Source organism: Abramis brama (assembly GCF_963993115.1).
Source record: "Abramis brama genome assembly, chromosome: 4".
Classification (NCBI taxonomy): Eukaryota; Metazoa; Chordata; class Actinopteri; order Cypriniformes; family Leuciscidae; genus Abramis; species Abramis brama.
Genome location: NC_139966.1, coordinates 20,626,004 through 20,761,316, shown reverse-complemented (window position 1 = coordinate 20,761,316; position 135,313 = coordinate 20,626,004). Strand labels below are relative to the sequence as shown.

General features: G+C 39.3%; 3 protein-coding genes across 3 annotated transcripts; 2 read left to right on the top strand and 1 right to left on the bottom strand.

Moving 5' to 3' along the window:
- Positions 1-23,115: 23,115 nt before the first annotated feature.
- On the bottom strand, positions 23,116-25,543 carry LOC311081116 (uncharacterized protein). The gene is made up of 4 exons (XM_084111523.1): positions 25,520-25,543; positions 24,248-25,252; positions 24,027-24,131; positions 23,116-23,441 (listed from the first exon to the last, which is right to left on the bottom strand). The coding sequence occupies exons 2-4, from the start codon at positions 24,642-24,644 to the stop codon at positions 23,233-23,235; spliced, it is 711 nt and encodes a 236-aa protein (XP_083967649.1). The 5' UTR covers positions 24,645-25,252; positions 25,520-25,543; the 3' UTR covers positions 23,116-23,232.
- A 20,723-nt stretch (positions 25,544-46,266) lies between these two features.
- On the top strand, positions 46,267-54,157 carry LOC311081131 (uncharacterized protein). The gene is made up of 3 exons (XM_084111538.1): positions 46,267-46,334; positions 46,602-46,779; positions 52,195-54,157. Exons 2-3 carry the CDS (start codon positions 46,644-46,646, stop codon positions 53,010-53,012), a joined length of 954 nt encoding a protein of 317 aa, XP_083967664.1. The 5' UTR covers positions 46,267-46,334; positions 46,602-46,643; the 3' UTR covers positions 53,013-54,157.
- Positions 54,158-59,273: 5,116 nt separating this feature from the next.
- Positions 59,274-70,307, top strand: LOC311081130 (uncharacterized protein). The gene is made up of 3 exons (XM_084111537.1): positions 59,274-59,546; positions 59,946-60,125; positions 66,867-70,307. Exons 1-3 carry the CDS (start codon positions 59,459-59,461, stop codon positions 67,934-67,936), a joined length of 1,338 nt encoding a protein of 445 aa, XP_083967663.1. The 5' UTR covers positions 59,274-59,458; the 3' UTR covers positions 67,937-70,307.
- Positions 70,308-135,313: the final 65,006 nt, after the last annotated feature.

Here is a 135,313-nt window from a genome sequence, read left to right as displayed (position 1 = left end):
TTAGACCCCAGAGGGTTAAAGAGGTGTGTGAACTCGCAAGTAAGATGACAGACACTGTTATTTGCTCTGGACCCCTTACTGTTCACCAGAGTGATGAGATACTCACTCAATGGTCACTCAACGGTCGGCTGTCTAAGTGGTGTCCGCAAAATAATATAGGGTTCATAGACCATTGGAAAAGTTTTTGGGGCAGACCTGACCTGTTGAAAAGAGATTGTATTCATCCCTCCTGGGATGGTGCTGCTCTTCTCTCTAGTAATAAGGCACATAGTCATAAAGTTGAACCTTGACTAACTAGGGCCCAGGCCAGGAAGCAGACAGACTGGCTAAACCGACTGTCTGCTTGCTGTCTCATGTAACAGAAGTCAGATAAATCCCATCGCATAGCCTCTATGTGATGATATCTAGGTGAAAGAGTCTCTGTGTCTGTTCCCTGAATTAGTAAATACAAAATACTCCCAAACCCATTTAAGGGAAAAAAATTTAATTGATGTTCAACAAATAAAAAACAGATGAAATACAAATGAACAAATGATAAAGCTAAGGTTGCTGAATATACGATCCTCTTCAAAAGCACTTGTTGTAAATTATATGATTACAGATCATAACCATTGATGTGCTGTGTTTGACAGAAACCTGTCTAAAACCGGACAATTATATTACTTTAAATGAGACCACCTCCAAGATTATTGTTATAAACATGAGCCTTGTCTGAAAGGAAAGGGGGAGGTGTTGCTGTAATTTATAGTAATATTTTCAGTATTACTCATAGGTCTAGTTTTAAATATAATTAAGTGTTGGTGCTTAATGTAACACTATCTAGTGTAAATGATATATCCTGTTTGAGATTTGTGCTGGCTACTGTATACAGGCCACCAGGGCACCATACAGACTTTATCAAAGAATTTGCTGACTTTCTATCAGAGTTAGTACTGGCTGCAGATAAAGTCCTAACTGTGGTGATTTTAATATCCATGTAGATAATGAAAATGATGCATTTTGATTGGAATTTAGAGACATTCTAAACTCTATTGGAGTTAGACAACACGTGTCTGGACCTACTCATTGTCGTAATCATACTCTAGATCTAATATTATCACATGGAATCAATGGATGCTGTTGAAATTCCGTAGCAGAGTGATGACATCTCAGATCATAATCTAGTCTTGTGTATACTTCACTGACTTTCTGTTACAATTATATGATAAAACTATCACTTCTACCACAAAAGATTGCGTTTCCTGAACAGTTTAATCTCCCCAGCATCCCAGATAGCTTAGAAGAACTAGATGTTGCAAAAGCAAATGTTGACTCTCTCTTTTCCAGCACTTTAGACACAGTTGCTTTGCTGCGCTTCAAGAAAGAAAATAGTCCAATGGCGTAGTACAACGAGCACACTCAGGCCCTTAAGAGAGCAGCAAGAGCAAGAAAAATTGAGTGTTTTGTTGGAAGAAAACAAAACTAGAGGCTTTTAGCATTCCCTGGAAGGAGAACATGATTGCGTACAGAAAGGCCTTAAAAACTGCTAGATCTACTTATTTTTCGACTCTCTTAGAAGAAAACAAACACAACACTAGGTATTTATGTAATACAGTGGCTAAATTAACAAAAAATAAAGCTTAAACATTGACATTTCCAAACAGCATAGCAGTAATGATTATGAACTTCTTGCAAGATTGATAATATTAGGGAGAAAAATATTAATTAATTAATTAATTATGCAGCCGTCTACTAGAGCATAGGGCTTGGGTGCCGCGTTGCATTCTGGGATGTGGCGGCCATGTTGATGGCCTCGCGAATGTAAACATACAGCAAGTCGAACAAAGGATGTTGAATTTACCGGGATACGTTAAATAGGGAAGCCAGGGACCGGTATGTGGACAAAATCGGCACTATTAATGGTTTGGATCCATATGAAATTCCCAACAAAGAGTGGAGCACCGACGACGACTTGCTGCCTCAGTTTTGCATAACAGACATCTTCGGCTACCTTGTTTGTGGTGTGAGCGCCTACACTTCAGAACAGTTCTGAAGCTACAAGTCATTGGAGTCTCATGTGCAGTTCACAAATCAATGGGTTCAGGAGCTGCAGATCATAAAGCCGGCAAACAGTGGGAACACAGCAATCCGGACAAAGGTAAGCTACGCTCCACCTAGCTGCTACCGTTAGTGCTAACAACCATTCACACATGTACTTTTAACTATGTGTTTCAAAAGTGTAGTTAGTAGCTGTCAACCCTCCCGTTTTTTCCGGGTTTCTCACGTATTTGAGCTCTTTTCCCGCTGTCTTCCCGTTTTAGTATTTATAACATATAACGTAACTCATAACATTAACGTTAGCCCTTCCATCTGACCTGTCAGTCTCTGTGCTGTTGTCCTGTTGCTACCCCCTTGCCCTTCCAGCGAAACAGATGTTTTCAAAGCATCGTTTTACTTACTTGAAGGCAACCTTAGCGTGATGTTGGCCTTTTTAATATAACAGTGTGGTTGTTGTGAGAGCACGATTTCACGCCAATCTGTAATCAAAGTCCTCTAAGCAGGAAATCGGTGGAAAGTTAATCTTTTTCCCATGCCGATTATGTGTTGCGCTGTTACACCCCACAATACAGCAACGGTTTACCATGGTTGAAATAGTAACGCCAAATTAATCAAATTAAGACACACGACTGAGAGGGAGTACGTCTATAAACAGTGCGCAGTAGTCTGAGTAGCAATAAAGGAGGCAATCAACATGGCGACCACGCCAAGTAATGACGTCACGACGCCCAAGCCCTATTGCATCAGACAGTGCATTGTAGTGTCGCTGAGGAAACAATCCATTCATTCATTGCTGAGACTATTTTTTTTGCTAAGATTTTAAACTTCTTTCACATTGTCATTATGGGGTATTGTTTGTAGAATTTGGAGGAAAATAATTAATTTAATTCATTTTGGAATAAGGCTGTAACAACAAAATGTGGAAAAGTGAAGCACTGTGAATACTTTACGGATGCACTGTAAAATAAGTATCTGATGTCCCCAGAATGTAATATAACAACTTATAACCACAAAGTGAAGCCAAAAGTGTGGTCATGCTTAATTTCAAGTCTGAGGATAAGATCTCTAAAACTATGCGTTTTATGAAGCATATTTTAAGACCATGTCGCGAGTTTTTAGCAAAGGCTGATAAGATGCAACTTAAATATTTTATTGACCTTTAAACACAAAATTAAAGTCTAATGTCTGACGAGGAGAGCAGTGAAATTCATGTTCTATTGTTCTCACTTAAACATTTCACACTTCTGCCGGTATTTTTCTTTTATTGTTATTCTTTTGTTTGTATTCAGCCATTATAAGCCTTTATTCTGGATTGCATGGCTTGCCCAACAAGACCACCTTTGTGAAGTGTTTATCTGAAGTCTTTCTAAAAAGCAGACTTGGGACTTTGTGAATTCTTTTAACAAAATAGATTGTGAAATAGATATAGCTCCTGGTGCGACGTGCATTAGAGCAACAATTAGCATCAAGCTTGTAACACCTTTCTTTTAAAGATGTTACTCTGAAGGGGGTTCAACAGATTTTTGACATGTACTGATAAATAAATCTCTTCACAGAACAAATGATCATTTAAACCTATTTTATATTGCCCACCAGTGCTTAATACATGTGCCAAACAGACAATAAATAAACTGCAAAGCACTTTATTTACAAAGATCTTTGTCTCTTCAATAATGTGTCAATGAGATGAAGTAAACTTATCGTTTGAATGTCCTGTCTTTTGATAAGGTGAAGTTATGATGAGGATGAAATGAGTTTCAAATCCACAAGGCTATTTGAGTGCAATGCAGTGGTTGTAATCCTATAATCCACAATGTGAGAAAAGATCACAGTCAAGGCGTTCAGTGAATCGTTGTCCTCAGTGCCACGTTGCTGGCCATGTGCTATAGCCTCGTTGCCAGCGTGGACTGCACTTGCATTCACTGTCTCTAGTATCCAATCAGTGCTCACAAAAGAACATGTGGAATTTAAAAGTCCTTTCTAGAAAGAAAGCAAATAGCTAACATCAGTGATCTTATGAAATAAACACAACGTCAAGTATATAAATCAAATCAATCAGCAGTAACTCAAAGAATTCTCAACAAAGGACTTTAAAGTAGCAAGAAGGTAGCGTGAGTTCAACCATTTGATTTCCCTCGACCAAATGAACTGACTTACTCTGTGGTAGCTGAGTTTATATGTCCGGTTACCTCCAGGCAATAGTGCCCTCAAGCTGCTCCTGTTGTTACTACATGTGACCCAAATACATCACACAAGGGCATCAACACGAGTAGAGTAGCTAAAATACAATAATACAAGTAACGTTTTGTCCATTACAAGCCACATAACACAATTTAAAAGATTAATATTAACCTTTTACTCAAATAGTATTGATAGTATTTATTTTGTAATTTCCACACTGCTTTCGTGAAAACAAGCTGTGATACGTCCACTCCTAGTTCTGGTTCTTCACCAGCCCCTCGTCCACCTGCAGAACCCCCAACCTCCCTATCCCTCCGTAGATCTGTTACGGCATGAGGCCGTGCCTTTCCCGAGGTGGGCACTCTGTCCCCATCATGTTCAGTTTAGCTTTAGTTTAATTTTCATGGACTCTTATTATGTTTCTCTTTTATTATAAAAAATTATAATAACACAATATATTATTCTAGCCTAATACATGCCGCTGCGGCTCTGCCTAGGCCTCTGGATCCTACGGTGTTGTCCAGTCCTGTCATCGCATCAGCTTTGTCCAGGTCTCCGGATCTCTCGGCTCCATCACTGGCGGTCAAGCCACTAACTCCACCATGGTTTTAGTTTACTCTCACACTTGGGAAGAGCATCTAAGTAGATCAAGTTTTTAATGAGTTAGCCAACCCTTAACTAACCATTAACATGCTCAAGTGTGAGTTTACCAAGGCAGTTGTTACCTATTTAGGTAAAAAGGAAGTTCAGGGTCAATAAAGCCTGTGGAAGCAAAGGTAACAGCTTGGAGTTTCCTACACCCCAAAATGAAAGAGAGTTATGGCATTTTCTTGGAATGGTAGGGTATTAACAGGGCTTCTGTAAGAACTTTTCTATGGTAGTCACTCCTTTTGACTGACTTGTTCAGTACTGCCAGAAAGTTTGTATGGTCCTCTGAGTGTGACTCTGCTTTTAACACTGCCAAAGATCTTTTAAGTTGTGCTCCTGTACTTTCCTTGTTTCACTCTCCTGTTCAAATGCAGGTAGATGCCAGTCCTTCAGGAGCCGGAGCTGTGTTATTGCATCTTATATCCTGTGTGTTACTATTCTTTTTTGTCAGTTGAAAAAAGGTTCAAGAGAATGAACAAATCACAGGTTCTTGATTTTTGTTGTTGTTGCATTTTACAAAATTTACAAACTTTCTTGGAAACGGGGTTGTATAATTAATTATACAATGTAACATTTTATACAGCTCTTCATTTTCTGTTCTCTTTTTATTTAAAGTGAAACTATTTTTTATAATTGAATGTAGCTGTTTAATTATTTCCTGCTGGATAAATAAATATATACATAAATATAATTTTATTATGACAAGCAATTTTTTGGTTGGTCTTGCCAGAAATCTTTAAACCAAAAAATAGTATTTCAGTGCATTTATCTGGGGTTCTTCGGTCACTTCAGACCGAAAAGTTTTACTTTTTTTTTTTTTTGGTACGAAAAAAATGGTACGAAACTTGGTGACTTTTATGGTACTTTGTATATGAGCACACAAAAAAATTGGGGACAGGATTTGAAAAGGCTAAGTGGTCATTCAAAAAAATAGTCACACTCAGGGGCTTCACGGTCAAAAGTGACCGCCATAGGAAATGAATGGGAAATTGGAAAAATACGAAAATACAGAGATTTTTTTGTGCGTACAATCTACAAATCAGCCACGATGCAAAAAAAAAAGCACACAACAGTGAAAGGGTGAATCTCTAAAACATCAAGAGTGCAAAATAGACAAACACACTCACACACACTTATACACACACAAACAGGCACTCTTGAACACACAGGCACGTGTGCACACACACAAACACACATACATATAGAAATGTGAGACTGTAACAGAGAAAATTGAGAATATGTGAAATAAAATCAATGAATCACATACTGGGGAGACATTGGGTAAGATCAAATATCAAAATAAGATTTGAGTAAGATCAAAGGATGGAATTCTTCCCTAGTAACAAACTTTGCAGCACCTGTAAAACAAAAAGCCAATCACAGCATCTGTTTGTGAAAACAAAAACTTGGGTATAAATATTGCCACTTTGAGTCCAGCCCACAGTTCATTCTCCACAATGGCAAAGAGATATACTTGCCAGGAGACCCTGGAGTATTTACTTCATTCTAGTGAAGAAGAAGAAGAGAGCACTGAGCCAGATGACCCAGTTGATGAAACCTCTGAAGAGGAATATTTTACGGAGGCTGACCCAAACTTTGCAACAGAGGATGAGGATTCAGAGGAGGAAGGCCCTGCCCCTGAGAGAGAAGGCCCTGAAACCTACCTCTCCAAGAATGGGGAAATACTGTGGAGTTCAATTCCTCCTTCACAGACACAAGGGAGAGCGCGGGCAGAGGAGGTCCAAAGACATACCCCTGGACCCACAAGGTATGCCTGTGTCAGAGCTGAAAATATAAAATCTAGCTATTTAAAAACAATTTTTTCCGAGCTCCATTCAAAAAATGCTTGTTGAAATGATGATTTTAGAGGGGCAATGAGTGTTTGCTGAAGAATGGTGCAATATTGATTGGACTGAAATGCAAGCATTTATTGGCCCTCTGATCTTTCTGGGGTTTTCAAATCTCATGGGGAGGGCAATTTTTCAAACCACCATGCCACTGAAAAATTTCAAACGGCAATTGAGGGTTTTGCACTTTGATGACAAGAGCTGCAAGGAGAGAAAATGATGAGATGGCACCTATCCGAGAGATTTGGGAACACTGGGTAGAAAGACTACCTTTATACCATCCTGATCTCAACATCACAGTTGATGAGTGCCTGGTGGGATTCAGGGTCCGGTGTCCTTTCAAACAATAAATGCCAACAAAACCTGACAAATATGGAATTAAAATCTGGGCAGCCTGTGATGCAAACACCAGCTACTGTTTTACCATGCAGGTGTACACTGGAAAACCTGCAGGGATACAGCACGAGCGAAACCTGGGCAAGCCAATAGTCCTCGAAATGATGAATGACCTTCAAGGGCATATTGTCACATGTGACAATTTTTTTTACTTCTTATGCTCTTGGCACAGAGCTCCTGCAGAAGAAAATAAGAATGGTAGGAACGGTCCGAAAGAACAAGCCAGAGCTGGCTAGTGCACTTACGAATCCAAGAGGCAGGGCTCGGTTCTTATCTCTGTTTGGCTACACAGAGACACACGACATTGTGTCCTACTTATTTTTTTAAACTATTTTATAAAAATTTCCAAAAAATAAATAAAAATGTGCTTCTCATAAGCACTGTTCACAAAGATCCAACAACAAGAACGTGAACGAGAAGACAGGAAACCAGAAATGATCTTATATTACAACAGGACCAAAATTAGAGTGGACAATCTTGAAAAGGTATTTGCTACTTTGTATTTTTTTATTGCTGATAATAATAACAATTATTATTGGAATTAAAATAAAAAAATTATTTTCTACAATTATGAAAAAATTATATATATATATATATATATATATATATATGTGTGTGTGTGTGTGGCAGGCCTGTGGCATGAGTCCTGTGGAGAGCTCAACGGACTTATGGATGACGATGACTTCATCTGTCTTGGTGTTCACTGAAGTTTTTAAAAGGTGGTAAAAGGATGTAGGCTTAATGAAAGTTCCATTCATTGAATGTAGAGTGAAGTTTACAATGTTACAATTTTTTGCATTAGTTCCAGAAATGTATTTTTAAAAAATCCTTCCAAGTATTAATTAATTGAAGGTCTCCGTTGTTGTATTTTGCGCTTCATAATGCGCCACACATTTTCAATGCATGTATTCTGGTTTTATTTACGTTTTACACAACGTCCCAACTTCATTGGAATTGGGGTTGTATTTCTCATGTTCATTTTAACCATAAAATAGTGTCCCACTTTCCCTAACAAAGTGTCCCACTCAACCTGATTGCTTCCAGTTTGCTGAAGAGGGTGTCAGATGGTGTTTAAAGATGAACAGTTTGTTAATAAATACATAAATTGGGAACATTTCACCATAGTGGCCTTCATTACAATCTATTTAAACAAAACATACAATTTTAATACATTCTGATTAGTACAATACAACTGATTTAATACAACTGATTTAGGTTGTTTAAAATGCAATTTACCAAAACGTGTCCCACTTTACCTGACTTCACCCTATTTAGACATTTATCCATATAGGTAATTCAATACTGTGTTGTTAAATCATCACATTGTTTTTCTTTCACTTTATTCTCATCTTGATAGTCAGTTGGAAAAGGTGTCTGTGGATCGAGTCAGTGGACTGCAGCACGGGAGTACGTCCCGAAGAAAATCAACAAATTGGATGAGGAGGGCATGGAGGTGGCTGTCTGTCGACATGGTGTGCTTCTGAGAAGTCTCAACATGATGGGGGGAGAAATATTTGCATATCCCATGTTTCTACAAAAGGAGTTGACTCCAAGGAATGTGCAGTTCATGTGCACTGATGTAATATGCAAGTACTGGTCATACCTGCAGAGAGTTGTTAATGATTGTCCAGAGCTCTCTCCTCTCCTGGACATGAAGCCATTCCTGTCAGTGATGCATACAAAGGCCCACTCTTGGAAATGTGAGGTAAACTGTTTTCCAGAAAATAAAGATACCAATTTGTGACTTCTGTATTTATTTTCAGTAATTGCTACTTATATTCTAAAACACATTGTTGAGATTATTTTAACCCTGTTAAATATTTGATCCATGAACAAGATTAAAGGGGCTCTATGTAACTTTTTAACCTTAACTGAACAGCTTCGGAGTCAGTGGAATGGTTATATTCCTTATTTCGGGTTGAATGGTGGTGGTTTCGCACCCCCCTGGTGCCTGAGAGCGGAAAAAACTCACTTGCAACTTTGGGCCGGCGGGTCGGCGTCAGGAAGTATCGCGTGATATCAGGTCTCGCGATGTAACGAATTGCTTGACGGCACTGCACACGTACACGCCCCCATTCAAGCACCGGCTAGCTATAAGCAAAGGGCAACGATAGATTGAGTTATGGCTGAGCCTGTAAAATAGAAGCAGAAAGCTAGGAAATCTTTGTCGGAGGACCAATGAAAGAGGAAACGGGAGACTAACTGAGCAAGAAGTCAGACTCGAGTAAATATCGGACCGGCTTTTTCAGAATGGTGAGAACTGAGAGTAACAGAAGCCTGCAAAACGGATGCTGACCTGGCTGCTGTTGCAAGTATCTTTGGAATAAACTGTGTTTAATATTTAAATTTCAAGTAATTGTGACCTCAGGATGTTTGCTATTGTCTGTAAAGGTTTTTATTATGATCGCTGTCTGTTACGGGCTTACTAGTACGCTAGATACTATAACTTTGATGTTAGCATTGTCATTAGCAAACACGTTTGATTTCTGTAGTTGTTTGTCCGTTCCTCTGTCGGTTTTATTTGTGTAACTTACACTTTTATTTTATGTCACTAAGTCAACGCGTCTGATAATAGGCAATAAACATGGTGCACAATCATGATCGAGCTAGAATGTTTTCTTTGACAAGCAAAGGTAAACCGTCAATCTACCAGATGAACTTATAGACCTTGCTAATATAACTTTAGACAAATATTAGCCTCCGATGTATTTTTTTTTTATGCTCATGCCCATTTTTCCAAAAACAAACAAACACAAAAGCAGTAGTTCGCCTCGTTCATATCATTCGTTCCCGGTAAAAATACTAGTATGCATGACAACACCATAAAAAAATCGCCATCAGTTGGAAAGAAAATACTGCTTTACTTGCCTCGGTAGACATAACTGGGTTTGAAATAGCCGGTTCCTCTGCTCAGCTGGGTTGACAGCTGATCAGCTGGGTTGCTGGTGGCGAGGGGGGAGGGACAACAGTTCGTTTTTATGACAGAGTGTATGAAAGCATTTACTACCAGACACTAGGGGGAGCTTCGTAGAGAAAAAACACTCAGACTTGCCTAGTGTGGCTTTAAGTGGGGAGGTCGAAACCAAGATGGAGCAGGCACCACCCTGGGTGAAGAGGTCGAACAAGTAAACAGCTTCTTGTCAAGAACTGCTATATGCAGCAACATACAATACAAAGTTACCAAATATAAGTTAAAGGTACACTCAAAATACATTAGTTTTTGAATGGCATTAGAATTAAACTTTTGCCTGACCCTGTATCCATGCCCAGAGGTGTTAGCGCAAGTCCAAGACCATTTTCAAATTTGCATTCTAAATAAATCGAAAATGAAAAAAGTGACATTAATTGATTTTTTAACACTATTGATTTGTTTTTCCATGTATTGTTTAGCTAGAACATACATGATTACTTTCCAGGCCATGGCATGGAACCAACGCAAAATTGAGAACCTTTCGCAAAATGGCTGTCCTGAAGATTAATGAATGTATATTTCTAAATTGCCCTTCTCTTTTACAGGTGAAAGCTATTTTTTAGTGTTTAATTATGTCTATCGCAGTTTGTAGTGCAAACAAGTAGGTAAATGGTATGTAGAAAAAACATTAGAAAGTCAAAACTGAATTGCTACTTAAAAAATTGTTTTATGCTGTTTTCCATGCCCATGTTCATTAATCATGTATGCATCTGTCAGTAGTTTTTATGTTTTAATAAATGCACTTAATGGTGTTTTGTTATTCATTAGACAAAAGCAAAAATTCAGGAGGGGTCCTTAAACCTTGATGCAATCAAGACAGATTTGGCAGTAACAGATGATGAGCTTCAAGGCTGGATCAATGAAATCAAGCAGTGGGCTGATACAGGTAGTCACAGACTGTAGCGTCATGTATGATTTAAGCTTCATCCTTATACCTCTGATTTAATCATAGATGTACATTTTTATTTCTATTGTTAAAAGCATATCTTATCAATAATTTAGCAACAATTGAGGAGAACGCAGGCAGTCAACAGGGGCTGCAGAAGGTGATTGAGACGCTTTATGTGAGCATCAGGCAGAGGAAGCAAAACCTTTACCGTCAAACAGTTTAGAGCACTTTAAACATTAAATCATTTTAAAGCTTTAAACAATTTAAACATTAGGTTGCATTGTTTTATAATAGTGAGACACTGGATAGCACTAAACTCAAGATCTTTGGGCAAAAAAATAAATGTGTTATGTATTTCAAATATTCATTATAAGAAAGCAGTATGCAAAATACATAATTTAAATACATATTTTTTTTATTTAACTTTAATTTTATAAAAGTCTTAAATAGAAGATATTATGGCATTTTTTTGTCTTTTTAGATGGAAACAAGAGAAGACACAAACTCTACACTTAGTGCAGCTGTAGATGAATAGAACAATGCAGCACCTGAAAAACTGCAGTCAGCTGATGCAATTCTGGCATCTGAGAGTTATGCATGGCCATGGCTACTGGATGAGCGTGGTATGTCTTGTTGTTACTCATTTAAATTCTGATATATGTATCGACCTATCTGCTTACAGTGGATATTGTTTATGCCTATTGTGAATCAGCATTTGTCTCAGCCGTACGTAGTTATCACTTGCTCTGCAGCAGTGTAAGCATATCTAGTCCCCAATACCAAATGCAGTAACTTACCCATCATAACTTATATCCATAATATCTATCAATATACTAAAAACTTATTTTGAAAGTTGTCATTAATGAAATATAATACATTCACTAAAGCTCAATTGTAGCCATGCAATTGTCAAAATATATATGTTGATTAATTTATAATTTATATATTTAACAGACTTTGTACAAAGTAAATTGATACACTATTCCTTGCATTATTTTTGAAAACATCTTCACAGATAATCTTATCACCAAAAAAAGGCCTTTCTTTGACCAACTGATGCTCCTGAACCGGCTTACCAAAGAGGAGTGCATTGTCCTAAAGGAGATTCAAAATCACTGGAAAAGCCTCAAAAGAGAACATTCTGTTCTAAATGATCATTCGTGTGTGATTCGAATGTGTGTGTGTGTGAGAGCGAGAGAGGGTGAGTATGTGTGTAAGAGAGATGGGGAGAGAGTGTGTGTGTGTGTGTGTGTGAGAGAGAGAGAGAGGGTGAGTATGTGTGTAAGAGAGATGGAGAGAGAGAGAGAGAGAGTGTGTGTGTGTGTGTGTGTGTGTGTGTGAGAGAGAGAGAGAGAGAGAGAGAGTAGGAGAGCTTTTGCAAGTGATGGCTCTTAAAAGAGCTGTTGGTTTAAATGTTGTGGAGCGTGTAGATGGAGGAGTATGAGATGTATGTGATGAAACTGCAAGACAAAAAAATAGTGAATTACAACTTTTGGATATTTTTTTGTGATTCTTTATTTATTAAACATTTTATGTGTATAACTATTTACAACAAACCCCAAGATCCGCGCACAATCATAAGACTATAAAACTGTAATAAAATAAAACTGACCAAAAAAGAAGGGAGGATCTGAAAGTCTCAAGATTTCTGAATTGTACATCAAATGTATTAAAAGCATGGTAAGTGTTGTTGTAACTGTGTTTTTACTATGTATAACAAGGCTGAACTACTGTGGTAAAAGCATGGTAAGGTTTGCTGTTACTGTACTACAAAATACCACAGTAGAAGTAGGCTAACTGCGGTAAAAACATGGTAGGATTTGTGTACTATAAACACAAAATACCGCAGTAGAAGTACAGTGGTAGTCACTACCAGGGTACGATTTGTGGAAAAAAAACAGAGGGAGGGGGGGTGGGTGGGGGCTATGTTTTGAAACATTTTTGTTAATTTGAGTCAACCTGGGACTGTGAGTTCTGCTGAGGCTGGAGTTGCCGCCCATCCTATCTACAAACTCATTTGCAGTTTTAGGATTTTTTGTGACGGCCCTGTAAAATATGATGATATGCTGCTCTGGACCCTTTTCATTGTTTCCAGCTAGCTAGCTAGAGTTTTGCGCTGAAATATTACATAAATATTTGTACTTGATGACATTCTGAAAAGCCATATGTAACAGATGTGGACAGGGTATGAAGACAGACACCTCCAGCTGACAGGTTTTTCAAGATTTATTTGTTCTGCAGAAGACAATATCACATTAATTGGCTTCTGATCTACTGTTTCTTTCTATCTGCACCTCTGCTCCTCAGCAACACAAGACACTAGCTGTGTTTACATGGCTCAATCGGAATGAAATCAATCCGATTAATGAATCCGAACAAGGGGTTTACATGGACGAGAAATAAAGTAATCGGGTTGATGTGCGCGTTTACATGTCACAAGCTTTGAATCTGATTTGATCTTTAGACATGCGCAGTTATGCACAGACAGTGCAGTAGACCATTCCCGCCGTTCCACGATGCGCATAGTAGCCACCCTCTTACCATTGCTTATTTTTGTTTTAAAAATCAGAATTAACATTTACGTACTTCAGCTGCTAATTAGGAGACGACGAGCGCGTGATGTTTTGTGCCGTGCTGCTTGTATTTATCAAGCAATTAAAATGCCTCTGCCAGAGCCCAGAACAAAGGCGTTTGTGGATGAAAGTCCAAAGCAAGGACTGGTGGGACAACGTTGTCTTGCACCACTTCATGGACGAGGAGTGGAAGGAAAATTTTATGATGACACGACAGTCATTTATGACCATATGTTCAATGGTAGAGGGGTACATGGCACACAATGAAATTACGGTGAGAGCACCAATACCATTGACAATGCGAGTCGCAATCGTACTGTATAAACTCGGCAGCTGTGCGGAATACCGTGTCATCTCCAATCAATTTGGCGTCCATAAAAGCACAGTGAAGAAATTTATCTACATGTTCTGCAAAGGCATGGTGAGAGGTCCGTTAAAACAGCTGATCCAGGTGCCAAATGAGGAGGAAGCATTGGAGATCGCCACGAGGTTTCAGGAGATGAACAACATTCCTCAAATAATGGGAATTATTGTTATGATGGTGCAAGGAGATGAACCCAAATGCAGACAGTATGCAAGTGAACTACGTTTATTACAGAAAAACAGGGAAAACAAAACCCACGAGGGGGCAAAACAAGACAGGAATCGACTATATAAGACTAACAAGACTTGACTAAGACTAAGACAGAAAACTGAACAATAAACTAACAGCTAAGACAGGAACAAACTCTTCACAAGACTTTCAACAGGTTACTCACGAATGAATCTTCACATAAAGAATGACAGCTTGTATCATGTAACAAGTAACAATGAACCAGCCCAGAACAGCAAACACAAGGGGATGAAATAGGGAGAAACTAATGATAACAACAGGTGACACAGATTAATTAATAAAGACTAAACAAGGGTAACAAGGGGGCGGGGTTACGTGACGAGACAACGCAAGCACACAGCCCAAACAAATGGCCATGTGCTTACACATAAAACATGGGTCTGTCATGATCCTGCCTCAAGACCAGGGAAAATTAAAGACTAGATGGCAGGATCATGACAATTATAGACGGAACACATATTCCCATCCTTCCACCTTCAGACGGATACAAAGATTTTGTTAACCGTAAAGGCTGGCCTTCTTACGTTTTGCAAGCTGTTGTTGATCACAAATTATGGTAAGCCAAATTATTATTTAGAATGAATTATTTTAAATGTATTTTCTCAAAATAGTTCAAAATGTTCTAAATAATTAAGAGTAATAACATATCATGCTTGTTTTAAAAACTGCATTTATGTAGACAATTTTATAAACTATATGCATACTTTAAGTGGATTTAATATATATATATATATATATATATATATATATATATATTAGGGGTGGAGCCGAACCCGAATACGGTATTCGGAAAGGCACAAATAATGTGTTTTTTACGAATACTTATTTCGAACAAATACTTTAAAAAATATTTGTATTCGGGAACAAGAAAAACTTTATTTCAAAAAGCTGCGTTTCCTGACCGGCGGTGCTGCTGATGTGGTGGCTGTAAATCCACTTGTTGATAAGAAAGGAGGAAAGAGCCACATATGGAAATATTTTGGATTAGGCTAATGTCACGTTGTCATACGGGGCCGTTCGCATAGCGCGTTTTTGGCGCGTGCAGATTTCAAATGAGCGGCGCGGTTGCATAGCAACAACAGCACTGGCCCTTTACGGGCCCACTTAGGGCTAGCCTAACGGCCCCCAGCGGGCTGCCAGCGCAGGGCCCATGAGAATTTGCTCATTGGCAAAACGTTGGCCCCTTAGCGCTGGCCCTGTACGGGCAGCCCTCACTTAGCCCCCAGGAAGCCCTCACTAAGCCCACACAGGGCCTGCACTATTAATCTACAACAATAAATCTGTTTCACTATAAATACTTTTCAGCTACTATAACTTATTCTATACATCTGAAATGGATGCAGCCACCACATAACTAATGTCTGTATTGTCAAAAAATGTACAGTAGTCAAAGGGATTTCAAATCAATGTATTTATTAATTACAAAATATAAAACATTCAATTCAGGTTAATACAGGTTAATAAAGCTAATTTAACACTCAGAAAGGGACTAAAAATTATCTATACAAATATAAAATAATTCAAATAAACATAAAAATAAAAAATACTGGTAACACTTTATAATAACATTCAGTTGTAAGTCATGTATAAGTGGTTAGTTAATGATGAACTAATCATTTACAAAACATTCATAAATGATTAGCAAGTGATATACTAACATTTTATGTATGTTTTGTAAATTTTATTACAAGTCATTTACAAGTGATTAGTAAATAATTAACTAATTATTTACTAAACATGACTATGCGTTCATAAATGATTAAAAAGTGATATGTTAATTAATTATTGTATGTATGTTTTGTAGATTCAGTTATAAGTCATTTACATTTGATTAGTTAATGATTGACAAAACATGAATATGCGTTTCATAAATGTTTAATAAATTGTTTTGTTTTTTTGTATGCATGTAGCAATTAGAGGGTGCAGAAAGTGTTGTAAATGCCTTGTATACACGTACAGATCATTTTTAACAGGTAAGTGTTCAACACAATGTGTAAATGCATGAATAAATCATTTACAACACTTTTTGCATCCCCTAATCTAAAGTGTAAACTATTCATCACTTGTAAATGTGTTACACATCATTCATAGATTACCACTTCAAGACTCAATATGGCATAAGATCAACAAATCTTATCTACGAATGATGTGTAACACATTTTCCAAGTGATGAAGTGTACACTTTAGATTAGGAGATGCAGAAAGTGTTGTAAATGATTTATTCATGCGTTTACACATCTAAAACAGGTGTTGAACACTGTAGTGTGTACTGCAGTGTAAGTGCTGACTGGTGAGGGTATAGACAGCTGTCTTCTGTAGTGTGTACTGCAGTATATTCTCTGACACACATGGAGTCTTTAACCACTGTGCACCTGATGTGAGCAAAACATACAAAAAAAGTAATTTATTAATGGAGGGTGGCTCGCTGGTGGAGGGCTGGCTCGCTGGTGGAGGGCTGGCTCGCTGGTGGAGGCTGGCTCGCTGGTGGAGGGTGGCTCGCTGGAGGAGGGCTGGCTCGCTGGTGGAGGGCTGGCTCGCTGGTGGAGGGCTGGCTCGCTGGTGGAGGGTGGCTCGCTGGTGGAGGGCTGGCTCGCTGGAGGAGGGCTGGCTCGCTGGAGGAGGGTGGCTCGCTGGTGGAGGACTGGCTCGCAGGTGGAGGGCTGGCTCGCTGGAGGAGGGCTGGCTCGCTGGAGGAGGGTGGCTCGCTGGTGGAGGACTGGCTCGCTGGAGGAGGGCTGGCTCGCTGGAGGAGGGCTGGCTCGCTGGTGGAGGGCTGGCTCGCTGGTGGAGGGCTGGCTCGCTGGTGGAGGGTGGCTCGCTGGTGGAGGGCTGGCTCGCTGGAGGAGGGCTGGCTCGCTGGAGGAGGGTGGCTCGCTGGTGGAGGACTGGCTCGCTGGAGGAGGGCTGGCTCGCTGGAGGAGGGCTGGCTCGCTGGAGGAGGGCTGGCTCGCTGGAGGAGGGCTGGCTCGCTGGAGGAGGGTGGCTCGCTGGAGGAGTTGTGGCTCGCTGGTGGAGGGCTGGCTCGCTGGAGGAGGGCTGGCTCGCTGGAGGAGGGCTGGCTCGCTGGAGGAGGGCTGGCTCGCTGGAGGAGGGTGGCTCGCTGGAGGAGTTGTGGCTCGCTGGTGGAGGGCTGGCTCGCTGGAGGAGGGCTGGCTCGCTGGAGGAGGGCTGGCTCGCTGGAGGAGGGTGGCTCGCTGGAGGAGGGTGGCTCGCTGGTCGAGGGTGGCTCGCTGGTGGAGGGTGGCTCGCTGGAGGAGGGTGGCTCGCTGGAGGAGGGCTGGCTCGCTGGTGGAGGGCTGGCTCGCTGGTGGAGGGTGGCTCGCTGGTGGAGGGCTGGCTCGCTGGAGGAGGCTGGCTCGCTGGTGGAGGGCTGGCTCGCTGGTGGAGGGTGGCTCGCTGGTGGAGGGCTGGCTCGCTGGTGGAGGGTGGCTCGCTGGTGGAGGGCTGGCTCGCTGGTGGAGGGTGGCTCGCTGGTGGAGGGCTGGCTCGCTGGTGGAGGGTGGCTCGCTGGTGGAGGGTGGCTCGCTGGTGGAGGGTGGCTCGCTGGTGGAGGGCTGGCTCGCTGGTAGAGGGTGGCTCACTGGAGGAGGGCTGGCTCGCTGGAGGAGGGTGGCTCACTGGTGGAGGGCTGGCTCGCTGGTGGAGGGTGGCTCACTGGAGGAGGGCTGGCTCGCTGGTGGAGGGTGGCTCGCTGGTGGAGGGCTGGCTCGCTGGTGGAGGGTGGCTCGCTGGTGGAGGGTGGCTCGCTGGTGGAGGGCTGGCTCGCTGGTGGAGGGTGGCTCGCTGGTGGAGGGTGGCTCGCTGGTGGAGGGCTGGCTCGCTGGTGGAGGGTGGCTCAATGGAGGAGGGCTGGCTCGCTGGAGGAGGGTGGCTCACTGGAGGAGGGTGGCTCACTGGAGGAGGGTGGCTCACTGGAGGAGGGTGGCTCGCTGGAGGAGGGCTGGCTCGCTGGAGGAGGGTGGCTCGCTGGTGGAGGGCTGGATCGCTGGTGGAGGGTGGCTCGCTGGTGGAGGGTGAAATCAAATTAAATCAACAGTGCTTTATTTTTTTCAGCTACATTAGGTGTATTTAACAGTAGCATTCAAGTACAAAATTAAATTAACAAATATAACAATAAAACACTTCACTGTATAAATTATACATAGATTCTTAATAAAGCTACTGTGTTAAAGTTCTTATAGTTTTGTTATACTAGGGATAGTTAACTGTTACCCCAAAAAATCTGTTATCATTTACTCTCTCAAATTGTTTTAAACCCTAATGATTTTCTTCTGTTGAAAAAAGTTATTTTGAAGAATGTGGGTAACCAGACAGTTGCTGGTCCACAGTGACTAGTATATGTTTTTCTACATTGGAAGTCAATGGGGACCAGCAACTGTTTGGTTACCCACATTCTTCAAAATATCTTATTTTGTGTTCTGCACAATAAAGAAATTAATACAGGTTTGAAACAACATTACAGTGAGTAAATAATGACATTTGACATTTTTGGGTGAACTATCCCTTTAAGGACAAGCGGCAGCATGTTTAATATTAGGATGCTGTCATTTTAAGACCTGTATGCTGCTCTATACAGCCACGCATCCAGTTTTCTCTCAAATGTTTTCTGCTAAAATGGCGTTTTTCGGGGACTAATATAGGCCAAGGCCGCGCCCCCTTGGCGGGCTCTGACGTGTAATGGCGTGATGCTAGCTCATTGGCGCACACGTCAGAGGCGCCCGCGCCATTGTGCCGCAGCAAAAATGCGTTTTTTTACATTATAGGCTACAGTAAATCAAGGAAAAGGAGTTTCCCCATTGTGTATGGGGAACTGAAGTTACGATAGTAACCGAGTAGTTTTCTCTCAAATGTTTACTTTCACTACATATCCCATAACCAACTGAATGCACTGATACTACCATCTTCAAAAGCAGATCGTGGAGCCATTTTAATCGTCCACGTTCAAAATTCGAGCACAGCCCTTAGACGAACGTAGTTATAGCTTAAGAACTTTTTTTTCCTTAGACTTTAGCAGTTTACTGTGACAATCTGACGTGGTAACATACAGAATATGGTAAACGGGGTGAAAAGTACAATATTTAGCCTATATAAGCTAACTAACGTTAGTTTATTGACAACCTAGCTGCTAACGTTACTCCGTTGTCGTTCGACAAAAACATATGGTCTGGATTAACAAAAAAAAACAATAGGTACTGAAAATACAATAATATCAGAACACACACTATGGCAAATATTTACTGTTAAATATAATACTCAATTTACAATTAAAACTCACCTCAGAGTCAGGAGAATTCCACTGTGAAGGCAGAAACAACCGTTAGGAAGGCGGAAAGTGACGACTGTAGCGCGATGACGTTGATTAATCAAATACGTAGTTGATGTTCGACGCATGCGCGGAATTGGATACTTTTAACGCATGTATTAATCTTTTATTTAATGTAATTTAAACTGTAATGCCGAGTTAAGGATAGATACATAGATATTTCATTAGATAAATTATATTAATTATTATTAATTATTAAATGCAGGAAGGTTTCTTCAAGCATCTCGGAGACGTTCCCAGTTTTTTCTGTTTCTTATCAGACTCGATGATGGCGAGATCAGATCATACCGGCTGTTGTCAGATTCCTTGTGCATACACAAATCTCACTGGTTATTACAATTAATGGTAAAAAGAATGTTTGGAAATTAAACTGATAAACTGATATTTCCTACTGACACCAAAAGAAATAACCGACTTAAAACCTTTTTTTTTTTTTTTATGTAAATATAAATGTATATATTCAATGCTATATATATATATATAGCATTGAATGCTCTACAAATAATTCTTATAAGTTAATAACAAAAAATGTATAAATTACATGAAAAATAGCACTCCAAAGAGCGCTCAATCTCTATCTCGGCAGACATTTTCCTTCTAAATATTTTAAAATTGAGTGTATAGCCTAAACTTATGATCTCCAATGTTGTTTTGAGTGTAGTAGACAATGGTGTGAAAAGCAACTATAATGAATAAACATTTATTTGACTTGACTGAGGTGTTATTAGTCATGTGAACTTGTCTTTTCCTTCAATTTAATCTAATTTTTATTGTTGAAAATGTTTAGCTATATTAGAATGATATAAATGGCATTAGGCCTATACCTCTATGGGAAATTGTATAAAAACAGACAAAAAGAAGAGAGAAGTTTAATTTAAACTTTAAAATTAAAAATTAATTTAAACTCAACAAACTCTGCCAGAGTGATGGATATCATAATAACTAGTAATAACTAATAGTTATATCTCTGTACCATCAATAACTTTACATTTTGACCTTCTCAAATAAATTAAAAGCCTATTGTTTTATTCCTGATATGCAGGATTCAAAATGAACTAGGTTGGTAGATTTTTTTTTTAAATTACAAGGCAGCCAGATTTTTACCACCAATTGCATGGTACACTGTTAATTTTGGATTACATTACAAACATCATATCCAGTAAAAATAATAGGCTTTTTAAAGTAAGATTTGTTCTTAGAGTTTTTAAGGGATCATGTGTTGTCTTGTAGACACAATTCAATGCAAATAATGGATTTTTTCTTCCTGCTGAGCAGAGTTATAAATGGAAGATCTTATTGAATTTCACATTCAATTTTAAAAAGCAGCCAAAACGTAATGAAAGTGGGCTACCTAAACAAAACCTGCATGGGCCCAAAGGTACAAAAGCTGCTCTGGGCCCGAACGGGCTGGCCTACAATGGGCCACCATGGGCTTAATGTGGGCAGCCCGCTAGTGTGGGCTGCTCACAGTTAGCCCGCGGTGAGCCCAAAGCTGTGGGCCTCGCCTGGGCAAGCCCACACTGGGCCTGTTTAGGTTTGGTGTGGGCTGGCCCTAGCCCACTGTGCCCGCAAAAAGCCAGCATGGGCCCCGCAGGGGCATGTTTGCAGGGACGTCACGAGAGAGCAAGCGCTTGTGGAAAGGGGAAAGCGGTGCTCCATGATGACGAGGAAGTATCAGCAAAGAATTCATTGATTTCTACCCCTTGCATTAGCTTTATATTTATGGAGATGAGAAATGAAATAAAAAGCCGTCATTATGTTATTAATATCAGTCCGTCAGAAAAGCAGTTCGGCTTATTCGTGGCTGGATAACTCTTAGCAGGTTTAAAAAGCCCTTTTAAAATGAAATATGAATGCAGTTTTGGATTAAATAAAAGTACAGTCAAGTCAAATAAAACACGTTTTATCTCCTGTATAGTTTGGTAACACTACAATAAGATACCATTCATTAACATTACTTAATGCGTTGTCTAACATCAACACATTGAGTGAACAATATATATATTTTTACAACATTAATTAATGTTTTGAATGTTATTTAATACAAACACTTGATTGGTCATGTTTGTTCACTTCATTCATTGTGTATTAAATAATGTTAACATAAATAATGTTAACTTTTGATTTAAAAAATGTATTTTTAAATTAACCCCAAGGAGAATAATTGCGACAGTAGCCTATATAGGCCTAACTATTGTTTATTGTTAGGTCATTTTATCTAATGTTATCTAACAAATGGAATCTTATTGTAAAGTGTTTTTAATACTACAGTTTCCATCTTTGTAAACGATACACTTTAATATATGTAAACTTAATCTAAATTAAGCTTTGGTACCGAGAACCGTGGATTTTCACTGGTATTGGTACCGTGACAACACTAGTAGCTCTGTTAGCTCGGTAATTTAGACAAGGCTGCTGACAGAGTAACGTTAACGTAGGTAATGGCTGTTATGTTATTATTATTTTTTAATGACATTCGTTGTTACATGTTCATTGCTGGATTTAAGGAAAAACATCAACCAATATTGCATATACATAATTATTATAATTAAAGAATACTTACACTATAACGTAAATTAGAAGTGTAACGCAAAGAAATGGATTTTTACACCTATTTAGAATTTTACTCGAATACAAATACAAATACTTTTCCCCCCTCAACAAATACAGATACAAATACCGGCTGCTTTGCACATCCCTAATATATATATATATACTGTATATACACACTTCTGTACAGTTTTTGGAGCATCAGCTGTAAAATGCCAGGCAGTGCTCATGATGCCAATGTTCTACGCCAGTCTGACCTCTTCCAAAGATCCCACCTGCTAAGGTGAGGCTGGTGACAGCTTTACTTTTTAAAGGAATATTAATTAAATAATAGTATGTAATTAATTTTTATTTTTAGGGTGTGAAGAACATCGAGGGACAAGACACTAGGCTTTTAATAGTTGGGGACCCTGCATATCCCCTCCTTGACTGGCTCTTGAAAGGATACATAAATTCTGCACATTTGACCCCTGAACAAGAATCTTTTAATGCCTACCTGAGCTCACTACGGGTGGGAGTTGAGAACACGTTCGGGATTTTGAAGTCAAGGTGGAGGGTGCTGCTAAAAAGAAGCGATTTTCACTTCACCTTCACACCAACTGTGATTGCTACCTGTTGTGCACTGCATAACTTTTGCCAGGCCGAGAAGGACAATGCCAACAGCAGGTGGTTGGAAGAGGCTTGTGACCTCAGTGCTATCTATCCTCAATAGTTTCAACAAAAATGTTAATTTTAACAAGTGCAATAAAAAAGTGAAGTTGCAAATACAATTTTGTTAAACTTAAACACTTCACTGAAGTGACACTTAAACAAAAAAACTGTCGAAAACTCCAAAAAACAATGGCTTACATTACTTTCTTTACAAATAGCTTAAACAACTGTCTCTACATAACTAAGACTGTCTTTGTTTTATTTAGTGCTGTTAAATTGATTAATTGCATCTAACATATATATATATATATATATATATATATATATATATATATATATAAAAATCACATAAACAAACTTATGTTAGATGCAATTAATTGATTTGACAGCATTAGTTTTACTATTCTAATTTAACCTATAAGTCATGCAGGCTGTGATCAGAGCTACTGGTTTCATTGCCGTTTGGAACATTAGCAGAATAGTGCACTGGCCTATTGTAAAATTGGCCTGGGTAGTGCTGCGGAGGCTGCATATAAGGATTGAGTGGTGGAGCCTATGCCTGGAAATGAGGAGCTGCTTCATAGGGTTGCGGAATAATACTCCTAAATCCATCAAATATTTGTCCCAACAGACGTTCAGTTGAGCGAGTGCTTTCTTCCAGAAACCTTGAGAGTAACATCTCGTCACGTTGTTGATTTCTTTCTTGGTGTTGTTCAATTCTATCCAAGAAGGCTCTTTGTTCAGCTGAACAGGTCTTTCGTCCTAAATGAACAGAAAGATATGCATTATTTCCATTTAACCTAATGTGAAAGTTACATTACTTAAAGACCAAAGTTATCAGATTTCAAAAATGAGAGTAAGCAGAGATAAAGAAACATGATGTAGATGTTGTTTTTACTGTACAATCACAACAAAATAAATGTTCCACAAACCCCAAATTCAAGACTGTGAGTGTGTGTTCTTCTTTAAACACAAGATGTGTAAAACTCTAGTTTACATGCAAGTTTAGTGGGGCATGTTATTTATTTTTATTTTATTTTTTGGAGAAATTATTTAAAAAAAACGTGTGTCATTCTATTAAACACTTAACAACAAAGCACGGATGTTCCCACATTTCAAAATGTGTTACTAAAATGTTCCTGTTGTTCGATTACTAAATGCCATGGGTCTAGCAATGCCAAATGTTATGGGTTTGATTGCTGGGCAACACTGGAATTAATAATGAATAATGTATTAATAAAAGCATTTGTTGAATGCATAAATCCAAATCCATATAATGAAAGAAAGTTTAATGCACTGCAGTCAAGTTATTTTTTCTCATAATGAATGATTTGGCATGAAACTTACTCTTTTGTGCAGCGCTTGGTAGAGCATGGACATTGCCTTCAGCTGTCTCCTCTTCTGGGTGTACAGAGCTGCTCATTCCCACTTCCTCACAGTAGCTCTCAATATCTACATATCAAAATCATAATGAATAATAGCCAACTATATTACCAATAAGTGTACATGTAATGTTAGTGTGTACATCTCTGCATGCGTTACGCTGCGGTGAAATTATCACAACTTACCAGACGCATCTTCCGGGACGGTAGAAGCACTCGCATCAAGGGAATCTTCTTCTGGGAAGCCGACATCCCCACCATGTGCTGTGACGTTCACCAGTGGTCTTCCTCCCATTATTTCATCCATAATGGTATAGAATGGAAAATTAGCCGGGGATTCGCCACTTTTGTTGTTTCGGGATTTCGCCTTGTAGTACCCACTTTTAAGCCCTTTCCAGCGTTTTTTTATTTGCTCGACTGACCTGTTAATTCCGGCTTCTTTAAGTTTTTCAAAAACCTGCTTGAACAAGTCATTATTGCGTGACTTGCGACCGTCTAATCTTTCAACTACTTTTTCATCCTTCAAAATATTCAGCAACAACGTGGTTTCTGCTACAGACCAGTTTTGCTTACCGCACGCCATCTTCCCTTCAAAAACAACCGTGCGTCATACGTCATTACGCCATTTCTACGTCATTGCACATGCGCATTCCTTTCAGGTTTGGTTTTCAGTCCGATTAAGTGTTTACATGTTCTCTTGATCGGATTAGAAAAGGAATAAACCACCCCTTACAATCTGATCGAAATTCCAATCGGATCGAGCTCAATCGGATCAATTAAGGTGTTTACATGAAGTTTTTTCAATCCGATTGAGCCTTCAATCCGATTGTAAGGGTCCATGTAAACGCAGCTACTGTTGTCTGGAGGAGACCTCATTTTCTACCATACATACACAAAAATCACATCAGAGTATGAGAGTCTCATTCAACTCTTATTATGCACATTGCTAGCCAAAGGAGCAATTAGAATAGACTGGAAAAACCCTCCTTAAATTATAACAATATATGCGAAAAACATGAGGAACAATGTTTTTTATACTCTCTAACAGTTTCAGTGAGCAAAATCAAACAGTACGTGGGTTTGAGTGACTGCACAGATAACAAAAAAATATATAACGTCTAACAAAGATACACATACCTGCAGAAGACTTGGCTTCTGATCTACTGTTTCTTTCTATCTGCACCTCTGCTCCTAAACATTGAATAACAGAATTTACACACTCATCATGGACTGCAGAACGTTATTTACATTGCACAGAAACAGCGTGAAAAGAAGAAGAAAAAAGAAAAGAAAAAGAGTTGAACAAAGTATCGTTTAAACTTATATTTAACCGTAAAAACGGCACAAAACAGCTAGTTAATATCGTATTAACTTTGAGGCAATAAATACTGAAGGGTCACAACACCATTTCCAAAGAAAACAATAAAATAGCGCAGCAGCATTTTACACACAACCTACCTCAGCAACACAAGACACTGTTGTGAGGAGGAGACGGAAACTACGGCAACTTAGGAGGTACAATAGAGGCGCAAAACAGCAACAGCCTCATCATGGCACTGCTGGCGTGTTGCTGGCACTGGCATGCATGATGTCAGCCAACTGTGGGCCATGTGTAGCAATGATGGCACTGCATGACGGCAGACAACATTTGGGCCAATTGTGCATGGGAGGTGTGTGGCCCAGATCAGTGTAGCGATTATGGGCCATACTTTGTGTACTGGACAATTATAAGACTTTAGGCCGCTACTATATATTCAAGGATATATATCCCTCCCCCTCGGTGCTTTTGGCCGTATTTCTTAAAGGAACAGTTGTATGTGAATTATGAGCCTGTGGATCAGGCAGCATTTTTCATTTAACAGTGAAAATAAATACTCCTGAAAAGATTATCTTGTTTAAGTTTAAGTTTAGTTTATTTATATCAGGACAATGTGCAGTTACATTAAAAAGATGGCTGCACCAGATTTAGCACTATGCTAATTTCCATCTGTAGTCCTACACAGTTAAAATGACATAACAAAGTTAAAATTACATAGCAAAAACAGTTAATACAATATAAAAAACAGTTTACAGAGAAGGTACAATATACAAATATAAAGTGCAAATTACCAATTTGTGTGCAAAAATTAGCTAGTTGCAATGTTATAAGGTGCTAAATATATAAAGTGCAACAGTTTTTATTTTTTATAACACACAAAACACAATACAGTGTAAAAGCCATCAAACGGTACCCACGAGGGTATCATCTGATGGCCAGATACCCGTCTGGTACTTTTAGTGTGAACAGGACTGGTGGTCTAAAAGCCAGTCTTTGACTGTCCGTGAGAAGCTGTAAAAATCTGCATTGTTCTTTAGATTGTCTGGAAGCCCATTCCATTCTTTGATGGCTTTATAGGAAAAGGCTGATTGAGAGAAGGCAGACTTTCTTTTGGGTACATTGCAATCACCCCTAGATACAGACCTCAACGCTCTGTTTGTTAGTTCAGAGCGTAGCTGTACATAAGTTTTTAAAGGGGGTGGGGCAGCATCATTAAGGATTTTATGAACCAAACGGATATCAGAATACCTGATCAGGTTGTCAATGCTTAGTATACTGTACTTTTCAAGTATATTGCAGTGGTGGTACCGCCAAGGCTTTTTATCTAGGATTTTCAAGGCCTGATTATGTAATGATCTAAGAGGGTTTAAAACAGTTTGTTTGGCTTGAGACCACGATGACATACAGTACAATATATGCGATATAATCATGGCCTGGAAATACGATTTTGCTGCTTCCAATGATAAAGAGCTTCTGATGTGCTGGAAGTTAGCGATGTTAAATTTCAAAATACGGCATACCCTTTTAACATGATTTTTAAAATTTAGTACAGGATCCAAGATCACACCAAGGTATTTAACTTCTTCCACATTTTTGATCATGTAACTATCCACATAGATATTTGGAATAGCACTTTTAATTCTTTTGTTTGAAAAATACATTGTGACCGTTTTCTCTGTATTCAATGTAAGGCAAGACTTGTTCATCCACTCTGTTGCTTTGTTCATTGCCACAGATAGTTTAGCAGCGACAGAATTGACATTAGAACCCTGAGTATATAAAACCGTGTCATCAGCGTACATCAAGACCTCCACGTCATCACAGATGGAAGGAAGGTCATTGATGTACAAACTGAAGAGCAATGGTCCCAGAATAGACCCCTGGGGTACCCCTGTAGTACAGGATCTGAACGGTGAAGTTTTATCATTTATTCTTACGCACTGGTAACGGTCTGCTAGGTATGATTGAAGCCAACTAATAGTGTTTGCAGCAAGATTGAAATTCCACAGTTTTGTCAGCAGCACTGAGTGGTTAAACGGTGTCGAATGCCTTACGTAGATCCAGAAAAACGGCCCCAACCACCCCTCCCTTCTCCAGACTGGATTTGATCACCTCGAGGAAATAACAACAAGCTGTGTCGGTGGAGTGTTTGGATCGAAAGCCAAATTGCATGGGATGTAACATATTTCCATTATCGAGGTGCTCAATCAGCTGTTCGGTGACAATTTTTTCAATAACTTTAGAAACTGCAGGCAGTATACTAATGGGTCTATAATTCTTAATGTCCTTTCTATTTCCTGATTTAAAAATGGGTGTGACAATTGCAGTCTTACAGGACGAAGGGAATAGACACTCACTAAACGATTGATTAATTATGTGCGCAATTGGTTCTGCAAAGTCCTCTTTATATTTTTTTAGTAACAGCGAATCAAGACCCCATGAGTCCTTTGCTCTCGAGTTAGAGAGTGATGTAATAACTTTGTTGACCTTGCCTTCATTTACACATTCAAAATTCAGTACTTCCATCAGAGTGGGTTGTAGTCCTCCTGTGGGACCAGCAGCCGTGGCCCCAACAAAGGCTGCAGATGTTAAAAGCAGCTCTGAGGGTTTACAAAGTTCCAGAATTGAAGTGATGAAGTAGTCATTAAACATGTTGGCAACCATTAAGCTGTCCTTTGCAGTGGCTTGCGTTCCTGGTGCGTGTGTTTCATTGTTGTCAATGTTTATGTTAAGTTCGATAGGTCCATTTTTAGTCCGCTCTTTCCCAGATAAATTGTCAATACACTTCCATATAATTTTACTATTCCCTTTAGCCTGTTTAATTATTTCTAAGAAAAAGTCTGCTTTAGCTCTTCTGAGCTGTCCTGTGACTTTATTTCTCAGGCTTTTGAAAATCAACTGGTCAGTCCCCAACCTTGACTTGAGATACTTTTTTAGGGCAGCATCTCTCTTTCATTAAAAGCCATAACCTCTCGCTTAGCCATGGTAAGGTTTTTTTACTTTTAAATTTTCGCGGCTGCCATTTTGTGTATTTAGAGAGATTTTGAGTAATTGTATTTTTAAGAGTGCTACAGGCCAGCTCACAGTCTTGGCCACAAACTAAATTATTTTGGACAATAGTTTTTATTTCAGTATCCAAGAGCTCCATGTCACGCTTAGGAATAAGAGATATATAGGTCTTTTCTCTATTTTGATTTCTATAACGGGTCTTGGAGAGTTTCCTAGAGACCAGTGTTAAATTATGGTCCGATAAACCGGTTATTAAATTATATGTTTTATTGACACGATCTGACTTATTAGTGAATATCAAATCTAGCAGTGTTTTAGTGGAGCTAGTTATTCTAGTTGGATTCTTTATCATTTGAGTTAGATTAAACTGTTTGGCAAGGTGCCTTAACTTATTGGAACGTGTTTTATCCAACCAATTTAAGTTAAAATCCCCCATAAAAATAGTTTCCTTGTTGCTACAAACTTTGAGTACATCTTTTAACATATCGAAGAATGCATCCTTCTCATTAGGCGGCCTATATAATACTACAACATTAAAAGACATTTCAGGGGATAGACAAATCGTAACTCCCACACATTCCAAGCCATTTTCGTGAAAAACCATCTGTTTGCATTGGATATTCCTTTTAACATATAACAGCACACCACCTCCTTTTTTATGTGGTCTGTCTCTTCTAAATAAATTATAATTTTGAATAGTATAGGCACCTGCAGGGGTATTTGTTTTCAACCAAGTTTCGGTGAGCCCTAGGTAGTCCAAATTTGAGTCATATAATAATTTTTCCAATTGTTCCGTTTTAGATGGAAGACTTCTAATATTAATGTGACCACCAAAAATCCCCTTTGGTTTAGCTTCAGGGTCCCATAGAATTTTCGCATGGTTAACAGTTTGTAAAAGTTTAGTTTGCAATTGTCTGTTTGATACCTTAGTAGTTGTAGGTTTTGGTGGTGGAAGTTTTATCAGCCCTGTCGCTAGTCCAATGAGCCCCGCTGCTCGTGGTCGTAGCTCCGGTACTAGTCCACTACCCGCCGCTGGAGATGGAAGCTCCAATGCCAACCTGCCGCCAGCTGCCGATGCCCGTGTCTCAGGTGCCAGCCCGTCACCCGCCGCCGGAGGCGGACGCTCCGATGCCAACCCGCCGCCAGTCGCATGCGTTCATGGTTCAGGCGCCAGCCCGTGGCCTGCCGCTAGAGATGGAAGCTCCGATGCTAACCCGCCGCCAGTTGCAGGCGTTCGTGGCTCAGGCGCTAGCCCGCGGCCCGCCACTGGATGTGGAAGCTCCAGTGCTAACCCGCCCCCAACCGCAGGCGGACATGGCTCCAACACTAGCCCGAGGCCCGCTGCAGGTGAGTGTTGCTCCAGTGCTAGCCCGTATCCCGCTCCAGGTGGACATAGCTCCAGATCCAGTCCGTGGACCACTGCAGGTTGCCAATGCTCCAGTGGTAGCCCGAGGTCCGCTGCAGGTTGTAGTAATTTCGACGCTAGCCCGAGCCACACAGCTGGTGGCATTAGCATCGTCGTAGCTAGCCCGTCATGCTCTGCCACCAGCCCCTGCGGTCCGGGATTTAGTTCAACATCCCCTGCCAGCAGAATCATTACTACAAAGTGCAATAGTGCAGTCCGGATGTTCCACGTCCCGTTTTCTCTCCTGTATGTTTCTGGTACTCTTGAATGCCCTTCATCCAGAAACTTAGAGTACAAAAGGAGTTGACTACGAGCTACTGGAAAATAAGCTCTTTCGTTCTCCTTGGGTAGAAACAGGTGACGATACAAACAGGAAAGGACGCAGAGTGTTAGCAGGACAGTGAATGTCACATTTCTAGGCGGATTAAGGATTAAAATTGCAATGTTCCAAGCGAGACTGCTGCGACCGTGCTGCGGCGGCCATCTTGTGATTTGGGTTACATCAGAGATGCAGAATGTGTGTTGTCTGCCTCTATAAATGGTGTAAGCTACGTGGTAAACTAAATGTCTTTTTAAAAGTATGGAGAAACGTGACATTTGTGAAACGTGACTTCCAACTGAGATTTAATATAATGTAATTTCTGTTCTTTATTATAAGTTATTCATTACTCCAGCCGACACTATGTTGCTGTCTGGGGAGAGCGCTTGAGGAGAAGAGAGGGGCTGCAGAGCTGTACTTCACTTCCTGAGGACAATCCTAAATAGCATCACTTTCTCCCTCACACATACCTAATAAACACTGGGGTTGAACACTGCGAACATCGTGTGTATTTGAATGACAAAAATGTCGTATTGCAAGTCATTGATGCCTGCCGACCGGCAACAGGGTCCCCGCGGATCCTTAAAAAGTCTTAAAAGGTCTTAAATTAGATTTTTTAAATTTAAGGCCATAAAAAGTCTTAAGCAATGTTCCCTCTAATTTTTTTCAGCACTGAAAAAAGTACTGTGTACGCACATTTCAGTACTGTGAGCAATTCGCAACCACACGACCTGCCGAAAATGACCACGAGCCTGCGTTAGCCATAGGGGATTCAAAGAGATGACAGTAAATGCATCAATATGTCTACAAGGTGGTCTACATAATGGTTGGACTTTGGGAACATTTTAATGATGGTGTTTTACCAGTCAGTTTCGTGGGAAATCGTGGGAAATGCAGTTCCAGAATGAATGGTGACAGTAAGGGAGAGAGACCTCTAGTGGACACCAGGGAACATAAACCAACACTGTGACACTCATTTTCAGGGAAGCGGGCATCCAAGTGCTCACAAACTTTACGGACAAACAGAATAATGTACTTGTGTTCACTGCACTCTCACTTTCCAAAACTGTGAGCGCTCGTTTGCCCCAGTGAACTCGCTCTCCTAAATATTGCGCACGTAGTTTCTGTATGTTTCTGTAGTTTCAGTTTTCTATGACAGTATTTCGCAATGGGGTCAGAGTCAGCTTCTTTGGCGCAGTATTCGGTCAACATGCTGAAATTTTGCAAAAAAGCGTGCACAGCTTGGTAGCGTGACAGCCAACGCACTTCATTCAAAGGCCTAAAAGACAGCGAATCCACTTCCAAAACCTCTGCCATCTCTGTGAATTTGGCTTTCTTCACAGATGATCTGCAAAACATGGAGTATACTGTCCGGAGTAGCGTTTCTACCTCTTTCATTATAGGGACATCTTTCCATGCGTCATCAATTCCTAAGTCCTCCCTATGGGCCACGCAGTGTTGCTCAGTCAGGTGCGGTACCTGACGCTTCAGTAAAGCAGCCACTCCTTTATGTCTGCCTAACATGACAGAAGCACCATCTGAAGTAAACATGACCATTTTGTTCATGTCTAGCGCATGGTCTGCGTATAACTTGGTAATGGCATCAAGGATGTTTTCTGCAGTGCATCCTGAAAGCTGAATGATTCCAGCAAAAACTGTCTTGTAACTGAAATCAGTTTGCTCCCGAAACTCAATGTAAAGCACAAGCATCTTATGCACTGAGATATCGGTACTTTCATCCACAATTAGTGTGTGGACACAAGCATTTCTTATGCTGCTTATCATCTCAGTCTGCACAACTGAGTTGATACATTCCACACATTCAAAAGCATAATTTTTGCTTCTCCAACTCTGAGGTAGGTCGACGTATTTTGCCATATGATCGTGTATATCCTGAACTGATAACATGGACATGTTGGTGTTAATTGCTAACATCACATTGTCGATCAATAAAACACTGAAATTTGTTCAGGGTTGGATCGTGCTCTCTGAATTCATCTCTCTCGGGATTCATTCGTTTCGGTGAGAATTTTATCGATAGAATTCCCATGTCTAAGTCTTAATGTTTCAATGCGTCTACATGGACTTCCTGTGTCAGATGACGCTTTAGGTAATCAAGCTTCCACTCGGACCAATGTTTCCCCCGAGCGAACTCTCCTTTCGCTTTTGCCTCCGAGCAGAATTTGCAGATCACGCCACTCCTTTCTTCATATGTAAATATGTCTGAAAGTTGTATGTAAACATTCTAACGTACATCCGGCTTGGTTGTCACATGTCAGTATTTTAAATGTTTATTACCTAGCCTGCATCGCCTTTGATGCTCAGATGTTTAACCCCTGAAAAAAAAATCGTTTGTGCGGTCTGAAAAATCTATTGCGCGGCCACTTGGACTGGCCTGCGCGGCCGCACACGCAGCTTAGAGGGTAGAATAGTAGAATCTATTTTACGGGCTAAAAAAGAAATTAAGAGCTTAAAGCCTGACTGTAAAGTAAAGTTTTTCAAGACAGACTTTGAATGACAACACTTGCCTAAAAACAGAAAAATATGCTCTATATATTTCCAGACTCGATTGATTTTAATTATTTAACCAAGCGTTTTTATTTTAGTTGAAATTTATTTAAATCAAATGTATTTACTCAATCTTTTTATCATTTTTTTTATCAGTTTGAATTTCTTGAAGGAAAACCATAAAACATCCAACTGAAATTTCAATAATCAAGCATCACAACAGAACATAAAAAAGAAAAGAAAGCATCTGCCATCACGGCGTCGGACAGGCGTTCATGTTAGCATCAGAGTCGAGCTGGGAATCTGCCAACAGTCGTCTAGTGTAGTAGCGGCGCTCAATCTCACGCCTGCGCTGGACTCTGAAACAACATTCATTTCAATTAATCATTAAGAAATTACAGTAATTCCAGCTGTAAATCAGCTCTACAGGAGACAGTCATTATTCAGATCAATTTATTCAATATCGCTCAATGCTGAAAAGTTCATCAATTATGAAAAATTAAATTAATATTAACGGTACATTGCAAAATTAACTGCAATAGGTTATGACTCTCTGGAGTCTCTGTGTCTGGCGTGGGGACTTGTTGAGACAGTTCACATTGAAGTTTTTTACGAGAGCGATTCTTCAGTCTCTGCAGTCTATTCAATTTCAACGTCGATTGTGTTCTTTGTGGAAACACTGATGGTATGTAGTCCGGGTGATCTTCCTTGTCACTTTTAAAACCTACAGCAAAACAGTGTAAACAAACGAATGAACATGGGAGGTTATGTCTAAATTATATCTGACAGCAGTTATCAATATGACTATGTTGAAAGGGAAAGAGTTAGGCCTACTTGGTGCCAAGTGTTTCTTAGCAGATGCATTTCATGCGACTAGTTTAGGTTCGACACTAGGCTACATAGTTTTGCTTAAGGTAGAATGATAAGGGTAATTATATATGCATGCCACTTTCTGAAACAACCTTACACAGTTTTGATAACGTTAATAATGAACACAATGTTAACGTAGCCTACCTGTGATGAAATGCCGACTGCACACATACACATGCTTAGTCTTGGGATTCCACAACTTCCCTTGATCATCCTCACGCCTTATTGCTTGTAGCCATTTTGTCCTCCTTTCCGCTTCTGTGTGTTTATTAGGAAGTTCACATCATGTGACGGGGCGTTCCCGGAGGTGTTCCCAGACCACCTTCTGTATGTATTGTTCTATCGCACTGACAGTTCAGATTACAGTGCTTTACTTAGTTTAATAGGCTAGCGTACTTCTATATATCAGCCTTTGCTGAACCACGGATTGATTGCAAAGTTAAACCATCACAGTAGGAACAATTTTACTGCTGCTGTTAAAGTAATAACGTTAACTTTACATTGCGATGCTGAGCTACAGTGAAATGATAGAAAAGACAGAAAAGCATTATCTGTGTTAGTCAATTCGCCTCATTCGCGCGAACGAGGCTAATTCGCGTCTACCGTGCCGCGCTAAACACCTCATTCGTGACACGCGTAAACACATCTTTACATTGACTTAACATTGAAATCACTCGCGCCAGACGCTCAAGAGTGAGTGAGTAATCAAAAAACCTTTGCTTTAGACTCAATTGAGTGAAACACCGTATGTGTAACTTCGGCCATTCTCAGTGGTGTGACTGGGACACTAACTCTGCTTGTCATCATAGAAACAGATAATCAGATTGTGAGGTTTATTCCCGCTTCAGTATTATACTGAATATGCTGCCTTCCTTTCGACACACAGCTCCACTGTCCAGCGGACCTGCAGCCGTCTCGCAAGTGTTGATAGGCTATTACTTGTGAGGTATATCAGATAGCGCCGTGGGCGGGACATTGAGCAAGTCTGCAGAGTGGTGATTACAGAGAGGCTGCGGCAGCTATATCAGAGCCAGCCAAAGTAGTGTATTTTAAAATAAAATTGACTTTAATCAAACCACGGATCCGTGATAAGTTTTGTGATCCGTCTCGCGACTAGTGTAGTAGCACTGATCACTTTGAGGGGGGGATAAATTTATCCCCACCGGGGATAAAAATAATTAACCCTCTGAGGTCTGAGCTGTTTTCTGGGCCCTGGAGGTGTTCTGACATGCTCTGACATTTCTGGTTATTTCTGTTACTTGTGACATTTTCATGGCTAAAGTCTAATTACACTGTATTCAGCACAAACTCTGCTACAATAATATATCAACAGCATGTATGTGAAAGTTTGTAGTTTTGAGATAATGACATTTATGCGTGGTTTTTGAAAATACCAAAAAAAATTCTCACTGAAATAAGGCCATGAAACCCATACTGATTATTTCTTCACAAGACTTTTGAAAATTGTATGACGTAGCCTAGAATATTTGCTGCAAAACTATGTGAAAATCACCCTGACTGCTCATTCAGATAAGACAATATATTGATTTAAAATTTTTACGACGTGTTTTGTGTGAAAAAGCCTTATGCGAGAGCTCATTAATATGTAAGCTTTTCTCACCTGAGAAAGACAAAGAACCTCCCCTAACGGCCCTATTAGGAGCTATCAGGCCCTGTCATTCTGAGCAACCTTGCACAATACTGTAAATGAGGAGATTTAAAAAAGAATGGCTTTTAAATTGTTTGGATTTATTTACAACACAACATAATCCAAAGATACACAACAAATGCCAAAAAAGCACTTCAAAGACAGAGACCTTTGTGCCATTCCTAAAAACACTGTACATACCTTTCATTTCCAAGATTTTCACTTTACCATGTTCACGTACTGAGACTCATGTGAATGTTGAAGTCCTCAGTGGCATCTGGGACCTGAAAAAAAAAAGTGAACATACTGATATCAAGAGAAAGGCCTGCACGATTTTGGAAATAAATATTAGATTTTTCTGGTTAAAATTGCTTTTTAAAATTCCTTTTTAAAATTCACAGAATACACACACACGTTTCCAACGATATATAATATAATGAACACCAGGTTTGTTGTGCCTTGTAGACATAAGGTATATGCGCAGTGCGGATAAAATAATAATAACAATAAATAACCTATAGCAGCCTATAAATCTTCCAAAAGATTTCAGTAACAACTAAGCTAGAGAAAAATATATTGATTATCATGTTACTTCAAATGTTTCCATCCGTTATGATGATATGAAATGAGATAATAATAAAAACATGAAGCCGTTTGGTGCGTTTTGCTTTCATCCAAAATATGATACATTCAAACGCGATCGCTTGCAAAATATGATACATTCAAACGCGATCACGCTCAAATATAAAACATTATGGTTACCATAAACATATCTATGTTTGAGCAGATATCCACAAACACAGTAAACACGGGTCTAAATATTATAATATTCCCCATATATCTAGCAACATTTCAACTGCAACGTGACATTTATGCAACAATAACAAACTAGGCTATGTAAGAATTTCTTACCTTATCTTTCTTGTCTTCAAATCGCGTTCTTCTTCTTCTGAGGTAGCCTAAATCCAATGTAAGCTCAGGCACGTCTTTCAAACTCGACGAAAAGTGAAGTGAAGTGTTTTGTTGTTGAGGTAACGAGCGCGTTCGCGTTCCATGTGGAGATTTGCATGTGAATATCTGCGCGAGTAGGCGTGGCCAAATTAACTGTAATGAGCAAGCGTTTGAGAAGCTGGACATCTTGTTGGTTTTATACAAATTACGTAAACAGAGAATATTTGTTTTCGTTTTGAATCCGATCATTTAAAAGTACACACTTAAATGTTTATAAAGGTATATGGCTCATAAATGTGTGACAAGTATTCGCTGAGTTTTGTTTCAGTTTATAGACGTGCTCAAGAAAAAAAAGTTCACCGCGACAGAGAGGCAGAACGCACACCCTGTTTATTTTCTTTATTTTACAAAAGCACAATGTTTTGATTTGATTGTAAGTGGACACATACAAAAGGAGAAATATCACAGATTCTTTTTTTATATTTCTTTTTTCTCTATGACCATAAATGATGGAGTAATTTAAGTTTATAGTGCTACAATGTGGAGAAAATCCGGCAAAACGCGCCCGCGCGTTTGTCGACCTCAGAGGGTTAAGCAGAGGCAGGGATACATTGACCAGAAAAGGGGAAATCCCACGCATCCTCCCCGGCAAATCGCACCCTGGTTACTACTTCCATTAATTCCAAAAATATGAATATAATAAAATGATCGAAGATCTGTCACATTATGTTAATGCTGATGCTAGCTTTTAAACAACCGCTAATCACCCACTAATTGATAATGTGTTGGGTTGAACTTATTTTGAACAAAAATAATGTAATATAGATGAACATTTAGGAGCCGATCTGGATTAATAAAGAACATATAATGAACTTTATATCAAACAATAAGACACCGTCTGGTATACTACTCACCGAGATGTGGCGTGTGTAAACTGCTGATAAATATTGCGATGTTGTGCGAACGAGAATTAGGTCACGCTTCTTGAATGCGATGAACAAAATGAACGTATGATTTAGCCACTTGGTTAAATCGTGCGAATTAGTATGAATTCGCCGTGAGATAGGGTTGATTATGATCAGTACGTTATTCTAATGTTGATCTAGCTTACTGCCGGCTCATACAGACAAACTAACACATAGAATAACATTATAACTTTCAACACACTCAAATGCAGTTTAGTGTGATAGTGTAGACCAAGTGAAAGAGCGCTGCGTTACCTCACAAGTTTCATTCGTCTAATAAACTGACCTGTCTTCTGCCCTCGGTTGAGTGTGTGGCTACTCAGCCTATGCAGCGAGCTAAACAGTAAGAGAAGGTGGTTCCAGGAATAACAGGACACAGTTTTCTTCTTAGTGTCTTTACTGAAGACCTCTCTTTTTGATTGTAAAACTGTGAACATACACAAGCAAATTTCATTAAAAATACATTATTTAACAAACCAAGACTCATTGCTGTGAATCAGAGTGATCAGAGTTCAAGATATAAGAATCACAACATTACATCTTTAAATGATTCAGTTTGCCACCATGTGGTTGCAGAATATACTGCAGTTAATTGCAGTTTCAGTGCACAGATTCACAGCCAATTCAAAATACTATTCAACATATCTGTAAAAATATAACAGGTCGACTCTTTTCCTCTAGATTTAGTAGAACATGAACTCAGCAAGCCTTAATCAAGGCTACACAGTAAAACAAAAGCTACTTGTTTTACTTTTGACAACCTGTATGTACAACCTGACGACCTAAGCTGAGTAAAAGCAGTGTTCACATTGACTTATAAGATAATGTACAACCACATACTAAACAGAAGCTAGCAACATTAGCTTGACTTAGATCACAAACAACCTTTTTGCTTGAAAGAGTTAAAATAACCTCTTAAGTACCAGAAAAATAACTAAACATTTAGAAAAACAAAATTAGCAGCTAATAACTTACAGATTATGGCATGTCAAAGCTTCCCAAAGATAAGGGGACTGAGAAGAGTGAAGAATGTCAACACCTGACCTCCGGACATTTTCTCACACTGCGTGTAACAAACTTTTTTCCTGCTGCGTCAGCACATCACAACAGAGCGCCGAGTAGAACATGCGTTATAATCCATGAAGAAGAACCCAAAAGAAACACTAAAGGAGATACTGACCCCAAGTGGGAAAATAAAGAACTGCACCAGCGAACTAATACAATACTATAGAACAGGGGTCGGCAATAGGCGGCCCGCGGGCCAAAACTGGCCCGCCAGCAATATTTTCTGGCCCGCCGGATTATTTTGGAAGTCCGTTTTTTTTTTTTTTTTTTATCAGCCTATTTTTATTTTACAATAGGCCTAACGGTTTACAAATAGTATCATTCGTTCAATCGTTTTTTTTCAAATTAAAACCAAAAATAAAAAAATGAAAAACAACTTGTTTTTCCATTATTTATTTCCTGAACTAAAATGAAAAAACGAATAACGACTGTAAGTCTCATTTTTTCATTATTATTTATTCGGGTATAACGCACTGATAAATAATATGCATTACCTGATAAAAAATATTTGCAGTAAATGCTGCCCAAAACTCTTCCACTACTTGAGAAAAGCCGTGGACGCGCGCCTACATCTGACAATTTTGGGTTCAGACACGCGCTGCACACCACACATAGGCTACTTAACAGTGTTAAATTTGAAAAATACTGTTCGATAGAACTGCTTTGTTACCACAGTTATCTGCGTGCTTCCTCGGCGATGAAGTTCCACATTTGCGGCTATCCAACACGAAAATGCAGCAAAGCCTTTTTTCACAATATTTTCTTCAGATAACTCCAAATTTCTCCAACACACTGGACTTGATTTTTGATGACTATTGTCGACAACTTTACAATCTCCACTAGCTATTCTTTTCTTCAACTCCTCAGCAGCCATCTCAGTGCAGATCGCGCGCGCGGTTATGATGAATTTTTAAAAGTGAAAGTAACCTAGGTAACGTTAGATCCTGGGAGGGTGTGGTGCGTGGGCACAAATAAACTGATGTGGATTTTTAATTATTTTATAAACTTGAAATACAGGCATATTTTTGTAGATGTGTTCCTAAAAATATGCATATATTTTTACGTTTGAATGTTTTAAACCCGTGTTTCCCCCGTGTCCGACCCGACCCGCACCCGTATCCGACACAGTTGGATATTTTTCACCCGTTTGAGCAAAATTTGCGTGTGACCCGTCGGGTACCCGAACCCGTGCAGGACTCAAGACGGTAGCGGTCAGAACTCTGGTGTACAGTTTGGACGGAGCGGGCGGTCTGACTGACAATTATAGCCCACTCCCGACATGTTTTGACAGCGCATCCGCACTTCATTCTGACCACCTGTAGCCTACACCTAGATCTGAGGAGCTGTTTGGTACTGAAACCATTGTCAGTCAACAACATTCTTTTTTTTGCAAGGATGTTTGAAATAGTTTGGCAGAAAATAGCCTACTTCATTTGTCAGTAGGGCAATATGGTTTTAATTTATGTTGCTTGAGTGATTTGATATTTATTTGTTATTTATATTTCTTTCTTTTTTTTCTGAGACATTTTTTCTCTGCTGACAGTACAATGTTAAAATAGTAATATTTATTGACACGAACACAATTTTTGTATAGCATTTATAATTGCTATAGGCTACTTAATCTCTCTCTTTCCGTTAGAGACATTTGAATGTGAGATTCTGGAAATGAGATCTAAATTTTGCGGACCCGTCAGGTCGGGATATAAAGAGTGTATTTTAAGCGGTTTAATTTGTATCCCTACTCCGTGTAGCTGGCCCGCCACCTACTGGCTAAAAAAAATATTGGCCCGCGGCCAAAGTTATTTGCCGACCCCTGCTATAGAACATAGAGGGACAGAATAACCTGTGTGAGTAGTAATTCGGCACTTGCGGACCAGTTCGGTAGAATGAAATGTCCTCATTCATTTATATCCGCGGGACTCGCACTGATATCTGTCTCTTATTAGCAATCGCGCCCTGCTTCATACCACTGCCATGTTAAAAAACATGAATATTTGTGAATATTTGTGAATGTTTTCACTCATCCATAAACATTATTAGATCCTTCGGGATGTCCCATCATTCCGCTTATCACTGCGTCATAAACCTATGCCTTTGTGATTATAAGAGTTTAGCGACCCCTAGTGGTGAAAAAAATTACATAGTGTAGCTTTAAGTTGCATGGGTCCTATACCCAAATCTATATTTTGTATCTTTACTATATTTGGTTTCTTAAGAAATTCTTCCCTGAATTAGGCTACTTTTGTTAAATTGTATTATTTTAAGTATAAAATATATGATTGTAATGAGCTATAAGTTCACTGCAACTTATCTAACATCCTAAAGTTAAATTATTATAATTAGAAGGTATTTCTGGTGTTATAAAATATTGCATATTCATTTTCCAAGCAAAATGTATATTTTAGTCAGAATTATTGTGCTCCTATTTGGTTTGCATGCGCACAGCAGCGCTCGTTCAATGTAAAGTTTAGCAGCAAAATGGAAATATTTGCACGAATATACCTGTGAAATGTAAGTTTTGCACTGAGAAAAAAAAAACATGTTAAAACAGCACAAAACATACGCTGTTTGATGGTGGATTGATTTGATCCACGATTGACCTCTAGGGCTGCTTCAGAAACGCGTGCACACATAATTATCTAGACTAGATAAACCTGGATCAAATTAGTGGGATTACGTGAACTTCAATTACCTTTTATGAAACCGCTTTAGCCCCAACTTATTTGTTAGGTTAATTCAAGTCAGGTGTTGGAGATTAATCCCCACTTTTCTTAGCGTCTTTTATGGAACAACCCTCTGTTATACAATGGCATCAGACTCGATGCCTAGCTCACAGGGCAACACCACTAACCTGATTCAGCACTTAAAAACACCAAAACACCCTGTACGATAGTTACATAGCTAAAAAGTCTAACACCAGTGTGTCAAGTAAGCCAAATACCACCCGATAGGCATCACCGACCGCGGCACGTTGAAATTACTCAAGCAGAGTTCATCGCGAAAAATATGATTCCCCTCAGTACAGTGACCAAGCTTGGGTTTACGGCTTTGATAAATACACTTGATACACTTGCAGCATGCCTTCCCGCACATTTAGCTGGGTCACCATACCGGAGCTACACAAAAAATGGAAACAGAGAGTCATAGCGGAGCTGAAAACAAGTTATTTTGGAAAGGTAGAGTAAAGGTGTTTTGCTGCTACAACTGACATGTGGTCTAGCCGTACAGCGGAGCCCTACCGGAGTCATACAGTGCTTTTCATTAATGAAGACTTTGACCTCAAAGCTTGCTGCCTTCAAACTGCCTAAGTCCCAGACAGGGGAAATTATCGCAGCCAGCCTGAGAGAGTGGCTTGCCTGCTGGGATCTCAACGAAGAGAACCTTATCTGCATTACAACGGACAATGCATCAAATATGGTGAAGGCAGCACAGCTTAATGAATGGACCAGGCTTCAGTGTTTCGGGCACAGATTACATCTTGCCATTGGTGAGTTTGTAGCTTGTGTGTGTGTGTGAGAGAGAGAGAGAGAGAGCGTGAGAGTGTGTGTGAGTGAGAGATAGAATGTGACTGTTTGTTTAATGGTGATAGCCTTGTATCACACAACTCAAATTGTATGAATGACACTATTTTTTCTTTTCTTTTTTTTCAAAAAAATGCAGTCAAAGATGACAGAGTGTCAGGAGCATTAGGGCTGTTCAGGAAGCTGGTGGGGCATTTCTTCCACAGTTGGAAGAAGGCGGCAGCAAAAACTGAGGCAGAGAGGGAGCTCAAACTTCCTGAGCACACCCTCATAACTGAGTGCCCAACAAGATGGGGATCGAAGGAAAATATGATTGCCAGAGTGGCCAAAGCCATATCCCACATATTGTCAGGTGACCGATATGCACAACCTGGCAGGATATTGAAGTGTTGGAGTCCATTCACAAAGCACTGCATCCTCTCCTGGAATTTACAAATGCTCTTTCTGGAGAGGTGTATGTGAGCATCTCTTACGTCAAGCCAGTTCTCCACCTTCTGGCCACATCAGTCCTGGCTGAAGATGCTGAGGACACTGACCTGACTAGATCAATTAAAACCAAGGTCCTGGCATACCTCAATGACAAAAATAGTATATATGGGTCCCCTACACCCAGGAGCTTTTGGATGTTGCGTCGTTCATGGATCCTAGGTTCAAAACGCAGTACATCAGCGCAGACAACATCCCTGCCCAGCTAGCAAAAAGTCGTCTATTAGACGTTGAGTAGACGTAAATCTTCAACGTCCAATTACGATTTTTCAACGTTGAAAACTGGTCGATCTTCAACGTCTTGATGGAATATGATGTAAAACTCTAAATTTATTTGAGATAATAATGAACATGGTTTGGTAGTTTGTTTTTCTCCGTTATTTTAGCATGTATAACAGACTTATCCTTAGATTATCAGTTGTAAACATGTGGTATCTAAGATGATCAGTTGAAAACACGTAGTCAAACAGTCCGGCCGAAACTACTTAGTTGAAATCACATCGAAAACCAGTCCAGTCCTTATTTTCAACCATATTTCAACGTTGAAAGATGGTAATTGTTTACTGGGCGCCATTAAGACCCGAATAAAGACGAAAATGCTAGAATCAACAAGACGTAAATATAACTAGGTTAATAAATTATGTCCTTGAATATGATACTTCCACAAACACATACATATTTATATATAATTTAACTGCAAAACTAATGTGATTTTCACCCATCTGACAGGAGAAGAGATCTCGTACTGAAACCTTTCAGAAGCTTCAAACTGCACAGCCCTCCGGGGAAAAGGCAAAGTAGTCTCTTGGCAGCCTTTTCAAAACCAGTGTGGCCTCTTCTGCCTTGCCTATGCAACTTGAAGATGTCGCAGAGGCAGAGTTAAACAGTTACCTGCTGACCCCTGTCATTGACGGAGAGGACGATCCCTTGGCCTGGTGGAAAGTGCACATCATCAACTTTCCATGACTGAGCAAGATAGCCCACGAGTATCTTTGTGTACCAGCCACAAGCGCCCCCTCTGAGCGTCTGTTTAACACCGGAGGGAATATACTGAATTGCACTCGCTCGTCCTTAAGGCGAGACACGGCAGGCAAAAACATCAGGTTTTTTTTACTGGTCAATTTTGAGATTTTTGGATATTTGTCTTCAATAACATGTCTTCTTTCAGACTTGGGGTGAAAAAAAGTCTGAAATACACATTTAGGTCTTTATTTTACTACACTTTGTCTGTTTGCGTCTGTAGATTTCTCATAAATTCAACAAAAGTTGGCGTTCTTAATCATCCCACTGCTCCGCGATCGCTGTCTGCTCCCTGTCATCACACACACAGCTGGAAAGCTCTCTCTCCTGTACAATGCTGTCGGATCCAAATATGGTCATTTCCTTTTTATCAGCAACCAATCGTGAAAGTAAAAGGGCTGAATGCGCAATCTCATTGGCTGATGATAAATCTTTAAAGCCCGTTTTCTCAAAATGACTTTTCTCTCATACTCCAAGTGCGAAATCTCCACTTCAGTAGCACCGATATACACCAAACTCTCCAGTCTTGTACCTAGTTATATTATAAAGACATTTACAGAGGGATTTGTAAATATATTATTCCTAGCCTGATTTATATAACATTTTATTCCAAAAAACATGGCGAAAATAATTTTTTTAAGGCTATTGACAATATATTTTGATTTACAGGATAACAAAAGTAGATATCCATAAATCCCTCTGTAATTTGTTTTCCATCTAATATGTGAACACAATGAAAAAATAATTTTTAACCTGGCTTTATCCAATACTCAGATTTTTAATTAGATATTGCCTAATTTGCATATTTAAACATTAAATTACAGAAAACTTGTAATACATTTTTTTTCTCATCTTAATGTAGGTAATCAACTGGGAAAGTTACATGGTGATATCTGCTAGTAATTTTTACCCTATTCACCTGTAGTGTCTCGCCTTAAAACGTTTTTCCTAGCAAAAAACCTGTGAGCTACTGAGAACCATCCCAGACAGCAACATAGTGTCACCCCAGATCCGGCCCACATCTGGTATGTGTGGATTCCATGTGTACCATATGTGGGCCTGGATCTTGGCCGACACTATGTTGCTGTCTGGGATTCAGTTGTCACCGAGTCAGCCACACCGTCACAGACCCAATCATCACTCAATCACCAGGACCCGCCCACTTGGCCCATCATTGTTGGGGATCCTTTTGAGATTCAAACACCACCACATGGCTGTAAGTGCGGACATTCACAGAATGTTCCATCAGGTCCGTCTGTTGCTTGAGGACAGACCTCTACTCTGCTTCATCTGGAGAGATTTACACTGTGAGAATTGTCTAGACGATTATGTATGGCAGGTCTTGCAATTTGGTACAACCAGTAGCCAATGTTGTGCCATTTTTGATGTGCAACAGCATGCTTGGAATAACCAAGAGAGGTGCTCGACAAACAGTGCAATAGAGTTGTTATGTGGACAACTATCTGTCAAGCTTTCCAACCACATCTGTGGCCAGGCTAACAGTCAATCAACTGCATATTCTGCTGTCAGAGGGTGGATTTGACCTCAGACAATGGGCTAGCAACCAGCCATCAGTGATATCACATCTACCCACAGAAGCCAGGTCCTTGGCTGCAAAACAATGGCTTGGGCAGGACTGATCAAATGGACTTTGTGGCTCAGGTGGAATTGTGCTGCTGATACACTAGGATACCGCTTTTGTCTCATTGAACATGCCGCATTAACAATGAGAACAGTCTATCAAGTGCTACCTACTCAGTATGATCACTTGTGCTTTATTGTGCCTTTCACCATGCGGGAAACAGTGCTCATATAAAGAATATGAATTAATTTAGTTGGCTTAGGAAATATACAATTTTTTATATTTTTTTGTTATTGCTCTATCATATTTTATCTTTCATTTAATAGCACAGTGAATATTTAGAGCTGCTCCAGTAGTCACAATTCAGTCCAAAGACGGTGAAGGAAGTATAAACAAAGTATACTCAGGTAATCCACAATGATGCAAGCACAAACAATACTGAACAATGACTGAGGGAAATAGAGAAACTAAAATAAACAATGTGACAAACTCAATTGATGATTGCAATTGACTGTACAACTAGATTTGACAAGAAATCTGAAGTATATTTTTACAGACAGCCGAAAGCTACACAACAGAGGAGCAAATGAATAGCTGTAATTCATAGAAACAATTGAGCTCCTGGTTCAGCGAGGTCTGTGACAGGAGAGAGAGTCGGGAGACAAGTGGGTCAAGTGCAAATGACAAACACCTGTGTCTTGTTTCAATAATTGGTGTGAAGAGAGCACTGGTGGACTGAGTTATTTTAATGCGCCTCAGCGCAGATTTCTGTTTTTGTGTGATCTACAGACTCGGAGCCTGCAGCTGCAGTCCTGCACCTAGAGTCCCACATTCTCAGAGTCCTGCAATCCCCTTGTTTTTCGAGACAGCGCCTCCTGCTGTTCGGAAGATCGTATAACACCCTTATCCAAATGCCATTGAGTTGCAGCCATCAAAATTTGTTTAAATTTACAAAATACAATTAAGTTAAGTAAAACATATGTACTTTTGTCAGTTGAATAAAGCTTCTAGAGAATTAACAAATCCCAGATTCTTGGTTTAATTGTATTTTACAAAATGTCCAAACTTTCCTAGAAATAGGGGTTGTACAGTTCATTATACAATGTAATTTGTTTCTTTGTTCATATTTTAATTAAAAAAAGTAAAATATCAAAAATATTTATATCAGGATGTAATTATGAAAATCTTATTTTTAAGATTAATTACAATTCTGGTCATATTTCCCACTCCAAAATGTCACTTAATATTAACCCTACTTTATGAAGTCTTAAACTCTATAATATATTTATTATATATTATATACAAACTACATTTGTTACTACTTGCATATTAATACTGTAATATATGGTATAAATGGTTTCTGCACCCAAACATCATATTTTGCTATATACTGAATCTCTCTCTTTACTTAGTATTAGTAATTCTTATTATTTTCATTAGAAGTCTTTAATATTTCTTTAATAATATACGTATATTTGTACATTTTCATATACGTTTGTGATTTCTGACACAGTAGCGGTGAACAGGACTTTTATTTTGTTCAGAAGGTGTGACGTCATAAGGCTGCGCCGCGATCCTGCATATGTTGTGATTTGGCTGAAGAAAGGTTTGTGGTGTTGTGAGTTTAAAGTGTTTAAGCTGTCCAATCAATTGAATCTGTTTGCAAGCCTGTAATGTCAATTGATTACTTTTAATATTTGTTCAGTTTGAGTGTTTTATAGTCTAATCAGATCATTTAAGTCCATTAACTCTCTCTCTGACTGACTCTTACCAGTGAACTGAACTACTGAACTAGAGCTGATTGAGACACACTCAGAGATTTAGTGAGGATTTATTTGATTATTGATTTATGAATTATTCTCATCTTAAACAGGACAAACACAGAAATACTCCTGGTGAAGCGACTGAGATCCACATGACTATTATAAAGATGGTGTTTATTAAACATGAGAGTGAAGACATAAAGATGGCGTTTATTAAAGAGGAGAATGAAGACGTGAAGTTTGAAGAAGCACTCAGTGTGAAGCAAGATGATACTGAGGAACAAACAGGTTGGTTTCATTCTCGCAGCTGAACTTAAGTCATTTAATCCTTATTAAAATGTTGATTTCTTAAAATCAAACTGTTAATGGTTGTGAGCGATAATGAAAGACACAAATTTAGGATTTAATAAAATATCTCGTGTCTTTCACGTCTTCTATCGACCAGAAAGTGGGATCAAGTCATTGTTTTGCAAGTCACAAGTCCAGACACAAAAGGCCAAGTCAAGTTGCATGTCCAAAGTTTCTTAGTATTAATTACTATATAGTAAATATAGATTTATTTTATTTCCCCCTTCATTTTATGTTTCTCTTTACCCAATTGACATTTTTTATTGTCTATTTTCATATTTAAGGTACTATATGTTTTTTAAATACTCTAAATCCCTGATAATCATGCCAATTAAGTTTTCACTATATGACTGTAGGCCACATGTGGCAAAACATGAAAGGGAATTTAACATTTTATTATAATATTTTATTTCAGTTAAGCTAGTCATTAGTAGTCTACAGTAGGCCTAGGTAAAATTTTATAAGGATAATTGGTGGTGTTTCATTGAGGAATGAATCAGTGTTTATAAACTAATAATTTTGTTCATGTTCACGGTTTCATTTGTAAGCGAGTTAGGGATTTTAAAGGGCCCCTATTATGGTTTTTCTAATATTCCCTTTCATGCAGTGTGTAATAGAGCTGTTTGTAAACATTCTGCAAAGTTGAAATATGAGAAGACAATGCAGAAAAGCAGAGCGCATGTGGCGGAAGACAAAACTTGTAGTCCATTATAACATCTACAAAGACATGCTTTCAATATGGAACTAGGCAAAGCTAGACAGACTTTCTTCTCGAATATTACAAACACCAACTTAACACACACACACTCTTTTTGCTACTGTAGAGAGACTGACAAACCCCCCAAGCCAGATTCCCAGTGAAATGCTCTCAGACAGCAAGTGCAGTGACTTTGCTTCTTTCTTCTCTGAGAAAATCAATAATATCAGAAAGGTGATCAGCACATCCTTGAGTTGCACTGAGGTCAGACAGATCAGACCACTTGAGAAAGTAGTTACTATGTCTGATTTCAAAGAAATTGATGGCAAAATTTTGGAAGAAACCGTACAGCACCTTAAAACATCAACATGCGCCCTTGACACACTTCCCTTTTTTCAAAAGTGTGTTAAACAGTTTAGAAGCAGATCTTCTAGAAGTGGTAAATGCCTCACTTCTCTCTGGGAGTTTTCCAAACTCCCTGAAAACTGCACTTGTCAAGCCTCTCCTGAAAAAGAGCAATCTGGATAAGACCATATTAAGCAACTATAGACCGATCTCAAATCTTCCTTTCATAGGCAAGATCATTGAAAAAGTTGTCTTCAATCAGTTAAACAAATTCTTAAGCTCGGATGGATACTTTTGATAATTTTCAATCTGGTTTCCGACCGCACCACAGCACAGAGACAGCGCTCATAAAGATAATAAACTATATTCGCTTAAATACCAATACAGGCAAATTACCAGTGCTGGTACTACTCGACCTCAGTGCTGCATTTGACACTGTGAGTTTTGTCTCTGCAGCCAAGTAGCAGTGCTTCGCCCCAATATAGTCCCAAGTCAATATCTGCTTAGGAAATCGCCTAGTCTTAATCTGCATTGCTATTTGTACTCGTTGTGAATACGCAGACCACAAGAAGTAATTTGTTTTTTAATTTTCTTTTATCACTATTACTCACGACATGCTATCCGGCAACAAAGGATTCCATTCATTATGCTAAGCTAAGCTAGCGGCGGCGCTGCCAGACTAAGACAGTGCATGCACTGAGACAATGCGTTTGCCCACCTATCTAAATGTAGGGGAGATGGTGAATAACCCCTTTAAGTATGATTTAATTATTGTTTCTACCCGCTGTTCAAAATACGCAGTTTTGTGTTTTATATTGTTTAGGTCTCCAGCTAACTCACGTTATTGTTCTCTAAATGAAATACTTCTGCTAAGCAGCTGTAGGCCACTATTACCTATAACTGTCTATTAATGCAGACTGTCTGTTGTTCTTACTACTTTGAGTAAAGATAAAGGATGGAGCGAGATTTGTTTAGCAAACTTTAATGTTATAAACATGGCTAACACGTATGCACTGTTATTGATACAGTTAATAGTTCCCACATGTGCACCGTAATAAATTAGAAATACACACCCACATCAGTTTGTTTGATGGACATACACTTATTAATGCTGATAGTGAGGAATTACAGTTGAAACATCTCATATTGTACCTCAAACTGAGCAGTGTATCGCTGAGAAACGTCCTGTTGAACTTGTGCTTGTGATGGAGGTTCGGGTTGAATAACTAGTTCTTCCAGTGTTTCATCATTGGAGTTGCGCTCAGATTGATATGGTAAAATCGATGCAGTGTGTACAATTGCTGAGGACTGAGGAAGTCTCGTGAGCTGTGGTAAAGTTATAGTAATGGGTGTTAGCTTCCGACAGGCGCTGTAAGCAGTAGACCAATCACAACAGACGGGGCTTTCCTGCCAATCAGAGAAGACCAGGCTCATGGAAAGAAGGGATATCGAGAGACTATAGTATAGTATAACTTGAATGTAAAAAGATTAGAAACATATTTTGGCATAAAAAAAAATAAACTTTTTTATTTCTTTAAAAGAGGGAAATTAAAAAAAATGAATAGACTAAATAAATATACAGCAAATGCAACACTGCAACACTTAGGAACATAAAACATTTGTAAAAAAAAAACAGGCCTAGTAAGGGCAAGTAGCAAAAACTATTGGGTACAAACAACGCAAACACAAAATAGCCTAAAAAACAGCCTAATTTAATTTTCTTTTTAATTTAGGATCAAAATATAAATTATAAACCATTGAATATAGAGCAAATTTATACATTTAAGAGAAATATCAGTGCAAATTGCAAACATACTCAAGCTATGGACGTGCCTTCGAATGAAACATTGAAAAAAATCACTTTCAGTCAGAAGTTCCTAAACTAAATAAATATATAAGCATATACATTATATAAAAACAAAACAATAAAATGTATAAGCTAACAGCAAACTGAAACACTTCAAATAATCTGGCCATTAACTGACTGTCACTATTGTTTTTTTGTCCACGTTGTTGGGAAGAAGTGAGCTCTGTGTCTTGCTCACATTGAAGCTGGCCTTAGAGAAAATGTGCTCTGATAGCGTGGACATGGAAGGGATGGAGTGCAGGCGTTTAGCAGCTATAGCAAGCTTGGGATAGCATTCCTCATTTTCTGCCACCATGCCTGTGGCCCTGAACCTACCTTTGTTTTGTCCTCCAGGTACATCTAAATTTCATCCGCTGTTTCTGAATGCGGCTCTTCATCAATGGCCATTAGCATGGATATCTATGCCTGTTTTTCTTTTTATTGTTCGGTGCGGGCTCACTTTCCTCTGTAGGCCTATTACTCTCATCATCCTCTCCCTGAGCAGCTTCTGCAGACAAACTCGGCCAGTTAAGACAAAGCGTGCCTAGTCAAATGGATGGGGACGCTATGGAGGCCTCACTCTGCTGAAGGGGAGGTAATGTGTAGTAGATACACATATGGACTGACCCGAGGGGAGGAGCTACTACCGATGCAGAGAGGGCCCAAGGAAAGACACAGATTTACCAAGAGGGAAATCGTATCTTGAAGTATACATATGTGATTACTGAGGGGGAATCACAGCTTATTGGCATCTATCCCAGTACAAGGGCTGATCTACCGGGCATGCACAAGAGTACAGGGCCTGGCATGAGATAACTCCTCCGAGTTTGGCTGCCGAAGGATGCTGGAGAAACTCGATTCAGGGTTTGCTCACCTGCAAACTCCCCTGCAAAGCAAGAATGTGCTTGCATGCCCTTGTTAGAGGGGAATGGTGATGCAAGTGAGACACAGAGCCAGCCTTCCCACGCATTACCTGTTTGTACTCAACACACGGGATGAGACTGGCTCCACTTGTGTTAGGTGTTGCCCAGCACGCAGCTTTGCAGAGGTCTGCCAATGCCTAGAATGAAGTAACACCACGAGTGGAGTGAGTTCTTACCCCAAGGAGGCACGGCTTGCCTTGGGACTAGTACGTCAAGGTGATAGCATCCACTCTCCAGTGGGCCAACCTCTGTTCGGAAACTGACCCCAAAAGCCGACAAGAGCTGCTCTGAGCTTCTAAATTTCTGCGTGCAGTCCACAAAAACATGCAATGCGCAAACGGGCTAGGTCTGCCTACTCTGGGAGCAGGGCTTGAAAGTTCATCACCTGGTCCCTAAAAGGAGTGGTGGAAACTTTGGGCACATTTCCAGGCCTGGGTCTCTGGGTCACAGAGCTGGCATGATTCACTGACCGTAAATGCCTGCAGGTCCCCCACCCTCTTGAAGGAAGCAAGCGCGGTCAGGAGAACTGTCTTTAGAGACAGGATCTTAAGCTTGAATGATTTGGCTTGAAGGGAGTTCTCGGTAGACCAGACAGGTCCAAGGAGGGGATGAGGTGCAGTCTGGGAGGATTTAACCTCCTGGCATCTTTCAGGAACCCCATGAACGGGTTGTGCTTTCCAAGTGACCTTCCATTGTCATGGCAAATTCAAAGTCCTTGGTTCAGGTCTCAAAGAAATCTCTCAGAGTCAAAGTTCCAGGTCTCAGGGTGGGTATTTATGGTATTTTTTACCATATGCAATTTAATATAATTAGCAGCTAGCTAACAACAACTTGCTTTGCACTTTTTTTCTGTTTTCATCTCACTTCAGTCTAAACTAAAAGGTTGTTTTGGTAATTGTAATGTATAATGGAATCGGTTCAAATGAGTCATTAGTTCACTGGATAGGTTTTTTTGTTTTGTTTATTGAAAGTGTTTTTTATGTCAGCTGAATGGGCGGAACGCTTTTCAGAGAAGATAAGGCAACGTAAAAACGTTTTGTTTTAGCACAATTCACACAGCGGTAATTCAGGACCATCATGTATATATACCATCGTGTCAATTCTCAATTGATTTTGATTAATATGAGCGAGGGAGCGGGAGAGAGCAAGACAGTTTGAAGACGATGAGAGTGCGCACGCGCGTGCGACCGGGGCTCTCTCTCTCTGCTCGTTCTTTAAGTAACATGCGCCCTATCGCAAGCGCAGCAATCATCTACATCACTCATCGATCAAATAAGGCTTTGGCGAGACAAAAATTTGCTTTGGCTGCGACCAAAAAAAGTTTAAATGCAGGAAAAACCCTTACCAAATAGGCCACGCTTCCAGGGATGATTATGATTCAGGCAGTATTACAGATCAGAAGTCAGATTGGATCAGAACATTCAGAATATTTATCCAGTTCCAACGTTTTGTTGGCATTCTTGTTTTACTGCAGCCTTTTGCGGTCTGTTGCTTTGTGCCATTAAAACTGGTGTTAATTTTGTATTTGTTTTATTTCGCTTTAGACCTGATGGCACTGAAAGAAGAGAGTCAAGAACTGAATCAAATGGAAGAGAAGGATCATGATTTCATGATGGGGAAAAAATCCACTCAGATTGAAAAGACTTCCTCACAAAAAAGAGATCAGAAAACCGTATCTAACAGTTATTTTACCTGCCAACAGTGTGGACAGAGTTTCACTCAAAAACAAAACCTTAAAGTCCACATGAGAAATCACACTGGAGAGAAGCCTTACTCCTGCCAACTGTGTGGACAGAGTTTTGCACGTAAAGGATACCTTAATCAGCACATGAGAACTCACACTGGAGAGAAGCCTTACACCTGCCAACAGTGTGGGAAGAGTTTCTCACGAAAAGAATGTCTTGAGACTCACATGAGAATTCACACTGGAGAGAAGCCGTTTGCATGTGATCAGTGTGGAAAGAGTTTCAGATGTAAAGAGAACCTTAATCAGCACATGAGGATTCACACTGGAGAGAAGCAGTTTGTATGTCATCATTGTGGAAGGAGTTTCACTCAAAAACAAAACCTTAAAGTCCACATAAGAAATCACACTGTAGAGAAGCCTTTCACCTGCCATCACTGTGGAAAGAGTTTCAAACATAAAGGAAACCTTACTATTCACATGAGAATTCACACTGGAGAGACACCTTACACCTGCCATCACTGTGGAAAGAGTTTCAATCATAAAGGAAACCTTTATCCCCACTTGAGAAATCACTCTGGAGAGAAGCCTTTTACGTGTCCTCAGTGTGGGAAGAGTTTCACACATCGAAGAGAACTGAAATGTCATTTGCAAACTCATTTTGAAATGCAGCTCTAGTTCTGTTTGTGGTAAAAGGTTGAGAAAATTTGTTGAGAGGTTGAGAAAGGTTGTTTCAAAAATTACTTGCATATTCACTATGGACGATGACCATTCAATTTTGATAAAAAATGCAGATTCTGTCATCACACTTACAGACTCACCTGAAAAGTCACGCATGTGAGACCCTTGAATGTACTACATTTTGGGTGCTGTTTGAATACTGTAACCAATAGTATGGAATTTTTTACAATATATTTGTCGTTACAGGTAATGAAATAACTTTTGTTTAATAAAAATACCAACATCATGTAATGCTTAAAGTTTAATTGCAATGGACATATTGTGCAGGTTTTTAGAACTGACGAATATGTGGCGGATCGTTCACATCTGGCATAGAAGTCACTCTTAACATGGGCATCAGCTAAAACGCAACACCAGCACAACTTTTACTGGCGGAAGATCCGACTCGTTTGCTACAGATAGTTTGATGCTGATTCTTATTTCCCCTCTTATTGAAAAAATGTATGTGCTGTTGTGTGGCACATTGTTTTACCATAAATCTGTGTTTTCGCTGTTATATGGCAGAGGTTGCTATTGCGCATCTTCTGACTGAGTACAGAACCTCCAGATCAAAACACAGCTTAAGAAACAGAAACAAGCGATAGAAGAAGAGGTCAGATCAGGTAATATACAAGCTAACATGATCATCAAACATTAAAGGGATGGTTCACCCAAAAAATAAAAATAAATAAATAAATAATTTTCTTCTGTTGAACACAAAATAAGATATTTTGAAGAATTTTGGTAACCAGGCAATGGATTGTAGCCTATGGAATTCAATGGTTACTGTCATTCTTCAAAATATCTTCTTTTGTGTTCAAAATAATTCATACAGGTTTGGAAAATGTTCATTTTTGGGTGAACTATCCCTAAAATCATAGCTTTTTAAAGTTATTGAATGAAATGTTGAGCCTATGAATAGGTGAAAGACTACAAGCTACAAGGGGTGTTGATTGATGCGATCTACACCATCTATGATTTGTTTATGATTCTGAATTCGAGTCTTTGATAAAAAATATTCTCAGCTTTTTGTTCAAAATGTTGCTTTGTTAGAAAACAGTGTTGATAAAAAAGGAATGCATGAAGCTAGAATAAAATGTTTTTTTTGGTAAAAAAAAAAAAAAAAAAGCAGTCTCTGTTCATTATTTTGACACATTGTCCAGATAGAGGTCATCATGGGTCCACTTGGATCCGACAACCTGAGGTCTGACCCGAGAGGTGTTCGGGTCCAAATCTTCGACAAGTGCCTCGGACACAGGTCGAGTTCGGTATTGGTGACCTCGGGTAATTTTTAGGGATGTCCCGATCCGATCACGTGATCGGAAATCGGGCCCGATCGCGTGTTTTCAGACTCGATCGGAATCGGACGTTACCTCCCGATCAGGACTCGGATATATATGTATTTATATTCTCATTATTTTTTAACACCTCTATTATGCGGTGACACAGAGTTACGGCGGTTTCACACTGCACGCGTTATTAGAGTGTAAGCAGCGCAGGAGCAGTGCGTATGGTGAGCAGGAGCAGGACATGCGCGTTTTGCTTTCATACTGGCAGCGTTTGTCACGCGCGGCTGAACCGTGGGTTGTGTACAGACAGAGTCTATAATGGATAAGTTGGCATTGCTTTTTTTCGTTTTCAAATACATTTAAGAGAAAAGACTTGTCAAGAAGCTTATTTTATTAATAATTTCATTTATATAACTTTTGGTTCATCTTTGTTTTTATTGTTATGGCAATAAGTTTAAGTTTAAGTTTGTTTTTGGACATTTGTTTTCTTTTTAAATTGCTGTTGGTCATTTGATTGACTGTTTAAAACACAATAGATATCATCAATGCACTTTTTGGATAAAACTGCGGTGTATTTTGGCCATGATCAATGTATTGTCACTTTAATTCAGCAAAAGCGGCGCAGCAAAAATAGACTCGGCGCCGAAACGATCGCGGCACTGCTGCTTTGCTCTGCTCTGCCGCGCCACCTCTGTGCGGTGTGAATGCTCTAAAGCCTGGTTTAATCTGTTAACATGGGCGGCGAAAAAAATACGCGCTGCACGCTCTGTTTTAACAGTGCAGTGTGAAATATTTTTTAATATTTACTGTTGCACTAAAGTCCAAAAGTGAAGAATTTATTTATTACTTGATTGTTCAAGCTACCTCACAGAAGTGCTCTGTTTGTTAACAGAGTTGTTGAATGTTAAAATAAGGTGAATTAAATAAAAAATAAGGAACATCCTGGATCTGTTTTTTTTTCGCTCTTCTTTATTCTTTTTTGTTTTTGCAATATAAGTTAGAAGTATCGGATCGGGACTCGGTATCGGCAGATACTTAAAATCAAATGACTCGGACTCGGACTCGAGGGCAAAAAAACCTGATCGGGACATCCCTAGTAATTTTAAATGTGTTTTTTCCAAATGGGAAGACCCAAATTCTTCTAAACTATGTCAGGCATTTAACAAAATGTATTATATTAAAACAATTTTATGATATTATTATCTTACTCTCTCTGATTCCGCATTTCTACGTGCGATTGACTATGCACGGTTGTTTCACCATTTAGACTCAGTTGCTTAATTTTTTTCTTTCATTTCAAGAAGCCCCATTAGCATGGATTAAAATAAACTTAAATTTCGGCGAGTACATTGAGTGGGTGCTGGTGAACTACAGGTCGACATTTACCATCGGCCTCGCGGAGGATGACATCACTACCAGCCCCACTCCAACACTGCCAGAAATCATCCACCACCAGCGAGCAACTCGACAGAGATGTTGTTCAAGCCTACCGCACACCGAGGAGGCCAGCCCGCCGCGATGAATGAGCCTGAACCTGTGAAGAGGACAGGATAAGACATCGCCCCGGAGCCCCTCACAGAGTCTGACCAGGTGTGCGAGCCGGCAACACCGCGGATCAGCGAGGGAGTGCTTGTGGAGCTCGAGGGCTGCGAGGATAGCCCCGCCCACAATCACGCTGCTATGTGCGAGTACGAGCTCACCTCTGGAGGATATTTTGAGGAACTGAAAGACATTGTTGAGGACAATTTAATTGACTTTTTTTGGAGAAATTATTCCCAGTCCCCCTGTATCTCCAGAGTTCCCAGTATCTCCAGAAAACCCACCCATCCTCCCTCTCCCGGCTCCTCAATCAGCCAGTTCCTCAGCCCCATCTTTGCCACTGTCCTTCATCCAGTCGGCATCAACAACACACCATCTGGAGATGCAGAGTGTCGTCAGGCCACCAGCTCCATCTCACACAGAGGATCCCTGTCTCCGCCTCCAGCCTCTGTGTCCCCTGCTCTACCTCAATCCGTCGACACTTCGGCTCCAACTTGGCTCCTCCCTCCCTCGTTTCCAACGGAAACAATCGGCAATACGGCTTCTCCGGGCTCCCTCGTCCATCCGGCTCCGCCTTGGTCAACCGTCGACCTGCCTGCACCTTTGGTTCTGTCTGCCTCCGCCTTCCCTCCCGGCTCCACCTGCGTCCTCGGGTTATCCAGGTCCACCCTGGATGCTCGTCACCACGGCTCCTCCTCTGTCTCCATTACCATCGGCTGCACGTGGGCTCATCGGCTCCATCAGGGTCTCCATCAATGGCTGCATCTCTGTTGGTCGTCCCCAGGGTGTCGTCTGCCCCCCAAGGTCAACTCCACCATCGCTCCTCCCGCCTTCGACTCCGCCCTGGGGCCTCGTCCTGGCTGGCCTCTGGTATTCATCTGGCTCCTCCGGCTCCTGACACCTCACTGGCTTCTCCCACCATCCCACTCCTCCATGGATTCTTTTTTTTTTCAGTCTTCTCCACGCCCTCCTCCAGAGCCCCCTCCCTCCTCAGTTGTACCATTTACGGCGCAAGGACACGCCTTTTTGGAAGGGGGCGTACTGTAACGTATTTTCTGTGTTCCCCCCTTCATTGTGTTTTTGGTTTAGTCCTGTGACCTAGTTTTCCCCAGTCTGTTTGATTAGTCATTTCTTTCACCCGTGTCCGTTTCATTATCTGATCAACCTCCTTTGTTTGCTACTCGTATTTAATCCGTTCTCGTTAATGTTAGCGTTAATGTTATGTTGTGTCTCCTGAGTTTTTATATTAAATACTGTTATTCCTCTTCTCCGTCTTCATAGTGCTTTTCAATACACCACATACCGTAACAACACTAAAGCGAATCCATTATTTATTGGCCTATCGATTTAAATTTGTATCTTTTTTAATTTATATCTTTTTTTTATGCATCCACTGGTCATAATTGAAAGCCAAACTCAGAAATAACTTGCATCCATCAGGCAGGCAATAATATAAAGTAAAAATAAACGGGTAAATAAATGAAAGTAATGAAGCAGCTGCCAAATCAGTCAATCATCCCGGTGTCCTGCTGACTGAATTGGCCGATCATTAACGATCATTCCAGCCCCTTGAGCAGCAGCTGATGTCGCCAGTACCTGCCTATCAGCATCCCATGTATGGAATATGGATATTTTTCTTACACAAATGCTTCACTTCAGAAGGCCTTTATTAACCTCCCGGAGCCGTGTGGAGTACTTTTGTGATGGAGTGATGCACTTTTATGGACTTTAATAGAGGCCTGGTCTGTTTTTTAGTTTCGGGTTGTATTTAATCTTTTAAAACCCGTCAGATCGGCTGTTTAAGCCAGTTCTATGGAGCAGATTGCGCACGCAAGAGAGCCCTGTGCATCTGGGCGGAGCTGTTAGCGCAAGCAAGGCAGGCAGAGAGAGTTAGCGCCGCCCGCGTCGCGTCTATGACAACTCGAGGTTTCGCACACCGGACGCGCACTTTGTCAGTTAATGGCCAGCAATATTGTTGTGTTTAAGGACATTATGGAATTAAGATCATGTCTGTACTATGTTATGATTGAACTGTACAATTAAATACAATCGTTGCTTAGTCTGCAGTCTGAATTCACTTTACCTCAGAGCGTCCGTTAACTGAATGAATTGAGAATATCACCTGAAAATCCGATAACATAAGCAATTTTCATTCAACCAGCTGATTTCTGTAAATGAATGTAAAACTAAATGTATATTGCAGGACAGGGTGAAGTCTCAAAACTAAATTAAAGGCCTGTCTCATATAGACGCCTGTCTCAAATACAAGCCGGTGCAGTTCGGCGATTTGGGAAAATAAAAGCCCGGGCTATTATTTGAAGTTTTACGGTAACTCAGATTGTATTTGTCTGAAAGAACAAGAATGTCATACACACCTAGGATTACTTGAGGGCGAGTAAATCATGGGGTAATTTTAATTTTTGGGTGAACTAACCCTTTAAGATGCATATTTTTTCTGTCAACACTTGACCCATTAATACTAACACTTACTATTCTATATCTATTATTTAAAAATGTTTTTAAATAAATTAAAAACTTGCTATGTGTACTAGACTTAACAGTGAGGAGTAACAGCATTTGCAATACTGTTGCCCTATTGCTGGTTTTACTGCTTCTATTGCTTCTCCTAATTTGTAAGTCACTTTGGGTAAAAGCATCTGCTAAAATATTAAATGTAAATGTATTTCCCAACTAGTCAGAGGGTACTTTTGTTTGTTATTTGGGCTCTTCCCCCTCCTGAAGTTAGTTTGATTCCTTTTGAGTTGGAATGAGTTGCAGCCATCAAATTTAACTTTTGTTTAAATTTACAAAATACAATTAAGTTGGTAAAAACATTGGAAATCTTTTCTTTGTACATTTGTCAGTTGTTCAAGAGAATTAACAAATCCCAGATTTTTGATTTTATTGTATTTTACAAAATGTCCAAACTTTCCTGGAAATAGGGTTGTACAATTAATCCTACAATCATAATTTTCTTCGTTGTTCATATTTTAATAACAAAAGTAAAATAGCAAAAATGATTATATCAGGATGTAATTATGAAAGTCTTATATCTTGAATTACGATTCTGGTCATATTGCCCACTCCAAAATGTCACTTGATATTAACCCTACTTTATGAAGTCATAAACTCTTTTTATTATATATTTTTAACCTATAAACTACATTTGTTGCTAATATGGTATAAATGGTTTCTGCACCCAAACGTTACATTTGTGCCATATAGAGAGAATCTCTCTCTTTAATTATTAATTCTTAATATTTTCATTAGTAGTCTTTAATATTTCTTTAATATTATACGTATAATTGTACATTTCTATGCACGTTTGTGATTTTGGACTTTGTGCACTTTTATTTTGTTCAGGAGGTGTGACATCATAAGGCTGCGCCGCGCTCCTGCATCTGTTGTGATTCGGCTGAAGAAAGGTTTGTGGTGTTGCGCGTTTAAAATGTTTAAATCGATACAAACTTACAAACTTTCCAATCAATTTAATTGATTTACAATATTGCAATGTCAATTGATCATACATAACATCGCAACATTGTACTGCTTTATTTAGCCATAACGAACGTTCTTATGAGTAAAGCGAGTGACAGAAAAGATGCGTCTCATTTCGCTCCCTCTATCGTGAATCAGTTCATTGTAAACACAAATTCAGTCACTGGTAAGTAGTGATGAGAGAAACTGAGCTTTTTGAGTCTGAATCCTTTGTAAAACTATTCAGTTATTTGAATCATAGCATGCTGACGACACCAGCGAGTTAACTTAAACAGTGTAAATGCAACGAGAACAACAAACACTAACATGTTTAGTGACAACTTTTACAAAATAACTGAAAATGTTTTCATTAAAGTGTAACATGTAACGTGTGTTCTTTTTTTAATTTGTTCAGTTTGAGTGTTTTTAGTCTTATCAGATCATTTAAGTCCATTAACTCTCTCTCTCTCTCTGACTGACACTCTTACCAGTGAACTGAACTACTGAACTAGAGCTGATTGAGACGCACTCAGAGATTTAGTGAGGATTTATTTTTCTTTCTGTTAATTATTCTCATCTTAAACAGGACAAACTCACAGAAAAACTCCTGGTGAAGCGTCTGAGATACACGTGAATATTATAAAGATGGCGTTTATTAAAGAGGAGAGTGAAGACATAAAGATTGTATTTATTAAAGAGGAGAATGAAGACATGAAGTTTGAAGAAGCACTCAGTGTGAAGCAAGATGATACTGAGGAACACACAGGTTGGTTTCATTCTCACAGCTGAACTTAAGTCATTTAATCCTTATTAAAATGTTGATTTCTAAAAATCAAACTAAAATTGTTAAATATTAACAATCAAAGACACAAATTGAGGATTTAATAAAATATATGTGTCTGGCTTGTGTGTCTTTAACATCTTCTATCGCCCAGAAAGTGGGACCAAGTCATTGTTTTGCAAGTCACAAGTCAGTCTTGGGTCAAGTCACAAGTCCAGACAGAAAAAGACAAGTCAAGTTGCATGTCAAAATGAGTTTTTTTAGTATTAATTACTAGTAAATGTATATATTTATTTTATTTTCCCCTTCATTTTATGTTTCTCTTTATCCAATTAACATTATGTATTGTCTATTTTAATAAGGTACTATATGTTTTTTAAATACTCTAAATCCCTGATAATCACGCCAATTAAGTTTTCACTATATGACTGTAGGCCACATGTGGCAAAACATAAAACGACTTTACTTTTTAGGGGAATTTAACATTTTATTATAATATTTTCAGTTAAGCTAGTCATTAATAGTCTAAAGTAGGCCTAGGTAAAATTTTATAAGGATAAGTAGTGGTGTTTCATTGAGGAATATATCAGTGTTTATAAACTAATAATTTCGTTCATGTCCAAAGTTTCATTTGTAAGCGAGTTGGGGATTTTAAAGGGATTTTAATTTTAAATTATGTTTTTTAAAATATTCCCTTTCATGCAGTGTGTAATAGAGCTGTTTGTGAATGTAAACATTCTGCAAAGTTGTAAAGTCGAAAATGAACGATAAAGTTATTGTTTCCCAAAAGAAAGAATCGATTTGTTTTTACGAGTCAATTTTGTTTAGAATGATACTGTTTTACGGTTCTACGTCATTAAAAAATACATTTGCATAATGCCCGTCTGTTATACGTGGTCCATCCGCGAACAACTCAACCCGCCCTCAACATGTTATTTTACTGACAACTGCTTCTGAAATCTTATTTGGACCAGCTTGCTCCTCAGAATCGCATCCTTTAAGTATTATTATTATTATTTTTGATGTATGTATTTTCTACTGGGTGTTCAAAATACATACAAATATTTTGTGTAGGTCTCCAGCTAACTCACGTTATTACTGTCTTACTGAAATACTTCTGCTAATCAGTTGTGGGCCACTATTACCTATAACTGTGTCTATTAATGCATATTGTCTATTAATGTAAATTGTCTGTTGTTCTTATTACTTTGAGTAAAGATTAAGCATGGAGCAAGATTTGTTTTACCAACATTTGTTACATCAGTTATTCACTTTAGTGTTCGGCTGACACGTATGCGCTGTTATTGATACAGTTAATAGTTCCCACATGTGCACCGTAATAAATTAGAAATGCACACCCACATCAGTTTGTTGCTGGACATACACTTGTTAATGCTTGATGCATAATTGATACATTTAAGAGAAATATCAGTGCAAATTGCAAACGTACTCAGGCTATGGACATGCCTTCGAATGAAACATCGAAAATAAGTAGTAACTTCAGTCTGAAGTTCCTAAACAAAATAAATATATCGCCTATACATTTATATAAAGACGAATCAATAAAATGTATAAGCTAACAGCAAACTGAAACGCTACAAATAATGTGGCCAATCATAACTGACCGTCACTATTGTTTTTTTGTCCACGTTGTTGGGAAGAAGTGAGCTCTGTGTCTTTCTCACAATAGCCGCGTTTCCACTGTCGGGCCAGTGCGAGCCAGGGCTTCAAACGGGCCGTGCCCGGCTAAAAGCCCCGGAGCCCAAAACACACTGCGTTTCCACTGTCGGGCCAGAATCTCCACAGCACTTCACTAGCGTGTTCCACGCCGCTCTGGAACAACGTCACACAAACCCATAATTTCACCAACAAATGGAAGTTTTATCAGAAAACTAATCAAAAGGAAATCACTGGAAACAGCATGATCGCAAAACAAAAAACGACCGTTTGCTGGCATTTTTGTTGTTTACTTGAATATTTAAAACCCAAGAATCGATGTTTTACCACAGGTTTACAATAAAAATTATACATTGATCATAATGAATTAATTTGTGTCAAAATTGCACATTAGTCACACTGAAATAAATAACCGTTAGGTCTATTTCACAAAAGAAAGAGGGCACACTTACTTATTCAGTCAAGGCTGTTTCTGTTTATTTGGCAGTTAAAGGACATATACATCACAATTAGAAAGAATGATAATTTCTACAAATATACCACCAAAAATACGACCTGAGGAGCTTTAGCACTCTTTCCCAGTAGGCTATACAGTTATATTTTCAGTCAGAGAAACAGGTAGCTCCCGAAATAAAAGTTACTTTATTTTATGATAGTCTGGTATAAAGAGACCAGAGAGAGTTGTCTACTGACAGATAAAATAAAAACATGATTCTGATAGCCTTTATGATTTGTCTGATTTTTTCAAGCGTTCATATTTACCATGTTTACTATGGTAACGGTTAGCGTGCATAGTCTTTTGCATCGCGTATAAATATTTTTTGCCTTATACGATGATCAGGATTCACATCGGATCACAAACAGAAGGCATTCAAACATGAAAGTGAGTTTTGAGGTAAATGATTTTTAAAGTCTTGGTATATGGAATCATCCGGCGCTGCCGTCTCCAGACTCAGGTAAACTCTGCCTCTGTTCGTAACCACTCCTCTAGCCCGAGCTGGCCCGCCGAATACCTAGGTCCAAAGCGGGCCAGCTCGGGCTAGAGGAGTGGTGGGCCAGAAAACCCTAGCCGTTGGCCCAGAGGAAGCCCCGGAAGTGACAGTGGCAACCTGACTGGCCCTGGCACGCACTAGCACGCTTTTGGCCCGACAGTGGAAATGTGGCTAATGAAGAGAAAATGTGCTCTGATAGCGTGGATGTGGAAGGGATGGAGTGCAGGCGTTTAGCAGCTATAGCAAGCTTGGGATTAGCCAGGCTCTGCCCTCCTACGTACTTCCGCTCAATTTTAATTTTCCTTCAGTACGTCGTCTGGGTTTGTGGTATATTCGCGAGTTTTCTCCAGCTAATTTTTACCTGTCCAATCAGCGAACAGAGGGAGTGGCTGAGAACGATGATGTTGAGGTTGTGCGCTAGTTTGAGTAGTAGTTCAGTAATGGCGGTGGAGAAAGATGCGAGCGAAGCCATTTGGTCCGTTGTGGCAATGCTGCCAAATATCCAGAAGTTAAAGCCGGAGCAAGAACAATATTTGCTGAGTTTTGTTTGTGGTATAGGTCAGGACTCTGTGGACTTATTGCACAGGTGGCAACCTATCATGGTACCACGCTTGAATTCACTGAGCTCCTGAGAGCGAACCAATCTTTCACATTCTTATGCCTAAACAGTAGCTCAAAACAGTAGAGCGTTGGCGCTTGCAAAGCCAAGGTCATGGGTTCGATTCCCAGGGAAAGCAAGAACTGATGAGAATGTAAATGTGTACCTTGAAATGCAATGTAAGTTGCTTTGGATACAAAACGTCTGCCAAATGCATAAATGTAAATGCCTAGGTCCTTTGGACCTAGGTATTCGGCGGGCCAGAAAACCCTGGCCGTTGGCCCCGAGGAAGCCCCGACGAGGCCCGATCAAGCCCCGGAAGTGACAGTGGCAACGTGTGACAGTCGCACTAGCATGCCCGGTTTTGGCCCGACAGTGGAAACTTGGCTAATGAAGAGAAAAAATAAAAGTGTCTGCCAAATGCATAAATGTAAATGCCTAGGTGCTGTGGCCATGGAAGTGATTGGAACACCTGAATTCATTGATTTGGTGGGGTGTCCCAATATTTTTGGCAATATAGTATATGCTGGTCGTGAAATACCCTGTGAGTTCCCATCTCTTGTTGATTTATTCTGTTAGTTTTTTTTCTCCAGTACTTTTGTGGATGTGCTTCATGTTTATTAACATGGGCAGTGTGGCAGACAGAAATGCATTTACATCCTGTGAGAGCAGCTTGGTGAGAGAGATCATAGGTTTCAGCCCTGAGATGATGTCTGCCCTATATGTAACACCTATACTGACGTAATGGGGTCTCATATGGGAGCCCATCACCTCCAAGTGGTAACTAAATGAGGCAATGGACATTGGCCAGTGAGATTTGCATTCGAGTCACACCCACCCAGACATAGGGGTATAAATATGACCGGCATTACTCACTTAATTCATGTTTTGCTGAAGAGCCGAGCAGCATCCGGCCATTTAACAGTAGTTCAGGGCTCTGGCAATAAAGGCTCTGTTCCCTCCCAATGGGGGTTACATTAGTAACCTAGATGTTCCCATTCGTTAACTCTGTTAACACTGTTATGATAGGGACGCTATGGAGGCCTCACCCTGCTGAAGGGGAGGTAATGTGTGGTAGATACACATATGGACTGACCCGAGGGGAGGAGCTACTACCGATGCAGAGAGGGCCCAGGGAAAGACACAGATTTACCAAGAGGGAAATCGTATCTTGAAGTATACACATGGGATTACTGAGGGGGAATCACAGCTTACTGGCATCTATCCCAGTACAAGGGCTGATCTACCGGGCATGCACAAGAGTACAGGGCCTGGCATGAGATAACTCCTCCGAGTTTGGCTGCCGAAAGGATGCTGGAGAAACTCCATTCAGGGTTTAATCACCTGCAAACTCCGCTGCAAAGCAAGAAGGTGCTTGCATGCCCTCGTTAGAGGGGAATGGTGATGCAAGTGAGACACAGAGCCAGCCTTCACACGAATTACCTGTTTGTACTCAACACACGGAATGAGACTGGCTCCACTTGGAGATTGTAGAATCTAGCAAATGTGTTAGGTGTTGCCCAGCCCGCAGCTCTGCAGAGGTCTGCCAATGCCTAGAAGGAAGTAACACCACGAGTGGAGTGAGCTCTTATCCCAAGGGGGCACGGCTCGCCTTGGGACTAGTACATCAAGGTGATAGCATCCACTCTCCAGTGGGCCAACCTCTGTTCGGAAACTGCCTTTGCCTTCTGCTGACCCCAAAAGCCGACAAAGAGCTGCTCTGAGCTTCTAAAGTTCTGCGTGCAGTCCACAAAAACATGCAATGCGCAAACGGGCTAGGTCTGCCTACTCTTGGAGCAGGATTTCCAGGCCTGGGTCTCTGGGTCACAGAGCTGGCATGATTCACTGACCGTAAATGCCTGCAGGTCCCCCACCCTCTTGAAGGAAGCGAGCGCGGTCAGGAGAACTGTCTTTAGAGACAGGATCTTAAGCTTGAATGATTTGGCTTGAAGGGAGTTCTCGGTAGATCAGAGAGGTCCAAGGGGGGGATAAGTTGCAGTCTGGGAGGATATAACCTCCTGGCATCTTTCAGGAACCTGATGAACGGGTTGTGCTTTCCAAGTGACCTGCCATCAGGTGACAACATAGACTTTCAAGGCAAAGGGTGACAGCCTCTGCTCCAACCTCTCTTGCAAGAAGGAAAGCATAGAGCTGATCGGGCATTTCTGGGGGTCTTTCCTCCGGGAAGAACACCACCCAGCGAACAGACTCCACTTCAATGCATAAGTACAGGGGGCTCCAGCTTGAGTGAGTGGTGGTAGACCACATAAGTCCTCCACGTCCTGTGGAAGTTCCAGAGGTCTGGACGCAGGTGCCATATGGTGACCCGTCCCTGAGAAAGCAGGTAGTGGCTTTCGTAAGGAGCACTTGTGTAGGCTCCGGGGCCAGTTGAGTGCTAGCGCATCCGTGAGACATCTTTAAAAAGCTTGCCGCCAGTGCTTGCTCTTTTAGGAAATCTTCTCTTTAGGCTGAAGCACCAAGGGGTGAAACGCTGCACTTCACTGCTGGATGCCCCCTCACAACGGCAGAGAGATTTCCCACAACAAACTTTTTGCAGAATATCTCCAGCTTAACAATTTAAATTTCTGTTTGCTCTTTGCAAATATGAATGAAGTGAGTAAGGCCGTTCATATTTATACCCGTATGTCCAGGTGGGTGTGACTCAGTACGCAGATCTCACTGGCCAATATCCATTGGCTCATTTAGTTACTACTTGAAGGTGATTGGGCTCCCAGGTGAGATCCCATTACCCCCTTAAATAGAAATAGTTTTAATTGGTTCATTAAGAAAACAAGATGATCACTGATACTCATAGGCTCCATTATTATACAATCCCATTCTATTATACTTATCCCATCTGAGTGTATCTAACGAAGTTAGAAGGCAGAAGCTGAAAACACCACGTCTAGCGTACTTGATTATGTAGTACATGAACCTGTGGTGCTCATTTAGAGACATACAGAACATCAATCCCTCATGAAAGTCATTTTCAAATTATTTTGCTCTGTCCTGTGCTGTAATTTTTGTAGACAAGTGACATTTCCTTAACAACTCTGCGGTCAGTTTAATTTGAGACATTTCAATTATCACACTCTCATTAAAAAGTGTCACAACAATCAGAGCAGCCTAATAAACCTCACAATCGCACAGACGCAGGTTGTGTTTGATTGTCAATGACGGGTGCTATAATCTGCAGAGTTTTCTGTGGGCATAGGATCTAGCATGTCAAGTCATCTTTATTATTATTATTTTTTTCTTCTCTAGCCGATGAACGAACAGTGTATGATTATGATTCATGCAGCATTACAGGTCAGAAGTCAGATTGGATCGGAACATTCAGAATATTTATCCAGTTCCAATGTTTTGTTGGCATTCTTGTTTTACTGCAGCCTTTTGCGGTCTGTTGCTTTGTGCCATTAAAACTGGTGTTAATTTTGTATTTGTTTTATTTCGCTTTAGACCTGATGGCACTGAAAGAAGAGAGTCAAGAACTGAATCAAATGGAAGAGAAAGATCATGATTTCATGATGGGAAAAAAATCCACTCAGACTGAAAAGACTTCCTCACAAAAAAGAGCTCAGAAAACCGTATCTAACAGTTATTTTACCTGCCAACAGTGTGGACAGAGTTTCACTCAAAAACAAAACCTTAAAGTCCACATGAGAAATCACACTGGAGAGAAGCCTTACTCCTGCCAACTGTGTGGACAGAGTTTTTCACGTAAAGGAAACCTTAATGCCCATATGAGAACTCACACTGGAGAGAAGCCTTACACCTGCCAACAGTGTGGAAAGAGCTTCTCACGAAACGAATGTCTTGAGAGTCACATGAGAATTCACACTGGAGATAAACCTATCACTTGCCAATTGTGTGGACAGAGTTTTACACGTAAAGGAAACCTTTATGACCACATGAGAAATCACACTGGAGAGAAGCCTTACAACTGCAAACTGTGTGGACAGAGTTTTGCACGTAAAGGAAACCTTAATCAGCACGTGAGAACTCACACTGGAGAGAAGCCTTACAACTGCAAACTGTGTGGGAAGAGCTTCTCACGAAAAGAATGTCTTAAGACTCACATGAGAATTCACACTGGAGAGAAGCCGTTTACATGTGATCAGTGTGGAAAGAGTTTCAGATGTAAAGAGAACCTTAATCAGCACATGAGGATTCACACTGGAGAGAAGCAGTTTGTATGTCATCATTGTGGAAGGCGTTTCCGAAACGGCAATCACCTTAAGAATCATGTGATAACTCACACTGTAGAGAAGCCTTTCACCTGCCATCACTGTGGAAAGAGTTTTAAACATAAAGGAAACCTTACTATTCACATGAGAATTCACACTGGAGAGACACCTTACACCTGCCATCACTGTGGAAAGAGTTTCAATCATAAAGGAAACCTTTATGTCCACTTGAGAAATCACTCTGGAGAGAAGCCTTTTACGTGTCCTCAGTGTGGGAAGAGTTTCACATATCGAAGAGAACTGAAATGTCATTTGCAAACTCATTTTGAAATGCAACTGTAGTTCTGTTTGTGGTAAAAGGTTGAGAAAATACAGTTTCAGGAATTACTTGCATATTCACTATGGACGATGACCATTCAATTTTGATAAAAAAAAAAATGCAGATTCTGTTATCACACTTACAGACACACCTGGAAAGTCGCGCATGCGAGACCCTTGAATGTACTACATTTTTTATGTTGTTTGAATACTGTAACAAGTATAATTATAGGATTTTTTTTAATAATATATTTGTCAATACAGGTAATGAAACCTTTTATGTTTTAAAAAATATACCAACATCATGTAGTGCAAAAGTTTAATTATAAAGACATCTTGTGCAGGTTTTTGAAATTGACGAATATGTGGCCAATCGTTCACGGCCGGAATAGAAGTCACACTTAACATGGGCATCAGCTAAACCGCAACACCAGCAAAACTTAACGGCGGAAGATCCAACTCGTTTGCTACTGATAGTTTGATGCTGATTCTCATTTCAGCTCTTTATTGAAACAATGTGCAGTTGAAGCGTGGCATGGGGTTTTAACGGCTTTCCGTATTTTCACTGTTATTCGGATAGAGTACAGAACCTCTGGATCAAAACATAGGTGAAGAAGCAGAGATCAGGTAATATACAAGCTAAGATGATCAAACTTTAAAGCGATAGTAAATGATGACAAAAATTTTCATTTTTGGTTGAACTAACCCTCAAGTTGTTCCAAATCTTAAAGGTGCTCAAAGTGATGTTGGGTGACATCACTTCTTGTTGACGTTTAAACGGACAGTATGGAATTGTTCACCACTAGGGGTCGCTAACCTCTTTACAATAACAAAGGCGTAGTTTGATGACGCATCATTTGCTAAGAGCTATGGATCTTGTCGTCAACGTCAAGCCGACCAATCTAATAATGTTTATGGATGACTGAATACATCAATGCTTTTATCATGACTGTGATATGAAGCAGTTCGGGATTGCTGTAAGAGACAGCTATCAGCTCCACATGCGACGCGAGTCCCGCGGAAATATAAGGAATATGGACATTTCATTCTACCGAACTACACGCAAGTGCAGAATTACTACTCACAGGTCAGTTTATTAGACAAATTAAACTTGTGAGATAACGCAGCGCTGTTTCACTTGGTCTAACATTACACTATCACACTAAACTGCATTTCAATGTGTTGAAATTGATGTGTTAGTTTGTCTGTATGAGACTAGCAGTAAGCTAGATCAACATTAGAATAACATACAGATCATATTCTGACATTTTATCATTGTTGAACTATTATAACATTGATTAGTTTTATGTAAATGTGCTCACCTGTTTAATAAAGTACATGTAGGAGTGGTCGAAGTCTCGGACGTGGAGCTCTCGTTTATATACCGTCTATGGGAGCTCTCGGCATCTCGAAAACACCGCGCTGATATTGATTCTCGTTTTAGTTCATATTTTTTATCCAAAGTCTGCTTGCCATGGTCCATAATGTTTGAACGAAACAACAACAGCGTGCAAATAGACATTGCAAACTACACAGTTGTCCGGGTCAGTTGCTTTGGTTACTATCAGACGGCTCTGGTTCATAGCTCTGTTTGCTATGGCAGTACGAGCGGAAACCAGGGACAACGCGGATATGACGCCATTGACGGCGACAAAACGGAAATAAAGAAACGTGACGTGTCTTCAAATTAAATTACAAATTTCTCCTGGTTTGAAAGTTGTTGGAAACAGTCGGGATAATGTAAGTACACAGCTAAAAAAAATATATAACATAGATATAGTGATTTTTGCTATTTTTAAAGCAAAAAAGTTACATATTGTGCCTTTAAAGTATTGTCAAACTAATCGGAGGCTAGCTAGACCCTCCCCCCTCCTCATCCGCGCACTAACCCCCAAACCCCACCCCCAAATCCTTCTTGCCGGTTATTGGCTGGAACAGTTTATGTTTCGTGGTGCGGGTGAGCCCAGTTTGTTTTTGTTGCCGTTTGTGGAGCCTGTGGTGTCTACAGAGACCGCGTTTTTTTACAGTGTATTGATGGGACAGGCAGCTAGCGGATGGTGAGGAGGTGTTTGCTGTATGTGACACAAAATGTTGTGGCCTAAAAAACGTGTGACATCGCTTAGAGCACCTTTAATGAGTTTCTTTTTTCTGTTGAACACAAAAGAAGATATTTTTAAGAATTAACCAGACAGTTGACCGTAGCCATTGACTTCCATAGTAGAAAAAAAAAAATACTATGGCAGTCAATGGCTACCGTCAACTGTTTTGATTATTTGATTATCATTTTGAATTTGCGTCTGATAAAAACAACCTACATTTATGAAACCTACACACATTTGAGTGTTGTTAAAAAAGGAAGACATGGAGTTAGAATAAAGTTGTTTCTTTTAAAGCAGAGGGTCTGTTATTTATTTTGATATATTGTTTGTGCAGATATTCACACAAAAAATTCTGGGGTTTTGTGAAAATAATAAATAAAATGCCTGATGGTGGATGGCAACTATTTTTTATTTTTAAAAAAACACTTAAAGAGCAACAGTTAATTGAATAAGATAGTTCCCCACATTGTTTACAAATGTGCTAGTAATATATGCCGGAATTATCAATTCTATCTCTAATCAGCGATCATGGATTGACTCATGTTTCTTTGATGCCAGATTAGAGTTAAACAAAATTTTTTATTTATAATCTTAAGTAGCCTTGGCCATAGGTTTGGGAATCATAAGAAATTTTCCGGGTCCAGTTCTGCCTAACAATTCTGGTTCCATTAAAATTATTAAACTAATAAGAAATACATGTTTACGGTGGCCGAGAAGGATCACAACACATACAAATGCCACAACAACAACATATTCAGAAAACACCTCCAAATTCACGATGTCGTTTGGCTCGATGTCGTGGTGCAAAGGACCCTAGGTTGATTTTACTCCAAACCATCCCTTTAATTCAGAATATGATCAAGATTGCGTAGGTGGATGTGTTCTGGTTATTTGGCTGTTAAAAGTATTACATTTAAAGCCACTTAAATGAAAGTCAAGTAAAGATTTGGTCATTTTGATGAACGAGATCGAACAAGAGAGTCAGTAAAATGATCCGAACTTCCCATCACTAAAGTAAAGTACGTATATCAAAATGTTTTTCAATCAAGACAATATCAGTGATGGTTCTAGTGTTAGAAAAGCTCTTCAGATTGGTCACTGTCATCGTCAAGATAAATTAGTGATCTCCCCAAATGAGGTCATCCAGACTTTAATAAGGCCTGTTTTATGTGTTCTCCTCTGCATTTGGCAAGCTCCTCTCCTCTTGTCAGCATCACTTTTAAACCACGACAACATACTTCCTGCATACTACTTATAAAGTTAGATAACATTAGACAGAAAAAATGTTCATAGGTTGTTTTAGAAGTAAAAATGTCTCGGAATTTGGTAAGATTTCTGATTTTTTTTTTGGTCATGTGTGACTATTGTGTATCTAAACAATACATAATCTGGTAAATGTGGTGTAGTAATTATAAATAAAACATTTTTTTCCAAACTTTTCTTTAATTACAAATAAAATACCTTTTTTGCAAAAAGAATCTTTGCGAAATCCAGGTGGGACAGATAAATATATAATGAGTGCATCAAATCGAGCATTGTTGTGGAAATGCAAAAGAAAATGCCACACTGTCTCTTTATTCTGTTTTTTATTTATGTAGGATGAAAATATACAGATCAAGGATCAGTAACAAGTTACACTTAAAAAGGTATTATTTAACATTCTAGATTTACCACTTTAACAAAACACTTTAAAATCACGTGATATTCATGTGTCATGTCTGTCTCAGTCATGTCAACTCTTCATACAAACTTACATGTATAGACAGCTCAGGGCTGGGTTTCCTGATAACGTTGTCTCTTAGCACGCTTCGAAGACTCTTAAGGTATAACTTAACTGAAGGTATACCATTTCTAGGTGTGTTCCCCGAACTATACCTTAGAAAGCTGCTTAAGATATACCTTACGTGCGACGTTACCCGGTGCTGTCCGTGGCGATGCTGCTGAATTGGTTGATATGGATGGCTTGAGAATCAATTATTCTCACTAGTTTCACTGCATTATGTGAGAAAGCGGTGTTCTTTATAAAAGAAGCACTTCAGAAATAGTTGAAATTGCATTTATTATGACTCATGAGATATTATAAAAAATAATCCAAACTATAATAGCCTATAATATCCTAGCCTACATATTTTTAAATTGTATCATATATTACTGCCATAATAACCATTTAAAATGTTTACATGCTTTCTTCTCTTTCCCATTTTTGTTCGCTGAGGTGGAGCTGCGATGAACTATTGTTCTTGAAAATACTTTCTAGCATTTCAGTAATAAAAGTTTACATCTTAGGTACGGTGCTCGGTAGTGATCCAAAAGGATTTAAACAATGAATTTTGAATCTCTTCTTGTAAACTCAGATGTGGATTCAGACGGCAATTAAATTAACACACAACCTGTTTGTCAAACAAGTAATAAAAACTCGTTGAGTGTTTTAGCGCAATTTTCTGACCTCATGGGATCACAACACTAAGAGAAATCTTTTCCTGGATTTTTTTTTGTGCGTTCCCGAGATTAGACCTTCCTTAACATAATGCCGAAAACCCGAAGTCTCTAGGTGGTCTGGTTGAGGAGTAGATAGAAGTGCAAGATTGGTGCACACAGACAGAACAGAAATCATGAGTTAACAATCACAATTTTGTCCGGTGGAAAATTGCGCTAAAAACAGTAGGTACTACTTTGGACAGGGATTTTTACGCGGGTTTGGGTGAGAAAAAAACACTGACACTATGGCACTAAAATCCCGACTTGCCCCTGTAAATGTTAAAAATACCGTACCATACGAGCCCATGAGAAACAATTAGCGTCCGAATAGGACTTAACTGACAGTATGCTTTCACTGGCCTTTGAAAGCGCTCCGCAGACGGCGCCGTCTTTTAGAACAACTATTCGCTGTTTCGCTGCCATAGTTTGAGCAAACTCCCCACCACAATCATTCCCTTTTAAATAGACTATTAAGCCTTTAATGGTTTGCCAGCTGATGGACCTTTGGATAATATAATTAAAAATTTAACAACAATCAGTGTAATGACAATTTTATTCTTTGCATGAAAACACTTGAATTAGACTAATTGAACACTGTCTGGGTGTATTAAAACTTCAGAATTATATTCGTATAGACCTGCAACAGTGATAAGGTAAAGCTAAGAGTGGTCCAGACCAACCTTCCAAAAGTATAACTTACAGAAGGTATACTTAACTAAGAACGTTTCGGGAAACACGTATTAACGATAAGGTACAGCGTAAGGTGTAACTTAAAAGTGTAAATTGCAGGTTAAATTTTTCACGAAGATAATGCAATGTGTTTATTAAACATAAAGATAAGAACCGCCCACCATTGTTTTTTATACCAAAATGCTAAATATAATATGAAAAGTTGGCACTTTTAACAGTGGTTTTAACCGCTCCCGCTCCCTTCCACTAGATGGGGTGTGATGTCATAAGAGGAACTCACTAGTAGAGTTACCGGCATAGTCAGCTCTATAGATGCCTTACATAACTACAGAAAAGTTGGTTGTATGTTTTATTTGATAAAAAAAAATTATGGATAAAATAACTCAATTGTAAACATACTCGTGTGTGCTGACTTCAAGGGGACCGTGATCCTGCCTGAAATGAGAATAAGCTATTCGCAAAACAAACGGTTTCAGGCACGTCAGATCAGCCGGTCGCAGGTCGAGCTGTTCCACTAAACTCCAAAACGCGTTCACCTCACGGCAGCACATACTCTCCACTGCTGATAGCCCACACAAACACAGTGATGGGGACATCGATCTCTCTTTTTCTTTTCTGACAATAAACATCGCTAATTAAATTGTGAGAAATTGATAACGCGTGGATTGAGGAAGGGTATTGCATGACGTTTGAGGCGTCGATGAGACTAGCGATTGGTGCCTGTGCAGTGTGTGCATCTCTAACATTACAGCTCTGATTTGGACTGACACCATGTAACTAAAAAATAACTTCAGTCGTTGTCCCTCCTTTTGCTATTCTACATGACGGCAATTTTTGAAAAGACTTGCTTGTTCCGTTATATTATCCGGGTTAAGTTTGCACCAGGCTAGCCTAGCTCTAACGTAGCTAACGTTACTCACAAGGACACCTGGCCAACCCTCCACTAATTCTCCTCACACCAAGCATTAATATCTCTTTGATTGCCATGGCTCCCCTCTCTCACGCCTGACCGGTTAAAAATTGTAGGGCTGTGGTCCATAAAGAATTTGATGGTTTCCCACATCCTCAGTCGTTCTCCAAATAGCCATAATACAGTAGGAATCTAGCGGAGTATGGGTTGCGAGTTCCTCTTGTGACGTCATCACCCAGTTACTGAAAAAACACGCTACCTTTGAAGAAACCCCAATAAATGTTATTTTAACGCATTTTAAGACAGAAATAATTAAATATATACATATAGAGCACTTTAATTTACACATTAATTGGCTGTGGTGGTTAACCTGCAACCTACACTTTAAGAACGACGTAGCGTTAAGGAGATTTCGGGAAACCCAGCCCAGAACTCATGATTATAGTGTCTTATACTGACTTAAATACAGTAATCTACTGCAAATTTCAAACACACATTTGTCCTCATTAATACAGGTTCATATGATAATGATTTCCATCTTAAATCATACGCTGAAGGTTCAGAATTATTGTAATCACATTCTGCAAAGCTCCTGTTCTCTTAAGGGAAACAGTAGGAAACCACAGGGATTAAAGTTCTCCGTCGCTACGACGGATTTCCGTTAATTGCAGCAAGTCTATGACGGATTTCCGTCAATTGCAGGGTTCCAGTCTGTCCTTAATGTCTTAAATTCACTTTTCATAATTTTATGGCCGTAATAGGCTTTCATTTCTCAAATAGTGTAATAAATGTCTTAATTTTAGTTTGAATAGGTCTTAAATTAAGGAAAGACGAGGTGTATTCACCCTGCTGAGGGGGATGTGATCAAAGCCTGGAGTGGAGCAAAAGCACGTTCCTCTCTCCACTCTAAGCATTCTGTAATCACTTCGCTGATGATCCACTCCGGGTTTTCAATTACCGCTCACGGAAAGTGCATGTCAGGCTACAGCTGAGCGTTGAGGTAGAATATTTCAGTTACCATGGACACACTTATTATAATGCAGGTAGGACTGGGCGATATATCGATATAAAAAATATGGAATTAGACCATATCGCATATATCGATATAGTTCAAATTTGCGCTGTGATCCTTGCTCCCCTCTCCTCCGCTCCTCCTTTTCCACTCTGCGTGCGTGTTTAGAGCGTTATGTTATGAGAGGCGAATCATGACTACTTCAGAAAACCCAGCACAATAGGAACTACCATAAGTGACATAAGTGTACGCTGAAATAAAGTTTTTTCACCTCAGAAAAACGGACTTTCTTGTCCTGTCAGCCGTTATCCTGTTCTCGTAGCGAACACTCTTCAATTGCACGCGCAAATGCAGCGGCGCGCGCTGTGTATCGCCTCACTGTATATAAAGTGCAAAATAAACTACGAGCATGCAATGCCGTTACGTTGTAAATTACACGAAATAAAAGTAATGCAGGGATGATTTTCATTCTATTCACTAGGAGCAGTTTCCATGTTTCATTAACAGTTATTGTTAATATTGTGTAATCACCATGATAACTGTCGTTTCCATATTAACCCCAAAATGCCACTATTTTTTAATTTTTTATTATTGTTATTTTTTATATTTTTAAATGACTGCAGTGGCTCATACCAACATTGTATTAACAAAAACTAGTTTGGGACTGCTATTTAATAGCTTTAGCATAGGCCTAATGTTTATTTATTAGTACTAGTCTACTATTAGTCATATTCTTACAATTTATGTTATGTAAAGGGGAAAAGTACTTGTGTGTGTTAACAAATTTTGTGTAAACGTGTTATAATTTGACTATATATACACACATATTATACACGTGTATATAAATATATATATATATATATATATATATATATATACATACATACATACATACACACACACACACACACACACACACACACACACACACACTACCGGTCAAAAGTTTTAGATTTTTAATGTTTTTAAAAGAAATATCTTCTGCTCACCAAGGCTGCATTTATTTGATTAAAAATACAAACAAAAATTGTAATATTGTGAAATATTATTCCAATTTAAAACAGCTGTTTTCTATGTGAATATATAGTTAAGTGTAATTTATTCCTGTGATCAAAGATGAATTTTCAACATCATTACTCCGGTCTTCAGTGTCACATGATCCTTCAGAAATCATTCTAATATGCTGATTTTATGCTAAAAAAAACATTCATTATTATTTTCAATGTTGAAAACAGTTTTTTACATTTTTATTTCATGATGCTATGATGAATAGAAAGTTCAAAAGAACAGCATTAATCTGAAATGGAAAGCTTTTGTAACATTAAACACTACCCTTCAAAAGTTTAGGGTCAGTAAGAATTTTTATTTTATTTTTGGGGGAAATAAATAAAATAAATCAATACTTTTTTTCATCAAGGATGAGTTAAACTGATCAAAAGTTACAGTAAAGACATTTATAATGTTAGAAAATATTATATTTTAAATAAATGCTGTTCTTTTGAACTTTCTATTCATCAAAGAATTTTGAAAGAAAATTGTAAACAACTGTTTTCAACATTGAAAATAATATTGAATGTTTTTTTAGCATCAAATCATCATATTAGAATGATTTCTGAAGGATCATGTGACACTGAAGTAATGATGTTGAAAATTCAGCTTTCATCTGAGGAATAAATTACATTTTAAAATATATTAAAATAGAAAACAGACATTTTAAATTATCATAATATTTCACAATATTACTGTTTTTTTATTGTTTTTTTATCAAATAAATACAGCTTTGGTGAGCAGAAGAGACTTCTTTTAAAAACATAAAAAATCGTACCAATCTAAAACTTTTGACCAGTAGTGTATATATACACATATACGTGTATATGTATGTGTATGTATATGTATGTGTATATATATATATATATATATATATATATATATATATATATATATATACATACACACACACACACACACACACACACACACACACAGTATATGTATGTAGGTGTAAAAAATAAATGGAGATGGGCTTGGCTTAGCGAAATGGGGGGAGAATGGCAAGCCTTTTAGTTCGTGGACTAAAAAAATCAAACAGCCAGGTACGTGTCTTTGCACAGTATGTCACAGGAGACTTCAATATGGCAATAATGGCAAAAAAGTGCAAGCTCGCCATCAATCAGAAGCTAGGCACAATGCTGCCGTTCGTGCTCTACAGTACACATGCTCCCTACCTGGTTTTCATAGATTAAAATAGCTTTTAAAATACGCCTACTGGCAATATTAAAGTGGTTTAAAATGTCTCCCCTTAAAACGCTATTGGTCGCGACTATTTAAAAAGTTAAAGGAATATGACTTGGCCTAAAAACACATTTCAGTCAGAAGAATTTTTTTCACTTTAATCCCTGAAACCACTGAAAGAGTTGTGGTTATTGACGTTATCAAATATCCTCGTGTTAGGCCAGAGTTTCACATAGACAACATCTCCAACCTCCAGGATCAACACAACTCCATTAGAGGAGTTTAAATCACCCTTAGCCTGATATTCAAGTGCTACAACCACACGCTCTCCATTCTTATAAATGGATGCAGCTGCTGTAGTTGGGGCATGACCAAATACAGAGACTCTGAACATGTACACTCCTTTCAGTGGGGCTGTGAAAACACCTAAATCAAATAACAAGAGATACAGAATCAGATGTTTCCTGCATGTGTGATAGTTTTGAAAGATGGCAGATCATTAGAGGCTACGTTTACATGTTACAATTCACGTTTTTGTTGTTTAAATGGAGACTATAAATTATTTTTATTTTTTTTACAAAAGCTTGCACTTTGAAGCCCGTTTTCAAAAGTTTGCCTTTTCAGGCCCCCAAAACGGCATTGTCATATGAATGAACGGCCAAAATGCATAAAACTGAATCACATACAACATTTTACGTTTAGTTTAAACTGATGTCGTGTAAACAGCCCTTAATTCTCTTACACATATTGAGACTGCAGAGAGGTCTGAATGGAGCAGAATGGTTTTCATTACTATAAACTGAGTTTTATGACTCATTTCATTGATCATTACCTGTAATTGGGTTGTAGGCGTTCCCTATGTTTGTGAAGACGTTCCTGTAGGTTAGTGTGATTTCATTGGTAAAAGGACCAATATATCCACTGCCAGATTGCATCAGTGAAGCTGAAAAAGCTATTTCTCTGTCTGATATTGAAAAACATAAACATTATTGTGATATATATTACTATATTACACTGAGAATGTATACACTGAATATCATTCAAGCAGTTTCACCTCTATTTTCCTTTCTCAACTCCACTTGACTCTGAGTAAGATTTGATATTTCTGTTAAGAAATAAAGATTCTGTATGACATTTACACTATGCAATGTATTTCATTTGTGATTTATTTCATTGATGAAAGAGTGAATGTTTTATAAGTACCATAATTTTTCTTGTTCATCTCATCCCTCAGTCTCGTCTCTAAAGCTCTGATGTTCACTTTCTGCTCTGTAACGGTGGCGGTCAGTTCTCTGATGTTCACTTTCTGCTCTGTAACTGTGGCGGTCAGTTCTCTCAGCGCTGCATGGATGTCAGTGAAGAACAGATGGCAGTTTTGTTGGCTGTCAGTTGAAGCTTCATCTCTCAAAGTGTCTGTTTGAGGTGGATTCTGTCTTCCGTCCTCAGATCTGAGCTGTTGACTGATCTCATTCTCATTGAGTCCTCCATCTACCTGATGCTGTACGACACACACAAAGGTTTCCAACAGCAGCAGTAAACATACTAAACCCTTCATTCTTCACTGATGTTTGTTTCCAGCTCTTGCTCTTCATCCTCACAGCCTCTCATGTTCCTCTTATAGTGTCCTGATTTACTGTCTTTTGTACATGATTTACATTGCTCCAGATAAATAAGTAGGTCAAGTTAATTGTTAATCATAATCAAAGGGATGTTCCGGGTTCAGTAGATGTTTATCTCTATTCACAACAGTATGTTAGAGTTCAGCAATCTCCAGTGAGATATTCTGCTAAAATTAAAGTGTCATACAAAACAACTGTTAATTTACACAGCAGTTTGCACTGTTTGCTGTTACTAAATCTGGGATCTATATCTATCTATCTATCTATCTATATATATATATATACGCAGAACATTTTGCCCCAACATTTGTCCTTCATCCTCCACTGCATCAGTTCCTCTTTTTTCACCTTTTTTAACACTCACAACTATTTGGCTGTTAGAAGAAACTTTTCACACTCAGCTGCCATAACATTTTTGCTGTATGCAGCAGTGACAAAGACGAGACAATACAAGATATTTGTCAATTAATATGCGCATTATATATATATTTGCTTTTATGCTAACTACAATATGACAATATAGTTTTAAAGGTAATATTGACTGAAAAGTAATTTCATTTGGCCATTTTTGTGTAACGTGTCACACCAAAAGACAGCGCAAAAGGGAACTGAAGCAAGAGTGCAGGATATACTTGATTTACATGAAAACATGAAGGGGGAAAACTCACCTTGTAACATTCAGTGTCCTTCTGAGGTGTTGTTCTTCCTCCTGAAAGAAGGAGGACCCCCCACTCCCCAAAGGTCTCCAAACAATTGCCCGTTTGGTCACACCATATGATATCCACCAAAAAGGCACCAAAAAACTCACAAGTAGACACCTGGGTTATCAATATATGATTGAATAAACAGATTGAATAAATTTATTTAAAATCAAAATTTGTGAAATGGGCTTGGGACAGTCACGCCAAATGAGCTTTTTCTGGTTTGGCTGAAAATTGTTTAAAAAAAAAGAAAAAAATGGAAGATTAAACCCATGAATGCTCTGTATGTTCATATAAAACAGCATTTTCTGAACAATATCACCACAGTATTTGACATATGTTTCTATAATTTACTTAACTTTGACACACTGGACCAAAAAAAGGCCATGTCATATCAACCAACCATTGCTTAATGTCATGCTAAGTACGAAACCTCATATGGTGTGACACAACATCATAAGGTGTGACAGGGTTTTCTAGTCACATCATATGATTATTTTGTCACACTATATGATATGAACTACATTTAAATACATAATGTTCTTAGATACATATTTTATAACTAATAGTTAAGTTTATTGAATATTTCGTCCTTTTAACACATTTTGATACTATATTATTCACACATTTAATATCTATACACCAACTCAATTTGGTGAATCCCTACTATCCCATTTTCAAGCTGAATCCATGTTAAACTACAGCATTTTGTCACTCAAATGTTTCCCTTTATTTATTTTTTCATTTATTTTTTTCAGTTTGAGGTAGATTTCAGTAGATGGCAAGATATGGCGAATACAGAAAGAACAAGGAAATAATATATCATCAGCTTGCTGTTCGGTCATTGTTTTACTCATCCTCATTTTGAAATTACTTTATGCATTAAATAAAAAAAAATGTTCAATGATTTAGCAGATTAAAATGAAAAGTGCAACATCAAATAAATACAGTAAGTGGATTAATAAATGTGTGATAAATATATGATTCTTTGCTACTTTGAGCAGAACTCAAAACTGTGATTTTTGCTGTAACTGAAACAATTATTCACTTGTCAAACTAAATATGGTTGTTTGTTAAATGAAGCTAATACAGATTTTTGCATATAGATTGTTGTGTGGTGTGACATCATATGGCGTGACACCATGTCATTTGGTGTGACATAAGGCTTTTTGGTTATTAATCATAAAATCATCAATGTGACAGATGGGGAATAGTGCCAGCAAAGGTTACAAGCATTTTGGTACTTTTATAACAAGGTATTCCCAAATTAATTTGAAGTATATTGAAAGATTATCAACACTCATAGAAAGACGTTTACTCGTAAAGTAAAATAATGCAAAATGTAACATATTTGCACATAAGAAATGCTATACTTTTATATAGTAATGGTAAAGAATCAGGATAAATTGATTTACATTATTACATTATACCCCTTTTTAATTTAATACACAATAACATTCATGTCACACCATATGACAATTTTAGTCACTAAGACAGTAAACTAGTGAATAAATGTAAATTTCAGGACAGAATCTACAAGACCACATATATATTTGGAAATATAAGAGTTGGTAGAATATAACCCAATGAGTTCCATGACTTACATTAGATTTTTTTTTTTTTTTTTTAAACTTTTTTTTAGCCAAATATGTCAACCACCAAAAGTTACCAGGTTTATCAGATTTATGTTGACAAAATGTTGCTGATGGAGTTTAACTTGTTGAATCCACAAAATGTTTTTTTTTCCCCCACATGCAACAAGATCCTATATTAACAGATATATATATATATATATATATATATATATATATATAAATCCATGGATTAATAAATACAAAAAGGTAGTTTGAGGACATTTCAAATTTCATTCTTTCCTTGTTGATAATATATCATATATAAATATAATTTTAATGACATGTTTAAAAACATTAAATGTAATTATTAACCTGATTTACAACTTTTCACGTACAAGAATGCCCTTGATTTTGGGTTTCCTGGTTTACAATAACTTGTTTTATGGTACCATAATGTGAGCTGTTGTTTTGGGGTGGTGATGGCGCAGTGGATAAGACACATGCCTTTGGTGTGAGAGACCCGGGTTTGAATCCACTGTGAAACACCAATGTGTCCCAGAGCAAGACACTTAACCCCTAGTTGCTCCAGAGGCGTGCGACCTCTGACATGTATAGCAATTGTAAGTCGCTTTGGATAAAAGCGTCAGCTAAATGAATAAATGTAAAATGAATAAATGTCGTGTGAACTTTGATCTTAACACCTTTAACCTTATTATTTATTATTACACGGCTCTGTGGAATACTTGATTCTGATTGGTCCATCACACCATCCAGCGGTAAGTTATTCCCAGATAACAATCGCTAAAAATAGAAACACAGGCTCATCCGGGTTATACACTTGCTAGGAACAGTTTTTCTTTGTGGAAGTTTTGCACTTGGTGAGCTAATAAAATATTAAAACTTAGTCAAATCAATATCTCTTATCTCCATAATTATTTATGTGGTGAAATGCTGTGTAATAAGTGGTATGAATTGTGGTGGCAAACAAAATTCTATCACTGAATAAGAGACAAACATTTCCAATAGTCTTTGATGAGGTTTATTTTCTTGCAAGAAAAGGCCAGCAGTCGTACAGTCACACAGAGTGACAGTGAAGGGAGGGCATCCTTCCTCTTTTATAGTCTTGACTCCCAGAATGTTATCCGTGATCTCCTGTCACGTACTAACACTCTTTTCATTCCAATACAATTCCATATTAGAATAAGGTTTGTGTGTGCTCTTTTACTGTCATATGATGGTCACACACATCTTAAAGATAACATTTCTTCCACAGACTATATACTGTATCTCTTAAATGTCCATCTAGTTTGAACTTGCCGCACTGCAACTGCTTTCTCCTCGGAAGCTTTGCGTTTAAAGACCTAATAAAATATTTCAACTCAGATCAATATTTTGTGTGTAATTATTTACTTATGTGGCAAGTAGCCGTGTAATAACTGGGATCATGTACATCCAGCTGGTTGTTATCTCAGAATAAACCCCTTCAGGCTGATGGAAGACCTCATGTATATTATCCCTTACATTATTCTCAGGTTAGGTAAAGTAAATCGAGTCTGGCTGTCACAGACACTCATTTTCAGGGGCTGTTTACATGACACCGTTTCAACTAAAAACTTAACATTTGTATGTGTTTTGGCCGTTTGTTTACACGACAACAGCGTTTTTGGGTGCATGAAAACGCAAACTTTTGAAAACGGGTTTCAAAGTGCAAGTTTTTGAAAACGGTCCCCGTGTAAACAACAAAACGTGAATCTCTGAAGACAACGTCATGCACATGCGTATTACGTGTTCAGTCTATAGTGTTTCATCGCCATCTAATGGCCTGTCAGCAGAATACAGCGTTTTTAATCGTTTTTGCGGATCTGTGTGAATGGGGATCGTTTTGACATTGGTGTCATCTGAACGTGGAAAACTCAAAGGAAAAACTTATCCATTTTAAGCATATTGTTGTTGTGTAAACATCCCCTTAATTCATTATAATGTACCTTTAGTTTGTTTTCACCAGTGTCCTGTCTTCCTTTGTTCGGTTGTCGTGGTAACAGATATGATTAGTTTTTAGTTAATCTGTGTCATAACCCACGTTTGCCTTAATATTTAAGTTACTGATTTTGTCTCACCCATGGTCTGGTCACATTTCCGCATAGCGATTGGTTTCTTTTGCTCATCTTGTTTGTATTGCCTTCTGAGTGGATTATTAAAGACGTTATACCTGATCTTCATCTTCATTGTGTGTTCCTTGCAACTGTTGGTGTCACTGCCCTAAATTATAAGCATTTTAAATTACTTACAATTTGTTCAGAAGACTTCTCTGTGGTATGTTCTTATTCATAGTTTTAAAATACTATAAATCAAAGCTTCGGTAGGCAGATTTTGTAATCAATTAAATTTCTTGTCTTGTCTAAAGATTTATTGTCTTCTTTTATTTGCAGTTGATTTCAGGCTGTGTGGCTTTAAGTCAGTTGTATGTTGTGTTTTATTTTCTGTGAATGCAAACATGTTGTTGATTCAATGCCATTATCAGTTGATTTTTGGATGAAAAACAAAAAAATCAACATTAATTGCGGGTGCAAAAAGTGATGTTGATTCAATGCAGATAACTTCGACATATTAACATTGATTTAACATTGTTTCGATGGTTGCTTGCTAATCTGATTAGCCGCCACATCCAATATTTGAAGGAGATTCTTTGCAATTCAGTTCATTTATGAAAGCTTTTCAGTTTTGTGTGGAAGACAAGACAAACAACAAATGAGATTACTTATATTTTCTAGAGAGGTATACTAAAGGGCGTCCAAAATAAGTTGTTAGCAACTGCATGAACATGACATCTGATAGAGGAAACCAAACAGCTAAAGCAATGCTTAACTAGTTTTACTTTCCTAGTCAGAGGGTACTCTTGCTTGATATTTTGGCTATTTCCCCATTTTAGTTATTTTGCTTCCTTTTGAGTTAGTTTGTTATGTATACTTTTTCTATAAATAAAACTTGTCTATTGTGTAGATATTTTTTCACATATTTTCTATATTCATCTAAACCCCGAGTGGGAGGCTTCGGGAGGTTCGCTAACAGTATATTGTCACTAAACGTATTTCCAAACTTTCCTGGAAATGGGGTTGTACAATTACTTATACAATGTACACTGTTGTTACTTATACAATATACAATGTTGTTTTTGTCCTATTGTTTGTAATTTGCTATTTTGTTTGTATGTTTAATATCAAAAGTAAATTAACAAAAATAATTATATCACAATGTAGTTATGGAATCAAATTTCTATCTTTCTATCCCAAAATGACATTTAATATTAAACCTGCTTTATGAAGTCATTAATCTTTTTAATATGTATTTTTAACTGGTAAACTACATTTGTCACTACTAACATATTAATACTGTAATATATGGAATAAAAGGTCTGCCCCCAAACACAAAATGTTTGCCATATAGACAGAAACTCTCTCTTTAATTATTAGTTATTTTCCAAAGTAGTGTTTCATATTTCTTTTAATAATATACGTATATTATTTATAGTTTTCTACACACGTTTGTGATTTCAGACGCAGCAGCGTACGTGAACAGGACTTTTATTTTGGTCAGAAGGTGTGATGTCATAAGGCTGCGCCACGCTCCTGCATCTGTTGTGATTCGGCTGAAGAAAGGTTTGATTTACATTTAAAGTGTTTAAATAAATGCAAACTGTTCGATCAATTTAATAGTTTTACATGCGTGTAAAGTAAATTCATTACTTTTTTTAATGTAACATTGTAATGCTTTATTTAACATTAACAAACGTTGTTTTTATGAGTAAAGCAGATAGACAAAAAAGGGCGTCCCATTTTATCCCCTTTATCGTGAATCAGTTTATCATAAACACAACTAACAATGTTAGAGAAATTTTCTTCAAGTTATTACACAAATCTAAAAAAAAATAAAAAAAATTCAAAACTTAATAGTCAGATACACTAGTTGTACTTTCTGTGGTGCTCTTCATATGTTCTCGTCTAGTTGGATATTGTTTTGCTTCATTAATATACAAAAAACTAATTTTAATGAATACTTTGAAATGAAATACTAATATTGCTCCTTGCAAAATTTCTTTTTTTGTTGTTTTTAAAACGATTAATAATTCGAAATGCTTGGCTATTCGACACATGCTTGTTAAAAAAGTGTAAATGCAATGAGAAAAAAACACTAACATGTGTAATGACAACTTTACAAACCAACTGAAAATGTTTTCATGAAAGTGTAATATTGAATATAATATCTAGATCAATAAATAACAAATATAGATCATAAGAAACTAAATATGAAGTGTCTCTGTAATGTGTGGTCTTTCAGTAGCCTAATTGTTAAGTGCTAGTTTTGAGGTTTTTTTTTTTTTTGTCTCATCGGGACGCACCCAGAGATTAAGTTTAGATTATTTTTTTCTTTCTGTTAATAATTCTCATCTTAATCATGACAGAGTTTCCAAATGCACAGAAAAACTCCCGGTGAAGAGACTGAGATCCACGTGACAATATTATAAAGATGGCGTTTATTAAAGAGTAGAGTGAAGACATAAAGGTTGTGTCTATTAAAGGAGAAGTTCACTTTCAAAAAAACGTTTGCTGATAATTTACTCACCCCCATGTCATCCAAGATGTCCATGTCTTTCTTTCTTCAGTCGCAAAGAAATTAAGGTTTTTGATGAAAACATTCCAGGATTTCCCCCCATGTAATGGATTCTATTGGGACCCAAACGGTAGAAGGTCCAAATGACAGTTTAAGTGCAGCTTCAAAGGGCTTTAAACGATACCAGACGATGAATAAGGGTCTTATCTAGCGAAACGATCGGTCATTTAAAAAAAAAAAAAAAAAGTTTAAGTTTTATAAGCACAAATGTTCGCCTTGCTCTGTTCTGTGATGCGCGTTCGTGACGTCACGTAATACGCAATTACGTTGAAAAGGTCATGCTTGAAAAATTTCTGTCCTGAAGAAAATGTTCTTTTTGGCTTTTTAATATTAAAACACCCAGGATACGCACACGAATGGGCATTTTAAACGATAAACTGACACAAATACATTTGAAAATGTGTATATGGTCCTCCTTCCGCACATTTGTAAACACGTCAAGCGTGACCTTTTCAACGTAATTGCATATTACGTGACGTCTTCAACGCGCATCACAGAACAGAGCAAGGCGAGCGTTTGTGCTTATAAAACTTAAACTTTTTTATTTATTTTGGAAATGACCGATCGTTTCGCTAGATAAGACCCTTATTCACCGTCTGGTATCGTTTAAAGCCCTTTGAAGCTGCACTGAAACTGTCATTTGGACCTTCTACCGTTTGGGTCCCAATAGAATCCATTACATGGGGGGAAATCCTGGAATGTTTTCATCAAAAACCTTAATTTCTTTGCGACTGAAGAAAGAAAGACATGGACATCTTGGATGACATGGGGGTGAGTAAATTATCAGCAAAAGTTTTTTTGAAAGTGAACTTCTCCTTTAATAAGGAGATTGAAGACATGAAGATTGAAGAAACATTCAGAGTGAAAGGTGAAGATACTGAAAAACAAACAGGTTGGTTTCATTCTCAAAGCTGAACCTGTTCATGATTGTGAGCGACACAGACAGTTCAGAAACAGTCGGGACCAAGTCATTGTTTTGCAAGTCACAAGTAAGTCTTGAGTCAAGTTGCAAGTCCTCAACTTTAAGTTTCAAGTCTTACACAATCATTAGTGCTCTTTGCCCAGATAAGTTTCTTAGTATTAATTACTATACAGGGTTCCCGTGGATCCTTAAAAAGTCTTTTTAAAGTTTTATTTTTTACTTTTGAGAGGTCTTAAATTTTAGATAACACTTTGAATAATTTAGATGCATCTAAATACTTTACCAAATTAAAATGTTGTGTTATATGATTTTTATTAGTGCAGTCAATCGATTAAAAAATTAAGTAGATTAATCGCACATTTTTCTGTGATTAATTGCAATTAAAATAAACTTACGTTTAACAGTTTCACAGTTAATCTCCAAATGAATGTAGAGACAACATAAAGACAGTATATTTTAAATACTTGTTTAATGGCATCTTTTTATGAATTAAGGCCAGGATGTCTGGATAAAAATGATTATTCTCTTCTTCAAAAAGCTTATAACAACTTTTAATGTAAGTGAACTTTAAACAATCCTCAAATAAACCCATAATAAATATCTACCTGTGCCCATCATACCTGTCTAACATATACAGAACACTATACAGAAATTGAATAAAGTTATCAAACAATCTGTACTGCATAACTTATAAATTAAATAAAGACTAATCCTCATTAAAGCTACAAAAGTTCTTTAGTCAATAGCAGTGAGTAATTTTCTCAGTTACTCTTGTTCTTTGATGAACTTTACTGACTGAGAGCATTATTGGCTGCTGTCACTTTAAGATCTCACACACGTCTCATTCTCTCACAACTATTTACATTCATTTAAGACTGTATTTAACTCATTTGAAACTGCTCTTATGTTATTAGGATACTCGACAAAACAGACATTTTGGCATAATTGTGTGTGTTATCGAAAGAACACGATTCGGTGCGCACGATACTGGCGCCCCTGTGTGTGTCAGGATTATACAGTCTATAGACACTCACAGTTTTCTTATGTCTTCTTGCCGCGCTTGAATGGTTTAAAAGCATTTGCATGAATAAGAGCTGGATCATATAATGTAATGCTAGCCAAAGGATGACAGAAAAAACAGTTTCTGCATTATAGTGTAAAAGAGTGGAAAAAATGTATCGCATGCGTTTACGTTGACAGTCCAAAATTTGAATTATTCTTCATGGATTTGCTTTGAAGGAGAAGAAAATGTTAGTCCAAATGTAAGTTAATTTATGTGCGTAGATGTGTGTGATATGTGTCGCAGATGATATCGTAATTATTGTTTTAACAATGTGCACTGCGTGATGTACGCAGTTATATGTCCCCAAAATTCAAGATATTCGGGCATTTTTACCCAGATGATTTTTTTTTTTCTTATATTTATATTATATGATGTAGTTATATTGCAATATCACACAACCAAGAGTGCCGTTTTCACCAAATATCAGCATGATTGCAAATGTGATATATATTTTATTCAAAAGTTAACATTGTGAGTTCGTTTTAATTGTCAATATTGTTTGTTTTCCTCTATTTTCGCCGATGAAAATTCCATAATGAAACCACAGCAGAATCGAGTCTCCGTGAAACAGACAACGGTGATTCATTACTGAATTAATCCGCATTTTAAATGAATCAGTTTAATTAATTACTCACTCATTAAGACAGCGACTTACCGCTACCTACTGGCAGTTTTAGTTTCTTATTTAAAGTACCCTTTAATTCAAATGTTAAATTTAGAGAACATTTTATATTTAAATATTGAATAATAAAAAAAAATCTCATAATCTCATAGCATTATTTATGTAATTGTAAATGCATTGTAAATATTTGTGAAGTATAGGTTTCACAGTTTTTACATAGCATTGTTGATGAACCTCAAACCTAAAGCTGATTAAAATAGCTTACAACTGTATATAAAAACCTAACCTAGCTAGTAAGTCAGTGGTCTCAACTTGACGATTAGACAGTAAATCCTCTACAATAAAACCAACAAAATCTGCCTTTTCCTTTTTCCATACAATGAGATACAATAAATTATTTTATATATATATATATGTATGTGTGTGTGTGTGTGTGTGTGTTTATTCACAATACAGTGACGATATCACACATGTTGAGAATGAGGTTTATAAGTAGGACACCAACATACAGAGTAGTAGAGCACATATTAATTACTGGTAAGACCTGAACCATGATAAAGCTTGTCCACAAATGCCAATATAATTATAAAGCTATCCAAGAGATTGTTGTGGTCTAATGTCAAAAGAGCTAGTAGCAATAGATGAAAGATGTAACTTTGATAAGGAAGGTTTCTGTGCTACAATAGGGCTTAATTCCTGACTAAAGTTTCTCTACAAAACTGAATATAGTTGAGAAAACACTATTTATAGAATATTTTAGACATGACTGTAAGATTTGGGATTGGTATATAATAAACATCTTGGGTCAAGTTAAATGTTTTTTTTTGTGTGTGTGTGTGTGTGTGTGTGTGTGTTTTTGTTTTTTATAAATGCCAGATATCTTGGACTCAAGTTTTTTTGAATGTGTCCTAAAGAAAGTGAACAGTTAACAATATTGAGATGTTCCTCTTTCAGTAACTTAATGGGTACAGTATCTAGTGTTGTTGGCTTTCTTGCTTTAAATGCAGCCTTTTGATGGCTTTCTGTTTTTCCTGTTAATTTTGTATTTGTCTTCTTTCACTTTAGACCTGATTGCACCGAAAGAAGAGAGACAAGAACTGAATGTAATGGAAGAGAAAGATCATGATTTCATGACGGGAGAAAAATCCACACAGACTAAAAAGAATTCCTTGAAAAAAAGAGCTCGGACAATCATTTGTACCAGTTCTGTCACCTGCAAACTGTGTGGAAGGTCTTTTGGATGTAAAGCGAGCCTTAAAAAGCACATGAGATATTACTCTGGAAAGACGACTCACAAATGCAAAGTGTGTGGGAAGAGTTTTATTCGTGAAGGAAACCTTTATCTCCACTTGAATAGTCCCTTGGAATGGAATCCTTTCGCATGTCCTCAGTGTGAGAAGTGTGTTTTCCGAAAAAAGACGTAACCCGCTGCTCCACTACTCTAGTGTAGCGTATGGACAATCTCACGGTGACTTGTCATTTTTAAGATTCAGAAAAAGCTTTTAACCGTTAACCCTTAAGTGTAAATCACAGCTTAACGCCTAAGAGTCTGAATCAAATTACCCTTTTTGACACGTTTGTGGCCTAGTGAAGAGTAACAGAAACATCTCAAAACTCAAAGAGACAGCTTCAAAGACTTTTATCAGTCAAAACCCTCTATCTCTGCAAGAGAGAAATCCAGATGCCATTACACACACACACACACACACACACACACACACTAGGGCTGTCACTTTTATGAAAAAATCCTGTTCGATTTTTGAGACATATGTGTTCATTGAATCGATTGTAAAATCGATTTTCCATGTCTAAAGACGTTTCCATTTTAAACGCCAAATATGGGCAAATCCACGGACAACTAACAGGCATTAGGACGAACGTAAAGAGGGCGCTTGAGACGCGCACAACTCAGCAATATTCCTGTTGATTTATTGGCGTGAAGTTTCGTGCACAGTGACAAACAGGAGTGCAACATTCTCGAAAAGCAATAAGCAGAGTGGACTGCCATAACATCAATGAAAAACATTACTGTCTTCAACATGCCCGTGTTTACGTTTAGAAAAGTCAAACAAATGTTGCCTACGTAGGCGATTGTTGACCGTAGCCTGAATCTGTATCTGTATGCATGAGACTGTCTGAATACCGGCAGAATTCACATTTTTGTAGTAAAAATAGAAACATTATGCAGAAGTATAATGTGTGTTTGTCAGAGTTGCTGCGTGATGCGCGTTCGCTGCGGGCGTATCGTGACGAGCTGGACGCGTTCCGAGAAAAGACCATTAAAATCGATTCCCTATTTTCGTTTTCGAAACTTGTGTTAGTTGGTCCGATCGATTGTGCAATCGATTTTCGAACGTAAAGTGACAGCACTAACACACACACACACCAAAGTCCTTTGTTTCTAACACAGAATATAAATAATTCTGAAATGTATATCCCTGGCTTGTATGCATGAATGTTATTCCTTTATACTGACAGTGTGATTCCCTAGTGTGTAGTTTGCCTATTTTAAAGAATGTATCCCTAACAGAACGCGGTCCTGTTACCAGACCCCATTTTAGTTTTACGACCCCAAAAGGAATCTGTAGAGGGCTGCGACAGCTTACTCCATTTCTTTTTGAGGATTTTATATAAACCATGTTAATCCTATATATCCACTTGAGGAATATATCTAAACATATCTCATTTTCTCATCTAATGATTTTCCTTCTATGTGGTCTTTGTGTTCTTGTAAACTTTTGGATTAATGTTTTAGACCTGTTTACATACTATGGTTTACATGAAATCATATGTGTGTGGCATGTTTAGTCTCTATAAACTCCAATCTTCATTCCCCATTTGTTAATTCACATCACATTTTGTTAACTTCATGACGCATTAGGATTATAAGCATCTAAAAGATTTCTGTGTTAAACATCCAATCAAATTACATGATTCAGAGGTCTGCCCGAACAATGGGTCATAAAAATGTTCCCGCCAAAGGGAAACGGTTCTTATTGGCTTACATACGCCTAGAAGGCGAGTTCGTTTCACACTTTAAATGTTATGGATCACAAGATCTGAATGCTTAGCCTTTTTGTCCTTGTATGAGTCTCGTCTCGTCTTCTCTCCATTTTGTTTTGTGTTTTACTTTACTTTTTGTATTAGTCGTATCTCCGACTTCTTGCCTTGTTTAGTCTCGTGTTCATTCATTTCTACCTACGAGTGAAACGAACTTTAAACTAAGTTTCTAGCAACTCTTACAAGTAGACCGTTTGAACTTCCCGCAAACTGCACGAGCTCCGGAAGAACCGCAAGGACATTTCCAGCTAAACGGACACACAGAGAACGGACCCGCACACGCGCGCATTTCTGTTCAGCCACAACGACCAATGCAAGTATTCTTTAACCAAGATTTAAATGCCTAAGATTATCTGTCCCTGCTTAAGGTGATTCTGTTTCTTTGCTGGTCCTCCAAGGTTCATTGTCTGTTATTTGTTTGCCACGCTGTAATCTGCTCTTTCTTTATTTACTTTCATTATACTTCATACATGTATTCTTTGTTAGATGTAGTTGTATATTTAGTTTTATTTATTAAAAACCTATTATACACCTGATTGTTTCTGTTTGCTGCTCACAGAACAAAAGCCTCTTAAATGTGTACGATCTTTAGCTACATGCTGTATTTGTGATTAGACTGCAAGTTAATAATTTTGTAAAATAAGAAAGTTCTTCCTCGTGGCCAGAGGAATAGCCTTTCTTGACAGTTTATAAGAAGAATCCTCCTTGTGAGTCGATAAGAAATCGCATGATTCGGTTGGCGGACAAACAAATTATTCAATGTAATATTAACTTTGTAGGAATTCACAAATTTGATATATAGCCCATCTGTATATTCATAATTAATTGTAATTCGTTGTGGTTAATTATTTATATATAGAGATACAAATATATGGGCTTTGTATCCCCTTTTTGGGATTTAAAGTGTGTAAGTGATAACCAGTATTATTAGTTATTGATTATTAATAACTAATAATTGATCATTAATAATCAATAATTGTCCATTCCCTTCATTTGAGCTGTTGTCGCTGCATCATTGAAGAAATCAATGGGTGCTTCTCAATATCCCTCCTCATCTCCTCTCTCCTCCGTCCTCCATCCTATGACCCGGAAATTGATCGAGCTCAGCCATCTTGAAGGACATCTCAATTCTCTATAATCGCACCGCTAGGAGTCGAGGATCGAGGAGTGAGGAGCTTCCTGAGGAGTCATGAGCGAGGAGACACAGGTTTATCCTATGCAGAAGAGTTTTATCGACTAAATGTGACGCACGTTTAAGTTCTCCTCCTTCTTCACATCAGTCACAATCATTTTAATTTATACTTTACCTTTGCAGTTTAAATAAATCACACATCTCATATATTTCAACAGGGTTTCTTGCTTTATTATTATTTATCATGAATTTCTCAAATAAACAAACTTCAACAACATAAGCCTTTGAGCGCTGCTGATGACGCTGTGAAGTGACGCTCGAGTGATCAAGTATTCCAATGTATAAAAGAAGCTTTTATTCGATTCCTCCGTCCTCTTTTTCTTTCCTAGTGTCCTTCCCCCACATCCTACAAGGGGTGGAGCTGAGGCGCGAGGAAAGGAAACGAGGATGCAAAAATAAGAATTGAGAAGCACCCTATAGCTAGTCCCGACTGTGTCCCGTAACCATGTTGTTGCAGACTTGCCGTTCAACCACATTAGTTAATGATTTTACGGAGGTGGATGCGATCTACACAATCTATGTTTTGATTATAATCTGAGTATTTGATTACAAATTTAGATTTGATCAGCTTTTTGTTCAATATGCTGTTTTTTTATGAAACCTACACACAGTGTTGATGAAAAAGGAATGCATAAAGTTAGAATAAAGTTTTTTTTTTCAAGCAGAGGGTCTGTTCTTTATTTTGACATATTGTTTGTGCAGATATTCATACAACAAAACATTCTGGAGGCCATGAAAATTTTGTGAGAATCATAAAAATACTTTTTTAAAATAAAAAACCCTGGTAGGGAAACAGTTGATCGGATAATCGGAAGATAGTTCCCCACATTGAGAGATATACAGAGAAAGACGAGCGCCAGTATCGTGCGCACAGACAGCGCGCCAGAAAACGGTTCTCTTTCGTGCTTGAACAAACAATAACACACACAACAATTATGCCAAAATGTCTGTTTTGTCGAGTATCCTCATAACATAAGAGCAGTTTCAAATTAGTTAAAGTCTTAAGTGAACATAAAGAGTTGTGAGAGAATGAGGCACGTGTGAGATCCGCGTCTCTGTCAGTAACGTCAGATTTTAAAGTGACAGCAGCCAATAAAGCTTTCTGTCTGTAAAGTTAAGGTGTATTCACACCAGGAAAGTCCGATAGTTCACTTGCTTTGGTCCGGACCAAATACAATGTTGATTTTTTATTTTTTTGGTACGGATCGCTTTCACACTGCCCTTTTTGAGAGAGAACCACCCTTTGGGAGGGTTTAAGTAGCGATTTCCCGATCTTCCGGCACCAATCTTTCAACGCCCCCTCGAGGTCAGGCTTGTCAACCCCTCCCCAGGGGTTGAACTTAATACCCAAGTATTTCACAGTATCCTCGATACCTGTCTGCTGCAGGGCCTTACCCCCCAGAACCCATGGAGGGCAGTTGTTCACCGTGAAAGCGCCTCTGCAGGGCCTGACCATGAAGCTGTGACACTTTTTCGGGTTAACGCGTAGTCCTGTAGTCCTACAGAACTCCTCCAGCAGGAGTAGTTTGTGCTCCATATCGCTCCAAGATCCTCCTATCAGTACCAGGTCATCAGCGAAAGCAAGAGTCGTTATTGATTGACCTGCGACCTTGTATCCTTTGCCACTGCGTTCGAGACCTTGGATAAGGGGGTCCAAGGCCAGGTTGAAAAGCAAAGGAGACATCGGGTCTCCTTACTTGACACCAACCCTCACTTTAATATCAGGGGTGATCCCACCCTTGACCTCGACATGGGTTGTGCTGTCCTTATAGATCTGCTGGATAAGACCTATCACGTGAGTGTCCACGTTCATCTGCCCAAGAGCTGACAGGATGTGCTCATGGGAGACGGTGTCGAAAGCCTGTGCAAAGTCGACAAATACCACCGCAAGCTGGCTGCGCTCTTCTTTGCAGTGGCGGATGAGGGCTTGCAGCACCTTGATATTCTCCGCGCACCCGGGGCTGGGACGAAACCCCCTTTGTCTAGGGTGGATTGGACACGTTTCCTGCATTCTTTTGTTAACCACCCTAGTGAAGAACCTTAAGACCATAGACCTGATGGTGATCGGCCTCCAGCTACCGACCTCCATCACCGCTCCTGGATCTGAGGTCTTAGAGATTAGCACTGTACGACTTTTCTTCAGACTGGTCGGGACGACACCTGTGAACCACCACATGTTGAACAGACGAGTGAGGGTCTCGCACCTAGGGTCCCAATCGAGAATATCCCGTTTCCCGATCCCATCTGGGCCTGGTGCGGATGCGTTCGAAATCAGTCGGAAGCATGATTGGATCTCGCCTTGAGAGATAGACCCCATGAGATGAGTGTTGTCAGCACTCAACTCTGCGCTAAATTGACCAAGCCCGCCAAAGGGGACCGGAGTCTCCCATTTTGCCTGAAACGAGTTGTAGATTGTATCCCGGGGTATCGGACAACTCTCGACTTTATTTCCATCCAGTACCAACTTCGCAAGGCGGGCTCGGTCTCTCTGATATAGAAATTGGCAGTCAAAGAATGTGCGACGTCTGGCGAGATATTTGCGTCGGCGCGACCTGCCATTCCTTGGCGCCCTTCCTGCCCTTCGAGGTCTCTGTATGGGGTTACCTCTCACTCCGGGTCTACAGTCCTGGAGCATCCGTTCCGTTGCCGCCTCAACCAGCTCGGGTAACTGGTCGTTGCCATCCAACCAGGCTTTAAGGACTTGGATGTAATCCGTGCCATCGCCCCCCGCCTCGCTCACCATTTTGTGGGCTTTCTCCTGTAGTATATACCGGAGACCACCCTCTGGCAAGTTGGGTTTGATTGGGGGGACCGATGAACTCGCAACGGGCTCTAACGGTACTCCACTTTCCTCAGTAAGCTGCATGCGTTTAGGGGGAACCACCCCGTCCGGGGTAGTTCCTTCCGGGACCGTCAAGGCAGCTTGAGCCCCAGCCTTCTCACCCATCTGCTCTCTGGCAGAACCAACCCTTTTCCTTGCCTCCGTGATTCGTTTTTCGTTGCGGATATTGGGGTGGACGTGTAACTCGTGTATACTCCGCCCTCTCACTGTGCAGAAGGTTTTCTCCATCACAACTGATCCTTCTTCCATCATCAACTCTCGGCCCTCTGCACTGTAACCGCACTGGGTAGTACATTAACATTAATAATTATATGTAGGGAATTTTAATAATTAATCAGGAATATGATTAATATATATATTGCATATTACAGTTATATTACATTATCGAAACTGAAAATAGATCGATTGTATATATGAATAACCAATCACAACGAATTATAATTCCTCATTCAGATATCAATAGTCTATTTCAGATCATTATATGAAATAACCATTAATGGAAATTAATGTAATTATCAAACAGTGGTTTGTCCTGCAAACGGCCATAAGATTAACTTATCAACTTCTCAATAAAGTTATCACTGCTTATAATTTCAGGAATTATAGTTCTGGCCATAAAACTATTCTCCTGTCCTTATAAACTTAACAAATCGTAAAGCTTTGTAGCTTAAGATCGAAACTCTCATTGACTTGGTTATATGAGCATTTTAGACAGAAACAATTGTAGCAACAATGGGTTGTACATTAATATTAATATTAGCTCAAATGATCTATAGGGAATTTTAATAATTAATCATGAATATGATTCATATTTTGCATATTACAGTTATATTAATTTATCGCAGCTGAACTAGATTGATATATGAATGATTACCATAACGTATGGTTCGTCATTAATACATCAATAGTCTTATTTCAGCTCGAAGTTATGGGATAACTTTAATGGAATTAATTTAGCTATCAAACAATCCGTTTGTCCAGCAAACATTAAACGTAAGATTAACTTAACTCTCAAGGAAAATTATCCTTCTTACAAACACAAGAAAGAGTATCTTTTCCAGGCCTTGAAAAAAAACAACTCTCTGTGTTTGTAAGATTAGGTTACTTAAATCGTACCAAGATAAAGCATATAGCTAAGATCGAACATTTCAGTGACTTCGTAACATGGGCAATTAAAACAGAGTCAATCAAGGACATATGGAATTTAATAATCGGACTAATACATCGAACTAAGGAATACATCAAACTACACAATACACACGGATTATATGTCTATGTACATAAAATACAGTTAAACAATACAAGATAACGAATAACTGAGAGAGAGAATAAAATGATCAGAATTAGAGAAAGATAGAATGACAGAAAAGGATGAGAGAGAGTATGAGAGAGAGAGAGAAGGATGAGAGATGAGATCGGAAGTGAAAGCAAAAATCTGCGATCAGAGATCGCAGTAGGCTATGGCAAAAATCACAGACAGTCACCCTTGAGAGACAACAAAGAAACCACATTAAAAGTTCAATTCAATAATCGATATGGTTCTCTTTGTATGAGGATGGAAGGCAGAGTCCGGTGTGTGTCTTTAAGAGCAGCGTGAGTCGTCTGAGGGGAGGCGTGCACGTGCTGTGTCTTCCGGGTGAGCGCGAGCGCGGGAGGTTCAACGAGTCTCTTTCTTTGAGGTGAAGTTGCCGGGAATGATTCAGGCTAAGTTCATTCAGCTCGTGACTGAACAGAGGCGAATCGGAAAACGAAACTAGACTATAGAAAAACATACAAAGAAATAAAAGAGAAGAGAAGCAGGCCGAAGCCGGTCCGGACTTGGGTTTCCAAAATTTTGGAGGAGGGAGAAGGGATAGAGAATTGAAGGTTTGGACTAGGGGTGTGACGATAACCGCATCACCGCAATATCGCGTTGATGAGATGCCTACCGCGGTGTGAGGTCATCACCGCACGTTTTTTTTTTTTTTTTTTTTTTTTGCTGAAAGTTACAGGAGTGCATATGGTGTGTGTGATATGAACTATAAACACATTCATATTTTGCTTATAATGTACTGTATTCTGCGAGTCCCATGTTCAAGGGCTTCTGGAGAAAAAAAAAAACGCTTCCTGCGCAAGGGAGGGAGTCGAGGGACAGTCCGTTAAACATAGCCTATGGGGGATTAATTTTTTTGTGTGTGTCTGATTATTATTAATTTACTGCTAGGTTTTGTGATGTTTACAGATAATGTTCAATTAAATACAAACAAACACAGGAATAAAAGACAAGCATAACGTAAACAGTTGGAGTTAGATTTTAATTGCAGCGATCTCTCTTATATGGTATAGGCAATAACAGTTGACGGCGCTAGCCGAATGATTAAAAAAATAGCCACGAATCTAGTGTCTAAGCCAAATACTGTGTCGCCTTTGAGGCAGGTGACAGTTAAGGGGAAGCCGGTGAATTTGGACAAGGCGCACAAAAGTATCCGTGTCGTCTCTCGTGAGGAAATACCACTAACCAATAACTAGACCACATCTTAGAAAAATTAACCATCCTGTGGCGTTTGCAGGACTAAAGTGCAGCACACCTACCTTAGGTCGGCGACACACTGGCTGCGTGGCGTGTCCGTTTTTATTTCGGCTCCCATGTTAACAGGTTAGAGCTTGCACACTGCCTGCGTGAGACGCGCTTCTCAGTTGTGGCACAAGCCGCGCATGCTAGAAATAGAACCAACGCCTATTTTTCACGCGACACGCAAGCCTGTTGGAAGCGTTTCCTGGCAAAATAGAATAGGAAAAGATGTTTGTATGTCATTTTGACATGAATACATATTAATAAATGACATTTTGATGTTTGAAAGTTAAGGTTTTGACATAAATGTAGATATAAATGTAATTAAAAAAATATTATCGATTTTCAAATATTGCACCTGTCAGTAGAACGAAATATTCTGTAGCCTATTTTGCCGTCAATATAGCCGACGCTGTCTTTGCTGCTATATATTTATGTTTAACATTAAGTAGCCTATAGGCCTTCCACAACTCTCTCTCCTCTCCATATGTCGAATATATCACCAATGAGTCTTATATGTCACCTAGCAGCAGCAGCGATGTTTCTGGTGTGCAAAGACATAGAAAAAGACACGCAACAGAAACGCCACACTCACACCACGCAGCCAGTGTGTCGCCGGCCTTAAGACTACCTAATTAATAGTTAATTATTAATATTTACAATTTAATATAAATGTTAATTTGTTTATTTTTTAATAAAGAATACTGCTTTATGATTATTCATTTCCATTGCCATTTACAAGCTACATGCGGTCTTGATCGCGTCTGCAGTGTGTGATGGCCGTGGGTGATTTTAGGGGATTACAGAGATATCAGAAATAGAATATTCTATTTCAGGACGTGTGTCCCGTGAGTGGCGAGATTTGAAGCCTTCTGCTCAACGCTCGGCTTGTTATAAATGTGTCATATCCTAGCGAGGCTCGCCCGAGCGGCGCCCTCGCTGGTCAACATGCCCCAAAGGGGTCGTAAACAGAATGCTCTTTGTTTACTCAAGAAGAAACGAGCTGTGTCTTGCAAATCAGGAGTCGCCAATTCAGAACATCTGGCCGGATGGACTGTCAGTGTCGTTACACAATCAAGCATATAATGGTTTTAATAATTGAACTAATTACTACATCGAACTAAGGAATACAAATTCTACAATTTACACGAGTATGCATATAACAATACAAACAGTAAAAACAATACAAGACAGAACAAATAACAGATGAGAGAGAGAGGATGAAAGGGTGAGCGAGAGAAAGTGAAAGCAGAATCTGCGATCAGAGAGAGATCACAGTATGGCAGAAATCACAGAGCAGGTAACCTTTGAGAGAGACAACAAGAACTCAAGTCACATTAAAAGTTCCATAAAACTATACTTGCAAAATGGTTCTCTTTGTTGCTGAAGAACGCAGAGTCGTGCTCGTGCGTGTGTCCTTAAGAGCAGCGTGCGTGTTCCATCGTGTCTTCTGGGGCGAGCAGACTCGCAGGAAGATTTACAGGTTCACCGAACGTGAAGTTACCAACGAAACAATTCAGAGTTCATCTCCCTCATGGAGGGAGAGGCGAATATGAAAATAAAACTTAGTAAAGAAAAGAAAAACGGAGATGAGCTCCCGAAGGAGCCATGGAACCAGAAATTCTCTCAGACGAAGTGCTCGTGTGTGTGTCCTTAAGGAAGAGGACCTGAGCGGTTGCGGGAATTTCAAAAGAGTCTTTTTCTTTGAGTGAGTTGCCGCTACGTTCGCTTCACTGAACGTAGGTAGAGTCCGAAGACGAAAATAAAGAAAAGAAAAGAGAAACGGAGAACGCTCCCTAAAAGGGAGCCATGGATCTTCTCTCACTCAACGATGAGGGTTCATAAAAAGTGCTCTCCGAGAAACTTCGGTGTCAGTCTCTTATGGAGAAGATGGGTTCACGCCTACTCCGCGTACGCGGACCAATCATCTTAGAGCATCTCGGGCGGGAAAATTTTTCCTTTGTCCTGTTAGACACGCCAACTTGAATGTGTCATGAGGAGATGAAATTAAGCCGTTCGGCTTCCAGAAATATGAAAAGTGTAAAATAATGCACATTACTGCATTCTGCTATCAGAATTCGACTCCGTTAGATTGAGAGAATTTCAAAGATATCACACACGTCATATGAAGATAGGAATACAATACATAGGAATACAAAATTACATAAGACATGCATATTACAAGCATTTTAATGTTCGTTCCTTCAAATAAACATCATAAACGGAGTGAATATAAACTGGGAAACACACAGGAGTATATGAAATATGACATGCTTATATTCTAAGTTTAATGTTCAAAGTTTGTGTATGTGTGTGCGTTGGAATGTTGGCTCCCCGTTATCTCTCTTGCAGAGGAGCTTTGGGCTGCAGCCTGGGGGTCATAAAGTTTATAACCTAGTCCCGAGATCGGGTTACAAGACAATATTGGGGAACATTCTTTCAATGAACACTTAGAATTCAAAGCTATACACTAGTAAACCACACCTCTATTATAAAGCAAACTAACCACACATGCATAATGGAATTGTACATATATTAAAAGGATATTTCTATCCTAAGTTACACACTGTGGCGAGGGGGGCGTGGTTTTGCGAGGTCTGTAGCAGGAGAGAAAGGAGGGGGCCGATCGGTGAGTAAGTAGGTCAAGTGCAAAATGATGAACACCTGTGTCTGATTGCAGTGATTGGCGTGGAGAGACCGGATATAAGCCAGCATGCGGGAGGAGATGAGAGAGAGAGTTGGACTGGAACCTCACCTGTACGCTGTGTTTGAATGGAAGTTGTGATTGTTATTTGTCCTCTTTGTTATTACTGTGCGTGGCACGGTGAATGCGCTACGTGCGCCTCTTTTGTTTATTTGTTTCTTTTATTTTGTAAATAAAGTGAGTGTTTCAGTCACGCCGACCCCTGTCTTCTTCCTTCCTTGCAATACAACATTGAACCCCGTTACACTGGTGCCCAAACCCGGGAAGGAAGAAGATCGCCGCCGCCATGCAGACTCCGCCAGGTACGCCATTTGCGGACATCATCCAATCGCTCGCTGGTCTTCACCAGGAACAACATCAACATCTGCTGGCCATAAAGGAGGAGCAGGACAAACGGTTCGAGGCGCTCCTCCGAGGCCAGCATGAAGACCGCGAGCTGTTCCGGAGCTGGATAGACCGGGAGGTTAGGGCCGTCCCCCCATCGTACAAAGACTCGTCCTCGCCGATACCTCTCAACAAGATGGGCCCCGAGGATGATCCGGAGGCATTTCTGGAACTGTTTGAGAGGTCGGCTGAGGACCGGGGATGGCCCTCGACGGACTGGCCAATGCGGCTGATACCCCTGCTGTCCGGAGAGGCGCAGGTGGCCGCACACCAACTGCCAGTCCAGAATCTCCTGGTCTATCAGGATTTAAAGCGGGCCATTCTCCAGCGGGTTGGCCGGACTCCGGAACAACACCGCCAGAGGTTCAGGACGTTGAACCTCGAGGAGTCTGGCCGACCCTTCATCATGGCCCAACAGCTCCGGGACTCGTGCCGCAAGTGGCTGATGGCCGACGGAAGCGACGTCGAGAAAGTCATCGATCGTGTGGTGCTGGAGCAGTTCGTGGCGCGGTTGCCAACAAAGACCGCGCAGTGGGTCCAGTGCCACCGCCCGACGTCGCTGAACCAGGCCATCCAGCTGGCGGAGGACCAAATGGTGGCGTGCCCGGGGGTCGGCGAACCCCTGCCATCTGCTTCTCTCTCTCTCTCTCTCTCTACCCCCCCCCCCAAGCCCTCTCCCCTTCCCAGGTACCGGGCGAATCTGCCGCCGAGGCCGGCTCCAAGGTGGAGGACAGGGGGTGCTGCGGAGCCGGTATCTGCCCCCAGGCCTCTTCCCCGGGGAGGGGGCCCATCGAGGGGGGGATTCTCTCCCCAGGCTGCGCTACCTCTCTCTCCACGCCAATCCCTTGACCCGCTTCCTGCCACTGGAGCGGCGGGGAGGTCCGGGCCGGCTTGTTGGCGCTGCGGGGACCCGAGTCATTTTATCGATCGGTGTCCGGTGATGGAGGTGGGGACGCTGATCCGGGTCCCCGATGCGCCGCAAGCTGCCCCCGATCAAGCTGGCCTGTACCAAATACCCGTGAGTATAAAGGGGGGTACTTTTCAGGCTCTGGTGGATTCAGGCTGTAACCAAACCTCTATACACCAAAGCCTGATTCAACCTAAGGCATTAGATAATGGCCGCATGGTTAAGGTACGGTGTGTGCACGGGGAAGTGGTGAATTATCCGTTAATGCCTGTGGATATTCAATTTAGGGGACAAAAGCATAGTGTGGAGGTGGCGATTAACCCGCACCTCCGGCATCCGCTGATTTTGGGGACGGATTGGCCAGCGTTTAATGAATTATTGGGTCATTTATGTGCGGATGCTTCTTGGGTAGGAAAAGATAAAAGGAAGGTGGCGACTGCTCAGTTGGGAGAAGCTGATCCGGAACCTCTGGGTACTGGTTCAGGGGAACAGAGCGCACTGGAGAGAACCATTCTCACAGAGCGCGATGATTTTCCCCTGGAACAGTCCCAGGATGACACGCTGAAACATGCCTTTGATCAGGTTCGCTCTATCGACGGCCAGCTTCTCCACCCAGACCAACCGCTCACCTATCCGTATTTTACAATTATAAAAGATAAGTTGTATCGGGTGACCCAGGATGCCCAATCAAAGCAGGATACAACTCAGTTGTTGGTACCCAAAAGCCGTCGGGAAATGCTTTTCCAGGCGGCTCATTCTAATCCAATGGCCGGGCATTTAGGACAAACAACGACACTAAACCGTCTCATGGCCCGATTCTTTTGGCCGGGCATTCACGAGAATGTACGCAAGTGGTGTGCGTCTTGTCGTGAATGTCAGCTGGTGAATCCACCGGCCAACCCAAAAGCACCATTGTGCCCTATTCCGTTGATGCAGGTCCCCTTCGAACGAATTGGTATGGACCTCATCGGGCCATTAGAACGGTCAGCACGGGGACATCGCTTTGCTTTAGTCCTGGTGGACTACGCAACGCGATATCCTGAAGCAGTCCCGCTTCGCAATATTTCCGCAAATAGCGTGGCGAGCGCTCTGTTTCAACTAATCTCCCGGGTGGGAATCCCGAAAGAGATTCTCACCGATCAAGGCACGGCGTTTATGTCACGAACGATACGCGAACTTTACGAATTATTGGGCATTAAATCGATCCGGACCAGTGTCTATCACCCACAAACAGACGGGCTGGTCGAACGATTTAACCGCACTTTGAAATCCATGATTCGAAAGTTTGTACAAGAAGACGCCAAAAATTGGGATCGGTGGTTAGAACCCCTCTTGTTCGCTGTACGGGAGGTCCCTCAAGCCTCCACGGGGTTTTCCCCCTTCGAGCTTCTCTATGGGCGTCAGCCCCGCGGGGTGTTAGACGTCCTTAGGGAAACTTGGGAGGACGGACCTTCAGCTAGTAAAAATGAAATTCAGTATGTCCTGGACCTGAGAACAAAACTCCACACTTTGGGGCGGCTGTCACGGGAGAATTTGTTACAGGCTCAGGACAAGCAAAGTCGGCTGTACAACAGGGGGGCTAGACTGCGTCAATTTACACCGGGAGAGAAAGTGCTTGTATTACTTCCTACCTCTAGCTCAAAATTACTCGCAAAGTGGCAAGGACCTTTTGAGGTTACACGGCGAATTGGAGATCTTGACTATGAGGTAATACGAACAGATAGGGGCGGGGCACATCAAATTTACCACCTCAACCTGCTCAAAAAATGGTCTGAGGTGGAATCAGTGATGCTGGCGATGGTAGTGAGTGGAGAGGAGGATCTCGGTCCAGAGGCGAATGTCAAAACAAAATCTCTCGCCCTGGCCGCTGGGGGAGACCACCTCTCACCATCCCAACTCACTGATGTGCATAATTTACAAGCAGATTTTGCTGATGTGTTCTCGCCCCTGCCTGGTCGGACGGACCTCATTCAACACCACGTTGAGACAGAGCCGGGCGTGGTGGTTCGCAGCCGGCCGTATCGACTGCCAGAGCACAAAAAGAAAGTTGTGCAAAGCGAATTAGAGGCGATGCTAGAGTTGGGAGTAATAGAAGAATCTAACAGTGACTGGGCGAGCCCGATAGTTTTAGTTCCTAAAACGGACGGCTCGATCCGGTTCTGTGTAGATTACAGGAAGGTGAATGCTGTGTCGAAGTTCGACGCTTATCCAATGCCAAGGGTTGACGAATTGCTTGATCGGCTGGGTACTGCTCGTTTTTATTCGACATTGGACTTAACCAAGGGATATTGGCAGATCCCCTTATCTCCCTTATCCAAAGAAAAAACAGCTTTCACCACGCCGTTCGGGTTACACCAATTTGTCACTCTTCCTTTCGGGTTGTTCGGGGCTCCGGCAACGTTTCAGCGTCTGATGGACAGGATTCTCCGACCGCACGCTGCATATGCCGCTGCCTACTTGGATGATATCATCATCTATAGTGGTGACTGGCAGCGTCATATGCAGCAGGTGCGGGCTGTCCTGAAGACGTTGAGACGGGCGGGGCTCACGGCCAACCCGAAGAAGTGTGCAATTGGGCGGGTGGAAGTAAGGTATCTGGGCTTCCACTTGGGTCATGGACAAGTGCGTCCCCAAATTGATAAGACGGCAGCGGTTGCGACTTGTCCGAGACCCAAGACCAAAAAGGAGGTTAGACAGTTCCTGGGGCTGGCGGGTTATTACAGAAGGTTTGTGCCTAATTATTCGGACCTCGCCAGCCCGCTGACTGATCTAACTAAAAAGGAGGTACCAGATACGGTTCAATGGACGGAGCAGTGTCAGCGGGCTTTTACCCAGATAAAGGCTGCTTTATGTGGTGGACCGCTCTTACATGCCCCTGATTTTTCTCTCCCTTTCATCCTACAGACCGACGCGTCGGACAGGGGGATGGGCGCGGTCCTGTCCCAGGAGGTCGAGGGTGAGGAGCGGCCGGTGCTGTACATCAGTCGAAAGCTCTCTAAGAGAGAGACGGTGTACAGCACCATAGAGAAGGAGTGTTTGGCCATCAGATGGGCCGTTCTCACCCTCCGCTATTACCTCCTGGGACGGGAGTTCACCCTCTGTTCGGACCACGCTCCCCTGCAGTGGCTCCACCACATGAAGGATACCAACGCGCGGATCACTCGTTGGTATCTCGCTTTACAGCCGTTTAAGTTCCAGGTGATCCACAGGCCGGGTGTACAGATGGCTGTGGCTGACTTCCTCTCCAGGAGGAGGGGGGGGGAGGCTGCAGGCCGGATGGCTCCCCGGCCTGAGTCGGGCGGTGGGGGTATGTGGCGAGGGGGGCGTGGTTTTGTGAGGTCTGTAGCAGGAGAGAAAGGAGGGGGCCGATCGGTGAGTAAGTAGGTCAAGTGCAAAATGATGAACACCTGTGTCTGATTGCAGTGATTGGCGTGGAGAGACCGGATATAAGCCAGCATGCGGGAGGAGATGAGAGAGAGAGTTGGACTGGAACCTCACCTGTACGCTGTGTTTGAATGGAAGTTGTGATTGTTATTTGTCCTCTTTGTTATTACTGTGCGTGGCACGGTGAATGCGCTACGTGCGCCTCTTTTGTTTATTTGTTTCTTTTATTTTGTAAATAAAGTGAGTGTTTCAGTCACGCCGACCCCTGTCTTCTTCCTTCCTTGCAATACAACATTGAACCCCGTTACACACACAAAGGTTTGTGTGTGTGTGGGTGTGTGGACAGACCACCTGGGTCTTCGTTTGCAGGGAAAGGAGGAAGATTAGAATCTCTTTGAAATCTCTTCGAGTTCTGAAATGTTCTCTGTTAAGCATCACTTGGTAACAAACGCGTCAAAAGAGATCAATTCAGTCCAGCCTCATGGCGCCATGCTTTAATTTACAATTATGAGTTTAAGGGTTAAAAGCTTCCTTAAAATTTATAATGACAAGGCTTATGGAGTTTTGTGTGCAGGGAAAGACAGAATCATGATTCTTGCACATTTGTTACGAACATATGGTTCCCAGACCATGCCAATCAGAAAATAGCATTGCTGTATCTGGCTAAGTTTTTCACATGCGTGTGCGACACAGATTCAGATGCTCGCCAGGTTACGTAACGGTTACAGAAGAGGACAGCGGCTGTCACATGATTTACATTTCGCCTAACTAATTTCTACAGACTGATCAACGTGGAAGAACAACATCCTATGAATACAGTAAATCATCTCACCATTGCTGGGGAATATATGTGTCCAGACAGCTGGTATGTTAGCTAACGGTTTGACCAGACTATCACGTGAATTAGCCTATCTAGCCTTTTGAATCCCTGCTAGTTTTTTTTTTTTTTTTCAACTTTTCTTTTTTATTGTTTTATATGTTTTTTGGTAGAATACAAAAGAACAGAACAAACAGGTCACTAGGGGTATAACATGCAATTATGTTATTCATAAAGTGTTAATGTCAAATCCGGGGTTACTCTCCCAGTAGTCTCAGAGTAGTGAGAGGAGAGAGAAAGAACTTTTCCTTCTCTTCTTCTTTTCTTCTCTCTTCCCTCCCCTTCTTCCTCCCTTCCCCCCTCCTTCCCTTATAATAATATCCGGAGAATAATTGTAATTGTCCTTTCAAGTCAATAAAAGGTTCAAAGTCCCATCATACAACATACAAATACAGAATGTTTTCATTGGAAAAGTATTTTACATACTGAAAAAAAGAAAGAAAAAAAGAAAGAAAAGGGTGGAGAGTCTCTCAGATATAGTATTACCAATTAAATGTAAATGAGAAAAGAATAAATAAAATAAAAATAATAATTTGCATTACACTCACAATATCTCTTTATGCTCAATCCCTACTCCTATACATTAGCCATTTTGACCAGTAATTGTAAAATTTATCCATGTTTAATCGTAAAGAGAAGGTCAGCTGTTCCATATCATATATATGACTTACAATCTCTATCCACTCATCTTTTTTTGGAGGACTCTCGTGCAGCCATTTCTTAATTATTGTTTTTTTGCTCGCAACTAATAATACATTAAGTAGGTATTTGTCTTGAGTATTAAGATTAGTTGGTATATTTCCTAAATATATAGTACTGAAACTGTACTCCGTCTCGAATCCCAGTATCAATTTTATTTCAGTGACTATCTCTAACCAAAAAGGTTGAATCATTGGACATTTCCAGAATATGTGAAAGTAATCTGCCATAGAAGTATTACATTGTCTCCAACAGAATGCAGATTCTGGTTTACCATTCTGTAAATATTTTCTTTTGGGAGTAATAAAGAATCTTATGATAGTCTTCCATGAGAATTCTCTCCAATGACCTGAACTGGTGGTAGTATACTGTGTTTCGCAAATGTTTAACCACTCTTCATCAGATAAAATTATGTTAGTTTCCTTCTCCCATTTATCTTTCACATATAATGTAGAGTGATTTTTAGAAGATTGTATACTTGAATATATTCTTGATATCAGTTTCTTGTGAGTCCCATTCTTATACGCATCAATAAAAATATTGATCATATTCATTTCAGTTTGATCATTATTTTTAATATTTTTATTATAATGGTTCCTAAGCTGTAAATATCTAAAGAAATCTTGTTTTTCTAAAATATAGGTGTCAGTAAGATGTTGGAAGCTCTTTAAACCTGTGTTGGCTGAGATTGTACAATATGATGTAATGCCTTTCATCGTCCATTGTTTAAACCTTGAATCTAACTGTGCAGGTTTAAAATCATTGTCGTACGCCACCCATCTTAACAACCGTGCTTGTTTCTCGAGCTTAAAATTTTTACATTCCTTGAACCAAATATTGAGAGGAACCATCGTCCAATGACTCAGTTCACTAGAGTATTTATTCCTAGTGGCTTTATCCCCCAATAAGGAGGGAAGGGGAATGTCCAGCTGGCTAAATTCTAATTCTTTCCATCTTGCTTCATACTCATTATTACACCAACAAACTAGATATTTCAGCTGTGCCGCTTTGTAGTAATCTTCTAAACAGGGAAGAGACAGTCCTCCTCTCTCCTTTGATAATTGTAATGTTTTAAGTCTGACCCTAGGTTTCTGATTTTTCCATATGAATCTAGAGATCATTCGGTTCCAGTCATTAAACTGTTTTTTCGGAATCTCTACAGGCAGCAATTGGAATAGAAACAGTAATCGTGGTAAAACATTCATTCTTATACTATCAATTCGATTACATAAACCAAGGGATAAGGGCATCCATCTGTCCAAATCTGTTTTTAGTTCTTTAGTTATGGGTTCATAATTTATAGTGTAAATTTTTGTCATATTCTTTGGTATGATAACTCCTAAGTATTTAATATTAGTTTTCCACTTAAAATTATATTTATTACGTATGTTCTCCTGTGGTGAATAATTAAAAGAGAGGGTTTGAGTTTTGTCTAAATTTAATCTATATCCAGAGTACCAACCAAACTGCTCAAGGCATGACATAAGTTTAGGTAAACTGGAGTCAGAGATCGTCATAAGAATATCATCTGCATATAAACATATTTTATGTTCATTTCCTTTAAATTGGAATCCTGGTATTTCTACATCTTCTCTAATTGCTTGAGCAAGTGGCTCTATGAATAGTGCAAAAAGTGTGGGACTTAAGGGGCATCCCTGGCGACATCCCCGTTCCAGTGTAATTGAATTAGAAATGCTACCATTTATTTTAACCTGTGCTGTCGGTAAATGATATAGTGGTTTAAGACATCCTATAACCTTTTCATTGAAGCCAAAACGTTGCAGTACCAGGTACAAAAACTCCCATCGTACGGAATCAAAAGCCTTTTCGGCATCGAGGCTAATTACCAGAGATTTTGAGTTACTTTTGCTTATGCTATCAATCAAAAATAATGCCCGTCTCACATTATCTTGTGTCTGCCTATTTTTCACAAATCCTGTTTGGTCGGTATCAATCAACTCAGGAATTATATTTTCTAGTCTTTTTGAAATTATCGAAGCATATAATCTATAATCTATATTCAAAACCGAAATAGGTCTATATGACCCACATTCCGTCTTATCTTTTCCAACTTTTGGTATTACTGATATGATAGCTTGCTTCCAGGATATTGGTGTCTCTCCCCCCTTAAGAACATGGTTAAAACATTTTAACAGCATAGGTTTTAATAATTCCTTAAATTTTTTGTACCACTCTGCTGGATACCCGTCCCCCCCTGGTACTTTATTTGTCTTTAAATTTGATATGGCCTTATCAATTTCAGCTTCAGTAATTTCTTGTGTTACCAGTTTGTTTTGTGTAAGTCCTACTGATGGTAAGTCTAGAGATTCCAAAAAATGTTCAATAATGGAAGGGTCCGCTGCTTCTGGTTGAGAATATAATTTTTTATAGTAGATTTCAAACGACCTTAATATATCTTATGTTTTATAGCACGTTACATTGGTTTCTGGATTTCTAATTTTGAAAACTGACCTTTCTGTTTGCTGTTTACGGAGTTTCCATGCTAACATTTTTTTAGCTCTGGGTCCATTTTCATTATACTTCTGTTTGATATATTTAAGTTTGATCTCTACTTGTTTATCAAGTATCTTATTTATTTGTTGTTTTTTTACTTTTATTTCTTCTAAGATTTGAGGTTTATTTAATTCAATATGTTTTTGTTCCAGTGTTTTTAGTGAGTTTGATAAATCAGTCAATATCTTCTGTTTTTCTTTTTTTTTCCTTGAAGACCACTTTAACAGCTTTCCTCTTAACACTGCCTTAGCAGCATCCCATATAACACTTGAAGACATTTCCTCATTATTATTAAATTCAGTGTACTCTTTAATTTCTTTTTTAATATACTCTATACATTGGGGATCATTTAAGAGGCTAGTGTTCAATCTCCAGACAGTATTCTTGGGTTGAACATCCAAATGGAGTCTTAAATAAACTCCTGCATGATCTGAAACATCTTTAATTCCTATAGCACAACCTATAATTCTATGCCTGTCTGATTGGAGCATGAAAAAATAATCAACCCTTGAATAGACTATATGAGGGTGAGAGAAAAATGTAAAAAAAAAAATGTCTCACACTTGGGTGGAGTTCCCTCCATATATCAATCATGCCAGCTTCCTTAAGCATTTTTTTTAATATAAAGAGATTCAGAATTGATCTTTTTTTGCTGGATTTGAAGAGTCTAGGGTAGGATTCAGCTGTACATTCCAGTCCCCTCCGCATATAAGTGTGCCTGATACTTCTGAAGTTATTAGCTCAAATATTTTCATAATTAGTAATTTATCTTTTCCAGGTGGTCTGTAAACATTAAGTAATGTTACTTCTTTTGAATCAAGGATTCCTTTCACCAGAATATAACGTCCTTCTTTATCAGCTATTTGGCTGGAGAGCTGGAAAGTCACCTTATTCGATATCAGTATTGCAACACCTCTTGCATTTCCTTTAGTGTAGGATGAATAAAAAGTGTTTCTAAATCCTAACTTTCTCAGTTTTTCATGTTCAGTTTGTACTAGATGAGTCTCCTGCCAAAAAATAATATGTTGGTTCTCTCTTTTCATTTTAGCTATAAGTTTACTTCGTTTGATAGGATTTTGCAACCCATTAACGTTAAGTGTAATAGTTCTATATTCTTGTTGTGACATTTATCTTCTGATGTACTATCATATAAAAAATCCCAAGTGACCTTAACATTGTAACACAAATAACACAGAACAAAAAAGTGAAAAAATAAAAGAATGTACAATCAAAGGAAACTACAACTTCCATAATCAAAGTTCCTTTTAAAGAAACTTCTATTTGGAAAGGAAAAACTTCGATTAACGAAGGGCCTTCCCCGTGCAAACTGATTCTATAAATCAGAGCACGTCTTTTCCTCAGCTCCCAGACATAGCCGTTGTACTCATTTTTACAAGTCTTTCAAGCTATAACGTCAGCTCAACTAATAATAAACCGCCAAAATCAAGACTCTGAGCATGAACATACACAGATATAACAGAATTCTTGTATAAAACTTAACGTTACCCTTGTTATATTAAACTACTGTTTTAGTTGATTTTGAACGTCACGGTTTTACTGATAATTTACCCTGAGTGAGAGTCAAACAGTTTCTCCTGTGTCCCGGCGGAAATCCTGGAGTCTTTTCCGTGCCCTCTCTTGATGGTCATCTCGGTTGCGTCGTGGTTTCGCGCCCGCTGTTTCCCAAGACATTTTACTCAGCCTCTCCATTGAAGTTGATGTGGCGGTGTCTTCTCTGATGTTGGCTGTGGTCAATCCTTTCTTTTTTAGGTCCTCCATCGCCTCCGTTGCGCTGTTATAAACAATGGGACCATCTTCAAAAAATACCCGAAGTTTAGCGGGGGGTGGTGTCTGGAAACGGAGACCCTTCTCTTCTCTTGAGTAATTTCCTGATAGGAGCGTATGCCTTCCTCTTCTTTTGAGTTTCAGCCGGATAATCCTGGTCGAAGTACACTCGCCTCCCTTTCAGGTAAACTTCCCTCTTTTTCCATGCCGAACGAAGGACCAGCTCTTTAATCCTATATTCAAGAAAGTACAAAACAACCGATCGGGGATTCGCATTTGGCGGTGGTTTAGGGCCGAGCGCTCTGTGACAGCGCTGTATCCCCAGTTCAGTATCGGGGAGGGACAATTCTGTCTTGATGAAATTTTCAACAACCTCCTGTATGTTGTCATCTCCGGCCTCCTCAGGGATCCCGTACAAGCGTATATTGTTTCGTCGTGATCTTGCTTCAAGATCTGTCAGTTTTATTTGCATTTTTTGTTGGATGTCGAGGGTTTGACTTAGCACATCTCTAGCCTCCGCGTTCCACTCTTCCAAATCCGCCACCCTGTGCTCGGCCTCCTCCACTCTATTCACCGTGTCTTTCAAATCTTTGGCAATTTCGTTCAGTTTAAGGTTGATGTCTGTACTCAGGCTTGCCAAGTCTGCTTTCCAGTCTCTGGAGAAAGTCTCTTTAAAGTTGTTTAATTCTGTGTTCACGTCAGATCGGAGTGCCTTAATTTCAGAATATATAGCGCTGATGCAAACTTGCATTGGATCCGCGGCCTCGTTCTCGCCAGCGTTGTCATCGTCATCATTCTCCTTTGTTTGTCTCTCGTTTTTCTCAGGTCTTTGGGTTGATTTGCCTCTAGCTTTTCGTTGTTTCTCCCCCTCCATATTTGTTTATCAATTACACGGCGTAAAGTTATATTAAGCAGGGGAGTATAACCGACTTGTCTGGGAGCTCGCGTTCTACACTGCCACTCGCCTCGACGCCATACCGGAAGTCGAATCCCTGCTAGTTTTATCTTAAGTAATTGAGACCAACTTCTAGGAAGGACATTACCAACTTAAGATAAAAGCTCAGGTTTGCTTGACAGCTCATGCACAAGCTTGCTTGCATTCACCTCTCTCCGTGATAGACTGATGAGTGACACTTTCATTTTATGACATTCTCGGGATATATAGACCTGCTGTAGGCACTGTGATTTTCACTATATGACTTTTTTTTTTTTCAATATTTTCATTATTGAAAATACAGTCCAAGATATGTTTTGGTCTGATTGGCTATTATGACCCTGATTTTTACTATATGAAAAAAATATAATTTTTTCCAATATTTTCATTATTGAAAATACACTACAGTGGTTCTCAACTCCAGTCCTCGGGACCCGTTGCTCTGCACATTTTGTATGTCTCTCTTATCTGACACACTCAGTTCAGTTCATGGAGTCTCTCTTAACGAGCTGATGATCTGATTCAGGTGTGTTAAATAAGGGAGACATACAAAATGTGCAGAGCAGCGGGTCCCGAGGACTGGAGTTGAGAACCACTGGTCTAAGATATGTTTTGGTCTGATAGCTGCATTGGTGTTAGTGCTCCCTCATTCAAATGCCGACGCTGAGAGGGTTTTCTCCATGGTGGGATTAAACTAGACCAAAACCAGGAACAGCTTAGCACTTGATGGAACCCTGTCATCCATCATGACAGTAAAAATGGCAGGCCTGGAACCACAGTGCTTCCAATGGGAGCCACTAACCCCTGTGCTGAAGGCCTCAAAACAAGCTACCAACACTGACCTCTCCCTCTCTCTCACACAAATAAATGCTGAATTAAATAAATATTATTTTATTTGTAAGAATATGTGTCATTTATGAGATCAGACACCCGTCCCCACCGAACCCCTGCCGCCAAAATCTCACTCTGAACTCAGTTCAAAACTTGAGAGCCCTGCATGTGTGATGAACCGTGGGCCAGCTGGTCCGTACGGATCACGGATCAACTGTGATGTATAGGCATTTCATCACCCCGAATTACATGGTAAAAAACTGACCCTGTCAAAAAAGGCGCAGTGCTTTCTGCAATTTGGTCGGTTCATGTTCACACCTTAAACTAACCGTACCAGAGTTGAATTGGAACCATACCGAGACCACCTCTTCAGCTGGGTCTCGGTTCGGTTATATGGTCTGCACCCGAGTGCGATTGCTGTATTCACACCTGCCCAAAAGATCCGCACCAAGGGGGAAAATGAACTTGAGTTTGATTAAATCGAACCAAACAAGGCAGGTGTGAATACACCCTTAATCACAGAACAAAGGGAACAGAGAAAATTACTCACTGCTATTTACTAAAGAACTTTTGTAGCTTTAATAAGCATTAGTCTATATTTAATTTATAATTTATGCAGTGCAGACTGTTTGATAACTTTATTAAATTTCTGTATAGTGTTCTGTATATGTTAGACAGGTATGAAGGGCACAGGTAAATATTTATTATGGGTTTATGTGAGGATTGTTTAAAGTTCACTTAAATTAAAAAATGTTGTTATAAACTTTTTGAAGCCTAATAAATGTTTAAAAAAATTATAGCTTTCAATTTCACTGTAATGTTGAATGGCTATAATTAATGTTTCAAGTTGGGGGGAAAAAATATTTTTTATCCAGACATCAATAGCTGTATTAGTATTAGTGATACTGGTCTTTATGTTGTCTCTACATTCATTTGTAGATTAACTGTGAAATGATTACATTATAAAAATATGTAAACTAATATAAACCTATACAACTTTAAGTGTTTTTAATAGCGAAAACCTCAAAGAAGCTCCTGTATCTTTGGTGCAATACTATGATTAACCACTAGAGGGTGGATAACTCTGCGGTGTGTTGAGTGAGTGGATTTATTTCGAATTCAGACGAAGAAGCCAGCTGAACATGCACGCACGAGGTTAGCATGAGGTCGCATAAACGATTACATTTTTGATATGTTTCTTTGTTTCTATGTGTATATTCTTTTTTAAAGAATGTTACTAATCGCTCAGGTTGCCGATTCATCCTGTTACTGAGGGAAAAGGAACAGTCAATACTTTTGAGTACTGGTTTTTCTTTTACAAGAACTCTGATGAGTTTTGTTTGTTTATGCATTATTTTCACATTCAAATTGACATTCATCTTTCTCTATATATGTCCTAAAAACCAATCAGAGTTACATATTATGTTTAAGAATGTATTTTTGTATGTTTAGAAGGTCAAATTGACCGTTCGCAAAAGCCACGCCCCCTAGTTATTGTTACTACGCCCGTCAAACAATTGAGAACCAGACACAGCCATGGCTGGGTTGAGCTCCAATTGGTTTTGGAGTAAATCCATGGTGAATGTTGCTGATCTGTGGACACTGGATAGTTCATTCATGCCACAATGTTTCTTCCTGGTTTCCACGTCAACGCTGTTTGATCCGTTAATAACGGAGAAATGTGAATGTTTCACACTAGATCTCGCAGCGATGTTGTTACTTCTGTGGCAAATTCAAATGCTTTCTTTACTGGATCTCTTATCGCTGTGTAGTAACAGTGTCGCTTGATCAAGATCGGATTGCTCTGCTTTGGTTCAAACTGATAAACGGTCCTTCAACCACACAATAAAGAACAGTTTCGTTCTGCTTGCATTACGTTTGCCACACGCAACGCGCCTACATTTGAAATAACAAAATTTTGGTCGGCAGGAAAAATGGTCCAACGAACCGTTCAATATGAATACGTGTATTACACCCCTATTAGCTACTTAAACTACTTATTGATAATTGATATGCTAAGATAGCTCGCTAGCTTTGCTTACATTAGAGCAGGCATATGTAGGCTATGCTTATTAATCTTCGAGGCATTTAGCTGTGAGTGAGGTCTCCCACACTGCTTAATCCATTGTCGGCATCTTCCCGCTTGGGTCTTGGGCTTTGGAAAGGCGAAAAAAACGACCCCTCCCTCTAAACTTTTGGGGTACCTGGTGTCAGACTTGCAGGTGCCATAGGCGCATCGTTTTACCATCTTGTTGAAATCGCAATGTTTGACGGAGGTCCTTCTCCTTAGTTACAGTTGCTGAGCTAGGATTGGACGAGGACCGTTCGAGGGCGGGGTTTTGCGAACGGTCAATTGGTATAGAATTAATTAATTTGTGTACGACGTTAGTTTAACTGTTTTGGTTGAATGATTGCATCATCTATGCGAGTATGTTAATGCTAACAAATGGAAAAAATGTTTTACAACAAGATATGTTGCATATGTAAACACTATTATGTGTTTAAGCGTGCTTATGAGCACTTGTGTTATCACATGTTGTATTAACATTTGTACTCACGGACATTTTGTGCAGCTGATAGTACATGTTGGTGTAGAAATGATTGACATTCAGAAATGTTTTAATGTGACTGCATTGTTTTGCGCAGATTGTTTTTTTTTTTTAATGCTGATTCTGTTTGAGTGTTTCACCTTTGAACGGCGAGCCAGACCCCTGATCTACGATTCAAAAGAATCATCGTGTTTCAACAAGGATTCGAACTGAGAGCTAAGCACATACACACTACCCGGGTAGAAAACACAAAAAGGCCTTTACACACATGGACATTTGAGTATTATACACACACACAAGGCATCCAGAAGGACTCTTGAGACTTTGTTTAATTTGATTTGATTTGATTTGATTCCTGGACTTCACATTCAACTTTGGTCTCCATACGAACCATTTTTTTTTGTTGGTTCATGGTGTTGAGTGGAAACCAGAAAATTGTGTATTCATGTACATTGTGAAAAATTATTCACTCAAAGTTTTTGAGTCTTTGCAATAAAATTGCCGGCTGTTAATTGCTTGAATTTAATTTGGCCCAAATCTTATACTTTAAAATCCTCCTAGAGCCGAACCTAGGCTTTATTTAACCTCTGTTGGGTAAATTCTTAACACTTATTCTGTTGTCCCTATTTTATATATATATATATATATATATATATATATATGTAGCGTAGCGCTCGGAAGCGGCAGCTCTTTTTGATATGACATTGGGCAGAACCACAATTTATACCCACGCTCAATCCAGTTTATTATTTCCGACTACGCCACTTGGGGAATTTCGCCCCAAGAATTTAATATAACCTCTAAGCTAAGGCACACACAGATCCTAACCACAGTTGGAGTCAGAGACATACGTGATTGTAAACATACATTTTATTAATTGTTAAAAGACAGTTCTTTTTTTTATAAAAGGTGTTGACCAGCAATCACTCTCTTCAATTTATTAAGTTCTAGAGTTGGCTGCAGAGGAACCTGGGCGTACCCAAGGGGCAGTCTCAAGATATCACCTCTATGAAGAGCACTCCATTCAGTGCACACACACCAGCACAGCACACACTCCACAACTCATGTCAGAGAAGACCACGACTACAGTGAAGACCCTACCACCTAATTGGTCACGCGTCTGCCCCCGGGTGCCCAGGCCCTGCCAACAAACAAAAGAAAAAAAGACATTAAAGAGCAGTGTTATGCAAAACAAAATAACAACAAAATAATGAAAATTGTCATACAATTCCAGGGCAGAACCAACTCCTTGGTCCCGACCTGATCGTCACCAAACAAACCCAAAAATAACAAAGAAAATCACATAAATACAGCAGTATAATTCAATCACAATAAATGAAAAAAATATATATAAATTTACTAATACAATAATTGGATTCGAAATAAAACACAGATTCAAAAGTACTCAGTCTTTGAAAATAATAGAATAAGTAAAGTAAAGAAATAAACGAGAAAAAGGAAACAACAAAAACTCAAAACATATCACGAAAACAGAGTCACCGTTCACTGGAAACAGTTCACTTGAAATAGTTCATTCGAACAGCTCACTTAGAACGGTTCACTCAAGACGATTCAATCAGATGTTTCACTCGAGACGACTCGCTCGTGTCAGAACAGCACACACCGAAAACTGAACAAAACAGAACCAAAACAGAACAGCAGCTGATGAGGCCCAGCACGGACAAAGCCTTATGACGAAGCACAGAGCCGATAATGCTCATTCAGAAAGTCAGTACCGTCCTTAGCGCATGCAACAAAGCATGCTGTCTCAGAATCACTATCCCCAAACTATGCGATAGATGGAGCCGAAGGTCTCCAACAAACTCGTTGGCATGAAGCGCCGATAGATCGTACACTGTCTCAAGTGTCCACATTCAACTTTCCAAACAAGCACATAGACCCGCCAACAGCACCGCCCGTGGATAAACAGCTTCGGCAAATTTTACAAGCAGCACATTTTACGCTGACTCTAACAGAAAGCAGCAGGGCGCATGGATGACGTCACGGCCCCGGATAATGACGCATACCAAGGAACTGGTAGCTCATGCTCTTATATGCCCCGGACGCCTGGCCATTGGCCAAACACTAAACGATGACATAGGAGGTAGGAGGGGTAATAACCCTTCCTACTACATATATATATATATATATATATATATATATATATATATATATAATATCTGTGGTTAGTCATGGGTCGTGTATGGCATTAAACATTTAAAGAATTGGCATTAAAAATACATTAAAAGGCATTCAATTCAATTTGAAGATACCTGCAGAAACCCTGGTAAGCAGAATCACCAAGAATGAAGTAGTCAACATCAATTCCATGTATGTTTTGTACTCTGCCAGGAAAAGCATTACTGTCTGTGGCTCAAGCACAAAGGCGTGACTTTCTGAGGACACTATTGTTGTGTTGTCTTCCCTGACTGTCCAACATTCAGGTCCCAGAACATCCCATTTTCATCTACAACAGTGCCAGCCTTTTCTGTTGTGGAAATCTGATTGGTAGAGGTTTCAATATAGAGATGTGAGAACCATCAATTGCACTCACGCACTGTGGATTTCCAAACCTCTCTTCAAAGTAATCTGCCATCTCAGATAGTTTGTCCTGGTCAGGTGTTTTGATGAACTTCATGAAAAGTCATGCACACGAGCGACTGACAGCAAACAGTTAGCTAAGTTTGTCGCCTGTAGCCACTACTGTTATAATACGTTTTCTTTATATAAATACACAATCCTTTATGACCAGCACATTTGTTGACGCCATCAAAACCGAGGTAAGTGTATATACACTTATGTTTCATATAAACAGGACATTCATTATTTTTTCGCTAATAGTTTGGGTACAGGGAGCATAGCAGGTGGGCGTCCGAAAGAAACAGGCATCACATGACCTGGGGTGACCACTTTACAAGAGCTCTGGGAATCTGTCATGGCACATGGACGCTGGGAAACTGAAGCCCATGACGAATGTCAAGCTGTGATACGATGTCAAAGCTCCAGCCGATCACCTTCCTCTTGCATCTCCTACATGACAGATACTCAGAGGCCATGAAGCAATATGTTATAACATCAACTACCTGTCTGGTTTTCTGGTGCAGTCCTGCTGATGTTTGCTCCTCCTTTACACAGTCTGGATGTGGACATGTTAAAAGCGTTCTTGGCATCCAGAGATAGAAGTGGTGGCAAAAGTAGTGAAGGTAGCAAAGTTGGCGGAGATCTCTTTGTAGCAGGCACGGCGTTATGGGTGGGCCTGGCGGGCCTAGGCCCACCCACTTTTCAACAGTTCGCTCATTCCGCAGGGTCACTCGGTCAACCCAGAATGGCCTGCTTCCTGGTTAGAAAATATGTGGAATAGGGCTGCCTCCGACTTAAATTTTTTTTTTCTAGTCGACTAGTAGTTCTAGTAGCCATTCGTGGACAAATCGCCCTTGTATATTATTTTAATTATGCTACTTAAATAGGCTATATAGCCTACACAGGATAATGAGCGTTTACGTAATATAGCTGCACTGAAGCGCACGACCGCATGCATAAAGCTAGCCACAAAGAACCGGTAAAAGTAATGATTATGAATGTGTCTAAAATAGCAAGGAGACATTTAATTATTAATTAATAAACTGGTGTTTTCTTTGTCGCTGCAAAGATTAAGTTGACGATGCGGACTCGCCATGAACGCCAGAGAGAAATGCACATTTCATATGGATTTTATATTCAGAGAGTAGCCTATTTCTTTTATTTCTTCCTATTTCTTTTAAAATCTAATATTTTTGTTTAAAAGTAGACATTTCAAGCTTTCTATAATAGATAGCCTATATTTCTAAAATCTGTGAGGCACAAGCTGAGTTTCGGCGCCCTTCAGTTCACGTGCAATGCAAGTGATCATGCCGGCGCCTCATTACATTGTCTGCTATATATTTTCATCTTATTTATTAAATATAGGCAATTGGTTGATAAAACATTGATCAAAATTAAGATACAATTTATACAAAACGAAAATCTTTTAAAAAGAGTCTTTCTACAAAACAAAACTCAATGAAGTGGTCAAAATCACGTCTTACATGTCATGTCTCCAGACATATTTGCGCATCTCATGATGTATCATACTTTCTCGGCGACCAGCGCCGTTGCTAGGAGGGCGCCAGTGCCTCTGCCTCGCGAGTGGATGATAGCCCTGAAGACACCTAGCAATGGTATACCTTTAGTGGTAGTATACCTTTAGTTAAGTTATACCTCAAGAGTCACTAAGAGACAACGCCAGGTATGATGCGTAATGGAGATTCCAAAGCGCTCTTCTTTGGTCAGAACCATGGAGAGCGATCGCAGATAGGTCCGTCCTATGCACCGCCACTTTTTACAATGCAACAAAATATTTAAAGAGCATCAAGCTATTAAAATCTATATTATACGCACAGATAATATAACAGTATATTAGTCAGTAATTTTTATTAGGTTAAATAGTGATTGGATAACGTTTTTAATTTAAGGCCCACCCACAATTGGTCTGGCCCATCCAAAACTGAAATCCTGGCGGCGTGCCTGCTTTGTAGATCATCCAAATACGCCGTACCCATATATTTTCTGTCTTAACATGAATGGCTTCTTGACTGTCTGAGAAAAGTCTAATGTACTCCGCAAAGGCTGCTTTATTAGCGTGGTGATTTTTTTTAGCCTTCGGATGATTCCCTTCTCATGCTTGTCAACAGATATCCAGCATTTTCGGCAACCCAATTGAAGTCATTTTTACTAATGACTGAAAACATACAATCATAACCAATCTTTTTAAAAAAACCTCCAGCCTGCACAAACCTTGAGAACTACCTTAGTAAAACAACCCGCAGAGGTTAACTCATTACATCTCTGGAAACAAGCAGTTCTTGCACCTCAAGACACCTTCATCATCATTATCTATAACCCCATTGTTCTCTGCACAGCTTTCATGGAACCAACGTGAACAGACTGCACAAGAAAGACAGTCCTCTGTGGCCTTGGGGTCCTTTGTGTTACCATAAGAATGCTTGACAGCACAAGCATTCTGGGTCACCTGTCTAGTTTTCTTGGTAGTTTTTTGGCTTTTTCCACTTGTTCTTTACCCCTCTCTCTTTGAAGAAAGCCCCAACCACACATTTTTGACTGAGTGACTGAACTGTCCCACTTTTCGAAACCAAAAGTGGGACACTAGGAAATTTGATAAAAATATAAAATATACATACAAAGGTATACTATTTTTTGATGGACAAATATTTCATAACCACATTTGACCAAAAAGTAGCAGTATCGTTTTGTTTAAAAAAATGTTTGTGGTCTTCACTGGAAGCAATATATTTTGGAAAGGGGGCATTTGTTTAATGTGAGTTTACATCTAATATTTACAGGGTGAAACTTGTGACTACATGCAAAAGAAAATGTGCAACATTCTAACACAGTGTCTACAACCGGCGCGTCCTTACATCAAAGCAGACGTTCCATATGATATAGGACATCATATATATATTTTTAAAAGATAAAGTTTTAGACGGATATATTTTTGCTGTAATCAATAACTATAGTGTGGTCTATCAATAACAGGTGGTATTTTGTACAAATATAGAAAGACTTAAGTATAATTTCACTTTGAACATAAGTTGCAATTTGTTACCTTCGACCCCGTCAGTTGGGACGAAAGTAACACACAGGTGGGTCAAAAGGCTTGTTTTTATTAAATATATCTGACTATAACCTTGTCAATATGCAACTGCAAACATATTTGGTCCTTTATCTATGCAACTGCAAACATATTTGGTCCTTTATCTTTGCAAAAAAAAATTAAAATTTCAGTTTCATCAAAAGTAACCCCACACTACAAACTTGATTTGTTTAGAATATATTTTTATTGGCAATTTCAATACATTTAATAATACATTTAATAATACATTTTCAAAACAGTATGATCAATATGAAAATTAAATTAAATTAGCATTATATAAATTCTCAAAATAATGTAACAGTAGTCATGTTTCCATGCAGCTGTTTATATGCATAAATTCAAAATGTGCATAAAAACATCTGGATGTAAATACTGCAAATCCAAAGGGGAAGGTGGAAAAGCTAAGGTAAATACCGTTGAGCTGTTCCTCAATGTTCCTCGAACGATTCTAAGAAACAAAAACAGCCAAGAATCACCATGTATCAGTGGCTGCAAAAACAAATGTTAGACAGAGGCTTTGAGAAACCATGGCATATTCTCAGAAGACAGTGGAAAAGTTTGAAACAACACTATATGAGCCAGAAGAGTCAGGTGGCAAACAGGGGTCCGTTCTTGGTGCGTTGCTTAAAACATCCGAGAACAAATGAGACATCCAAGATGATATCATCGGCTTAGTCATGATCTGGCTAATTAGGTTCTTCGACACACCTGCCGGTTATGATTAGTATTATGACACTCACAAAGAATCTCAATGCAATACAAACAGTTTGTGCCGTTGTTAAAGCCCAACTCCGACGAGTCGAACATTCAACGTGGTTCCAACAAATTAATGATGTATATGACACCCTCATGAGAAAAACGATATCTCTCAATAAGTAGATTATCGCGCTGCGCTAAAGGATCCTGTCTATCTCGCAATATGCGATTAATTAGAAAAGCTCTGCAAATTATTCTTGCACCTTCAGCAACAGGTTCCTGTCGTAAAAATGGACAAGACAAGGTTGTGAAAGACTTCCTGTATCACCTCCACTTATAAAGCCGCGATCTAATCTTGTTTACATGAAATAAGCCTGCTCGCGAGCAGGTTTAAGCTTACGCACATGTTGCTATGACAGCAAGTCCAGGATGAGCGTCGAAGAACCAACCAATCCAAGATCATGCCAAATCGCCAACAATCAAATCCATCTAAGTGAGTTAGCGACGTACAAAGAACGGACCCCAGAGGTTCATTTGGATGGAAACCTGACTAATGTAAACAGGCATTAACAGATAAACAGTACAAACAAAAAGGAACATTAAAAGGCATTAGCCTCCTCATTGTCACAGTTGTGACAGATATGATGTTCTGCCACATGTGACCAGAGACACAGCACCCACACTTCCCCAGGCAATGATGAGCTGAATGTGTCCTTACACACAAGACATTCCTCATTCTTGTCTGAGGAAACTGTGGGTGCTGTGTTTTCGATGGTGAGGAGCTTCTTCTGGGTCCTCTTCTGTTGCTTCTAATACAGATTTGAGTCCGCCGCTGACCTGCAACGTTCAAAATGAGAAATATTGTTGTCAACATTTGTATAGAGAGCCTAAGTCCCTCCCCTCCGCTTCCGGCTCATGGGACCTTATTTCGGAAAAAATATGTATGGTAGTCAATGGTAGTAAAAGGTTACAATTACAACAATTACAATTTTAACAATATTTAAAGTGTAATCTTTCTTTGTAAAAAGTATACATTTTATCATACGCATTTCAAAGGTAAGGATTCATTAGTTTTATTATTGGAACAAACACTATAATAACATCTTAGTTGATAATTCAACATACCTAGTTTATTTTTGACAAAACATCCCATACTATATATTTAACATATGAACAGAAATTGGCGAACAAAAGCTTATTTGATTGCCGACCCCAGAGGGTTAATGTTGAATGGTGTATAATTTGCTGTTCAGAGACAGCTGATACACAAACGTCACTAACACTAATTGGTACATATTTCCTGCCCATTCATATTTAATATTTTTGCTGCTAATTAAATATATTACAGCATTCTAAGAAATGGTATGCTATTTTATTTTTACAGGTCTGTTATTAGCTCTGCCTGTGATTGTGCACGAGGAGAGTTTAAATGTAGCCATGCTGCAGCATTGGTCATTTTCACCATGTGGGAGATCAGTTCAACCGATGTGGAGTGCCAGTGGAAGAAGCCTCGATCTTCCAAAATCATCCAGCCGATGACTGAGCTTTACCCACACGCCTCACGCCAACATACAACCCCCTGGCCAGAGACATCACCTCTGAGGATGTGGACTGGTTCAGGACTGCGTTGAGGGGCACACAGTGTGGCATGGCATGGTTGTTGTCACCTGAGCCAGAGCCACAGCCTCAACATCAGGAGGGTGGATCATACGTCTTGAAAGAGGATCACCCATACTGGCACCAGGTCCAAGGACAGCTCTACATGGCCGTGAGTTATGTTACTTTGTGGTGTGGACCACAAACGAAGCAATCATCCTGTCCATCCTCAAAGACCCTGCCTGGTGTGGAAATCTCCTCCTCCTGGAGAACTTCTACACCCAATACATGCTCCCAGTGTTGGCCAGTAGAGAGGAGGACATGTAAATATGTAAATGTGTAAATAGTTGATTTTTTTATAGAATCAGTTCTTTTTTTACAAGTTCCAAGTTCTTTTGGAGACACTGGATCAGCGTTCCTGTCGCGTTTCCTGTCAGTACCTGTTAAAAAACAGGGAAGCTAATGATCCATTACAAATTTTAAATCTTTGCCTTAACCATATTAGGATTTTAATCAACTTACATATTTTTAAACAGAACATTATGAACACAACAATTATGAATTACAACAATTATGAATTACAACATTATGAAAGAAAATCATACATACAAATTAGACATTGCACAGATGATTTTTTTAGTTATTGTACATTTTAGTGATGATTGGAATTAGAACAAGAACAGATCGGCTAATCAACAACAAGGGTGCTGGCAATTTCCTAAATGAGTGGATTTTGCAAATTTACCAAGGCACAACAGAGTTGCACCAGCACATTGGCAGAGTTCCAGAGGTGCGAAGGAATCAGGTCCAGAATCCTGAACTCCTTCAGCCTGGCATTCGCCCTCTCGACATGGATGCGGTTCTTGGCAATGTCCTTCGTTGCCTTAACTTCACTCTCTGTGAACCTTCCCTTGTTGAGGAAGGGTGGTATGTTCACTATGACACCTGCAGGCACAATGTCAGAGATCAGGAACCCCTTATCTGCCAGTATGAGATCACCAGCAACTAGGTGCGCCAGAATGCCTGACTGCTGCACAATGAACTTGTCAGACGCAGAGCCTGGAAAGAGTTGGCTGCAAAAATGAATGACACCAATCGACACCAACAGAGACTATAGTAAGACTATAGAAAAAATGACAGACGTTAGCTTCAGTAAAGTTAGCTTCATTCATTGAGAGAAAAGGTATGACATCACATGTGCGCCTTTTGGGTTTGTAGTCTTTGTAATTACGTATTTTCAGTCTTATACCTCAACAGTTTTACATCAAACTGCGACTTTCTTGACTTCAATTTTAATGCATGTTTAAATTATAATTTTTACATCCACTATTTAAAATTAAAGAACATGTTAAGTAAAAATACAATGAATATGCAATATAATGCATATGACTAACAAGTTTGTGGTCATTAAATGTGGCTTTTCTGGGGTAAATGTAACATTACGTGACATATTATTTACAAAAGGCATGTTTAAAATAAAAAATTATTTACAAAAATTAATAGAATAGCTATGTGTTCTGTGTTAGACTAACTGAGACTTCATACAGCACTTGTATATAGTTGTATACACTTGCATACTGTTTAATTATATTGTTGTTCTGATTGTTTCTATTGCTCTCCTCATTTGTAAGATAAAATGATAAAATGTCAATGTAAATATCAAGCTAAGAATTGACCAGGTTGTATAAGTTGTGCAGAAGAGCAGCATATTCATTACCTGAGAACATTTCTATAATGTGTTGTTTGTGTGCAGGAGAGCGACTGACAGACTTTCTTGAGGTAGAGAGTTGTTTTGAGGTAGAGAGTTGTTCATCTTCATTCTCTGAGGCTTCTGGAGATCACAACAGGGTAAAGTTAAATCACATGTCAAAACTGTAATAACTGTGATAAAATGATAAACAAACATGCAGATTCTACATAACATGCATAACAGCTCTACTGACTACTACTGACTAACCCGTTTCTGAGATGTGACGCTTGCGTTTGCAACTTACAGACTTTCTTGAGGTAGAGAGTTGTTCATCTTCATTCTATGAGGCTTCTGGCGATTACAACAGTGTAAAGTTAAATCACATGTCAAAACTGCATGTTGATAAGCATTTGCTTATTTGATCATAATATCTGAAAAAAGTTACTCCAAAACAATACTCCAAATGTTTGTAACCAAACAGTGTTGGGTCACCACTGACTTCCATAGTGCATAGTATTTAACTGTTTGGTTACAAACATTCTAAAAAGTATCTTCCTTTGTGTCATTTTTATGTGAACTATCCCTTTGAAGTGATAATAGAATAGAACACATTTTACTCCAGGACACTATGGTTGTGGATTGCAACTTTTCCATTATCACCTTTAGGCTAACCACTAGATCTCTTTAGTACTGACCTTTTTCTGTGGTTTGGCATTCATGCTCTTGCCGGCATCTGGAAGCAGGGCTTGTGTCATTTTCAGTCTCTGTAAAGCAAACAATTTAAAAAAATGTCATATAAACAAAACAACACAAATTAAACTACTAAAGGTAATCTCCTCCAAAGATTTTCCTTTATAACAATCTGCACCTTTTTCTAAATACAAAAGCAACTTGCTTACTTTTGCAAATTGAATTGTATTTTCGGACAGTCTGTAGTACTCGCGATGTACTCTAATGTCATGTCCCAGGCATTTGGCCAATTGGTTAAGTTCATTGTTTTTTAAATTCATCATCTGACTCAGAGTTGCTACTTGTTTCCTTAATTAGGTTGATGTAAGGCTCCTGGGGTCTTTCGCGCCATAAGTTTTAGAAATTTTCCTTAAACAGTCTGATCAACGGATGTGTGTTAAAGCCCCCACCCAGGCAAAAACATAAGGATTGTCCACTTTGCTCCTGCTTTCATTCAGCATGACCATCCTTTGTAAGAAGGACAGGTACTTTCTTGCCGCTCTTCCCTTGGATATCTAATCGAGTCAACTCATTACACAACTGTTGTTCTAATTTAGTCAGTGATTTTACCACATCTTCGTTAGGAGGCTTGGTATTTCGACTCACATATGATGTAAGGAGCAATTTGGATGATTCACCTACACGTCTACAAAGTCTCAGCCAAGACCTTTCAGTCAGCGACATTCACATTCTCTTTGAGTTTTTGTTTTGAGCCTCTGCTCCACTTTTGAGGTGTTTTTGTAAAGCCATGGCATCTTCCGTAAGGGGAATAGTGTCCCCCTTGTTCCACTTGCTTTGCTGCAAAGTGTTGAGGGCCTGACTCAAAATGTTGGTATGTCAATGACTATCAATTAGTTTTAAGTTTTCCAACTTTTTTTCAGTGTCTCTGTCCCCAGCCATTAAACATTGTCCTAAACTGAGCTGGCAGACTTTCTTCAATGAGTAACCAATTTTCAGAGCAAGAGAGGGTTTTTTAAACATATTTAAATCTGGTTGAAATACTTTCTTACTTCCTTACAAGATGTGACTGGCAAACAGAAAGTTATCTTGCTTACAGAGCTCTGTAAGGTTCCTCACTTTTTTAGATTTTGTCTTTACTTCGATCATAAACCTGGCCAGCTCCCTGATTTTTTTAATTATGTAGTGATGTTGTGATTTGTCATGGCCACACTTTGTATAAAGCGATTCTCCATAAAGACAAATAAACTGTCCTTCATTATGGTTTGTGTTATTTCATCTTGGCGCATGGTTTGTAAAAGAGCTCTAATTTTGCAGAGCAACTGTAAATGTGACCGTACTTGTCTACTTATAGCTTAAAAAATATATATATATATATTTTCAAAACAACATTTTAATGAACAGGAAACAGTGTTAAGTATTGTTTTGGTGCCAAACAATGTAAGCAGCTCTTAATTCAGAACTAGCTATTATGGCGAAATGCATTGCTCTGCATTTTAGTGACAGTGGGTTGTTCTTGTTTTTATTTTAGCATAAGCCAAAACAAGTTGACAGCTTTCCTGAAGCATTACAAAGAACATGGGTTGACCCCCCGTGTAAAAACATCCGGTGGCCGTCAGAAATCAGACAAGCGCCTGCTCATGCATGATGACATCTGTCGTGTGGTATCATTCATCATCAACTTCGCGGAGCTTCACGGATTGGTTCTTCCAGGTCGAGTCCCTAGCTACAAACGTTTTGATATCAAGTTGCTGCCCTCTCATTACACCAAGGCCACAGTTTTTCGTGCCTATGAACAGACAGTTAGGTCAGGAGGTAGGTATTCTTTATTAATGAGCATTTCAGTGCTTAATTGATAAACCTATTATGCTGAAAAATAACTTAACAATGTGATAATGAATGTTATTCATTAGTTTGCACATGTAGTCTATGCTTGCTGAGTGATCTTTAGTGAAAGGCTTGTCAGTTAATGATAGACTGTAATTGATGGAAAAGTTTTAAAGTGCATTAATAGTGCATCAAAACCAAATTGAGGAAGTTCTTCCCAAACTTTGTTTTATCAGAACATCGGGTGGTCAATATTGTGACCTTTCGGCGCCTGTGGAAGACCCTTGTGCCCTACATAGTCCGGATGAAGCCAATGACTGACTTGTGTTGGGAATGCTAAAAAACAACTCAACCATCTACAAGTCTGCCAACCTAACCGAAGCAGAGAAATCCGAGCGATGCAGAAACCAGGAAGACCACCTCATGAAAGTGATATTAGAACGCTCACTGTATCAAGACATGGCTCAGAAAGCTAAGGATACTGTAAAAGACCATGGCATTCATGAACTCGGTCCTTGTGATCCATGCTCCCGAGAAATCACAATGCATTACTCGTTTGATTTTGCCCAGCAGGTGCATTTTCCCTCCAATCCACTTCAGCCCGGTCCTATGTACTTCTTGACCCCTTGAAAATGTGGCTTGTTTGGCATTAACTGTGAGGCTATTCCAAGACAGGTTAACTACCTTATCGATGAGAGTGTATGCATCACCAAAGGGCCAAATGCTGTGGTGTCATTCCTTGATAATTTCTTCACTCAATATGGCATGGGTGAAAAGCATGTCCGGCTACATTGTGACAACTGTGTAGGCCAGAACAAGAACAATACTGTGCTACAGTACCTGCTATGGAAAGTTCTTCATGGATTGCATGAAACAATTTCATTGAACTTTCTCATTGTGGGCCATACAAAGTTTGCACCAGATTGGGCATTTGGCTTGGTAAAACAAAGCTATCACCGAAAGATGGTATCATGTCTGGACGATATTGTTGATGTTGTTCAAAGCAGCACACTGACTGGAGTTAACATCCCGCAACTGGTTGGACGGGAAGATGGGGAAGTCATAGTGAAGCAGCGTGATTGGCAGTCATTCCTGAAGCCATTCTTCCGACATCTCCCGGGAATAACCTGACACCAGCATTATCGGTATGTAATTTATGGTACTATAATACTAACGGCATATGTCTATTATGCTCAAGTGCTGTGTGTGTGGGTGTGTGCTTCTGTGTTACATGGGTATCTGCATATAATAATGAATGGATCTTTTACAACTAGTTTTCCCCAATCTTCTGTGTTTTTCATAATGAGCAGTGACCATCCTGGCTGGGTATTTTACAAGGTCTTTGCCACCTCTGAGGAACAAGGGATATGCTTGCTCCAAGAGGACACACCACCAATCCAGAGACCCCCTGTCATCAAGCCCCCTGGCCTGGATTTGAAAAGAAAGACTTATCTTTTCCAAAATATCCGTGAGTTTTGCACAGAAAATACAAAGGACATTACATGCCCAAAACCGCCAGTTGAGAAAGTAAGTTGTCCCTCTCCCTGCCCAGCTAAGAAGAAAAGAGCTGAAATGTGAATTTAATGTCCAATTTGAATCTGAGTGAGTGTATTTATTGTGTATGGATGTGAGTGAGTGCAATTATTGTGTGAGTGTATTTATCTGCAAGGAGAATCCATTACAATGTGTTTGATTTATTTTACCCCAATATTTAACTGTTGGTATTTCCGTTATGAATTTGTTACTCTGTTATTGTCAACTAGCCTACACAAAGATATGATTGCATAGGCTAACGTTATTTGTTATATCTGTTTCCTTGTCTCTCTGCCTCTCTCACTTTCTCTCTCATACACACACAGGCACACGCACACACACACACACACACACACACACACACACACACACACACACACACACACACACAAAACACCTCTCTCTCACATCTCTCTCAAGCAAAAATGTAGCACCTCTGTTCAATCTTTCTGATTGTGCCTTTTAAATTATTTATTCAAATAAAAACTTTAAAATAATTTGAGCTTCAGCCTGGTTTAATAGCATTTATATATATTAATGTCTTTGGTCAAAATTAAGTTGTAAAATAAATAGTTTATCTCTTTAAATGCAATGGATTTTGAAAGATATCAACAAAAAACGGGCAAAAACTTTAAAAGCGATTTTCTCAGGTTTTCAATTGAAAAAAGAGGGCAGACGACATCATTCAAATGTGTATATCTTTACAACCATTCAAGGTATGACTTTGACTAGGATATCATTTGAAAGCTTATGGTCTCCTCTTTCTTTCCATTAATACCAAAATCTCAAGTTTGAAATTTAGGTCATTTTGGATCAGGTCACATTTATTTAAAGCAAAACTGAAGCTGGAAACCTCTCTCCTTCAGCATGAATCCAATTGTTTTTAACTTTGTGCTGCAACTTTTAGTTTCTAAACTATTAATTTTGTGCTGCAACATTTAGTTTTTAAACTATTATTAAAGTAAATGGGGCTTCAAATTAACTCGTGCCCCAACATCCATGTAAAACGGAGTCCTTCATATGCGCAAAAAATTATTGTACAACGGTTTAAATTGAGCCATGTTTCTTTTCTTCTTTTTTTTTCTTTTTTTTGGTTGACTTTAGATTGATGATGAAATGAATAGGCTGTCAACTTTGCAATTTCAGGTGATAAAAACCCCACAATTATAATCTGCTGTTGAGCAGATACTCAGAGATGTCAATTGTTGGCTGGCCAATACTTCTTAAAAGACTTTCAATGGCTGACAGCTTTTGGTCCATTTTGTCAAGTCGAATAAGCATGGCTCGTTCAAGTTTCTTCAACTCTGTGTTGTCTGAAATGTGCAGTTCACATGTTAACATGCAAAAAGAAAGCAGGGTGAGATAACTATATCTACATTCAATTGATGTAAAATAATTTCTATATTTAAAGCTGCAGTCCACAATTTTTGGCGCTCTAGTGGTTAATAAACGTGTTTATTAATAGAATAATGCATCTTGCAAAAGAACATTATAGCCAGAGCTCCTTGTCTGTGTTTATGTCAGTGGCGAGTCACGCAAGTACTGGGCTACTCCACAGCTGTGCGACCCAACCAGTATAAAGTAGTCCCCATATAAACACTTATTACAGGTGTACCGTAGTTATTCAGGATAAGACAAAAACACAGATGGAAAATGCATTCATAGTGTATATTCAATAGCATTGCTATTTTGGTCTGGGAATTTGCTCATACACTTTTTGACAGCTTCTATGCATACTTGGGTTCTATATTGGTAAAAACAGTCAATGGCAATGGCAAAATGAAAAGCATTATGGGAAGTCTTAAAAAAATACCTTCAACATGTGTACCTTCAAAAAATGTTTCTAGTGTTAAGTCTATGGTGGTAGCACTGTATGTTTTTCAATAACTCTTTCTTTGAGACTTAGGTCCTAAGATGGTTAGGAATAAAGGAGAGACATTTCAATAAAACAGAATTTTATTCCTCAGTAAGTACAAACGATTTTGAAAGATTAATTATCAGTTTGTGTGAGCCCTTTATTGGACTGTTGCTGGTTGGCAGTTTAAATGAGCCATCCAATGTGTCAGAATAGCTTTGGCAATCATTGACCTCCAGTGAATTCCATCATTGTCCACCTGAAATTGGGCAGGTGGGAGTAACGGAACAAAATTCATGTTTTTTTTGTTTTTTTTGTCCGTTGAGGTGCTCCAGCATGGATGTGAGGTGATTCCCCCATAGGCAGGGTTCTCAAAAAATTAACAAGAAATCCTCAGGGGAAGATAGTCGTGGTGAGGGTGCTCGAGTCTGTATGAATTGGAGTGCTACCTGTAGATCCCCCAGAGGAAATTCCTCATCAAAGGATCTTCTCTTTTTAGAGGAGAATCAGCCACTCTACCTCTAGCCACTAAAGATGGCAAGGTCTGAACCTCAATATGTTGCACCCCTGTCTGGATCTAAACAATGTTTCACGAGTTCACACTTACATATAATTAGAGGAAGTAAAGCTTTATGCGTATTTGGTGTGCTGTCCGTGGGGAGGACTTAGAGCTTGGAACTCGTCCTGAACCCAGAGTACTTACCCTGTGTATAGAAGTGGTTAGAATTAGAAGTGTAAACTGTCAACGAACAGAAGTAAGACTGCTGTGTATATATATATATATATATATACCTCTTATCATTGATTGACTGAATGCTCTCCACTTGTGTTAGTGTTAATTATCTGAATGTGCTCTTCCCAAACTTTATTAATAAAATATAATTTCACGAGTTCACACTTACATATAATTAGAGGAAGTAAAGCTTTATGCGTATTTGGTGTGCTGTCCGGGGGGAGGGCTCTGCGCTCGGAATTTAGCCCAAACCCAGAGACTCCCCCAAAAAGCTAAATAGTAGAGGACAGCCGCCAGACGAAAGAAAAAGAAACCTCTTCAGGGTGATACAAGAATCTCCTGTTTAATTAATAGGGTTGGGTATCGAGAACCGGTTCCATTTTAGAACCGGTAACAAATTTTCAAAAACCGGGTATTCGATAAGATGCACGCATTATGATTCCTCTTATCGATTCCTGACTTTGGGACAGTTGCAAATTCGTTATTACAAATGTAGGCGCGCGGCAAGCACATTCATAATAGAAGCAACAAGCATGCGGTGCGTGGTGCTCGTTTTTGCAGGCGCACCTATGCCTCGGCGAGATAAAAACATCTCAACTTTTCAGAATGCCGCAAGCGGTGCGCAGGTCATGTGACAAAAAGCAACCGACCTTTCTGTAACATCAAAAGCTCAGCCGAACAGCTGATCATAGCTGAACAGGGCGGATTTTTATTTCTCATCTCCATAAATATATCTAGTAGCCTAGTAAAGCTAATGCAAGGGCTATAAATCAATTAATCCATTGCTGATACTTCCTTGTCGTCATCATGGAGAGCGCAGTTCATGGTTGCATAGCAACGACACGGGAGCGCAATTGCTTGTGGAAAGGAGAAAGCAGCACGGCCATGCTTTTCCATGCATTTTTAGACGCGATATGTGAACGGTCCCTAATTCAGGAATCTATGTGGCTTAAAATCATTTTTGTTTTGTTTAAAATGGAGATCACGATTACATACATCAGACAACTACTCAAAATAACATGTTTAGTCTAATAGTATATTTTTTTAAAAATTTGTTTGAATAATTAATTCAAACACTAATTAATTCAGTGTCTCAAATACTTGTTTAATGAATGAATGATTCACCATTTTGAACGAATCTCTCGAGTCTTCTTGAATAAATAATTCAATGAAAAAAACAGTTGATTTTTGCCACCTACTGGAGTAATAATGTAATCAACACCTTTATATGAAGAGACTCCTTTCACTTTAGCCATTTTATTGGTTATTGCTAGCCTGGGTTTACCCATGCTGCCTTGCGCGCAGCGTGATTTTATTCACGCTGCTAGTCAGCCTGGATTCCATGGACCAGATTTTCGCCTCAGCGAGGGGACCAATCACAGAACGGGGAGGGAGCAGCAAGACGATGACGATGTCTATGCGACACACCGAAGCAGTTTGTTTATATCTATGGCAGCGTTTATATCCAACATGGCAGCAGATGCGAAATACCTTCTACCCTCATGTTTGTCTTGCACAAACGGCAATAGTCGCTGAACGCCATCGTGTACACAAATCTCTGACCCATCGTCTTCTTCCTCGTCGAATTTCTGTCGCTCTACATACGTCATCTGGTATAATTGGAACGATTGGCTATGAGCTACGTACAGGCGCATTTGATAGACATTCGTAGCGCCCAATAAACGGCTCTGGGCATTCGTAAACCACGCCTCAAATACGAGAAAATGAACGTGTGGTTCCCAGACCACATCTCAATGAGACGGGGTCTGACGTTAGCCAGGCTAGGTTATTGCTTAAAATTGGCAAGAATAAAAGGTAGAAATATTTATTCTTCAAGTATTTGCCCTTTTTTCTCCCTCCAAAAAATATTGGAATCGGAAATAAGAATCGATAAGAACCGGATTCGATAAGCAGAATAAGACTCGGAATCGCTAAAAATGAAACGATACCCAACCCTACTAATTAGCCCACCCACCCCACTTATTGTGCGGCTACTTGACACATAAGTAAATAATTGAACACAAATTATTAATTTGACATATTTGATTGCCTCAAAATGACCTGCAGTACGTGCTTGAGCAGTCTGTTCAGCTCTCATGCAATATCAGACCACTAGATGGCACAATTGAAGAATCTGAATGTATTGTATTGGAGTATTGCATGGAGCTGTGTAACAATATAGATGAAAGATACATGGTTCTGCATTTAACATGGACAAGTTTGTGAAAGGACTGCCAGTGCCAGGTAAACCTAGAACAGACGATGAATCTACATAAAATTCATAAATACCAAAACAACGTGTCTACGGCACACTATCAGTACAAAAGCAAACAGAACCCATTATGATGAGTGGTGCTGTCTAGTGGATGCAGAGTGACATGACAAATTCCCAACAGTAAACTGATGCACTGTTCTATTTCGGATGTAGCCGATTTCAGCACTCTGACAAAAAGGACAAATGGGTTTCCAGTGTTCTCTTAATCCACGTCCAGTAGACAGCCTCTGTTGTGGTCAACCAACCATCATGTCCGTTGCCGTGAAAAGTCAAGAAAATTATTTGATGAGGCATATCAGATTCACCAGTACTACAGTGGGTAATGAAGAGAGACCACAATGTTGCCTCAAAATAAAGAAGAAAAATGTTCAGGAAGAAAGAGTAGATAGAAACAGAATCCAACAGAAGGCTATATTCTCTGAATATCCAGCAGCTTTTTTGCTGTGAGTATTTCAGATTCATCCACACACTGATTAACACAGGAGCTTTTGAGCTATCGCTCTACAGCAGCACAGTTGCTCACAATAATGACTTGTGTGTAGCGTTTATACGCCCACGTATAAATATAATTAATTATTATTCATAACGGATTATGATCAATAATTAATATTTTAATTATTTTCAGAATTTACTGTAGCAGAATCAATAGTATGATCATTTTATCAGTTTATCCAATGAACAGAAAGCATAAACAACTAGATTAAAAAGTTCGTCGAGACAAACTTTAAGTTGGCTTGAGAAAGCTGGACCAGAAAGTTTGAAGAAGTTAAAAGTAGTTTGGAGTTTAAAGTAGTTTCAAGTTTAAATTAGTTTAAAGTTTAAATTAGTTAGAAGTTTAAAATAGTTTAAAGTTAAAATTAGTTTGAAGCTTAAATTAGTTTAAAGTTTAAATTAGTCTAAAGTTTAAATTAGTTTGAAGTTTAAATTAGTTTAAAGTTTAAATTAGTTTAATGTTTAAATTAGTTTAAAGTTTAAAGTATTTTAAAGTTAAAAAGTTGTTGGGGGTTTTCTAGTGGG

Bases quoted from the DNA above. Each gene is read 5' to 3' on its own strand.
- LOC311081116 (XM_084111523.1), bottom strand. From the start codon at position 24,644: ATGGCGTGCGGTAAGCAAAACTGGTCTGTAGCAGAAACCACGTTGTTG. The intron at 24,132-24,247 runs GTAAGTTGTGAT...TTTGATATGTAG, and splicing joins CGTCCCGGAAGATGCGTCTG to ATATTGAGAGCTACTGTGAG. The intron at 23,442-24,026 runs GTAAGTTTCATG...CTGTTCATTTAG, and splicing joins ACCAAGCGCTGCACAAAAGA to GACGAAAGACCTGTTCAGCT.
- LOC311081131 (XM_084111538.1), top strand. From the start codon at position 46,644: ATGACTATTATAAAGATGGTGTTTATTAAACATGAGAGTGAAGACATA. The intron at 46,780-52,194 runs GTTGGTTTCATT...ATTTCGCTTTAG, and splicing joins TGATACTGAGGAACAAACAG to ACCTGATGGCACTGAAAGAA.
- LOC311081130 (XM_084111537.1), top strand. From the start codon at position 59,459: ATGAGTAAAGCGAGTGACAGAAAAGATGCGTCTCATTTCGCTCCCTCT. The intron at 59,547-59,945 runs GTAAGTAGTGAT...CATCTTAAACAG, and splicing joins AAACACAAATTCAGTCACTG to GACAAACTCACAGAAAAACT. The intron at 60,126-66,866 runs GTTGGTTTCATT...ATTTCGCTTTAG, and splicing joins TGATACTGAGGAACACACAG to ACCTGATGGCACTGAAAGAA.